This window comes from Mytilus edulis, chromosome 2 (genome assembly GCF_963676685.1).
Source record: "Mytilus edulis chromosome 2, xbMytEdul2.2, whole genome shotgun sequence".
In the NCBI taxonomy this organism is placed as follows: domain Eukaryota; kingdom Metazoa; phylum Mollusca; class Bivalvia; order Mytilida; family Mytilidae; genus Mytilus; species Mytilus edulis.
The window spans coordinates 65,376,040-65,487,976 of NC_092345.1; the positions used below are offsets into that span (position 1 = coordinate 65,376,040).

The following is a 111,937-nucleotide window of genomic DNA, read 5'->3' on the forward strand; positions in this document are numbered from 1 at the left end:
TGAGTACCAATGATACAAATGTCAACACGGAGCCTTAAGATAGGAAAAATTTAAATATGTTGTTACCGTTCTTCAACTTCAGTTTGCCTTAACCAAATATTTTGAAACTTATACATAATGCTTATGGTCACAAAACGGTCAAAATAACGTGAATCCTGCATCTATATGTGGAAGTTTACTGATGTTTTTTCACAAGCAGGGGCATATGTGGCTCATTGACATATTTTACATTTATTTAAGTAAACAGCTTATTAACTTCCATTGAATTCTACTTCTAGAATTAACTTATATATTTTTTCAGGATCTCGGTGCAGTTTTGTAACAGACAACGATATTTCAAGTTACATGTGACCAGCATAACAAAGTGTTTCACTATATTGAGCTCTCTGTCTAAGTGTACTTTAAAGGTTCTTTGCATTGAGTTCAGTTTATTGATATGCGTATACCTTCTGTGTGAATTTTTAAGATGTAAAAACAGACTATCCATATCTGCATTTCCATGAAATGAAATGAAATCTAAGATAAAATGAATAAAACATTTCGCATAACCAATCACAACTGTACTAAAGCAGTAAATGTTCTCTCTAATGGGGGTCTTGTTGGGGGTTCTGATCCCGGATCCCACATACTGTTTTGTCAGATTCCCGTATCCCGCTTACACTATGTACGTAAGCAATTCTCATTATTTTTTTGTAAATTCCCGGGTCCTGCTAGACTTCAATTCCCGTTTTCACAGCACAATATTTTGACTTTCACGTGTAACGCTTACAAAAAGTCAGCAATCCCGCGTCACGCTTAGACCACAATGAGACCCACTCAAATTTTTCACGGAAATTAAAAGATTTAGTTTTCAATTGGACCTAACATTCTTAAAAATTGAGAATGAAAATGTGGAATGTATAAAAGGGACCGTAACATGACAAAAGAGCAGAAAGTAGTCGAAGGCCTGCAATGGGTCTTCAACAAAGCGTGAAAATCCCTCGACCGGAGGCGGGCTGCAGATGGCCCCTACACAAAGTGTGTACAAGTTCAAACTCCAAAACATAAAACTGAACTAACAATTAAAAACATACAAGATCAACAAAAAACAGAGACTCGTCAAGGTAATCATACCAAGAGACACACCCAATATGCAGAGGTCAAGAGTCAAAAAGTCATATTCTGGTCAAGAGTTCCTTATGAAAAAAACAAAGCAGATTTTGAGGAAAGGGTAGTCGTGCTACACAAAACTAACAAATATATCTTTATATCTAAAATAGATATATTAAGATGTGGTATGATTGCCAATCAGACAATTCCTCATTTAATTCAAACAAAATATATAAGTTGTACATTGAGGGCAAAGGTCAAGCTCACATGAAGTTTCTATTGCCACAAGACTCACCATCTTATGACAATACATCTGCATGCCACATATTCAGAAGCAAGGTCAATTGAAAATTATATTTTGAGGTCAAGGTAAAATTCACGCTGTATCCCGATGACACACCCAACGTGCATAGGTCAAGAGTCAAAAGGTCATATTCTGGTCAATAGTTCCATGTCAAATATATACACAGCAGTCATGCACGAAAGTTCGTCATGGTACACGTAACAATGTCTTATGTCATGAGGCACTACACCTGCCAATACAGAAAACCTAGGTCAGAGACAGAAACACAAGACATGTAACAAAACCAAATGGAACAGTACTTGTATTGCATGTCACTACAATTGCCTTCAAAATAGAACACAAACTCTCGCAACACTGCAAAATTAATTAAATATAAATAAATAAATAATCTTTCAGATTTCAAGAGGATAATCCCATTAGTTAAAACTAATCTTCCTGGGAGTCCTGAAAATAATAATATCATATTTATAAGTACATACAGTATTATAATGATATATTATACACAATAAACAATTGTATCTAAATAATAATGAAAAGGCATATCAATTTGCACAATTGATGAAAAAATTGTAACATTTTGTTTTAAAAGATACAAGTGTATTACTCATTTTTATTTCATTTGGTAAACTGTTCCATATTTGAGAACCTGAATATGTAAATGTTTTCTTTAAAAAAATTGTTTTTTGGTTTCGGAAAATTTCATAGTTTTTCATCCGCTGAAGGCAAGTTATAATTTTGATTATTAGTAAAATGAAAATTTTCTTGTAAATAGTTAGGCACCATATCATTATCATTAATGATTTAAATACAAGTATTGTCTTGGTATTGAATGCGATTTTCCACATTTAACCAGTGTAAACTATTAAACAATAAACTGGATGATGTCATTATGTCAGCTTCTACAGTTTCTATAACCCTAGCAGATTTCTTAAATAACTTATTTTAGTTTATTTATTCCACTTTTATAACTTCCCCATATTTTGCAACAGTAATCAAATAATGGCCGAATATAAGTATTAAAATAGATAATACGTATATGCATAGGTAAATATTTTCGTATCTTTTGTAATAAATTGATTCTTTTTGATATCGTACATGACATTTGATCAATTTGCTCATTCCAATTTAGGTTTTTGTCAATATATAAACCAAGAAGTTTTTTACAATCTGCATTCTCTATTTGTTCATTTGAAATATTGATATCTACATTATAAATATGTTTCCAGTTGAACAAAGCCTTTGTTTTGAACCAATAATCGTTGAATTACACTTTTTGGCATTTAATTTCATATAATTTTGCGAACACCAATTTTCAATTACATGAATATCATATTGAAGGTTAGAAGTTAACTGAAGTACATAATTGACTTTACTATGCAATGTAGAATCATCTGCATATAAATCTATTAATGAATGTTCTATGTTAAGTGGTAAATCATTGATATATAAAATAAATAATAGAGGCCCTAGGATAGAGCCTTGCGGTACACCAGTTTTTATGCACTTATTATTAGACATGACGTTATTGACCTTAACTTGTTGGCTTCGTTCAAACAAGTATGACTTAGGGATGTTTGCTCCTCTATTTTTTGAATTTTTGTCAGATTTTCGGAATCCTCTGGTTTAATCCATGTATTATGATCATTAAAAATTTGCCCACTAACCCCTACTTTCTTTTCATATTTTTATTACATATTGTTTAAAAAGTCCTATTTCAAAATCTTTGAAATTCTTGTTATTTTTTCATAGTTTTTTTAAACAAAAAAGGTGCCAATATTAAGTGAAAGAAAAATCTAGAGAGAATTATTTCCCGCTATATTTTCAGTAGCTTATATCTCGAAAACAACCACATGGGCCCTCCATTGCTTCTGCTTTTTTAGTTTCTTTATTCATATGCTATCAATTTATAACAGTCTTTTAAAAAACTTGTTACTTTTAAACAGAGTAACGAACATCCTTAATTCAGTCTAGTGTACAATCTGAAACATTATAGTTCATAATAATATTAAAGTTTTTTCAATAAAATTATATGATTAACCCGAATAAAAGCTTTCTTTAAATCTAAAATATTACTCCATTTGTTTCTCCATTATCTATATTTGCTAACAATTCATCTACTAATTTAGTAAGTGTAGTAGTGCACGAATGTTAAGTTCTGAAACCTGACTGTGTAGTATTAAGAAGGTCATTACTATTTAAAAATATATACCAACTATTAGCTATATGTCGTTCTATAAATCCAGAGAGACAAGGCAAAACTGCTATTGGTCTATAATTATCAGGATTACAAGCATCGCCACTTTTAAAAGTTGGACAAACTCTTGCATAAATTTTTTAAAAATACTTGGAAATTCACCACATTTGATGCACCCCCTCAAGTTGATGCCCCCCTCAATAATACTAGGGTCAGTGTATTAATAAAGTCACTTAAATAATTGAAGATTTTTAGATTGTATATGTTCCTTCAATTACTTTATCCCTGCTAGATTAACGTAGTACTTTTTAACTCTCAATAATATAAATTATAACTTAAGATATTAAAAGTTCAGTTGATATTTCAGTTCAGTGATTGCTATGATTACAAGTGTTAATTAGCGTATATCTGTTACGTTCAGGGGCGTAGCTAGGCCAAAATGATGTGTACTCAATAACGGGGAAGGAAGTCATACGGTGAGGGGTCTGGGGGCCCGCTGAAGGCCTCCAGAAGCTCTAGAGTAAATGGTACAAAATCCTGCATTCTCGCGATTTCCTGAGACTTAAAATGACCTCACAGAAATCTTATTTTCATGAGTAACAAGTCAACCTTTGAAAATAATTAAATTTGAAAAAAAAATAATTAGAGAAAAACAAACTTCTAATGTGTAGTGGGTAGAGCTTATTTATATATTATGTAACAGTTAAAATATATAGTGCCACCACCTTATATTTTGATTGCTACTTAATCAATCTCAACCCACTATACATTCACTGAGAAAATCCAAATTTCTAAGCCTTAAAGGGTATTTTTTTATTGAAAATACATAAATAAATCGAATCACATGTCTCTGTTTTATTTTGTAAGAGAACAAGCAGTCTTTCTTTTAGCTTTTAATTCTCAAAGTAAGTTCTGAAAGTCAATGACCTTTTCCTTTCCAGTTATCCAAAACCGTGTCTGTTGAAATTTGTTTTTCGTGGTATATGTTCAATAGACCAAGCCCAGATAAACGAATGGATTTCATTGTATTTCTTTAGTCGTCTCATGGTACTGAAAGATTGTTCTATCGTTGACTTCCAGACCGACATACATGCATATATGTTAAGGTTTATGCACCCTTCTGTAGCCATTTTTGTACGAATTTTTCAAACCTCAATTGTATCAAAACTAAAGATATAATAAATAATAGAGATAGGCCATTTAGTACATGTTCCAAGGGGAAACTTGATGCAAAGCATTATTTTTTACTGTTTCCTTGCATTTGAAAGAAAAAGAGGACTTTGTGGCAAATAAATCAAGATTTTTATAGAAAATCCACAGCCTTTAATACAGAGATTTTTGTTATAAAATTTGAAACATAAATTACTCACTTGATTTTCTATGATGTGCTAGTGTTTATTTTTTACAAAAAGTTCTAAGTAACCTGTAAATTCCAAAACACCTCGTGCTGAGTCACTAAAGTCGAGCGTACCCTCAAAGGTGTACTTGATTTTGGCCATATTTATACTTGTCTTGACCAATAACTACATTTATAAACTTGTTTTAAGGAAATCAATGCTAGCACTGCATGCAATAATCCTATATCTATCAGTCATCAAATTGCCAAATATGAGAGTACAAGGATAACGGCTGTGGATTTTCTATAAAAATCTTGATTTATTTGCCACAAAGTCCTCTTTTTCTATTAAATGCAATGGAACAGTAAAAAATAATGCTTTGCATTAAGTTTCCCCTTGGAATATGTACAAAATGGCCTATCTCTATTATTCATTATATCTGTAGTTTTGATACAATTGAAGTTTGAAAAGTTTGTACAAAAATGGCTACAGAAGGGTACATAAACCTTAAGTAGTTTAAAGATTCCCGGGTATAAATCCTTGTTTATAACATCATAGTTTGGAAACCTTTAACTATATATAAATACTTTCCCGAAATCTACAAGGAAAAGCTTCAAATTAAATCTGAGTTCTTTTTATCAACTTCCAAAAACAAGTCTTTCATTTTTACAAAGCAAGGAAAACAAGCAATTTAAATTTTGCACATGGAGAATAGGCACTTTTAATCTCGAGACACGTTTACTTAAATGAACGAGGCACCCATCTTGCACGACCGAACATAAAATAAAAAAGTAAAAAATACGTTGATCGTTAAAAAAAACGGCGAATAGGTTGCAAAAATATTACCCTTAATAGAACATCACGTTTTATTTCATCAGTCATTTTGAAATCTTCAGAAAAGATGTCAGGGTAAGGAGGCATAGTAGACGCACTTATTGTATTCTGAAACCCGGAGGACTCAGCTATTTTAATTGTTTGCATCAGCAGCACAATCACGATGCTTGTCCCAACTGAAATGTAAAGAGAAGACTAGTTTCCAGAAGTGAATATAGTTACAAAGTGACTATTAACATATTTTTATAACACTTTATAATTAATTCTATTACTTAAGTTTTATTCTTACTAGATTTACCATATTTTTATTTTTGTCAAATTTTCGATGTGTACGCAACTGCGTTTTTGCGTACGGGTTGCTACGCGCCTGACGTTATATATTAACAATGACTTAAGGATTGTCACAGTTAGCACCCTTTATTTCATCTCATTTAATATTTTTTTGTACATACAAAATGTAGAAGTTTTATAGCTTATTGGACATAAAAAGGGTCAAGAATATTAAAAAAAGTGATATGCAAATGAAAACAAAAAAAGTTGGTTCTTCATACAGGTATATATTGTAAATTGTAAAATGTTAAAAGACCAGTGAAGTGTGACATTTTCATTGCGATAAAAAGCATTGATTTTTTTTTGTGTAATACTTTCGTACTCTTACCTATTTACGGTCAACTGAAGGGACGAGTACTAACCTTTCCCAGACAATGGTAGACAGTGGCTTCCTCCCCAATGGACTGTGCCGTCCACAGCCCTGCAGGAGTAGAACTCCTTTACTGTCATAGCCATTGTCAATCTCTGTAAATTGATATTTATCATGTGGATGGGAAACAGTCGTATACAGAGCATTCACTGGGAGAATTGTTGGGGTTACATTTAGGAGTAAGGGTTAGTTGTCGTGTAGGGTAGGGGAAATGATGGGGGTAGTTGTGTACTGCTACGTATAGATACGTGCAGGTATAGTTAGGGGTATGCATTGTTACGGGTAGGTATATGAAGGGTTGAGAGGGTTAAGGGTCAAGGGTTATGGGTAAAGCAGTTTAAGATCCAACAGTGTTAATTGTAGCGCTCAAGTTATGGGTAGGCTAAAGCAAAGGGTAGTGACAGAGTTGAGAGTTGGCTAAAGTTGAGGGGTGGGTTAAAGTTGAAGGTTGGGTTAAAGGTTGAGGGTTGCGCTGTGTGTGATTGGAGAGTGATAGATGAGAGAGAAGGTGGGTGGATACAGTATGTGTGAGAGGAGATGAGAGAGGGAGACAGTATGTGCGATAGGAGAGAGAGGAAACGTATGTGTGGAAACGTATGTGTGAGAGGAGGAGAGCGAGGAGAGTATGTGTGAGAGAGAGAAGGAGAGTATGTAGGAGAGTATGTATGAGAGGAGTAGAAGAGGAGAAAAGTATGTGAAAGAGAGAGGATTACAGTATGTGTGAGAGGAGGAGAGTACATGTATGTGTGAGTACTATGTATGAGAGAAGGAGAGTATGTGTGAGAGGGGGATAGTATGTGCGAAAGAGAGGAGGAGAGTATGTATTAGAGGAGTAGAAGAAGAGAAAAGTATGTGTGAGAGAGAGGAGTACAGTATGTGTGAGAGTTATATGTATGAGAGGAAGAGAGTATGTGTGAGAGAGGAATAGTTGTGAGCGGGGGAGAGTATGTGTGAGAGGAGGAGAGTATGTGTGAGAGAGGAATAGTTGTGAGCGGGGGAGAGTATGTGTGAGAGGAGGAGATAATGTAAGAGGAGAAGAGTACGTGTGAGAGGAGGAGAGTGTGTGTGCGAGTATATGAGTGAGTGGATTGATTAAGTGTGTGGATGTGTTGTGGAGAGAGGAGAGTTTCTGTATGTGAGTGTGTGTGTGTATGGCTGGATGTGAGAGAGAGAAAAGCGAGAGCATGGATAAGTTTAGGTGGAGATATAGTGTATGAGAGATATGAGTGAAAAAGAGAATGTGCATGTAAGTGAGAGAGTGATAAGATGTAATGGGAAGGGAAAGACAGAAGATATGAGAGAAGGGTATGAGAATTTTTTAAAAACTTTTTTTTTATGAAATAATTGATTCACACCTGTAAATAAATAAAATATTCTAGCTGTCTTCTGAAATGATTATTTATAAAAAGAATTAATGTTTATGTTTGAGAGTCTATTTATTTTCAAAACTGATAAATCCTTTCTCTTTTTATACTATACAGTAGAGAAGAATATCCTAAAGATGTAGTCATTCTCCATCAGTATGGAAGAGCTCCATATGCACCAAGTATGTCACCATTTGCGATTAAACTAGAAACATATCTACGAATGGCAAAAATTCCTTATGTGGTATGTTTGATAGATGAGTAAATATACTTAGCAAACATTTACCATTCTTCGTACTCTTTGTATTAAATCGTAGTAACGTTATTACGACTGTAATATGTTGTTTGATTAGTTACATACATTTTTGTATACAACAACTCACTGAAATTAATAATTAAGTATGTGGATTATCAACGAAGCCAAGATGTTTGTTATTTCGAATTTTGTTTATTTGTACGGAAGCAGTCGTCATTAAGGGACTAAGGTTGTGATTTATATCAAGGTTAAAACAAGAGGCTATCAGATTGACAGCAAAACGCATTGTCCTGCATGAAAATGATACTTGCAAATTTGGAACCCAAAAACAGAATCAAGTAAAAAAAGAGAATGAATGTTTGTAGATATCAAGAATGGAAAGATCAAAACCTGATAAAATTACGTTAAATGTAGATTGATGTCAAGACTGAATATTTCCAATTGCAACTTAAATTTTGATAGGTTATGTAATTAAATAAATGTATTTAGAATGTTCACAGTCGAGTTGGAAGTAAGAAAGGCAAGTTTCCATGGATAGAATACAACAATGAGAATATAGCCGACACTCAGTTTTGTATTGAATATCTCAACAAAACATTGGCAATAGATTTGAACAAAAACTTTTCCAAAACAGAAAGAGGCATAGCTAGATCTTTCCTGAAAATGCTAGAAGAAAATACATACTGGTAAGATTGTTGAACATAAACACTTACATATCGATAAAAAAAGATTTATTGATAAAAGGGTACCATTATACGGTTTCTGTTATATCATTGTGACAAACATTATTTTGGGGACACACGTTTTAAAAATTCTTAATGTGTAGTATAAAAGAGGGACGAAAGATACCAAAGGGACAGTCAAACTCATAAATCGAAAATAAACTGACAACGCCATGGCTAAAAATGAAAAAGACAAACAGACAAATAATAGTACACATGACACAACATAGAAAACTAAAGAATAAGCAACACGAACACCACCAAAAACTAGGGGTGATCTCATGTGCTCCGGAAGGGTAATCCCTTGGCATTGAAATTATCTAAAAAAAAAAAATGGATATTGTAAAAAGATTTCCTGTTCCTGTGCTGCGGCATTAAGAGCAAAGACCGGTCCGCTCGGAATCAGAAAAATTAGTCTGGGTAAATTGACACGTCTTCAAGCGGAATGTTACCTTGTGGCTTATCACGTTCAAAATCCTGCTCAGCGTGTCGGTCTAGTACACAACAGAGTAAATAATCACATTACTAGTACATTAACATGTTCTCGTCGTGAATAAGCATAATAATTTGCCGCTTAAACTCTTTGATACATGAGACAACTTTGATCTTCACATCTTGTATAGGTACCGGTCTAATGTTGAAGACCATATGTTGCCCCCTTGATGTTTTTAGGGGGTTTCAGTTGTTGCTTTTTCATTACCAGATTTTGTCAATGTATTGCTATTTAATTACCACGTTGAACTGTAGATGCTTTTTTGGGTCATGGTGTTGCATTTTATTATCGTGATTAAGATTTTGCGCAACTGACTTCACCATTGTTAAAATACATGACATTGCAATTATCACCATTGGGTCATTTGTCATGTTTATAATATGTTTACTTATAATTACAAACAGGGCTCTGTTGATAGAAAGATGGATATTGGATCCAGAATTGGCAATCTGCAAGATAATAAAATTGCCATATAGAGTTGCATGGTTTATTCACCGAAGACTAAAGAGAGATGCGTATGGTCATGGTATTGGAAGACATAGTCAAGATGAAATTTACCATATCATGCACCTTGATCTAATGGCTTTGTCTGAATTCTTGGGTTAATATGTTTTTAAGGTCCAAAAATGTATTATTGATCAGGAAAACACATGCACACACACACACACATCCATCAGTCTCGAATTTTATTGACAACTCTCATATACTATACCTATCCTTGGAATAAAACTTCACGCATCTTTGTGTTATGTCGGTTTTTGGAAAGTTTGCTATAGCTTGCTATTGCTACTTTCCTTAGGCGTCGGCCTCAAACTTCCGGTTGACAGATTATCGCAATATATTCTGCTCCGAGATAGTGTAGTACTAGTGTTTGAGTTCTGATTCTTGGAAGATTCTTTTAAAATTTTGAGTAACTACTGTTTTGACTGAAAAGATTACAGCTTGAATAAAAAGAAATGAATATTCACCGACGATTCAGATGAATTTAACTTCATTTTAAAAATGAGTATTACAAACACTACCTCGCGGATCTGACATGCGCTGTAGAGAAAATCACAAGAAATCTTCGCGAGATTGCGTTTTCATTCATTCATGAATATTTCATGAATGAACATTTCCCCGCTCTACTTTTACCTGTTTACTATATGTACGTACGTAAACGTGGTAAAATCCCGAGTGTATCGAAAGAATCGGGAATGACTGATTAAAATGCGAGAACAAGTTGACATTTTGACCAAGCCGTCGGATAATTGAAAAGTGATAATGGTACACAGGTGAAAGAATATAAAATACCCGATAATTATAGTATATGTCTAACGTCTCACGCCAAGGACGAGTGAAGGTAAAAATTACCGGCTTTAATAATAATAAAAAAAAAATGCATTGTTTTTGTCTAAACATCGATCGGAAGATTTTGATGCCAAAATTCAATTGTGCCTCGTTACAAATGGAACCAGATGCTCCGCTGGGCACATCTTTATACGACCACGTACAGAGGTCGAAACCCTGAACAGTTGGGGCAAGTATGGACACAACATTCAAGCTTGATATAGCTCTGAATTTGGATTGCGATCAAATTTTTGACATAATATATAGGTTTCTGACACAAAACAAATGTCAAGATCTAACAAATCTATTGCGCAATACTGTGTAATTAGAATATATACACAATGCTTATTACCCCATAACTCAGATCAAGTACACATTTTGGTAGCGTCATGCACATTTACAGTTCTTGAGTTGTGACCCTTTATAACATTAATGCTAGCGGGGGCATCATTTGTGTCCCATGGACACGTTCCCTACTTTACATAAAAGCCTTTAATATAAATTCACTTTCATTACATTTGTATTGATTTAAGTTACTGTAACTGTCTTATTTATAAAAAAGGATGTGGTATTTTTTGCAAAGAATCAATGCTATCCAAAAGAGTTCAAAGGAGGAAAATGTATTAATAACTATAGGCCACCACATGCTCGTCAATAATGAGAAATATCTGTACCATATACATGCAGAAAGCTATAAAAGGCCCCGATAGGAAACATGTGGAGCAATTCAAACAAAAAAACTTGCGTGTTAATTTACTAAAAACAAATATGAAGGATCTAAACCAATAGAAAAATACAAATTCACAGGCCCTTGATGTTGACATGGCGTGGGTACTTTAAAAAGAAATTATCAGAGTTTTCTGTATATTTCAATATTTTAGATCTACAGTTTTAGGTTGCAATAGAAAATATCAAAACTTTTTATGACAAACATGAAAAAAGTGATTTTTGATAATTACTGACAAGACAATGGTTTAGTTTAAAACATCCAAGCTGTGATGAAATACATTTTTGAAATAATACACGTCTATAACCTTTTTGGAATAATACTTAGACAATATACGTATAGTGTCTTGAAATATGAAATTTATTTGTATGAGGCTTAGAAACGGGAAAATGCGAGGTTCTACCGAGCATTTTCCCGTTTCGTGCCGAACACAAATAAATTTCATATTTCAAGACACTATACGTATATTGTTTTTATACTGAAATCGATAAAATAATAAAAAAATAATAAAAATATGAAACAAATATTATTAAAAAAAAAGTGTTTGGAATTCCCCCCTTGGGGTACCATTTTGGGGTATTTCCCTATGAGCGTAGTCTAGGCGGTAAGCATTGACAATTTAAGGAATTAGAAAGGGAAAATGAATTTAATTAATAGCATTTGATAAACATGGTATATAAATTACCAATTTGAAGACATAACAGGTTTAAATTCATAAAAGTTTGACCATTGTTACTACACGTTGTCATGGTTGTGACGTGACGTTGATAAGTAGGCGGGGCTTATAGGTGAGTTGAGGTCATTGACGTATAAAGCTAACGTTTATACGTATAGCTTTATCTGTATAGTAAAATAGCTGATTGCAGTATAAACAGCTACAGTTGCAAACTTTCCAGAGGTGCTATCCAGCACTTTGATTATCTTCATGTTTCGTTGCCCTTTCCTGTTTGTAGATGTATATGTATATGATGTTTTGACGTCAACGTTTATAACCCGTCCAATTTCTTTTAGTTTCGCTGTGGTTAAAAATTCGTCTTGTTTCGTTAATTGTTGTTCCATTTTAATTGATTGGAATCAAACTTGATTGCGATTGTAATAGTAAAATTGATTGTAGGGACATCTTTTTGGTCTTACTGTAGTTCTAATCTGCAGCTGACGTACATACTACCCACAAATATAATTTAACATATTGTCTTAACAAAAAAATAACCCAACATATATATTATATATCCTAAAAGTTTCAAAGTTGTAATCAGCAGCACAAAAAGTGCATACCTACGAAAAACACTTATGACTTACTTTTTGTCTTATTATTAAAAATATATGCTTTCCGCTAATCATTTAAGATGACGTTTCTTTTTACCTCTATTCTTTGGTTGATAGATTGATTGTTGTTAGCTGTTCATTGGGGTTTGTTTGGCTGGCGTAAAGAGTTTACACACAAACAGAGCTCTTCGTCAACATAATGTCTCTTATCTGAAATTCAGATATATATATTTTCAGTTAATAAGAAAAATCAATCCCCTTGACAAAAACTTAATAAAAGCATAGGACGTCTTCATCAACTTAATTTTTCTAACAGGTGTATTTGGTAGATAGTTGTCTCATTTGCAATTATATCACATCTTCTTATTTATTATACTAAGTGTCTTTATTATATCATCATATGCCTTCAGTAATTTAGAGTATACCTAAAAAAATATTTGAAAATTACGTAACTTCGTATTAATTATTTTCTAAATAACGTAATGAATGAAACTTGAAATATAATCATTTTCAAATAGATAGAAAATAAGGAAAACTTAATAGCATAAACAGCTTTCAATGAAAAATGACAATTGAATTATCAGGTGACAAGAAATTTCTGCTTGGAGATAACCCGTGCGAGGAAGATTGTGCTATATTTGGACAGCTTGCAGAATGGTACTGGCAATCCTTTGGACACAGAAGTGGACCACTTATTAAAAGTAAAAATTTGTAATTTAAACAACATTCTGTTCATCGTTTCGCTTGTGCAGAAATCATGAACGAGAAACTCTTTGATTTTAATAGGTTAGTTAAAAAGGAAGCCTACACACAGGATAGGTATTTCAATAAGATTGGTAGTGTTGTATGGCTAAAATCAAGCCTGGAAACTATCTGCCCAGTAGAAAATGGACTGACATGAGTTTAATTTTTTTTTTATTAAACTTTTGAAGCACTAAAAAAACCCATGTCAAACTAAATGAAATTGCTATATACATTTATGCATTTTGTTTTTCTGTTGACATACTTGTTTGTTTTATAATAATTTAGTTTATAATACAATGGTGACTGCTGTCTTCATATTTTTTTACATTTTTACCTATTATATCAGTTTGTTTTGTTCAAACGTTATTGTCCATACAATGGAATTTGATGCGACTGTCATAAAAGTCAGAGGTTTAGCTAGCTATAAACCATATTTAATCAATCATGTTCTACACAAGGAAATGCATGTACTAAGTCAGGAATATGACAGTTGTTTTCCGTTCGTTTGATGTGTTTTTGAGCTTTTGATTTTGCCATTTGATAAGGGACTTTGCAATTTTAATTTTACTTTTTATATACAATGTATGATTGTATTTGCCATTTGGTAACTTGTGATTTAGCATATACGTATCTGTCAATACCATATAGACATATGTATGGGAGTTATATGGTTCAGTGCTAAAAATATTTAATCAGCAAATATTTTTGATAACAACGAGTTCAGCGATGTAATCTGATGACTTTGTTATATGGCATACGTGAATGTTTGTGTCAACTTGCTCAAATGCGATTGTCTGTACTTTGCTATGAATAAAATAAAAGTGGGCGACATGCAACTTTAGTGAAACAAAATCTAAAGAGGTTATTCAAATACATTGAAGCCGAACGTATCTTATCGCTAACTGTCACAAGAAAACAATCCATGAACAAATCGTTGTTTATAAATATAAATAATACAATGAGATGCTGAATATAAAAAAAAAACCAAATAGGTGTACGTCAATGGGCAGCCAAAACGCGAAAAGAAAAAGTTTTGCAAAAACCTATATGAGTAAATGAATTTATGTGAATCTAAAATATACACAAAGTTCCTTAAAGAACAACAATATACTGATAACCTGTACCAATTACTTTAAAATTCGATTGAAAATTCTGAACAATTTCTACTAAAAATAAATTATTCTGTTTTATGTATTTAAAATCACGCTACTTTAAAAAGGAATGGAGCTTATTTAAGCATATAATATATATATATATGTTATTTTGTGATATATTTTATTTATTATTCAGATTATAAAAACCTATGTGATTATTGTGAAAGAATGAAAGAGACATTTTGGCCGGACTGGGATGAATGCAATACAAATGGCGGAAAGAAAGAGGCTACAAAGTAGAACGAGGATTACTCATAAAAAGTTCAAAAGTTGAACAAGCACCATCGAACCATTCACATGTTGACGCAGCTTAGAAAAAGTAAAAGATGCCAAAGAATGTAAATAAACGGAACATATAATTGTACATTGTACTGATAATTGAATTGACATGTACGTGCACATCGACTTTCAAAATCTGCAATGAACAAACTGTTACCGATCAATTTCTTTATGTGTCAATCAATATCTATTAAATTAAAATCATGAAGGAATTAATAAATAATGTATTACAACCAAATTTGTGATTATTTCAGTCGATCTGAGGTCCAACATGTCTGTCAAGGTCATATAAACCAAACAAGAAATGCATGTACACCTAACAACTATTCAATATACTAAATATAGTTGACCTATTGCTTATAGTTTCTAAGAAACAGACTTAACCAAGAAAACTAAACATTAACCAATGAACCATAAAAATCTCAGATCAAGATCAGATGAACCATGCTAGAAAGACATGTACAGATTACAATTATTCCATACAACAAATAAAGTTGACCTATTGCTTATTGTTTAAGAAAAAAAAAGAACAAAACTTCAAGGTCAGTTGACACCTGCCAGCTGGACATGTACACCTTACAGTGCTTCCATACACCGAATATACTAGACCTATTGCCTGTAGTAACTTATATATGTACTTGACCACCAAAACTTAACATTTTTCACTGATCCATGAATGAGGTCGAAGTCAAGTGAAAACTTTCTGACGGGCATAAGAACCTTGCAAGGTACGCACATACCAAATAAAGATAGCCTATTACTCATTATAAGAGGGAAATTTACATACTGTGAAAGTACTTTAATTCGTGGGTATCAATTTTCGTGGATTGAGCAATATTTACATGTTCGTGGGTTTTTTAATTCGTGGATTTTATTTTATTTGTTTTAAATTGAAAATTAAAGCCTTTAGAAACGAAGGTTACAAATGTTTTGAATGGTGGAAATTACAAAGTAAGCATTGACCCCTGTAAATTGAAGTGATAACACTAATGAACCCATGATAAAGTGATCATCAAAGGTGTAAATTAGGCCATAAACATGTCACCTAAAGAAAATAGTAACATAAAAAATGATATAAACGTATCTTAAATTTTGAAATAATTCTTATCAAAATCAAGCCCAGTATGAAATTATTATTTCCCATATGTACGAGCACTATGAGGATATGAAATGAATATTTTATCAAACTAGCATATCAATACCAGAAATCTGACTTTCATCGATCAAAAATATTTTTTATGAGAATTAAAAGATCAAAAGTTGTACAGTTTAGGCTATTAAAGATTAAATGAGTATAATCCTGCATGTGGTTGTAGTTCTGTGACTGCTATTAAAGTATTCTCAGATTTGGCGTTATTCAATATATTCTCAAGATTATATCAGTAGTCAAACCTACCGACGGGGATCTTTCCATGTCTTGATTTGGACAACGGTTGTTTTATTTCGTTGGAAACTTAAATTCGTGGATAAAGTCATCCACGAAAACCACGAAAATTGGTACCCCACGAATAAAAGTACTTTCACAGTACAAAAAAATCTTAACTTTTGTTCAAGTAGTCACAGAACCATCAAAATGAGGTCACGGACATGTGAATGACGGAGACTTCGTAACATAAGGCATCTATATACAAAGTATGAAGCATCCAGGTCTTCGACCTTCTAAAATGTAAAGCTTTTAAGAAGTTAGCTAACGCCGCCGCCCGGATCACTATCCCTATGTCGAGTTTAGTGCGACAAAAATCACAGGCTCGACAAAAATAGGAGATTAAACCTGGTTATATAACTAGTTAAACCTCTTACTTGTATGACAGCCCAATGAAATTTCACTATATATTGACAACAATGTTTGAACAAAACAAACAGGTCCAATAAAATTTCACTATATACTGACAACAATGTTTGAACAAAACAAACAGACACTTTAGGTAAAAATGTCAAAAAATAAAGAAACAACAGTCACCATATTATATTAATCACTTAAACACACAAATATCTCGACAAAAAAAAAAAAAAAAAAAAAATGGCATATAGACAAAGCACATAAATAATAAAGGGCTGCGCTTTGAAAGACGACGGGCGTATAAAAATGGCAAAAAAGACTACAATGACAATGAGGAGCAGCAAGAAGATAACAGGGAAAGTGAAGATGGTGAAAGTGACTCTACTGAAAGTTATGGGCTAAATGAGGAAGTGGGTGATGAAAGTAAGGATTTCATTGACGACGGCCGTATAAAAATGGCAAAAAAGACTACAATGACAATGAGGAGCAGCAAGAAGATAACAGGGAAAGTGAAGATGGTGAAAGTGACTCTACTGAAAGTTATGATCTAAATGAGGAAGTAGTTGATGAAAGTAAGGATTTCATTGATGATGAAGATAAAGATTTCATTGATGATGAGGAAGCCTCTTCTGAGAATGAAAATGAGGATTTTCACCGAAACCGAACTCTTTAAAAAAGCTGCAATGCTAAGGTATCATTTGTGATTTCAATTGCAACCAATTTTAACAAGAGTAAAACATCCTATATGCAAAAACAGTATTTGATTTTTATCCATAGCTTAGATAGTAAAAATGTTATCATAAAATGATATATGCCTCAGGGAAAAGTTAGTATCTCAGGGACTGCTAATGTGCTTTCATCCTTGCAACCATTCAATAATAGTACAAACGTATGACATTCATGGAACCTATTTTTTACAAGAAATTTAATGTTTTAAATTAAACTAAAGATTTTACAAATTTTATGTTTTCATCAGATTTTATTAAGTATTATTTGTTACATCAATAGATATAAACAATTCACCAAAGTTTCATGGACATTGGTGAAATCCTTTTTGAGTTATTGTCCGAAGTGTTAAAAAAAACCCTTTTTTATGAATAAAGCCCCATTAATCCAAAACTTAAAATCTGAAATTTATAAAAATTGAAAGGGAACTTACATCAATAGATATAAACAATTCACCAAAGTTTCATGGACATTGGTGAAAGCCTTTTTGAGTTATTGTCCGAAGTGTTGAAAAACCCCCCTTTTTTATGAATAAAGCTCCATAAATCCAAAACTTAAAATCTGAAATTAAAAAAAAACGAAAGGGAGCTTACGTCAATAGATATAAACAATTCACTTAAGTTTCATGGAAATTGGTGAAAGTGTTTTTGAGTTATTGTCCGAAGTGTAGACGACGGAGGGACAGACAGACGGACGGACAACGGTATACCATAATACGTCCCGTCTAAAAGACGGGCGTATAAAAATGAAAGACAAGCGAAAAAATTACCACATCACAACAGTACATTGACGGGATGCATAAGTATCGAGCCACGACAAAAGGATGTCACCAAAATGGAGTTAACCGTAAAGATATATAATGTACAAAGACAAATAAAAGAACAGAATAACACGTAATTACGATGATAAAAAAATCTTTACTGCAAGACCATCATGTATTATTTGTGAATTTGAAACGTAATATTTATCAAAAAGGTCATAGCATTTTCTGATGATTTTTGGGGAAAAGGACGAGACTTTCTATGACATTACCCTGATTCATCAGCTGTCTGCTCAGACCATTGAAACGTTTTATTTAGTCAAATAAGTAGCTCCAAGCTCTTGAATACCAATGCATACCATTATGCAATTGAAGTTGGTATATTACTACGAAGGTTGTGGAAATTGATTATTTCAAAAAACAAAATCCGTCTCGTTTGTCATAGAATCTTGGACCGAGGTGACAGCAATTATGTCAAATTCGAGGTATAAGTCTAAAAGTATGATAAAGTTGAGGAAGTCATTTCTAGTTCTGGGGAATATAAATATAAATGGAATCCAATCAGAAAAGTTTAAATTGTTAACCAAAAATTATCACCAATATATCTGAATGTGAAATTAAATTATCTTGCTTCTTTTGGTCTTCTTGTTTTTGACATTTGTCTCAGGGACCTCCGACTCATATGAATATAAGAAGATGCCGGCAAGGAGAAGCACACAGATATTTCCCATAGGAAAATAACGCATTTCATAAAGACAGCAAACGTCAAATCACTGAAACAGATAATGAAGCTGAATTGAAAAAATATGAGCCTGTTAATCAACCCAATAACAGCTAAATTATATCAAGACTCAATAACAGAAAATTATATATAACAGACGGTTATAACAACATAAAAAAATATGAATAAGAAAAACTTCTGTTGAAGATGAGCGTTCCATACCAAAGGTTTTATTTCTGAATCATAAACAAAATCGGAAGACAAATCCACAACGGTAAACCATTGGAAAGTCATTTTGGAAGAGTACCTGGTAACAATGACTTCATTACAGTTTACAAACACAGCTACCCTTCACAATCAACATAAATGAGAAATAACTGTGAAAATCCAAAAGTGGTTCATTCAATAAGCTGCATTCAGATTCGTCAAGATGTTTATTAAATGAAAAACAGCTGTTAGATAAGAACATCCAAATAAGTAAATTGTCAAAAACCAACGAGCAGCTGAAAATTGAAAACAGAATAAAAACAACTAAAGCCAGGGAGTGAAAATGTGCAGTAGAACTACAGAATGTAGATATTTGTCATTTTTGACATCAAAATTTAAAATAAATTTGCTAAATATCTTGTTGGTGTAAAAAAAAAAAAGCTGCAGTATACATAGCAATTTTAGTAGAAATGTGTATGTTACCTAGCTATTGCTATTGGTGCTTTAAATGTTTCGATAGGGTTTTGGTGCCATTTGGTAATTGAAAAAGAAGTAAGTTATTCTTCAAATGCCTATAAATGAAGTTTAAATTTACACCAAAAAAATAAATAAAATGATTTGATTTGATTTGCCATTATAAATAAAAAATGCGCATTTGCCTTGTTCTGCTTTAAATCCAGTACGAACAAATATATCCATCTATAGTATAATTTCTATAAGAGTATAATCACTCTATAATAGGTTTTATCCAAATATAGGGGATTCAGTCACAACCTATGAAACATTGAAAGGGGAAAACTTTGAATTGCATGGATTAAATATGACAACTGTAATTATGAAACGTAAACGGGTTTTGATCTATAAACTGATAGTCCATTCCTATTTTGTCTCACGCTAGCTCAACCGTTCACGTTACTGATAGAGAGGGTTCGGCCTGTACTTTTGTTCCAGTCCTTCGGACTGCATACTGACAATACTGAGTCTTTACGAACAAAATACAGCAGTTAACGTATAAATGACACGAGGTGATGATTGCGCCAAGCAATCTGTTCCCTCATATAACAAATAATGTTCGAATCATTTTCGAATCGCACCTTATGGGATAAAACAGGGCAAGGCATTTGCATTGTAAATATATCAATAATAAATTAAGCATATAAATGAAAGTGTTTGCTATAAAATTATTAAAATAAGTAAAACTCACACACTGGAAATTTAGAAGTAGTCAGTTACTTAAAATATCAATAACTGTACACTTCTATGTCTTTAAAACAAACACTAAATTCAATCAATCGTGTTCGTGACGTCCCTCCTTCCGAGGTAAAATAAATATACCCACTAATTCTCACCCACTGGTTAGACTCGTCTAGAACATGAACCTCGCATTCATGCAATTTCCGTTTAGATTCTAGTCCAGCCAGAGCCACAGCAATGTCTAAAACACATTTTCCTAGCACTGACTAGTTAAAAACCTAAATAATTATGCGATAATACAAAATTAAATCCTGTATACGAACAGTCCGAAGATGGACGACCCTCTCTACACTAAAATATCCCTCTCGCATTATAAATCATCTTAATCATCAATATTGCTATCTAAATGTACCCGACTTCTTTATAAACCCGAAATCATAAAATATTTAGTTAGTGTACCATTCCTTCCATTTTTTGGAACCGGGTAAAGTAAATTATGATTTTAGAAGTGTTTGAATCTAAAACCGAAACATATATCAAATGCAAAGCCATCTGAAATAAACATTTAAGTCAAGCACTAAAACAACAAAGTTATTAAGAGGACAGATTAAAAATGACACGCCGTAAGTTTTACGGACACCATCACGAATTGGTTGATCCATACGATGTGTCCTTGTCCAAACCAACTAAGGACATTGTTACCACGTGTAAGATTGGGGTTTGTCATTACGTCGTCTGATCTTTTAATTACCAAACGTGAATAATTCCCGATTGTGATTGTTTTGGTGAGTGTGAATTCGCACTGCTATAATACCAAGTTCATGTATTTAGTTTTGATGTTATATGTGTTATTCCCATCGGATTTTGTCAAATGTCTTACCGTTTGTAGTTGTAAATTTTATGTTTTTCTGTTGTATTCGTGTGTTATGGTAAAGATGATTAATCCCTCAGTTCATTTATTAGATTTAAGTTTGGGTCAACGAAATTTATACGATATATTTGGTTTACAGTTTGATTCAGAAGAAATACCGACATAGCTAGATTATACAATTAATTATCTAATTATTACCACAACTTGATATTAATTCGTATTGTGTAAATTTCATTGTTATCAATAAATGTAATATCAGTATCACAAATCTAATCTTGAATTCTATCCTTATTCTATCTTATTTTTGGGAAATGTTTTTAGAAACTCAAACGTGACGTCACTTTGTGCGTTGATGGCTTTGGCTAACTCGGCGGTGTATTTTTATGAGCTGGTTTAGATTGTTTTATATAATGTATCCGTTTTTATGCCGTAGTTAGTCACCACTCCGGTTTTATCATGTATATCTATTATATAGTCATTTTATAAAATTTACTGTTGGCAAAAATGCAAAAGTATGAATTATTCTAAACAATAAGAATGTTTTTATCCAAGGCAGAAAACCCTAGCCGTATTGGGCAAAACTTTTTGGACTTTTTGGTCCTCAGAGCTTTTTAACTTTGTACTTGTTTTGGCTTTCGAACTTTTTTTCATCTGAGCGTCACTGGTTAGTCTTGAGTGGACTAAACGCACGTTTTGCGTATTAAATTTTAAACCTGGTACCTTTTGTAAGCTATCATTCGTGTGTTTCTCTATCCTATATGTTCTCCCATTTATTTATATTCTAGTCCTGACATGTAATGTTGACATTTTAATGTTATATTTAACATTGCCATAAAAGCGGGAGGTTTGGCATGCCACAAAACCAGGTTCAACCAACCATTTATTTTCTTAAAATGTCCTGTACCTAGTCCGGAAAATGGCCATTGTTATATTATAGTTAGTTTCTGTGTGTGTTACATTTTAATGTTGTGTTTCTGTTGTGTCGTAGTGGTCCTCTGATATTTGATGCGTTTCCCTCAGTTTTAGTTTGTAACGCGGATTTTTTTTCTTAATCTCAATAATTACTACTGTTGCCTTTATTTATATATAATATCTAAAAATAGAAACGGGGTTTACACAAGCATAAACGTTACAGTTTTTACCCTGTATTGATTATACGGCAAGATATAGTACGTGCGAATTATCTGTTTCATATATTTTAAGAAAGACAAATTGAAGTATATAAAGCTTATGTTATGCTTGAGTTTTTAAGTTATTCGAAAATATATTTATAAAGCTCGAGATGTGAAGTTTTGAACTATTCGTTTATACCTGTACCATGTGTACATAACTGTAGTACTAGGTTAATCAAACAATTAAATACACACTCTACTGCGTGCAAAATTGTGTACATACATTGATGATCAATAGTGTTAGACACAATCATGGATAGCGATGAAGTATTGTTTTGGTCAAAAGCAACGGGGACGTTCCTGGTTTCATCAGCTTTGCTTTACGTCGTATGGAAAAAAATGAAAAGCAAAACTCCTGAGTAAGTTCAATTCATGTTTACCTAAATATGTTCTTCGTCGTTTTTGCAGAATATCGAGATATATAATGAGTGCATTTCTTTCTAACACAAATGATGCAAACGGCTAAACGCTCACATGTTTTGATCATTTGTTTTTGACATACGTCTGCAAAGTTTACACAAACTTTGACAAACTATGCACTTGCTGTCGATCATCGTTTGTTAGTACAAACGATACATTTATTTCTAACTTCAACCTGATTACACGATGCATGTGTTTTTTTTTCTACTGTTTACCAACAACATGTGCATGCATTATTGAAAGTTCAAAAATGGTCAGTAAACACTGATTAAGGTTCTGACCATAACAAATGGACAGATATGGCCGTATTTTCAGAAAGATAAAATCTTTCTTGGTTTTTGATGGGCATTTTTGTTTCCTTTCTGCAGAAGGTGTAAAAATATACAAATACCCGAATTACTTTGATACTGTCCACTCACTGACTCATATAAACTCTTTAACTCACCTATAGTTGTGAAGATACCTGTTGTCCATGTCACTTAAGGACAATCAAAACAATACAAACCAGTTTTTTACCTGAGGGAGCATCTCATAGTTGTACCACAACTTAGTTAATTTTCACACCTTTTGCATAAAGGTAAAAAATGCCAATCAAAATCCAAAAGAGATTTTATCTTTCTGAAACACAAAATGCATTTAACTTTATTAAAGCTAGTGGATGCCAGGCATTAACACTTTTCCAACTTCACAGGTAAGTCTATACTCAGAGTAATTTTGGCATGTAAATACAGCCATATTTGTCCGTTTGTTATGATGAACCTTAAACGATGTATTTCTTTCTACTTTTGTAGCGTTTAGCAAACGATAACAAACGCCACACAACGTTCACAAAATGTTTTGAACATGTTTAAAAAAAAATTAGAAAAAAAATTGCAAATCAAAACTTCTTCTAATAAATGTTACCAATTCCTTGTAAGACATAAGTTCTAAACCAACAACTAAGAAGTTCAAAGTGTCAACAAAAATAATAAAAAAATGTTGTTTTAGGGCATTTTGTTAGTTGAAACATAGGTTATATGACATTGAAGATTAAAAGTTGTAGAGTGCCTTTTGATCAATTTATTTTTTCAGGACAGGGCATTGAAAGTGAACTGTTTTAACGTAAACAAATAAAAAAAAATTATTTTATTGAAATAAAGAGTTTTCTTGATAGCAAAAATATATATTCACTTATTATAAAATTTGAAATGACTAAAATAGACACAATGATTGATGAGGGAATAAATTAATAAAAAATGGTTTGTTATAATTAAAAGTTTTAAAATTTTACTGATAAAAAAGTAAACTAACCTAAATTGTTGATTTATTACAGATGATTATTGGAAATTGATCAAGTAAATTATAGGCCTAACTTGAATACCTTTTATATATTCATATTTATATTTAAATATTTCATTTTTTTTAAAGATCGTGTTAATCCTTAATTAATCATTTATCTTTCAGACATAATTTACAGAATCACTTTATGTAATGTAAATCAAAAGTAATAGGCAATAAATAAATCTGTCATCCTTATTATCAGACATCTATATATACATTTGTGTATTCAATTATGAGGTCAAATATTTGTGTATTGCAATGTCTATTGGATTGTATAATTATGTAACACTGAGGTTGACAAGTAATGTGGTCAATTTGATTCACAGTTTAGGAGGTGGGGCATTGTAATTCAAGGTCCACCTTGTCCCTGATGGTTTGATGATAATGATAGTTGTCAATCTTACTAGTATTGTATCAATACTCAATTACCTAATAAATTTGTTTTTAAAAAAAGCCTGCACATCAACACACCTTAATTACATACATTCTTGAATGAACTGCTCCAAAAATATACCCATTTTTCACAGTTTTCATGTGTATTATGTGCACATACATAAGAACTATAGGGAACTTTATTTCAGTGTGAATACATGCAGTAATAGTAGCTAACCTGTCGTGTTGTTAGGGAGGCCAGTGACTAAGGAAAGATTTAGAACAAGTTGTTTTATTCCTCTGTAGAAGGATACTCACTTTAAAACTTACTATCCTGTTACATTCTTTTTTCCCCTTCTCAAATTTAGTAAGGAGCATCCACCAGATACAGTAATAGTTCATCATCTTGGACGAGGACCATATGCGCCCAGTTTGACACCATATGGTATTAAATTAGAAACGTACCTGCGAATGGCAAAAATTCCATATAAAGTAGGTATTGATCCAATAACATGCTGATATAAGTTAGAGAATAAAAAGTTTTAAAGATCATTCTTATTACTAATATTGACCGTTTCAATACAGTCATTTTGAAATAAAAAGAAATATGCACGTTGTTTTTAACTACATTTATAATTGATCTCAAGAGGAAATCATTTTTTTTTGGGCCTCGCATCCGAAATTTCCTTTATTTATTTCTTGGTATCCATTTCTCGTGCTTTGAAATCAGATATTTATAAAAAAAAATATAGTTTTTTTGAAATTTTATCGAACAAACATCGTTATTTTTTTGCTTATTTCAGAAATAATTAAAAGATTATCTACATAAGTGAAAACAGTAGTTGAACAAACAAACAAACAATCCAGAACATTACATAATACATTTTTCTTTTTTGACTCATTTTATTTATAGTTTTAATTGGTATGAAATATTGTCATGGTCATATAAAGAATCTTCACTTTAGATGTATGTTAGGTTAAAACCAAATAAGCCATCACACACTAGATCTTTACTTTATATTTCACAACTTATGTTGGTTTTTAGAATGAGCACGGATCCGCTTCTAGCAAAAAAGGAAAATACCCATGGATTGAATACAATGGAGAGTGTTTATCAGATACTGAATTTTGTATAGAATTTTTGAATGATAAACGAGGAATCGATCTAGACAAAGACTTTACAGTTATGGAAAGGGGAACAGCAAGAGCTTTCCAGAAAATGTTAGAAGAAAACACTTACTGGTATATCATTTTTTTTTAACATATTCACGTTTTGTGACATTAGTTTCAGAATACTACAGCAGGCATTAACAAGGAATGCCCAGTACTAATATATTTAATAGTCTCTTGATGTTTTAAAAAAACATCATATTAAAAGCTTTTGCAAGAGTCAGCTCATGTTTGCATTGGCGCTCATATTTAACAATGAAGCTACAGTTACAAATCTGTAAACTCTAAATACGACAATTTTTCCACCAAACAATTTTCGTATTTTAAGTCCTTATAAATATATGGCTCAATATCTTTAATTGTTTTTACATAGGCGGTAATGGTAACGTTTTTTCCTGTAGCTCAGTCCATATCGTAAACTTGGATATGTATGATAGCTCGTTTCGAAGCTGTGACATTTTCACATATATGGTTAAATTTTCGGGGTACGAAGTGAGATTACTTTTTCCGTAAATTAGCAAACCCCGAACATCCTTTTGTGATGCGGCTCCTTGTGGTAAAATATCCCCTTTTTAACACAATAAGTTCTTTGAAAATTTAATACTTTGAACACATTCAATAGCTCCATAGTTTTTACACATTTATTCTATGTTCCTCTACTTTCCTAATCACCACAAATAATTAAGTTCAGTCATTTGTTAAAAATAGAAACATGTCCAATATCACTACACAGAGATTTTTTCTTTACACGTGACTTTTGAGTTCCTCATTTCGAGGCTCATTAGGGATTTTGTCCAATATACGTTATTTATAATACCCCATTCCTAGGTCTGTGTGTCACATTGCAATCACCTGTTCGTTTGTCAGTTCTTCTTCTTCTTCCAGGTAAGGAACCGAATTCAAATTTGAATGTATGAGGTCCCGCGAAAACTAAACGCAATGTCGGACAACACAGAAAGTTTTCTTTTGGCTATTTACAGGATAAAACGTTCTCTCTATATATACTATTAAAACTATGTACAGATATAACTGTCTAAATTTTAGCAGAGCATGCCTTTAGGGCAGCTCTGAATCCATCAACTGTGTCAGCTGATGTTGCTGAAGCCTGCTGATGTTGGCAGTTGGTTCCATTCTCTTATGGTCCTTGGAATAATAATTGTCCGAGGACGTCTGTTGTGGCCGTTTCTTGGAAGAAGCGGTTTTTACCTCTGGTCCGGCTATCGTTTGGCCTATCTATGTCTATTAGATCAAGTTGGATTTTGAACAGCATAGATAGCCTATTTTGTTTCATGCGGTCTTCAAGGCTTTCCCATTTTAAAGATGTTACCATTTTTGTTACACAGCCAGGTGTGCGGTCTGTGTAGTTGTTGTTTGAAAATCTAGCTGCTCTTTTCTGTGTACTGTTCGATTACTTTTATTTTAGCCTGTTTCGTAGGGTCCCATACTGTGCAAGCATACTCAACCGAGGGTCTTACTATTGTTGAATATGCTGCTGCTTTGACCGGTTTAGTGCAATCTTTTAGGTTACGTCGTATGAAGCATAGTGTTTTGTTTCCTTTTCCCACTATATTGTCGATGTGTCTGGCCCAGGTTAGATTATTGCTGATAGTAAATCCCAGATATTTACAAGCTTCAACGGTGTCCAGTGTGTGTGTCCGTGTAATTTGTAATTAGTTGGTATTACAGGACGGTTCGTGGGTTGTATTCTAATTACAATGCATTCGTTTGCATTGAAGCTCATTTGCGACTTATCTTCCCAGTCCTCTAATGATGTGAGATCTTTCTGTAGTAGGTCACTTTCTGCTTGGTTACTGATAGTTCGATAGAGGAGGCTGTCGTCTGCAAAAAGTTTGGTTTCTGATGATGTTGCTGTTTCTGGCATGTCGTTTATGTAGGCCAGGAACAGTAGGGGTCCATGAACTGTTCCTTGAGGAACACCAGAGAGTACTGGTACTTGTTCAGAGACAGCTCCTTCTAGAATAACGCTTTGCAGTTAGTCGCCACAATGTTCATAGGTACAACTAAACAGAGTTACTAACTATTTTATTAGCAGGTTTTCAATGACAAGTCGTATCTGGCAGATACCAACTTCCTGTTTGTCAATGATAAGTCGTATCTGACAGAGACCAACTTTTTCTTTGTAATGATAAGTCGTATCTGAGAGACCAACTTCCTGTTTGTCAATGATGAGTCGTATTTGGAGGACACCAACTTCCTGTTTGTCAATGATAAGTCGTATTTGGCAGACACTGACTTCCTGTTTGGCAAGAATATGTCGTATCTAGTAGTTACAAACTTCCTGATTGCCAATAATTTGAATTGTTCAATAAGTTGAACAACACGCTACTGACCTTTTTACATATGCATATAAATGCAAGGGGTTTTAACAGGCACCAACAACCTTCACCTCGATCCGATACAGTAGTTTAACATGACAACATAAAAGACGCAATATAAAATATCTGGTTTCAAGTTATAAAGGGTTCGTTTAACTATAGTTTAGCCTAAATGATGACAATAGCCTTTGGAATTTTTTCCATTCGCAATTATTTCAGATTCAATGCACATTGATTTACAGACGTAGTAATCAGGCTTTAGAATATATTTCTTTTTCCATAATAGGGTATTTGCACTGGATAGATGGGTATATAATGTTTGGGAAGCTTGTAAAGCCATGAAAGTTCCATCATTAGCTGGTTACTATGTAAGACGTCAAGTGCGGAATAATACGTATGCCCATGGTATTGGACGACATAGTTCAGATGAGGTGTATCATATTATGGAGCTTGATTTAAAGGCCCTCTCAGACTTCTTAGGTAAAGCGTGAGTCTCGTTGGAAACATACCTGATATGCATTATATTCAATAATTCCCACGTGATTCGTCCAAAAATAAAGTCCTGAAATCTTACCAAATCTTTTATTATTTCGGAGTTGTTAAAAAAAAGCATTCATTTTTTATCAACAGGATTTGTTAAAGTTACTCATAGAAATTAGTCCACGGATAAAATTTGCTTTTTAACCTTACAATGTTCAATATTGTCTGCTGTACTTTTCAATGCTATGCAATGTTATCAAGTAGTTGCTTTCAGAAACACATCCAGGGCCTGTATAAGAAAAATAGAAATTTTACCAAAACTGGTTAAAAAACGGAATTTTTAAAAAAAGTTTTGGAATTACTGTATAAAAGTCACATTAAATTACACTGAAGTATTGATAGGACAAAAAATAAAACGGAGCTCGTAACCTTATTTTCGTAACTTTATCATCTGTTATAGGTAATAAAAAGTTCCTGCTCGGAGACAAGCCATGCCAGGCAGACTGTAGTGTGTTTGGTATTATTGGTAATGCTTACTGGCAATCGTTCGGCAGTCCAGTAGAATCAGCAGTCAAAAGCAAGTATTAAATATGTCAAATATTCAAACGTCTTGCTTAACCTTGGATGCGATGCTTCTGAATGCGAATGTAATTTAATAATTAAATAGTATCTAGAAAAGTTGCAATTTGTAAGGTGATTGCTATTATCATTAGTTAATGCAAACATGTATTTATATATAAAAGATCATACGTGTTAATGTATTTTAAGTACGTTGAGTTCAAAAATTACAATATTACCGAATCACAGACTTTTGGACTGACGATATCAGTCACCTAGCAGTAATATCGATTCAGTGCTAGATAATGAAAATAACATTTTATACATTTGGTTCTTCCTCATTACTTTTCACGCAACATCAAGAACGTTCACACCCGCTCGTCGTCCGTTAACTTTTACAAAAATCTTCTCCTCTGATGCTACTTGGCCAAGTTTAACCAACCTTGGCCACAATCATCATATAAAAATGTGTCCGAGGACCACTCCTGCCAATGCAACCAACATGGCCGCCATGGGTATAAATAGAACATTCAGGGTGAATGCAATTTTGGCTAGTATCTCTGAAACTAAAGCATTTAGGGTAAATTTGACAGGTTCAAAATGTTCATGAGGTTTGGATCTACCTGCCCTGAAATTTGTAGACGAACCAGGCAAATCGTTGTTTGGCTGCTGCCCCTTCATTGGTAATTTTAATTTTTTTTTAGCAGTTTTTGGTTATTATCTTGAATATTATTTTAGATAGAGATGAACGGTAAGCAGAGTAAGATCTACAAAATTGTCAATTGACCAATTAAGGAGTTATTGCCCTTGGTTGTTTTTTTTTTTTACTATTTGCAGTATTTAGTTTATTTAGTATTCTTTGCAATTAAGTAAAAGATATAAATGGAGAGATGAAAAAAAAAGTTGAAAAAACAATGTTAAAGCTTGAAAGATGTCCCAAAGTGAGTCCATTGATACACATAACTACAGTAATAATTATTGGAAATATTTGTTTATGAAATCTAAATTTCATTTTTAGAATATAGGAACTTGTGTGATTATTGTGAAAGGATGAAACAGACATTCTGGCCTGACTGGGACGAATGTATTACCCATGGACATACAAAACAGGCAACCAAATAATTACGTGTGTAATGAGCCTGTCTGGTTGCTTGCACAGGGTATTATAAAAACAAGGAAATACAATTATTGCATTACATCATAGTTTAAAAGTGACTTGTCGGGTGTACATAATTGTTTTTGTAGCATTATTTTGTATTTTGTTAAACTGTCATTACACATGTCTTTATAATAAAAATAAAACTTACTTGGGAATGCTCACTTTATATTTTTTTTGTGTTTGGTGGATGTGTATTTCTTTGACAGACAATCAGTATTTCAATGAGAACTAACCTTGTTCCCCTCCTCCCGACTTATCCCTTGATTTATACGAGGCATACTTCAGAAAGAAGTTTCTCGTGAAGAATTAAAAAAGAAGCTCGAATTATAATTCAACTTCACGTTCCGCTACATAGATCAGATCATGTCCTCTCAACAAAATTTCTAATCTTGGTGACTTTGTTGATCTCATCCATCTCATCGAAGTTGGGAAAACACAGATAAATTTAAGTCTACCTCATATCTTTACTTTCTTTATGGAATTGACAATGAGGGTCGGTTGAGAACGTAACTTTACAGAAAGAGATGATTTTAGCTTCTCAATTGTGAACTGTCCTTTTCTATGTAGAAACATTCCAGCAGTACCTGCATATACAGCAAACATCTGTCAATTGATACGATATTCCAGAGCTAAAGTTTCCAAACACTATTTCTTTGATAGAGGGTTGCTGTTGGAGTAAAGATTCATGTCCTTTGAAGTCATCCCAATAAAATTTTTGGGGACCTTTTTTTTTTTTTAACATAAAATAAGTGTAAAATGCATTTTAGTTAAAGTGTAGGGGCTGGACATTTTTGGTGCCGTATTCTCTACATTGATTGTCTATTATAAAATGATTGAATGGATCCAAAGCTATGTACTATTTAATTTATTTGAAGTGGAATTTGTCAGTAAAAATGGACATGGGAAAATCCCGTTTGTTGTATGGTTAGTTAGCATAACTTTACAGATTTCTTGTTGTGAACAAGATATACGGCTATTCAATGAAATTTACAATACGACCGACACGAAGAAAAACAAACAAGAAATTTTTATCCATTGAAATGGTTGGTTGAAATGTTTCACCCAACAATGGAAGCGAGGGGTAAAAATCAACAAAAGGCTACGAATGAATCGGGAACGAAAATGAAGTTGTGAATAACGTTCGACACATGGAGTCATATAGGCCACACCCAGCAGGCCGGTTGCAGTCGGGCTTTGAAAAAAAAAATATTCAGTATATCAGTTCGGCGGAACAGACCTTCCGGTCAGATATGGGATTCACATGCAATCCTCCCCCCCCCCCCAAAAAAAATAAAAAAAAAATACGCCTGTCTTTTTTTAGAGTATAATTTTCAGTTGGGTGGAATTGTGATAAAGAAGTCAATACGTCCTTGCTCAATACTTTGAAGGCGTCATCCTTAGAGTAAACATGTGTTACTGTTTGTTTTCCACGTACTTGTCAACTCCACCGTAGCGAATCAAATAACTTTGACATAATCAATAATATATCACACTGGATACGAGCGAAAAATATCTTTATAAGTGGAGAACTGTCGCATTAAAATTAAATACACAGCAAAATTCACAAAGTCTAGGCTGATAATTAATCATTTGATAAAAATAAAAAAAAGTGCCAGCAAAGGGGGGCATACGCCCTCTACGCCCCCTCTGAATCCGCCACTGATTCCTTTGAGTCCATGTCTATTTAAAATAGACATTTAGGAAATTCGTTTAACTGTTTATATCAAATATTTAGTCGTCTTTTATTTTTTTAAATTCTTTTTTAAAATAAAAAGTTGTAATATGGATTGCTCACTTTATCAGACCACATGTTCACTTCTAGGGGCACTTTAAAATGTCGAACCACCTATTTTATCAGTGTCTTTGCAATTCTATTTTTCTTCAATACTTGTCTGCTTGAACTTTGATTTCAGAAATCTGGAGTGACATTGATTGACTTACCCACAAATGTAGAACAAATACAAACAAGAATGTGTCCTAAGTACACGGATGCCCCACTCGCACTATCATTTTCTATGTTCAGTGGACCGTGAAATTGGTGTAAAAACTCTAATTTGGCATTAAAATGAGAAAGATCATATCATAGGGAACATGTGTACTAAGTTTCAAGTTGATTGGGCTTCAACTTCATAAAAAAAAAACTACCTTGACCAAAAACTAACCTGAAGCGGGACGAACGGACGGATTGAACGGTACAACGAACGAACGGACGAACTAAGAAACGGACAAACGAACGGACGCACAGACCAGAAAACATAATGCCCAACCTACGATAAAAACATGTGTTTTGGTTTAACCTAGTTTGGTATGATTTATCCAATAGTGAAAAAGAGGACAAAGCTGTGGAAGACGGATAGTACCGCAGTGATGATATTTTGAATCCCTTTTCAGCAAACTAAACACAATGTATTAAGATCTTGTTTTGTAACTATAATATCAAATTCTGAGTTGAGAGATGTAGAAGAATTAATGGAGGTTGCACTTATAAAGCATAATAATTGGACTGTTTGACTATCAGATTAGTCTGATTTAGGGAAAAAAATAATAACAGGGTATTCAAAATCAATTAACATTGACTTACACTTTATTGTTACAAAGCTAAACTCGGAGAACTGTATTGAGTTTTGATGTCCAATTACAACAACGGTAAGTTACTTGGTATCATTTGAGTGCAATACAGACACGCTTACTAGTCATTTCAAAATACATGTTAGTTAACAAAATTTTAGTGTAAATTATATGACGCGAAAATAAAGATTTTTACTATATAACCATCACATATTTACTCAAGAAATTTTAAAAAATTAATGTATACAAGTTTTGTGAACGAACTGTTTATTTTGATGCTGTATAATGCTAATGACGTTTTAAATTAGTACGTTATAAAATCATTACAACATATGGCATATTCTACATTTAAAATAATACAACAAATGTAACTTTATGTGTATCCACCAATCAACAAAACCAAAGTAAAGGTTATTGTCAACAGAGTTGTCAAGACTAGCAACAGCACAAAGAAGAACCAATCAATGATAGCAGACACGTCTTTCCAACTAAGCAGATCATCATGGTCGTCACAGCCGAATGATTTATTATCGTCTCCTTTATTAGTAGACACAGAGTTTTTACAACATCCTCGCCAACAAGAAAGAGGAACACAGCAGCCTCGAATTAATTTGTAAACCCATTTCGGAACTGGAACGGCATCATCTCTGAAGTTGAGCCTGATTACAATCACGGTAGCAAAAACACAGAAGACACCAAGAACAAGCGTCATAGCTAAATATACAGCTGAAACAAAAAATTGAAAACATGTATCATCATGATGGTTATAAGTTGAATGGTTTCCTTTTGTAAGTGTAGCAACTGAAATTATGTTAGTATTAAGTTTTTACACGTTTCAAATATACTGCTTACATTTATTTTAACGAAGGGTCCTTGGAAAAGTTTTGTTTTTAGGACCATGTTTCATGAAATTAACGGTTTCTCTAGGCTGATTAGTTTGAAAAACGTTTTAGTGTCTTTGGCTTTCTCCATGGCGTTGTCAGTTTATTTTCGATCTATGAGTTTGACTCTGGTATCTTTCGTCGCTCTTTTCTTGACTATTCTGAGTATTATTGTGGCATTATCAATTTGAAATAAAAATAAAATGCTGCAAAAGGCAAATGACAAAAATTTCAAAGTTTGATTGAAATACATTAGGAAATATTAACTGATGTTTATCTTTTAAATAATAGACGTATCTGCCCGCAAGTCTCAGATTAAATCATGCTTATAAATTCTGGATCTTTTTACTTTATTTTAAACAATATTTAGCATTTCACTTACAGAGATATGATATATGTACTGCGGAAGCAGGCATACTGTCGGTCACCAAAGTTAAAAGGACAGCCAAAGCCAGCAGTACAGTGATTGAAAACCCTATCTTTTCTCCCGAATCAACCGGGAGTACAAATACAAGTATCTGTAAAAAGGCTACAAGCAGTACTGGTAGGATGACTCCAGTTACGTAATACGGAGGTTTTCGTCGTAGAGTGATTACAAACTCTAGTACAGGATACGTCTTTACTGATCCAGATACTTTAGTCTCTGTAAGATCTTTCGCTTTAACTTCTGACCCTGTCACAGCCCACTCGCCGTTTTCTCTGGAAAAAGATAGGGCGATAGGGATATAAACGAAAAAAAAAATAATAAATAAAACCTCGTTTACTGTAAGGAATATTTGGATTACGAAAATTGTGAATTGAAATTCCTCTATTTACGTTATTCATATATTTGTAATTTGTGCGCATTTGTAAAATACAATATTGTTTGAAGGCGCACTAGCTACGAGATATATAAAAACTATAAAATATGATCGTTTCTGTTCAATCTTTAATGAAAGTGAAACAGTGAATATTAAATCGCTTTAGAAGCCAGTATGATTCAAAATTGTTAAAATAAGCTAAGGAGCATTGATGATAAATTATTCACTTGCAATTGAATATTTCCACCTCATTGAATTCGTATTCATGTGAACTTCAATTTAACCTTTAGCTAGAGAGAGATGGATACCGCATGCATTGGACGTGTTTAATCATCTAAAGGAAAAGCTCGATTGTCAACATTGAATGTGAAACAAAGGTAAATTATTTGATTGACTGGTTCGATCCACAAAAAAAAAAAATCATTCTTATACAGGTAAAACAGATGATTAACTTATATCTTAATAATAAATGAAATTAAACATTACCTATAAAAATTCAATTCACGAGTCTGCTGTCTATGTATATCTATATTTATGTTTATATCACAATCGCAGTTGTTCGAAGGTCAATCTGACAGTGAATAAGAAAAAAGTAAAATCACAAAAATACTGAACTCAGAGGAAAATCAATTCGGAAAGTCCATAATCACATGGCAAAATCAAATAACAAAACGCATCAAAAATGAATGGACAAGAACTGTCATATTCCTGACTTGGTACAGGCATTTTCAAATGTAGAAAATGGTGGATTGAACCTGGTTTTATAGCTAGCTAAACCTCTCACTTGTATGACAGTCGCATCAAATTCCATTATATTGTAACCGATGCGTGAACAAAACAAACAGACACAATAGGTAAAAATGTCAAAAATAGGGGTACAGCAGTCAACATTGTGTTATCATCTTAATCACTATAAAAACAACAAATGTAACGAAGAAGCACAAAAAGGCATACATCAAATTAACATCCTTATTTTGATTATATTATACGATTTTATTTGTCTATGTAAAATGCACCCATCAAGTTCATTTTGTAAAATATCAATTTAAACACTTATAGAAAAAAGTTTCTTACGTGTAGTTCAATGAATTTTGTTATTTTTTTTATTAAATTTTAGAATTAAATTATTCGTATTTTAAGATGGCGTCTAGACTTAAAATATATATACACGACACGAAGCTACGCATCATCGAGTTCATGCCCGATATATTACCAAACAACATAAAAATACAAAATAATTCTACATCTCTAAATATTTATTGCCCATAGCAGGTGCCAAAACAGTTTCAATTAATCTAATAAATTTCAAAGATCTTAACCAAGCAACATAGTTTTTGAAATGACAAAACATTTGCATGCAAGAAAAGTGAACCGTTAGCGAGGATTTAGACTTGGGGAAAGCACATGCAAAGTACTTAGAATAAAGAAAATTGTTGACACTATTGCATGTATAGATGTTGAAATTCATTTAAAATAATATAGTTTTATTTCATACCAATGAATAATAGGGTTGGGGGAATGCTTACTGTAGGTCTTCTGTTTTTATTTCTTCATAAAGTGCCTCAAGTGTCAAATCGTCCTTAGTATACGCCCAGCTGGTCAATTCGATGCTACATGATTGTTTGTCAAAAGGATAAAAGGTTACGTCTACTTCACAATGCGTCTGGAAAATTAGGGGAAGTTCCCATTCGACAACACCCGTGTTCTCAACTTTGAACTGTAGGTAGGCGTCGTTTAATATTTTCACATCTTGTTTCCTGTTTTAAGACAAAACAATTATTTGAACATTAATATACAAAATTCAAGAACATTAATATACAAAATAGTAATACGAATAATTTAATTCTAAAATTTAATAAAAAAAATAACAAAATTCATTGAACTACACGTAAGAAACTTTTTTCTATAAGTGTTTAAATTGATATTTTACAAAATGAACTTTGCATAATATGCTATCTGGTCTAGTATCCATAAGATATTGCAAAAGTAAAAAAACCCTCATTTATTCAACTGGGTAACTCCCCAATTTTTATAATTAAATATTTCAATGCACAAACAATAACAAGATATTGTGGGACAGTTAGATTTTGGTGTGCAAGTAAAACTTGTAACCTCTACCACACTTTATGTCTGCTCCAAAATAGGATATTTAAACCCCGTGTTGTTTGTGGGTTCTTGAATTGTGTAGTTATAGACATTGTTTTTCTTGGAAGTGTTTTATTGTGTGCTTTCTTACATTATTGGTGATTCCTGTTATCCCGTCTGACTCTTAGACTATAGGCACTTTACAAATGATCGAAAAATATAGTTTTTTGTTCTGATATTTGTTGTGCATGTACTGATTTTTTTGTCATGGATGAATAACCTATATCCTATGTTTTTCTATAACATCTACATGCATATAATTACGAATTGTCAATAAAGAGTTCCGGTTTCCATATTTCGGTGTCCAGAGCGTAGAAGTAATCAGCTGTTAATGTACCACCACAGTCCAAGCCAATCTACTGTCTGTCCAATCCTTTCAAGATACAAATATATTTATTGTATATATACTAGTATACCTCAAAAACTGATATAGAGCTTGTGTTATTATTTCAAGCTCAATTTGTATCGTTCACGTAGCATTAGTTTTTTAAGACATCATATTCAAAACAGTCATGATAATCAAACATTAACGAACTCCCGATATAAAATGCTTAAACTAACGTAGTTTTATAAAATCATATCAAAAGAGATCTTCAAACTCGCAAGTCAATAACAAACTGAAAACGCCATTGGGGAAACGAAAAACGTCCAAATGACAAAAAACAACAAAGAAACTGAAGATTGAGCAAAAACAAACCACACCAAAAACCAGGAGTGATGTCATTAGTTTTGGACACCGCTATAAGTTAAAAAGCATCAATTTCTGTTTATTATATTGTCAAGGCTGTGGACTTATTGTTTAAAATAATGTTGATTTTAAAAACGTGCGTTCTGAGCGCTGCAAAGATGTCAAGTGTTATTTACTTACTACTGTTAACCAACCGGTCATTGTAAGCGTCATGGATTTAGTGTCCTACAAAATAAAAATGCCATGGAGTAGATTGAATATTAATTGTTAAAATTATTGAAAAATTAAGTTTTATATTATAGAAAGGTCATTGCACATTAGATTGCGAGATGGTGTATGCCGATACACTGAAAGCGATTGTTATCCCGATATCAATATTATTACCCTAACAATTAATTTTATTTTCTATTACATGAATACAAAATTCTTTACAGGAAATGTTTGTCATTGGCAACTTTTAATGCGTTCATAGATATAAAATTATATGATGGAATAAGTTAATTTTGAAAAAACAATGATAAATCATATTGGGGAAGTCATATTCTGTTTTAAGTTGGTGACAATTCTAATATGACGTCCTTCTTTAGCTTTAGATACAAAGCCATGTCCTAATTTCAATAAAACATGGGCTGCACGTGATTGACGTCACACTTGAAATTGCAACGTCAGATGAATTTTGAACAACGCTGGAGATCAAACTGGACATTTTTGTTGGTGTTGCTCGCTAGGAAATTAAATAAAAACATTCTAAAATTAGTTTAAATGTGTCTGTTCCTTTATTTTATTGTTAAAATGTTGATTTTCTATAACGTTTTTGGTTTATTTTGAGCGTGTATAATAGGTCCGCTTCGAAGTACAAAAGTTCAAAACCTTCCTATTATAATCGAAATAATTATATCATGCTATGCTCTATGCTCATTTTAACATGGGTAGGCATTATATTTGTCAACATGTAATACCTTGCTAACGCTCGGTATTAAGATATTGTCAAATATAATGCTTTCCCATGTTAAAATGAGCATAGAGCATGGCATGAAAGAATTATTTCTTAAACAATGCGCCATCAAAGTATCTAGGTCGTTTTAACCAAAGGCTATATACAATTGTTATTATTATTTATCAATAACTATTGCATATAGAATGTAAAATTGGGGATTTCTTGAAAGTATTTCTAGTAATATGCTGCATGCCCTGTGCGATATGCTGTTTTTGATCTACGAAAATCTTAACACAACAGCATTGGTGTGCAAACTGAATTTATACCTGTGAATAAGTTTTAATGAATCACAAATCCCTAAAAACATACGATTAAAAATAATGTAATCTCATATCGACCTAAAAAAAAGCTTTGTATACCATACCTACCAATGAATCGATCGATAACAGATTTAGTGCAGCTTTAACAGCTACTGTATCAGTTGGTCTGACCAGTCGGTCATATGTCGTCGAATCTAGTTTCTGCTTTCTCACTTCAAGCTCGCCTGCAGCCGTCCATTGTCCTTTTACAGTATATATAAGTCCTTATAATAGAAAAGAAATGATTTTCCTTCATATCTTTTTTTCTTCGATCAATTTCTCGTTTAATTCAATTACTTAGCTGTGCCTTAGTTAACTTATATGTGGAAAGTTAAATGAAGAATAATAGCTGATAAAGTATACCTTATGGGTAACTATTTAAATATGTCTAAAGGATAATGATTACCCTTTGTTCGTAAAAGTTGTCATTTTTCATTGTTGTAAATAGTAAACTATTTGATAATTTAATTTAAGATGCTCTTATTTGATTGTTACCATTCTTCGAAGTATATATTTTAGAAGTGTCTGCATGCGTAACCAAGTTTTAGCAACAATTTAAGTTTTACTCTGTATGATTGCTGTGATGTTAAACCAAAATTCGACCCTAAACCCCTAAAATATATATGATAAAGAATGTTCTTTTTTTATGACGAAATCGCTGATATTTGACTGCTAGTCAATAAGGTATCATGAGCTCAGTATTCAGTATTTCGCTATGGATTATATGCATGACATAATTTCTTATATCACCGTTGATGAATATAGAAATTAATAGGATTTAACCACAATCCCATGGGATAATGGTTAATCCCATGGGATTTTGCCCTTTTCCTTTGGAATATCGAAAATCCCATGTTTTCTAAATCAAATTGCAAATCATATTTAATAATTACAGCTGAGAAGCAATGCATTTATTGAATCCCATGTAATTCTGCACATTTTGGTTACATACATGACACTGTAGATTTAAGGAGAGGCGGCGGTGGATTTGCAAATGAGTGTTTTGCAAATTAAAAGTGTTCAGTATAAGAAGCTTTAAAGTTCCAACTCAATCATACATAGTTGATCTTAAATGTTTTAGCTATAGGTTTTATGTCCCCTTTGAAGACATTGTAAGTATTCCTACATTCAGGGCTTTCTATTTTTTATGCTTGCCTGGTGGTATCAATTTGTGTTATTCTCATAACCCGTTTATACCTTTACTCTTGTAACTTTTATTTGTCCTCGTTCGTGTATTGTTCATTTCTTTGCTTTGCTATTAATTTTTGTTTCAAAACATTTACCCGTTATTCACGTCTTTTTCAATTTTCAAAACGGAAACTATCAATTCAGTTTGCTTCATGATCTTTCTGTTTTCAATATCGGTATAGACATACAAACTATGGAAGTTATATTTTTTGTGGTACTGAAGAAAAAAAGTAAAATCACAAAAACACTGAACTAAAAATTCAAAACGGAAAGTCAATAATCATAATAAATGATAAAACACATCAAACGAATGAACAACAACTGTCATATGCCTGACTTGGTACAGAAAACACTTACCAAAGAACATCAAAAGAAAAGTCATAAAATCAATAACACTAATTTTGAATATGCCCATCTTGTTTCTCCGTACAGATCAGATGTGTAGGATGAATTATTATATCTTCATGAATTGAATAGGTGGGCTTTAATTTGTTCGTATAAATATGTAGTATAGGTGTAATTTTTTTTTATTGTTTTAAATAAACCTATATAACACATTATAACAATACAGTTTAAGTTGTCTTTAGTCGATTGTAACAATTCTTTGCTGATTAAATTGTTACCTATAGTGTCAATTAGACGAACATAGCTGATTACGTTAGATTACATATGAGAGTAGAACATACGTTCAATGGGTATACGAATTAAAACATCTGATCTAACACCAACATTAAATGTTCAAGTTACCGAATCATCTTAATTTATTTGAGATCTATTGATGTTATTTGTCAATATGTAGGTTAACATTCTTTATAAAATATAACATATGAAAACAAAACCCAATCGAAAGATGAAAGAGCGATACATTAATTGGAGGTGCGAACTAAAAAGCATAATACAAAAATTGCAAAAAAATCCATTCAATTACATGCTGAAGACATTACTTCATTCACATCCGAAACTACTTGCTCTCCTTTAAATAAAGGCAACAGTAGTATACCGCTGTTTCAATGTCAAAAATCGATTGAGAGAAAACAAATCTGGGTTATATACTAAAACGGAGGGAAACACTTAAACTATAAAAGGAAAATAACGAAACAACAGAACCATTGAAGTGCAACAAAAATAATAAACGACAATGCAACAAACATAGAAACAAATTGTTAGATAACAACTGCCATTAACTTAGAACATTTTGGACTGTTTGAGATAAAGTACTTGAATAAACTCATCATAAATACATGGATTAAAATTTTGTATTTACGCCAGACGCGCGTTTAGTCTACAATAGTTATCAAAGGTACCAGGATTATAATTGCACCGAAGGACAACCACTGGACTACTACGGGCACATAAAGAATGTGGCAGAACAAATGCGGAAAGTCCTCTATAGAAATTGGAAAATTCGGGTTTCAGCACATTTATAAGATCAGATTTTTCGAAAGGCCATTTGATTAAATATCAAAACTTCTTATTGATAAAATTGTGTGGGAATATAGTATAGAGATCGAAAAACAATGACTGGCATAGAAGGATAATTAAAAACACGTAATTTGTATGAAACATTAAAGGTTGTTTTTCTTTACATTTCAGGAACTATAATTAATTCATTCCCCCTATGCTTTAGTAGGAAACATCGTAATAATTCTGAAACTTTTTTCTATAGTAGTCAGAGAATAAGTCAAAAGGACAGAAAGTTGTAGAACAATAACTTTATATATCTATGACTAAAACACTTATTGACTGGGTTTTACTCAAACAAATACATATCGACCGTAAAATAGATTTTTTTGGTTACATTGGCAATCAAAATATATCTCATTCTTTTTCAGAGTTGTATACAAATGTTACATGTTTGGAAATATGCTGAAAACAGTGCTTCGGACAATAAGACAACAATATATTACTGATTCATAGTTTTTATATCGTATTTTTGTAATTATTGAAGATCTCTGATAAATTAAACTCATGTAAAACCGTTCTGAAATAAGGACGATAAGGAGTTGATATATTAAAGAAGACCTGTATTGGACTCTAGTTGTTGTCTGGCGTTTTGTCTTGTTGGTTTGTGTACCAGCCACTCAACATAATATGTTATTCATGTAGAAAGTTAAAAGTTACACAGAAAACCATTTCATTATTATAGTATAACCTCATACGAAATAAAGGAGGAAAAAACCAAACAGAAAACATGCAGCCATACACACACAAAAGACAACAAAAACAAAACGCACGTCTTGAACCTAAATAATCTAATAAGTAATAGCAATTTAAACCGATCTTAAAAAAATTTTTAATTTCAAATCGTGTGCATTTTAAAGTTCTTTTGTGGAAGGACAATGATAATATCTTTCTTATAACCAATAACAGATAAATAACAAGGATAGAGTTATATGTCTGTCACAGATGTTTCTATCGATGATTATAGCTGTGTTATTCTGTGGTAAGTTATCCGTCTTGGTTTGGTTAGTTTCCTATATTCCATAATACTAATGGGGTATCTTAAAAAATACAAAAAATATCCGAAATTCTCAACGTTATAAATGCAAATTTGCGTTTCTGTTGATTTACCTTAAACTAACCATTTCATGATTTATGTTGTATCCAGATTTTCCCCGATTTCCTAAAATCCTTTTCTATTTCTATTAATATTCTTTTAAAAAAAGAAAGACATATTTCAAATCAGTGTTCAGTTTTATTTGACATAAGCACAAGTATTGTTTTTATAACTAATTTTCTTATGTTGTACTGTTGTACCACTGTCCATGGTTAGGGGAGGGTTGGGATCCCGCTAACATGTTTAATCCCGCCACATTATTTATGTATGTGCCTGTCCCAAGTCAAGAGCCTGTAATTCAGTGGTTGTCGTTTGTTTATGTGTTACATATTTGTTTTTCGTTTATTTTTTTTTTATACAAATAAGGCCGTTAGTTTTCTCGTTTGAATTGTTTTACATTGTCATGTCGGGGCCTTTTATAGCTGACTATGCGGTATGTGATTTGCTCATTGTCGAAGGCCGTACGGTGATCTATAGCTGTTAATGGCTGTGTCATTTTGGTCTCTTGTTGACAGTTGTCTCATTGGCAATCATACCGCATCTTCATTTTCTTATATAAACATTGAAACATTTATTACAAATTAGATTCAGCTTTTAAACAGTTTTTTTGATTTTTCTCTAATTGTTTTGAAGACTTCAGAAAGCTGTAGCTATCTTGAGAAAAAGATTAAATGGATTCATACGCCTGAAATATTAAAATAAAAGTATGCTTTGCATGTAAACAAAGAAAGACCTAAACAATATAAAAACTATTGACAACCTTATTGTTCTCGTATGACTGTATTATTTGATTTTATAGGTCATTTATTTCCTTCATAAAGAAAACATATGATATTATGTATCTTCAAACAGGTCACCTTTAAAAAAATCGTTACAAAAAGTCACTTAATATCTTTTAGAAAGTTTTAGTAATTGCAATGATCCATTTCTGTTACGATCTATTCACTTTTTAATTAAGTGCATTATTTTTTTCACAAAAATGAAAAGTTATCTGTGCATATCTAATCTTTGTTCTGCCTTTATTGTACTTTTGTGCTGATAAAATCTAAAAAAAAAACCAAAATAATTAGTATTAAATACAAGGGGAAGCCTTTATTATTGACTTTATGTTTAAATGTCAAAAATGATTACGACCCAGTGGATGTTATTTTTTCTTTTCAATGGTAAGATCGATTACTTAATTTTTTTTAAAACTTTATATTTACACTGTCGATAATACAACAGCAGACCATAGATCCGCTACCTCCATTTGAAAGTAGAAAGCATCTGAATTGTTACTCAATTTGGAGCTTATGTTCACCCTGTTAATCACACATATTAAAAAGAACAAGACTGTCGTATCGATCAATAATCATTTTTTCCTGCACTAGGCATCATATATGACACTGTATGCAGTTGAATATTATATGCTGATCTTGCATTGTCCACACAATTATAAGAGTTACAGTACGGTCATTTTCAAACTATCATTATCTACGTTCAGGAAAATTTTAAATGTAGATTTTAAATTCTAAAAAAACCTGACTTTCACATTCAATGTCAACTCCAGCAATCGTACAAAATGCTTAGAACCATTGTGCCTAAATTTTCGATTTGAAAGTAAACAAGAAAAAGAGTACTGCTTGAAGATATGAGTGTTATTTTTAATGAAAAAAAAAATCTTTTTGACACTTATATGCACACTGAGAAAAATGTTTTGTTTACTTGGGATTATTTCTTATTGTGCAACAATTTTTTTTTATCAATTACACAGAAGCTCATATCCTTTTATTTAAAAGAAAATATTCTATCTTAAAGGCAAGTTATTTTAATAACTTATTTTATGCAAACGACGAAAACCATTAATTCATTTCTTTTTGATTATTTTCATAATCCTTTGGGGAACCCCTGCATTACGCTCTTTTGACTGGATGCCATTGGTTAGTTTCTTCACTATGTATCTTATTACACTTTCTTGCTTATCTACAGATCGATAGTTTTGTAAACAAGATTTTTATTTTGAGATTTTATAAACTTTCTCACCCTCCTTCCCCTTTTCAACACCTTTAGCTTTTTATTTAAGATATTGGTTAGATGTTCATATATATTTTTGATCGTTTACAAATGTATTTTGGTAATAACGCCAGTTTATTCAGTTTGTTGGCTACCATCTTCATTTTTGTATGCTTATGTAGCATTTGTTACATTTATCATTTTATATCTTTATATGGCTTGGCTTAGTTGACCCCTTCCTAGGCCAAGCTATTGTATTCTGTATTATTTTATTATCGTTTTATGTTTTGCATTCATTATTATCAGAGACATATAATACATTATATGTCTCTGTTATTATCTTGTTGGAAAATGTATATGTATATATTATATATTGTTTATTTTTGTATGAGAAACATTTTTACTCTGAATAAGTAAAAACATTGTTTTTTTTTATCAATTACACAGAAGTTCATATCCTTTTATTTAAAAGAAAATATTCTATCTTAAATAACATTTATTCCACAAATGTCTGTACTATTTGTTTATTATATACACAGATAAGTTTAGTTTGTTTTACATTCTAACGAAATTAAAAAATGAAATCACAATTTATAAATTTGCTGCGTTCAAATGCCTTACTGGAATTAGCTTCATTAGGAACGATCATAGTCAAATATTTGGAAAAAGCGATATGACCAAAAGCGACCTTTGTTATATATATATAAAAAAAAAAAAAAAATCTGAATTTTTATCAGTTCTTTTAATAGATGGGAACACAAGACAAAAAAAAAAAACAAACCCCAAAAGTTGCTAAAACAAACTGGAACAATTTTCAAGTGTATGATACACATTATGTATACTAAACTACACTTTATACAAAAAATAAGACTTCATACATTTTACACTAATTCATAACTCATTTAGTTGTTCCATGTGATACATTGTTACTGACGACAATTTAGCCTGAAAGCATTGTTGTTGAAGAAAGTTTGATGTAATATCACAAACATCTTTATTTATAATTTTGCTTCGAAAAAGTCCTTACAAAGCAGGTATTTATTTGTTTCTGTGACAAAGCTTTCGAATTACTTCAAACATACTTCTGGTTTGGTAGAAAAAGTTATTTCAGTTTTTTTGGGGTTCATGTTCGCTACATTTAACGAAAACTTGCCAATGTATACCAAAGGAGTAGGTCCGGTAAGGACCGATTTTGGCCTCAAATTTCAGGTTCATCGGACGAAAGATTTTGACCACTTTTTAAAAACTTAAGTGTCTATTTTATTTGAAAACCGTCTAAAATTTAACTAAAATGCTAGAATTATGAGGATTTTAGTAATTTAGCATTACTTAATGATGCTAGTACCGGATATATGTGTATTGTATTGTCAAAAAAGCCCATATTTATGTAGGAGAAGCATTCTACTGTCCAATAAATATCTAAAGGTTCATCGGACGAAAGATTTTGACCACTTTTTAAAAACTTAAGTGTCTATTTTATTTGAATTAATTAGTTGATGTGAAAGATTTTAACAGATTTAGTCATTAAAAACGATCCGATTCAAGCTCAAATATGAAAAATCTACCTAATATGCCGAAAAATGTCACTTTTCAGATGGTTTTTGGTAAAAATAAAAGTGGCCGCATCCGTGTTCATCCTCAACCTTTATATATGTTATGTATTATCATAAAATACAACTTACATTTCAATATTAAGGATGAACACGAATGCGGCCACTTTCGTTTTACACGAAAACCGTCTAAAATTTAACTAAAATGCTAGAATTATGAGGATTTTAGTAATTTAGCATTACTTAATGATGCTAGTACCGGATATATGTGTATTGTATTGTCAAAACAGCCCATATTTATGTAGCAGAAGCATTCTACTGTCCAATAAATAACTAAAGGTTTACATTTTAACAATTTTGTAAAACTGCTATATTTTGGGGCCAAAAAGGGGTCTTACTGAACCTACTCCTTTCAAACTGGATAGTTTTACGGTAAATAGAATAAAGTTACATGTTCAGAAATGATAAAAATGTTGTTAAAACCTTAAAATGAATTTAAGTAAAGAATGGAATGTTTTTAAATTACCATGGTGTGAAATATTTTCTTAAAAAATTGATCTTATCTCGTTCTCATAATCGAATAATTTTAAAACTGTTCACCCTTTAAATGCTAAATTAATTGATCCAATGCAGCTTGATATAATAGAACAATTTACGTATGTAGTTTAGACATGGTTTAATGCACCCAATGTACAAAATGTAAACACTAACACATTCTCTACAAACGTATCTTTAATTTCATTTAAAGTTTTAAATACATGACCACATACAAGTTAACATTTTTATAACAGAATAAAAATACAATAAATCCACAGCATTTATACATAGCGAGAATTGTATTGCCTTTATATCAGACGCCAATTAAACGGAACATAGTATCGCTAAATCTTACATTTGAAATTGTCAATTTAAAAATGTTTACATGCGTTCTTTTATTTAAGTTTTGCACCAATCTAATAGCTGGACTTCAGAAAGTGAGAAGGAAGCTAGAACAAATACCGTTAAAGATTCCACCTACGACCGCCTGGTTAGACCATCAGACACTGTCAACCTGCAAATAGGACTGCATTTGCTCACAATCAACTTTTTGGTAATTTTCATAACCCCTAAGATGTTATTATTTAATTGATAACTTATAGACAATAGAATAAATTAATTACAGTTTCACATTTACAATGCCTAAATACAATAGCTAAAATTGTACAGACAGAAAGAAACAAAATAGAAAATTATCGCTCACAGCAAAATGAAAATGAACATTCTGCCCAACAAAATGCAGGATTTATAGTATGCAAAACCGTACATAATATTTTGAAATATTGAAGCCTGCTGAGCATCTGGTGAAAGTTAAAATTCCATCCACGAAAAATCCCCCGTCATGAAACCCGGAACATTAAACAGTTGTCGGCCATTTTCATGTCAACGCAAAAATGCCGACTACTATGCTGGTGATAACCTCGGGGACGAAACATCAATAAGCAGTGACATCTAACTCAGTGATTTTGAAAATCATTAAAGATTTGAGATTTAAAATGTTTTTATATTTTGCATTCATGATTATTGATGGTAAATTGCCTATTGCAGGAGATAAAAAATCTGCAGTTGTCGTTAACAGGATGGATTTCAATGGTAAGTCCATATATAACATGTCAAAAAGGATACAACAGCACCATTAAATAACTATAAAATGAACAAATATTAGATATTTCGGATAACAGATATCTTTCTTCAATAGTAGCACGATGTCAAATGAATCATGTCAGTATATTCAAATTGAGACACTATCAAAATCTTGAAAGTATATACAATTTAAGCGGACACCACAGACGCTGGTACAATTTTAAAATTTCCAAACACGGCGCAAAGATTACAAAGGTATGCCAAATAAAAATAGTTATTTGCGATGTGAACTGGCACAACTCTAAATTACCAAAGGTTGTGATAGTTTATATGTTATAACTGCATGGAGGGCAGTCCTCAAACAAAAAAATCAAAAATGCCCAAACCGATCCATGTGGGTATAATATCTCAAATTTGACAACGGTAGGGCAATTGCAACAGAAACTACGTATTTAAGCCTCCCATATATATATATATACTACTAAAGGAAGAGACATATTTCACTGAGCCGCAACCCCCCTGAAACTATGGCTAGTCGGAAATTATTGCGATATGACGAATAAATGTAGTGTTTTGTAATTCTTAATTTGTCTTTTTTTTTATAAAGAAAGCCAATTTTTGAGAAAATATCCAATTTCGGAGACCATTATCGATCCGTGCATGATTCGCTTTTCGCGCTTGCTCAATCGACGTACTGCCCGCAACATTTAAAAACTTCTTGTTTCAACACTTACTCAACTGTACCGCGATTTCGTGGATATCTTTTGGTATATATGTATATTGAAACACTTTATTATAAATCGACCTTAATAAAGAATAAAAAAGCACAATTAATTAGTTAATACAACAATAACAAAATACTAAAATAGAGTACAGAAAAAAAAAAATGAGCTAGAGTAATATTATGAATAAACGGAAATGTGAGGTAAATGTTTATAAGACAGCAACTATAAAAAGTCAACAAATAAACATATTTTGGTACAATATGCCATGATCTAAATAACATCGTTTTTAAAAAAAGAACAAGGACTAAAATATACTCTAATCCTCAAAAAGACATCCTTTATTTTGCAATCCCTCAACTTTTATGAACACTTATTTGTACATATTACAACGTCTCAATATGTTCATTCAAGTATGCACAGAAACAGCGTTATCTTTAAATAATGTTTTAGAATATTCATGTTTGACCAATTACTTCTTTATAAGTCATAAAAGGAAATAAAAGGTGACGAAAAAGAAGAAAACTAATTTGGACATTCGAAAACAAAGCGAATTGATTGATAACTGAACATTAATTATAGCTTATTTTCTAGCAGATTTTTTTTTTTATGTTTTATGGTTTGCATGTCCTTTTCACACGACAAACTTAAAGCATACTAGTTCTTGAAATTCGTTAAAGAACTAACAATCATTGTGCAGATCAAACGATAGTAATATGTAAACAAATAATTTGTGTGCACTACATGTGATTCTCAAAACAATATTAGTCATCAGCAGTATAGACCAATATACATGTAGGACCTAATGATACTAGCACTTATCGTCTATGGTCAAGTTTAGTTTCAGTTTAAATGTACAATTACACACCTCCTTGTTTCAGTAGATTATAACTATTAAATAGTTTTCAATTAACAGTCTTATTTCCTCATTTTTAGACTATATTTGTTCTCATTTTCAAGAATTTTACGTCACTTATTTTTTAGGAGTGGGAAGATGAAAGATTGACCTGGGTCCCTGGAGCAGGTGATGCTGAATTTTATTTTGCGTTAGATACAGAGATCTGGAAACCAGAGTTATTTATTGACAATTCGTACGTATTTCTACCACTTTCTGGTCTGTTATGAAAAATAAAAAAGAAAGGATATGTGATTACGTTTTGGAAACAAACATTGGTTAACCGAAAAACAAAGATCAGTTCTTGTTTTGATTCCTTTTTTATTGGTCGGTTGGGCGATTTAACAACTCCTCTTACTGCAATTGCATGAAACTTCTAAGAAATGCGCACATATCAAAGTTGTTCTAGATGCTAAAAATGTGGTACCGATTGTGTTGCGTATGTAAGTACTCTCGGTGTAAGTCTAAGTCTGTGATGTAACATACTAGAAAAAGAAGACGGAATTTAAGTTTCTTTTTAAAACTCGTACAATTTATCTTTAATGTTGGAGTGGAATCTACTTGTGTAAAGGGCAGAAAAGTCAAATGCTTTAATCGTATTGCTAGTTAAACGATCAGTATATTGAATGTAAATTAAAAGATCTCAGTGAGACGTTTATAATGTTTATCTAAGAGGACAATTATCCGTAGGGAAACGATATCATTGTGATAATATATTAAAAAAGTGTAACTCAATCTCTGACTTCGGAAAAAAATTAAAAAGACAATCACGATAAAAATTCTTTTTTATATTGATATATCATGAAGCTCTTAGGATGTTATAATTTTCTATTTTAAATATTCGACTATAACATTTTCAATAGTTTAGAACTAATCAATCCGTGGAAGTCTGAGTTACAGGAGCATAATTTTACAATTTTTACAATTTTAACATTTTATAAGTCATGCTTAAACAGTAGATTTAAGCAATAATCGTTTATCAAGATAAAATATTATCAAAATGTGAAAATCATTTCTATTGTTGGGATAAAAAAGAGAATTAGACAACAAGCTATTATCACATGTTTGAGCATACATTGGACATTTCTAACAACAGGAAATTTTGATATAGTACTCAGTACGTTATAAATCTTCTATCGCTCTTCTTGTACAATCACACATAATGATAAGCATCATTAAGAAGTGTCTCACGAATCGGACAAGTCTCTGATTGTTTTGTTTTTTTCTCAATCCCCATGTTTGGACGTAAAATGTTATTAACATTCAACTTACATACAATCTCTTTCATCCCTGAGTAATTTATGTATATGTAAAAGTAAAGTCCATATACTCTGGCTAAATCGCTTTTAACTATCATTATTTGAACAATTGACGATCAAGTGCTGATTTAGAACGTCACTTTCGGAAACACAGGTGGGATGGAACAATTGAATAAATATTGACATGATGAACTTATTCTGACTATACATATCTGTATTTGATAGCATATATGATATATGTATTGCTTATTATAATCTGTTTTATATTCATCAAACGTATGACAGCGGGAATCATCAATATCATTAGACTTCTGTCAGCACTTTGCAATTGTACCACAGTGAAATAAAAAATATGTGCTTTTCACATGTCCTTAGAAAGAGGCGTACTTTTGATTCTGCAAACACTTATTTGTCATTTGCGACGACAAAAAATAAGTTTTTTTCAACTTTTCAAAAATTATTGAAAGGGATTCCGTTCATGACTTTATTTCAGAAATATTAAAAACACGCGTAAATAGTTATCAAAGTTACCAGGATTATAATTTAGTACGCCAGACGCGCGTTTCGTCTAATTAAGACTCATCAGTGACGCTCATATCAAAATAGTTTTAAACCAAACAAATACGAAGTTGAAGAGCATTAAGGATCCAAAATTCCAAAAAGTTGTGCCAAATACGGCCAAGGTAATCTATGCCTGGGATAAGAAAATCCTTAGTTTTTGGAAAAATTCTAAGTTTTGTAAACAAGAAATTTATAAAAATGACCACATAATTGATATTCATGTCAACACCGAAGTGCTGACTACTGGGCTGGTGATACCCTCGGGGACGTAACGTCCACCAGCAGAGGCATCTTTACAAAATGTTTTTGTGTGAAATGTACTGTTTACAAATGGTTTGTAGTTAAGGAAATGATTACAGGCATCATAATTATTTCATTTTCGTATTTTTAAGTTTATCCGATGTTTCCATTTTGAATGACCAAAACCTCCAGTTTCGAGTAGAAAACACTGGCTTGGTTGAATGGGAGCTACCAAGAATATTTGTTGTACATTGTGACGTAGACATCCGGTTCTTCCCATTCGATAAACAATCATGTTTGGTTGAGCTGACTAGCTGGGCTTACAGTGTTGATGAGCTAGTTGTTACAGCCTTGTACGAAGAAGTTCAATATGAAGAATTGAGGTTGGTTTCTACTTTTAATTATGCATTGTGATTGTTTAAATCAAATTTAAATAATGGATATATTTCTTCCAATAACTAATGAATAAAGGTTGACTCTTATATTACTTAACTTTATGTTTATATTTTAAACTTCTTACTTTGTATGACTGGTAAGAAACTTTTCCATTGCACTTTTAAGTTGTATGTTGTAAATTGTGCATTTTGTGGTTTGTATAGTCAGAAGAAAAGTTTACATTTGCATTTTATCATATTAGTCATAACGTACCAAGTTCTTGAAACAAACAACCCGACGAATGTACAACAGACACTTTACCATAACACTGGTATTAAAGAGATAATAGTAACTGCAATTACGATTATCCCAATATGGCGACGGTAGATATAGGTAAAATCTTTACACTCATTTTTCTTAAATGTAGCATGCTTTTGTCAATAGTTACTCAGCTGCAAGGTTTATCTATACCATTACATCATATTTGAATCGTAACGGTGCACTGGAATCGTCTGAGCGCTTTGAAAATTGCCGTTGAAAAATTCGGTATGATAATCGTAACTCTATGGTATTTTTCTTCTTTGATAATCGTAATTTTCTTTATCGGATAATAGTAACTGAAACATAATAAATGTGTCTTTCAGCATTTCAATGGTATTTTGTGTGTTAAAATGCAAATGTCAAGTTTAACGATGACATAAACGGATATAAAAATAAATGAAGAAACTTACAGGTTAATATCTAGGACAAATTTACCTATATATATATATAGCCCAGGTGGTCGTGTGGTCTAGCGGGACGGTTGCAGTGCAGGCGATTTGGTGCCACGATATCACAGTAGCATGGGTTCGAATCCCGGCGAGGGAAGAACCAAAAATTTGCGAAAGCAAATTTACAGATCTAACATTGTTGGGTTGATGTTTAGACGAGTTGTATATATATATATATATATATATACATATATATATACAGTCATGGGACTAAAGTGAGTTCCCAGTAAAAAAAAAAGTCCTATCATTTCAACTTGTATATCTATTTATAACTGACAACAATATGCATAACCTTTTAGTTTAAACATATTTTACTTGCAAAAGTAGCAAAAGGGATTGGACACAAGTTATAACAACATTAGAGACGTCCCCTCCCAATATAAATATAAACACAAAGTACATTAGATAATGGCGAAAAAAAAACACACAACATAGTAGTAATGCATGTAATACATACTTCAAACAAAAATTAGAAATAAAAAGAAAAAAGAAAAAAAAATACAATATAATAAGGAATAATAATGAAACAACTAGACTGAAGTGAAAGGTTGTAAAGTAGAAATTTAGAATGTTAATTGACTGCTTTAAATCTTTGTGTCATTCTGATATAAGATTGTACGGACTCAAAATGTCTTTGTTTTGCTGAAAAGAAAGGTCACCGTCACCAGCTAAAAGAAGCTCAATGGATATAGCATAACTTTCTAATTTTGAAAACAGTATTTCTCTGGCTTCGTTGTGAAGAGCGCACTGTAAAAAGTAGTGTATACTATCCTCAACAGGGTGGCCACAGCTGCATGCGGGACTGGGTTTAATATTAACACGATGTAAATCTGAATTTAAAGAACTGCACATATTTCTCAAACGTGTATGAATGATATTAATTTTCTATCCCCACAACTAAAATAGGAAGGTGGCTGTGTCTTCATCTTTCGTTTAAAAATATTTATGTTTTGGACGTACGTATGTCGGGGGAAGGCTATTCCATTCAAAAGTAGTGGATGGGAAAAAGGATTTTCTAGTTATGTCTAGTCTATAACCGGGTACTACATAATTATTACTGTTTCGCAAATCGTAGTTAGATACTTGACCAACAAGCGGGGGCATTAAATCACAGAGATAATCAGGGGCAGTCTCATTATGTATAGAATAGAACATATCGAGCATTCTGGATTTTCTTCTGTTCACAAGCAATTGCCAGCCAGTTTCAAAATATATAGCTTCCCGACTAGCAAACACGGGCAACCCAGTTACTAACCTCCCTGCTTCTAACTGAACATGTTCTAAATTGTCGGCTTCTTGTTGAGTACAACCATCCCATAACTCACATGCATATTCCATTACGGGTCTTATAAAAGTTAAATATATACGAGCAAGATAATTTCTATTCAATACATATTTCAAGTTTTTAAGAACATTTAATCTCGTGCTTGCACACTTTAAAATATTTTCTATATGTGTATGGAATTTATCATTGGAATCAAAAGTAATCGCTAAGTGTTTATGACAGGAGACAAATTCTACTAATTGGTTTTGAAATTCTATTTCAATATCATCTGGGGAAGTATGGCAGGAGAATATCATAGCCTTTGTCTTATTAGGGTTAAAGTTAATAAGCCAATCTTTAGACCATACTGAAATTTGTTCTAAATCGCTGTTTAAGACATCCTCTATAGTGTAAGGGTTATTGCTGGAATAAGAAAGAGATGTATCATCAGCAAACAATCGAGTTAGACTTGTCAAATTATCAGCTATGTCATTTACATAAATAAGAAATAGTAGGGGACCTAATACAGAGCCTTGCGGAACTCCTGCATTAGTATTATCAAAAGGCGAATAGGCATTTGAAACGCTTTGTTTTCTATTTGAAATATAACTTTCAAACCATTTATACAGATTTCCATCAATACCATACGCTTTTAGTTTTATTAAGAGGCCACTATGCCATACCCTATCAAAAGCTTTCGAGGTATCACATAATATAAGAGATGTTATACAGCGATCATCAAGTGACATGCATATCCTATAATAAATTTCTATTAGCTGGTGAACCTTTTGATATATACATGTACCTGTTAAAGATACGGAAAATGAAGCAGCTGTCGAGACAGCTATTGTGGTAAGTAGATATTTTGATTTTTTTCAAAGTTTCAATGTTGTGTGCGTGTTTAAGTCCGTTTTTGTTTGTTTTTTTTAGGGGGGAGGGGGAGGGGGGATTAGCTATATCCCATATCCCAGAAGTGCAATCCTTTCAATTCATTGCTCAAAATGAAAGTCACGTATACCACATTTTCATATGTCATATATATTTTTGCCTCCAATATTACGTTTATAACTGCATTATCGGATTTAACAGTTGATACCTTTATCGGTAGATATGAGTGTTCATATTTCCCTTTTCCTTATAATTCAATAAATATAGCCGTCCATTTTTTTCCCCTTTGATTCCCTTTTTTCTATTTTATACTGATATGATATATGATTTTAAAAATTTAATTTTTATGTTTTGATCAAATACCCATGTATTTTAGGACGTTTCTTTAAACAGTGTGTATGGTAAAGGATCTAAAATAGTTACAGTTTATTGTTACTATTGTTTATTGTTACTTTTGTTTATTGTTACTTTTGTTTATAGTTACTTTTGTTTTTTGGTTTTTTTTAGCCTTACCTATAGTCTTAATACGAAGCACTTGACGGACTGAAAAAAAAACCACACAAATATGTATATTGATAAATTACATCAGAAGGCATAACATGTACATCATCACAGTCGGAACTTGTTTAATTACAAAGATTTTTTATAGATTTTACAACAAATATTTTGTGCTTCAGAAAAATACATGACAATTAGGTTAGGCTAATTTTTGTTTTCATTTAATAGAAAATAACTTATTGTATGGCAAGTATGCAAATACAAAAATGTTCCTTGTTTAGTACCTTCAATATTTGTCTCTACAATATCTTCCATGCATATGTATGCATCATCCTTTTCATATACCGAGTATTTATGAATTTTTGAATTAGTTTGTTTCTAATATTGCGGAATATGCGTTATTTTATTCTCCACTTTGCAGTCATTCTTTGAATAAGTATTCCTTGTAAGACAATTTAAAGCCACATCAACTTCAATTCTTCATTTTCGGGCTTTTGGCCAAACTATAAGAGAACACAAATCCATGTTTGTCAAAGAACTCCACGTTACTTAATTTCATAATACACAAAAAATCCCAACCTTTCTCTATTCTTATATAGCATTAACTGTTTAAAGGATGTCATATTGTTATAATTCAAAATTAAATTTGTGTTGTTTATAGTTATTTTCTGAGATATCGAAATTTCAGTGACAGTCATGAAGTAGCTAAAATGCCAAAAAAATATGGTATGATTAACAAAGAGACAACTTTTCACAAGAGACCAACATGACTCAGATATTAACAAAAATAGGTCACCGTACGGCCTTCAACAATGAGCAAAGCCCATACGGCATAGACAGCTATAAAAGGCTCCGAAATGAAAATGTAAAACACTTTAGACGAGAAAACTAACGGCATTATTTATTACAAAAACTAAATTTTATGATATACTAGTATGTAGATATAGGAAGATGTGGTGTGAGTGCCAATGAGACATGCAACTCTCTATCCAAATAACAATTTATAAAAAGGTAAACCATTATAGGTCAATGTACGGCCTTCAACACGGAGCCTTGGCTCACACCGAACAACAAGCTATAAAGGGCCCCAAAATTACTAGTGTAAAAAAACAATAGCATAACATCACAACATAGAAAAACACACGTTAAAATATCAATTGGCAGACTTAACTCAATCAAAAAACATAAATTAATACACATATGTAGCTGTTTTCCTAAGAACTGTTAATAATATATGCATAAAAAGAAATGTCATAAGATGTTGGAACGTTTCGTAAATAATTCATCGACATAACTTCATTATATGCTATTATATATATGTTTTAAGTGTCAATATCAATAAAACACTTTGCAGTTACGATTATCTTTCCATTTTTAAATACCATAATTACGATTATCTTTTTTTCCGAGTTACGATTATCATCCCGAATTTTTCGACGGCAATTTTCAAAGCGCTTAGACTAATCCAGTGCACCTTTACGATTCAAATATGATGTACTGGTATAGATAAACCTTGCAGCTGAGTAACTATTGACAAAAGCATGCTACATTTAAGAAAAATGAGTGTAAAGATTTTACATATATCTACCGTCGCCATATTGGGATAATCGTAATTGCAGTTACTATTATCTCTTTAATACCAGTGCATAAGATACTCACAGATATGTTATACACTGTATTTAGCATTCAGAACCTTAGGTGCAAGATATTGTTGTAAGCATCTATATTGTTGCTGATTGTATAAAATATTAAGGTGTTTATACTATAACAATGTCATGACTGTCATATTCTTTTTCTTTTTTTTTTTATATTCAATTTATCGTTCAACATTGAAGACAAACGATCCTTGTTTAATTTATATGTTTTAATTGTTTCATTGCCATATTCTTGCTCAGATCATTTGTTGAAATGTCACAGCTGAATCCGGCTGATGAAGCAAAAAAAAAAAAAAAAACACCAAAAAAACTGGACCTTAATCTATAACTTGTTAAATATAACAATGTAATGACTGTCATATTCTTTCTCTATTTTTTATATTTAATATATCGATATATTAAGTTCAATATATCGATATATTAAATTCAACCATATCTTTTAAGTTTTTCATAAAACCTTCTTGCAGCAATATTATTGTTTTGATGACGGTAATAAATATTTCTTACCAACGGGAACGCGCTATGTCTAGCTGATTTTTTTTTCAGAACAAATGGAGAATGGACCATCGAATCGAGTCAGGTTGAGACAAGGAATTTTACAGAAGTAAAGCCTGGTGGTGCTGAACGATCATATTCCGTCATTGACTTTACAATTATCATTAAACGTAATCCGTCGCATTATATTTCGTCCACTATCTTGCCAATATTAGCAACGTCTGTGCTCAGCATATTAGTATTCATTCTTCCTGTTGACAGCGGTGAAAAGGTCGGATATACTTTAACTGTTCTTCTGGCAGAAGCAGTGCTACTGACACTTGTTCAGGACAGTATGCCATCATCGTCTAAGAACGTATCATACCTTTGTAAGTATTCGTATTAGAACAAAAAAGTGCATATCTTTTTTTTTTATTTATATACGTTAACTTAACCAGACAACAGTTAGTCTTTTTATTGACTTTGCATGGATATTTTGTAGTTAGGTTAGCGTAAATCATATAGCATATGACCGGATTCCATAGTAAATGATGAGATTAGTAAACCGTTTAAAAAGCCTCTACATAAATGAATATCAGATCACTTTATCTCTTGCTTAAGAGAAGATACCATCAACAGATAAGATAGCTTGTGTTTTCAATATTTGTACCGCACTAACACGAATTTTCGTTGTTATGTTTCATGAAAATAAAAGCTGATGTGTGGTATAAGCATATGTGAATGAGATAGCAATCCAAAGGCATACAACAACAATATTGATAGCTGAACAAATATCTATAGATAATGTCAACCTCCTAAATGCCCCTAGTCTAAAAAAAAAGAGGAAATAACCTATGTGATATTGACAAAAATGTGATTTGTATTTGTTTGTACGAAAATGAAATCTCAGGGCATATAGTGTAGTCATGGTATGCCCTTACTATAGCAAGAATACCGATAATCAGAAAAATGACTTGTCAAATCCAACTAGATTTTCAAAACGGTGATCAGGCCAAAATAAACCCTCGAAAGGAAAATGAACTCAGACTCTCTGGATCTATCCTATTTATCCCCTTTCATACTTTAAAAGATGAAATAACAAGGTTAAACATAACAAACAAATGAAGATGGCCTCTAGTATCAAATTTATGTTTGCTTGACAGGTTGTGAAATCTACTTAAAATGTTTTACTTTTTACAGCTGTATATCTGGCTATGACCCTGGTACTTGGTGTATTGTGTGTTATCTTGACTGTTCTAGTAATTAGAGTGCATCATAGAAGTCCCAACATTCCTGTACCGCAAAGAATAAATGGTTTAATGCTAAAGATGTGTATTCCATTGTCGTGTTGGAGGGGTTGTTGTTGCAGTCGTGGAAAGAAGAATAAAAGTGGCAAAGTTGGACCAAATTCGGCTGGCCCTGAAGCTTATGTAGATATAAATGACCAAAAGAACATAGAAGATTTTCCAGACGATTATATCTTTGCTTGGACCGAAGTTGCTGCCATCATGGATTGGTTCTTCTTCATCCTTTTGTCGACAATAACTGCCCTATGTACTGTTGTCTTGATATCGATCGTCATAGTAGGAGGAATTATCTCATAAAGAATTCTATTTCACACTGTTATGTTTTTGCCTTACAGATAAATAGATACATATATTCTCCTTTTCGATACAAATATAAATATCTGTGTGTTTTTTTTTATCGAACTCAACTATACATGTATATATTGTTATTAAGCATACGTGTTTCTTTATTATCTCCCCGTAATAAACGGTAACCGATTCGTTTAAGCATATTGAGATTGTAATACTATTTCATGATGCTTTTTAAATAAACAGAAATTCGTATTTACAAAATTGTATTTGATTACTAGTATTTTATATATTCTTTGAAACATTCAGGGACATACACTTGACCGAATGTGAAATAAAAATTATAGTATTCACAATTTCCATTGTGTTAATTCGTCTTTTCAATAAAAGTTTAATATTGATAAAGATTATCGATTTTGTTCAAACCAAGAGAGATCCTATAGATTGTTGTCGTTCTAGAATAAGAGCGTCACTAAATATTTAGTAATCTCTAAAAGAAAAATTCCTCGTGAAATTACGTTATTTTGATTTTTTTTCTTCGATTCGGGTTTCATAAAAATGCGTCAAAGTAATTTGTTTAAGGCTGATAGTTGATTTTTATTATTAGACATTTTAACACAAATATATTGCGGGAAAATATGGAGAGGAAACTAAATATTGATCACTTAAGAGAAACTTGATGAAACTCCTTACATTATTTGACAATCGTGAATTTTGTATTTCACTTTTGTGTTTGTTTGTTATTATGCTATGTTGATGATCGTTTAAACCATACGGATGGTAATAAAATATGTAAATTTCAAGCGAGTCGGATTACATATTGTACAGTCTGGATTCTGCTAAGTCAATTATTTTTAACTAAGTCTGTATTTTTTCAATCTTGAAAATTAAAGCCTTTGTAGGGATGATTTGCTATTTCTGTATCTTTAAACTGATGGACTTATCCATATAACATTATTACGACCCGAACAAGACGGTTGCATTTTATAATGACAAAAAATGTATCAGTTATATATTAAGCATAATTTAATGTACCCCTAGGCCAACTAAAACTATTGTCTGATTAGTTTTCCTAGGGAATTTTCGAAAGTAAAAAAACGCTAGAAATGTCAGAGGATGAAGACTAATTTCCTTAGAAAAACTCACACAAATACTATATTAATGGGTTCAAAACAGACATGCAAACTCAATCACATCTTTACATAAAAGGGTGTACTCAACTTTCTTTTATCGAAAACATCATTGCCCTTTATAGGATTTTTTACGCTGCCGGGGAAGAGATGCAGTTAATTGACATAAAAAGATCGATCTGTGAAATGTTTTTTCGGTAGAAATTATGCGTCTGCACAAAAAAATCCAAATGTATTTACACCTACCATAATAAACTGTTTTGAGAAAATTTGTCTTATTTTAAAAGTTTACAAATATCTCATTGCTACATACCACTATTTAAGTACATAAATAGGAAGGTGTGGTCAACGCTTCAATACTGACCAGTTTATAACAAACCTACAATGAAACAAAGGTTTCAACTCCCTCAGTCAACGTTGATCTGAGATGAATGTTACTGTTAATAAATACCCGGTTATGTAGCTTTTAAAGAAACTCAAGTCTAAAAACTTCATCAAGAAAAGTGCGTTCGACGCAATTTATTTATCAAGTTTTGATTTGTAAGTTTTGTGTAAGTGGTAGGAAAATAAGAACTATGAACTTGAAAGAATATCTGATATTCAAACCAACGTCATTGATCACCTTACGCAAGAAGAGAAATCTTTGATATTGCAACAACTAAGTAATTTTTTTTTTTCATTTTAAAAATGACTTCATCAGATGTACATAAATGAAAAAACGAGTTATATTCTATGATGGCTGTGCACTTAAAAATGTTGAAACCAGAACATGTTATATTCGCATTCGTTAAACGAATAAACAACCACAATTCTTATTATTTTTTAAGTGTCATAATTTTTCAACTCATTAAAGACAATATAATCTTGTCGTAGATGATCCCAAATATTCGCTTTACAGATTAATTTTGAGGTTATTTTTTGTACCGTTAACTAGTGAAGGAATTGTACTACAGAAGTAAATATACCTTGCTGTCAATTAAAACATGTTCGGAATCCTATCAGACAATTCAATATTTGTTATTTTACAGGTTAATAACATTCGTTGTCCAAGCTGAAACAAGCTGAACACCTCTTAAAATAAACGAACAAATGAGTGTAAAGTTAGTAGTTCAGAATTCACCCCTGTTGATAAATCTTAAATATACAGAAGGACTGAACTTTGCCTAATATCTTGGGATTTGTCAAGTTGCAACATCTTTTTACGAAGTTTGTATGTATTTTGAGTTATTTTCATTCTCGTAAAATCCGACTTCCGAAAGATTTGAATTATTACAAATCATTTTCAAGTTAAAAATTGATTCTTGACTATCATTATACTTGATCTTTTCCCCCTTCATACGACTTTCTTGTTTATCTTTCTTTGCGACAGTATTCACAACTCATCACTAAATCTATTCGCAAGCAGTTTGACAAATAAGACAATAAATTTGCTATTCAGCAAAAAAATTACAGCATAGCAAACTCATACCAAAGTCTATTATAATTCCAGGTATAAAATTGAGAATGGAAAAGAGACAACGACCCGATCAAGGAGCATTTGACAACCGAATAATATATCGATCCATTGCCTCTTCATGAAATAAACATAGGTCAAAAACTATTTTTTTCGTAGTATAAAAGGTATAATCAACCAAAAGAACACATACTTTAAAATCATTAACGGTACCAATGTTACTGCAACAGATGTACATTATAACATTTTCATTTCTTCTGTGATGCCCGAGGCCATCATAATTGCAATTCAAAGAACTAGTCATACCATCGAAGCGCCTATCAAACAAAAAAGGATCTAAAGTATAGCCAAATGTGTATAGGAATGAAATATTTGCACGAAGGATACATATTCCTTGATTTGATATATTTTAAACAATTTATAACAACAAAATTCAATCAAACAATATCCGTATGTCTTCGCAAGTACCGAGTTACTTTCTAGTGATACCATCGGATACTAACAGAAGATGCATCGACCCAATGGTAGCAATAACAATTACGATATCAATTTGACTGCAAAATAAATAGTCACTATGATTTCTCAGATTTTCATTTTATTGTAAAAAAAACCCATCGCACAAGAAGCATTAGTTCAATGATGAAAATTGACAATATATTGATAAAACTGATCTTATTGTTTAAATGTATAATAAAATTATAACTATCCACTGAGATACATTTACACATAAAGTTTGCATTGAAATCGAAATATTTCATTTCCAAACAAAACAAAAATGCTTGCTTAGAGTAATAAATAGTAGAAACGATATATACGAAGATGAAATAAATACATTATTAAAAAGGTTTCTTAATGTCTATAAGTCTATTAAATATACGAGCTTAAAGTTTTGAAGTAGATTTTTTTTTCTCATTTTATATTGTAAAATCATACGAACATGGATTAAAAATGAAAATGGAATTTAGTCATGACAAACGAAATATTTTATATTTTCACTCATAAGAGTAACATCATATTCACAGAGCAAAACATTTATAAATCCAACTTTCATGTTTCATAAAAATGCATAATTTGTCACTGTTTTCTAAAAAATATATGTTCTTATATTACCAACAATAAACCTAACGCAGTACTAAAAATAGCCCACATACTATTGCGGATATCACACCATTAAAAGACACATGCAGTCTTGAAGCGTCAGACATAATCGTAAACTTTCCATCTAAACCGCCGATATAAAGTTTGTTATGATCAGGAACATTCATAAAACTATTAGGGGTTACTTTTCCTTTTGTTGTTACACCAGAATCCATCTTGGTTGGACTATTTGACGGAGAAAGTGTTGAAGGTTTTGTTTTCGCATTGTTTTGATTCGTCTGAATTAAGGTTGTCAAGTTAAAACCAGAGCTAGATGTTGGTAAGCCAGACACCATTTGTTTAGTTGTTGCAGTTGTATGCATTTTTACGGTAGAACTGTCCAACTTGAATGGGTTATGAGACGGAAAAAAAGATAGCGAAGTTTTTACTTGAACATTGTTTGGAGTTGTAGGCGTCAAACCATTCCTCACTGTTAGTGAAACCGGCACCGTTTGTTTCGTCGTCAACGATGCCGGTGCTTGTACTGTTGTTTGTGATTGAGGATGTGGCGATGATGTTGGTGTATTTTTATCCGTCACTGATTCTGTTACAATAGAAGCATCTGTCGTCGATGATCCGACATCTATAACTTTTATATATTTACTGGTAGTTCCAGTTGGGTTTACTGTCGATACAGGTGTTGTGGGTTTTGTGGAACGCATATTAATGGCGGAGGTGGCACTTAACGTTGATGGTCGTTGTGTTGTAGCTATAAAAATAATAATTGGAATTATGATGTGCTTATAATAATAGATGGTATAATTGCCGTAGAAGTTGTCAAATTAATGTCACATATCTTCAAATTTGATTAATATTTGAGTTAAGATTATTTAGTGCACATATATGACATTAGATTCTATGGGGTATTATAATCTAATATTAGAAAAAGACCCGTGTTGCTTACGTGGTTTTATGTCCGAAGAAAATAGTGTTAACTAAAAGTTTCTATAGGTCCGCAAAAAGCGTTTTCAATCTCAATGCAATGTATAGCTGTATATTCTTATAATAATGACCGTAATATTTATTCTTTTTCCCTAAAACCATCATAGTTTTTATTGTTGTCTTAATACCTACCTTTTAAACAAGTTTCTTTAAGAATGTACAAGTAAACATGCACCAATCACACAGAAACAAAAGCCTCACCTTATATCTTTATATTTACCAACTTTGATAAGTTACTTTGACCTTTAACTCTTAATTACTAAAGGAACCTTTTGACTCCTTTTCTATATAGTTTCATTTTTAGAACTAACAAGGGAACTCCCCGCCGGCCAATGCTTTGAGATATCGAATTTCATATAAAGTAAATGAGTAATGACTTATCATTCTACATCTCTCGAAAGAAAACATAAACCAGCATTACCTCATCACGTAAGCCTTTTATTATTCTTATATGACTTAAATATGAAGAACACTTGTGTTAACCTTTTGATAATTATATCGCGATATATTCGTGTGCGATACAAATAAATGGAATTAAAGGGTATACTAAAAGTTTAATTAAAAAAATAATATACCAAATGTTTTGAAAGAATTATATGAACTAAACGCACTTGTTCTGGGGGTTATTTATGTGTAAATTGGGTTGCTTCCTTAAAACCTTATATTAGCACAACAAAGGATTTTATTCAGTTTTTGAGTTAATCTGCCCTTGTTGTTATCCCATAGTTCATAGTTCGTTTCTATATAGGTTTGTCTTTGTAGCAGTTCATTGTTTCTGTTGTTCCTTTTTTTTATGATGTTGTGTTTTCAAACTTTTTTTCCCTTCTTATACTTGATGCGCGTTTTTGGTTTGTTTCTGTTAAATGGACTCAATATGACTATTGAACAGTGATAAACTACTACAATGTATTACCTTCATCTATGCTACAATTCAACAACCCCATAAACAATGTGTTTAAATGTGTAAATCTAATTACATAAGGATGACATAAAATAGCTAGTAATTGACATAGACATGTAAAAGACAAATGAAATACATGTATTCTAGATGGATAGGTTAGCCGTTAAACCAATTTCCTCCCTCCTTTTTTCGTTAAAATGTACTGTGCAAAGTTAGTAATATGGCCGTTGTTATCAAATAGTTCGTTTCTATATATGTAAGATGTAAGCGTTAGCTTTTGTTGCAAGTTCCTGTTGTTCATTTGTTTTCCTAATAAAATTTATGTGTTTCCCTCGGTTTTAGTTTGTAACCAGGATTTGTTTACTTCGACATTGTTTACTGCTTTGCCATTATGTTATCGTTTTTTCTTCGACTTTGATTGTCCCTTTGGTTTATTGTCTCTTTTTAAAATTCACAGCCATTATCATTTCTTCACCTACCTATATCTACTTGCCATCCACCTCCTCGATCTATCAGTGAATTTTCTGCTTGTTGCTTAAAGTTTAGTGGCTGACTCAGCAACTGGTACACGTCTCTGGAAGAAGCATCTCGCTTTCTCCTACCGACAGTGTTTGTCAAGTTACACGTTCGATCACAGTCTTGATTTTTCTCTGTTGTAAGACATACCCAGGCATTACAATGAATGTAAATGTTTGCATATTGATAAAATTTAAATGTTTGATATCGGAATCCAAATGTAGTAGAATTCAAAGGAAAGAAACCCAGAGTTGGATCGACAGCACACCTACAATGTGAAAGTAAATGCTTATGTTTAAATATGATTACAAAAAGCTAGTGCAGAAGAACCATAATAAAAATAACTCACGCGCGCATTCAATTGATTATTTCAACTTTACAACTATCAGTAATTTTCCTTAGAAATTCTCAAATAAGAAATTAAACAAATGTTTTAAAATATAAGATGTTAAAACAAAATAATTTGTCTGATTTAGATTAAAACACTCTCAATGATGCATGCATAGCAGAATCACATTTCACCATTTCGACTCCTTTTGACCCGCTTCTTATGGATTTTTTTCTCGCGGGTGGTTCATGCTTATTAAAATTTATATGCAACGATTAAAGCTGAGATAGTAAAAAGGAGAGTAATATTATGCCACCGAATCGATCTATAATATTATTAGTTGTCGAAAAATTTCATAGGTCATGTTCAAAATAGAAACATACAAAGAGTTTCGTTTGATGTTTTTTTTTAAACATACTTATTTAGAGTGGATTGGGAAACAAGTTTTGCAACTTATATTAATCCCTTTCCATTTTGCGTTTGATGTCAATCATCTTGAATGACAATTTAGTTTTAATATACAGCTCACAAAAATATCAATATGAATTGTATTTTGTCAGAAGTTTAATGATAAAAATAATATGCAGATTATGTAATGATTTGTGTAACTTAAATTTTAAATTAAGATTTGACAGAATCGTGTCTTTCAACTGTGCGTGTTCTTTTTGTTAAAACCAATCATATCTATTATTTTGATTCATCAAACATAGCAATGTTGTCAGAATCTCTAGTATTGAACAAAATGAAATTTTAATTACTCCTTACATTTATATTAGTATTAGAATAAAAAAAAAAACATATTTTATTCTATAAATAGTTTCATTAATCCATGTTTTATATGTCAATCGGCGTCCAACAGTCATTGCACAGCTAAAAAGCAAAATATCAACTTTGAGGGAAATTCAAAACGGAGAGTCCCTTAACAAATTACAAAATCAAATACTGAAACACATCAAACTAGTATGAGACGTAGCATTTTGAAATGAGTGCTGTTGATAATGAAGAATGATAAATATGAAAACCACAATCCAGTACAAATCACGAGTGTTTGGAAATAAATAATATGTCATACCATGATAGCAGTTATTACTAATAGACTACGTAAAAAAACACCTTTTTTCGTTTAATGTAATTAACAACTTACTTTTGGCTAAATAAGGTAAAATATGTTGGGTCATTTGGCTGGTCAGATGGGGTTGCTTTACAGTCTGGTACTATCAGCTTAAGATCGGGATGGCCCTCTGTATCTTCCAGTTTCAGTGCAACATTTAACCATTCACCAAGTATCAATTCCACTGGTTGATTTAGGGAAGTGATAAACGAATCATTGTACAATGTCATTATTATACTGAAATTTCCGGGTGCTTTTTTCTTTACGCTCTCTGGAAGGGGAGTAAATCCTTTGTTTATTTCAAGCTCACGTGGGAAAATGCAACACACTTCGACTTTATAGGTGTTTACACGCACAATCTGTACTCCAGAAACAGTCTGAACCAGTGTGTAGTCATATTTTATAGTGTTGAGGTAAATAATGTCAGTGACATTAAGCTATGGAAATAAGAAAACTACATATGGATTAACAGCATTTTTAATTATGAAATACAGTAGACATTTTGTATAAAACAACATTGTTTTTCTGATAAAATAATCGAGTTTTTTTACCAGTAGGTATATTCTGCTACTATTGGGCTGTAAGTCTAATTGTATTATAATATGAGTTGTAACTAATGTTTCTCTGATTCTTCGTAGACACCTTTTGACTAAGATTCAATATTCCTCATGCAAATTTAAACTTAAACGAATTATGTTCCTTTTAGTCATAATATCAGATCCCATATGTTGCAGTTTGTAAATACAGCTGTTTGTCAAGACTCGCTGGTTTTGGGGAGACATATACTATTCATAGATATTTTGTTTTATTGACGTACTGGATCCAATATAAGATATCTATGTTTCGTCTCATAGAGACACAACTTTAGAATGTAACCAGTATAAATGCACATGTGAGGCATATAAATGATGAAAATATGCCGGACGGTCCTTATTTTTTTTTACCTTTGAATAAATAAAAAAGTAGTATATATCAACATTCCATTCTATGATATAATTGTTTACGAGACTTCATAGTAAAATCGGCACAGATTTAGCCGTAAAAGGAGTTCCTAATGGAAATTGTATCGCTTAATTTTTAAAGAAATCCAAACTCTAATATTGAGCTACCACCTTTTCTATGTATATTTTCCTTTGATTTTGTTTGTGTTAATTTTCGTATCATGCTTCTTGTTTGAGACAGAAAATTATCGCTAGCAACTAAAGGCGCACTTGCATTGTCAATGTTATCAACGACGTCAAAGGGAAATAGCGATCAAAAGATTATTAATGGTCAGTCAAACTAGAGGAGGTGTCTCGGTCACATCTGATTTCAGGACTGTCGAATTCAATGAAAATGTAACTGAGAACGTTAATGCCTTCTCGTTTCAGAAACCGTCGATAATCTATAATTAAAAGTACAATTACAAAAATACCGAACACTGTTAACTTTCAAATTTCAGTATTCGGAGGAAAACAATGGGTCTCAAATGGACGGATTGTATCATTTTGACTTACATGACTTTTTTTTGTATCAATGTAGAATGTTTACAATGAAGTTGCAATCATATAAAAAGGATGAAAAAGTTTACATGAATATCTAACCAAAATGAAGATTGATTGATTGATTAGTGTTAAACGCCACATTTTCAGCAATATTGGCTATTTTGTGGTGGTCATGTTTTAATGGTGGAGGAAGTCTGGAGAGAACCGCCTACTCTTGGTAGGAAAAGTCATTGCTTCAAATCATAATAATGTTTTTGAAAATCTTAAATTGCTGGTAATAGTTTGCTTTTTCTGTCCGTCCATAGTATAGTATTCATGATACTAGGCTGTTTTGTCATAAAAGAATCATTAAAGTGCAGTCACCCCTTTAATGATGCGATCATTTCATTGCTGATACATGTTAGTTCATCTAAGGTAAATCAATACTATAAGTAATCATCAGATGATTTTTAGTGACGATGAAATTCAAATCACACTTTAAATACAGGTGGATCTTAATATTCTTAACATTCAAACCCTTATAAAATATTCTTTGCTATTAAGAAAGAGGGACGAAAGAAACCAGAGGGACAGTCAAACTCATATTCATAAGACACCTAGACGTGGCGGTCATGTTTTGTGGATGTAGGGTTATGTTATGTTTAAACTAGACACACCAAGACTCAATTATAGGAAGATTAGTTTGGTTGGATTCTATTCAAGAATAGTTTAAACTTAAAATTTCTTAATTTTAAATAATCAGCTTAAAAAAAATGGTTAGTTGATAGAATTCTCTGTATAAAACCTCAAATTTGCAAAACATTGTTTCCTTGTTCTATTTGTTACAAAAAAAGGGACGAAAGACCACAGAGGAACAGTCAAACTCATAAATCGAACCTAAACTGAAAATTCCATGGCTAAAAATTGAAAAAGACAAATAGACAAATAAAAGTACACAAGAAACAAATATATAGAAAACTTAAGACTGAGCAACACGAACCCCACCAAAAACTGGAGTGATTTCAGGTGCTCCGGAAGGGTAAGCAGATCCGGCTCCACATGTGGCACCCGTCGTGTTGCTGATGTTATTACAAACCCGGTAAAAAGTCTAAATCGGTAAGTCACATTCACGAAAATGGAAGGTAGTTACGACGTAAGAAACATATCCGATATCATCTATGAAACGGTTATTCATACGGTTAGTGAGCAGCAACCCTCTATCAATGAAATCATGATAGGAAAAACAAGCGCGGGAACGTTGCTACAAACAAATGGAAAGTTCACAACTGGGAAGCTGAAATCATCTCGTTTGTCGTAAAGTTTTGTTTTCAACCTACCCTCATGGTCAATATATTTCTAGATGTAAGTCAAGATATGAGACCGACTTAACTGTATCTGTTGTATCCTTTATCTCTAGTTCCATGGGATAGATGCGTTCAACATGGTAACCAAATTTTGAAATATTTAGTAAGAGAACATCATGTTTATAGCGGAAAGTAAAGTTAAATGATATTGCTTACTTCTTATCTTTCTAATTAAGAAGTTCCTGTATGAAGACAGACTCATAATAAACAAGCCGGCAAGAAGAGTGGCACAATTAGTTCCCATTGGAATGCCGACACCTTGTTGAAAAATACGTCCTCCAAACGTAACTAATATGTTGTCAATCGAGAAATCAAGCATCTTGATAATATCAGTTTCAGGGAATTTTTTGTTTGAATCAGTGTGATCCTTTTCAAAGTAAGATTTTTCCCTCCCTGAGACAAGATACTTGTATCTACGTTGACCATTTGTTTTATGAAACAAAGCAATACCAACTCTTTCAATTTGTCTTTAAGTTTGGAATGGGGAATTTTTACAATTTTGCATAACACTTCATTCAGAGTTCTTTTCGTTACAAAGCAAACAAACACGAACACTTATAAAAAATTAAACAACAAAACTAAGAATATGAATTAAAAAAAAAAACAGTTGCTCAAATGAAATTGATGGTACACATAGCCATAAAGAATAGAAATTGTCTTAGAATAAGGTCACTAATTTAGTATACCATAAGAGCTGCCAGAAAAAAAATCGAACGGACAAACAGACACAAAGATCATAAAATAATCTTTTCCATAAAAAAGGAATAAATATATAAAGAGATGCACAAAATCAGAGATCAAAGATTTATTCATCAATTGAATACTTTGTATCAAATACCCTTTTAAAAGCTAATTTGATAATTATACTTACAATAACGGCTGTTCCACAATCTTTATAAGGTATTGTAACTGTTATAATATTAGTAGAAGTTTGTTTTGCCATATTGCATGGTCCGTTATAAGGATGATAAATGGTCAAATGTCTCTCTTCCAAATTGGGATCTTGTATCCGACTAAATTGGATATTGAAATTTCCATCTGCACAAATCAGATCGGGAATCGGTGCTGATAAGACAGGAAAAATAAGGTATGCATTATTTACACATAAAGATCATATGAATATAAGTATATGTTTAACAGTAGTTGAAATTGCAAGATGTTTGGGGTACAGTACTCATATATAACTTATTAGTCTAGAATTATAAATATGACTTAAGAAATTTACAACATATAATTCTATACGGAGGTTCTTAATTTTGTTGTAAAGACGAAAAATCATATGGACAATCAAACTATCAAATTTGCATACTTGTAATATTACTTAAAAATATAATGCATCGTACAAAACGTAATACCGGAACCGTTGGTGCAAGATATGAGTTTCGTATATAGCCTACTAAGTTTTGAAAGCCATATTCTAAAAGTTTGTAAGAATCAAAACATAATGGACCTTTTAATATTAGATAAAATGCTATCCGGCCAAATTTGGTCATGCAAGGATAATAAATGAGCGAGATATATTTCATATAAGGTTTATCGAAATAAGATTTTTATCTAAAATCCAAATTAGAACGTCGAAATATATTTTTTACGGATAAGATCTTATTCACATATAAGTTAACACTATTCTGTCTTAGAGAAATTTTATTTTAAACTGGTATGGCTTCTTAACTGCAATGAATCTGTTGCTTTTGCATTCATAAAGAAAAACTGCAAAAACTGAAAATGCAAAATATCTCGTTTTTTATTCTAGTTTATTATACATTTTTTGTTGTACCATTATAATGTGACAATAGAAATAATTTCTAATGCTTGAGAAATAACACTACAACCCAAGTCATATGAAAGATTTGAGTTGTCGCTCGTTTACCTGTCATACGTCAAATTTGCATTTAAAAAACATTTTAAGTATTTCTTTATAACAGTTTCGCAATCAAATCGACAAAACTTACTCAATCTTTGGGTGTGACATTTGATTTCAAATATGCAGAATAAATGGATGTCCGATTTTTGGGTTGATTAATGACTGTGTATATAGTTTTTATATACATGTATCAAAATTGTTCTTTACATATAATTTTAGTCTCATACATATAATGGTATAGATACGTGCACAAATACATTAACACACTTTGTACAAAATATAAATAGTATTGCAAGATAGAGACATGAAGTTGTTGTCCAAGCGATTCTAGTCATTTATTATTTATTCTTATAAGTTAGTTGCTTTTCATGAGATAGTTATGAATCTATTTCGATTTGATTTGGAAGAATAAAAGCCAGAAATGAAATAAAGAATGGAAAAGGGGAATGTGTCAGAGAGAAAATAACCCGACCAATGAGCAGAAAACAGCCCTATACTACAAATACGGTTTCAACACAGCAAGAAATGCTTTACTTCTTTTTTTGATTTAGTTTACCTTTACCAAAGTTTCTTAAAGTTTCTTTTTATTATAGTTGATGTACAGTATATCTATAAATACTGGTATGATTTAATTGTGATGTACAATGTATCCATAAAACTAGGATAAGTTAGTTCTTATATACATCATAAGCATAACACTATGATGATTTAGTTCTTATTGCTGCTCTACTACTAAATTGTCATATGTCTCACGGACTTGAAATGTTGAAACGAATGTTTTAAGTCAATTATGTACCTTTACTGCTTTATGCTGACCTCAAAACAAAAAAATAATTGGGGGAGGGTTCCTTAAATCAAACGTCACACACGAACTTCAGTATGTACTATCGAGTCATAGAGACAATAACTCTTACCAGTTAGTCTTGTATTTATTAAAGGTACACAAGTAACGCTGGCATATTCCTGTTGTATGGCGTCACAGTTGTGATTTCCGCTAGATTGCGGACATTGATTTATGTTAGTTTCTGTACCGGTACATTCTACATCATCGAGATGATAAGTTGTGCTAACTTGAACTTTGGCATGGTCAATATCTATAGGTGCACCTGCTTGAGCATTGTTTGGACTGCAAAGAAGGAAAAAATAAGTGTTATTTTCTCTCTTGTTTGTCTTAAAATGTCCTCTACCAAGTCAGGAATATGATGGTTGTTATCAATTAATTCGTTTTTGTGTATGTTGGCGTTGGTTTTTGTTGCACTTCAATGTTACTGTTGTTGTTTTGTTCTCCTCTTACAGTTGATGTGTTTCCTTCGTTTTAAGTTTGTAACTCGAATTTGTTTTCTCTGAATAGATTTATTACTTTTGAACACCGGTATACTGTTATTGCCTTTCTGTACATACATTACCTTTTTTGGTTTTTGTTTAAGGTCGATTTTCTATTTTTTTTTGTCCTTTGTACTAGAATATTGGGTTTTCATACATAAGTGCAAAGGCTCCAAGGTAAATCTAATAATTAAGTTAATGCATAAAACATACGTACGTGGTGTTCATAGTATTATTATTTTACTTACTCGTAGCATAACATTTGACATACAACCCTGGCATCTTGTTTCCCCCATAGATCGTCACATATTGATCCCCATACACCGTTTCTCAGTACCTCTACATATCCGACACCGATTAAATTTGCTGGTCCGACTAGACGTATATCAAGGTTGTTAGGTGTACCTAAATTGATAAAAACAATTATTCCATTATTTGTACATGTTATCAACAGTATCTGCTTAGATGATTATTTGTTTCATTAGATGCAAAACAAATATATTTGTGATAAAACAAGTGGGTGAGTAATTTCAAAACATGTTAAACCTTGAACCAATGCATCATATTAAACCTTAATGAGGGGGAAGTTTTAAGAAAATAAAAGAAAACAAATGGAAAGTATCGAATCTTTTATGGAAAATGAAGTAAAAAGTCTTTGCATATTTATTGTAATAATTTGAGAAAATCGCCTCAAATCGAAGTGATTGTTTCATTTAAAATTTCCCTTACTAATGTACATGTAAATACAAATGAAATTGTTTGCTGAGATTGATGTGTATTTTTAGATTGTATTTTTACACAAACAAGAAAAATAAAGCGTTTTGATATAATTTAAACATACAGTTTGACGGTTGTACAGTTATGGGTACGCTGGTCGTAGAGATCGAAGTTACATTACATATCACACCAACGTCATCGCTGTGTACACAATTTGTCTGATTATCGTATGAACACTGTAAAATGTCTTGTTCAGCTCCAATACAAATAACATTATCTAGCAATATAGGTCCAGTCCCTGCTCCAAACCGCCCATCAGTTACAGCTACACCACCATTACTAAAAAGAAAAATTAGCAATGCAACAGACTGAACATATTTTGTTTGAATTTTGTTTTGTTTAGAATATTGCATAAACAGAAATTATAATAATTGTTGCAATAGCTTAGAAAATATATGTCTTACTTTGTTTGAACAAATCGGTAACATTCCTAAAATACAGAAAATGCAAGCTAACACAAAGTAAACGTTTTCTACTAGTGCATATATCTACAATGTGTGCTGAATAGATAGTGTAGATTCTAAGTGTGCATATAGAATTCCTTACTCCATACATTAGTTCAAGCACGCAGATCTAGACGTTTAATGACAAAATCTAAATGAGTAATTATGATTATTTAATTTCTACCTAATTTTAAAGGATATTGTTCACTGATTAACTCTCATTGTACTTATTTTCATGGCATGTTTTCTGCCATTGATGTGAATATTAATAATTACTGTGTTTATATCTTGAAATCCTTGTTTGTATCAATTTAGTCTATTTTTCTCTCTCCACTTTTATCAAATATGACATTGAAATTATTATCAACACAAATTCTACTCTTCAGAATATTTAACTTAACATACGCGGTCTGAAAACCTTATTTGAAATTGCTTTTACAATCTTAATATATTTTATGGACAACCCTTCTGCACTTATCTATGTCTTTTTAGTAATTGTTTGATCCTTTGCAAGGTGATATGGAAAACAAATTGTGTGTTTTTTTCAATAAAAACATGACCATTAGTTAAAATTTAGTCCCAATGTAACATTTAGATTCTGGTTCTGCGTCTCATTTCCGACACCATTTTCGATCCCTTTTCTTAATGTTAGTAACTAGGGCCCGTATGCATAAAGCTACTTAAGTTAAGATTTTCCTTAGTAAACACTTAAGTTAAGGAAACTCCGCCCTTTTTATCTAAGTGGTATGCATAAAAAATCTTAAACTTAGTATTTCCTAAGTAAAATCTTAGTTGTTTTAAGTCACGCCCACAAAACTAAAGTGATATGCACAAAACTCCTTATACTAAGGAAACGCCTGAGATAACACTTAAGTCTAAGCTACCTTAAATTTTCAAAAATAGTTCAAAAACAGTCAAAAGTATGTGTTTTTTGCAGAACATTAATAGGTTACCTACAATTTAATTGATAAATAACTATACCGGTAATAAAATACTTTATTTTATTCGTTTATTAATTCGCTAAATATTAACGACCATCGTAAATTTCTTTATATCAAATATAATCAACAAATCAAGAGATGACAGTGGGAAGTTATATACTTTTCCCAATCTCGTTGTTATGTTTACCGAAAAGTGCTCACTTTTTTTTTTATTAAATACACTCACGTAATTCATGGTATAGTAACTATTTATCTTTTGTTTACTCTGTACGTGCACGTTTTTTTAAATTGTTAAAATACACCGCCCGGTATCAACTGTAACCATTAGTTATAACCGAATTAAGGAATGAAGAGAGAGCATGCAAAACCACATTTTCGACTTGTGTGTGTGTTGTTTTATATTATATATATTTTTTTTTGGGGGGGGGGGGGGGAGTCATTTGAATTTTCAAGTTAGTTTAATCTAAAGGTGTAGGGCATACCCTAAATTTGTTTCACTTACAGGGACAAATTTGAAAAGTTGTAAGACCTACCAAGAGGTGGATTTCTTTCATTAAGGGGGGGGGGGGGGGGGGGGTCATGGACCCCCATTTTGTTGAAGTAATTGAAGGTTGATTGTCTATAAAATCACTGTTACGGCAACCATCAGACTTACAATTCTCCGTCGCCTAACAATCGGAGAGAATTATTAAATACGCCTGAAGACTATCAATCACGTAAGAGACGACGAAGGGAATCGCGAAACTCAACAGATCACTCATAGGGAGCCCCAGAAAAGAACAAGTGTAATGGTATGACAAACTTACCTGACAGTGAACAATGTTTAACTAGAACGAATAACTGTAAAATTAATATGTTAACTTTAAATTGTTGTGGTGTTATTAAACGTATGCATTATCCAGAATTTATAGATATGGTTCAAAAATTTGATTTTATTTCTCTTGTTGAAACTAAAACAGATGATCTAGATAAGATAGATATTCCAGGATTTACTTTTCATTTGAAAAATAGAAAAAATATAGCAAGGGTTAAATCGGGGGGAATAGGTTTCGGCTATAAGTCACACTTGGAAAATTTTGTAAAGCCAGTTGAAAATTTCAGTAGTTTAGTATATTGGTGGAAAATTTCTTCCGATTTACTTAAAACTGACCAAGACATCATGATAGGAAATATTTATATCCCTCCAGAAAATTCTGTTTATAGGGTACCTGATGCTTTTAATGAATTAGAACAAGAATTTTTGAAATTTTCTGTAGAGTACAAGTATATACTTTTAAATGGTGATTTTAATAGTAGAACTAGTCAAGATGTAGAATATATTGAAAATGTTCATAGTCAGCATGATATTGTAGATACTGATAATGTAGATATTTTAAACAATCTAGAATTATATGATATGTCTTAAGTTAGATGTAGTATGGATACAAGTAAAAACTCTTATGGTAACATGTTGTTAGAAATGTGTAAAAACAATAATATAATTATCCTTAATGGTAGAGTTGATGGTGACAAAGAAGGCAAATTTACTTGCCGTCAGGCCAGTGTTGTTGATTATTTTATTTGTACTTATGATTTTCTATGTTTCGTTGTAAATATGTATGTTCAAGACTTTTCCAAGCTTTTCTCAGATGTCCACTCTCCATTAATATTATCTTTAAATTTTGAAGATGGTTTTGAGGAAGATGTGCATATTGCTGAGAACAGCGTGGAAAATGCAAGAGAAGTAAAACGGGTACAAAAATGGGATGTTGAGAAAAAGAATGATTTCGTAGAATTTATCGACAAGGACAAAATTTCAGATTTGGTTGCCGAGTTAGAGTCAGTTGACAGTAACCATTTATCTCATTAACAGCATATTATTGGATGCTGCAGAAAATGTTCTAGGTACATATAATGCTAGCCAAGGGAGTCGTACAGGTAAAAAAATGGATAAAAAGGGGAACAAACCATGGTTTGATAAGCAATGTTGGAATAAGAGAAAGATTTACAGGGGAGCAAAGAGAAATTATAACAGTAATAGATCAGAAGTAAAAAGGGAAGAAATGAAAAAGAAAGAACGGGAATATAAACGCCAGATGGATAAATCGATGAGGGAATATAGAAAAAAAATTCAAAAACATATGAAAAACCTGAGGACAAAAAATCCGAAGGAATATTGGAAAATTTTAAATAGGGGAGGGAAAAGAAAAAAAACCTAATATAGCATTAGATGAACTGTTTGATTTTTTCAAAAATTTAAATAACGCTGAGAATACAAATGACGTCACAACTGAGCCAAATGACATTCAAGGTGTAAATGAAGTTTTGAATTCAGAAATTACCGCAGATGAGATTATTAAGTGTATACGAGACTTGAAAAACGGAAAGGCTAGTGGCGATGATTTAATAATCAATGAATTTATTAAAAGCACATCACACATTTTTGTACCCATTTATGTGAAACTTTTTAATATGATTTTTGATTCTGGTACTTTGCCTGAAATATGGCTTATGGGAAATATTATACCTTTTTATAAAAACAAGGGTGACCAATCTGATCCCCAAAATTATAGACCAATTACTATACTCAGCTGCCTGGGAAAACTTTTCACATCTGTTTTAAATCTTAGATTGAGTTCTTTCTTAGAGGATTATTTATTGTTAAATGAAAACCAGGCTGGCTTCAGAAAAGGTTATTCTACAGTAGACAATATATTTGTTATTCACATTTTATTTGAGTTGCTAAAGAGGAAAAAGAAGAAACTATATTGTGCTTTCGTTGACTTTGCGAAAGCTTTCGATACTGTTTGGCGGTCTGGTCTTTGGTCAAAACTTATTAAACATTCGATTAACGGAAAGATGTATAACGTTATTGTCAACATGTACAATAATATCAAATCACGTATCCACTTTGGATCAGATTTTTCTGAATTTTTCCCTTGTTCTATTGGTGTTAGGCAGGGAGAGAATCTCTCTCCTCTGCTTTTTTCCATTTATCTTAACGATCTGGAATTGTTTTTACAGAATAATAATATAGAAGGTTTGTGCACTATCTCTGATGAGTTAGAAATAGAGTTAAATGTTTATTTAAAATTGTTTGTCATTTTATATGCTGACGATACTGTCTTAATGGCAGAATCTCAGATAGATTTACAAAGACAACTGGACTCCTTATATGAATATTGTGAGTTATGAAAACTAAGAGTAAATGTGGAAAAAAGTAAGATTGTAATTTTTTCACAAGGTAGACTACCGCAGAATATTGTTTTTAAGTATGATAATATAATACTAGATATTGTGAGTGAATTTACTTATCTTGGTGTATTACTGTCTAGGTCAGGAAATTTTTCAAGGGCTAAAAAAAAGCAATGTGAAAAACAACACATGCTATGTACGATATTATTCGAAAAGGTAGAGTACATAATCTGTCAATTGAATGCCAACTTGATCTATTTGATAAAATTGTTAAACCAATACTTCTGTATGGTTGTGAAGTCTGGGGTTTTGGAAATAATTCAATAATAGAGAGGGTTCATATTAAATTTTGTAAAATATTACTTCGAGTAAAAAAGTCTACTCCTGATTTTATGATTTATGGTGAATTAAGAAGATATCCATTAGATATTTCAATTAAGTTACGAATAATAAATTATTGGTTCAAGTTGGTAACCGGGAAACCGGACAAATTGCCTTTTATTTTGTATAACTTAGCAATTGCCAAATATGGTACAAATATTTTATGGTTAAAACAAGTCAAGTCAATTTTAGACACGTGTGGCTTGTCATATGTATGGAACAATATCTTTTTTGTAAATAAAACATGGCTACATGTAACCATCAAACAGATTTTAATAGATCAATTCAAACAAAAATGGCTAGCAAGCCTACAGGAATCACCAAAAGCATTAAATTATCGTTTATTTAAAGATACTTTGGAGTTTGAGAAATATTTGAATATTTTGGATGACAGGCAAATATCCTTATTTTTTAAATTTCGAACTTTGAACATGAAATTTCCAATAGAAACTGGAAGATGGCAAAACATAGAAAGAGAAATCAGAAAATGTGTATTATGTAATTCAGATGCCATTGGTGATGAATACCATTACATTTTTAATTGTTCAGCTTTTGATAACTGTAGAAAAAAATGTATTGCATTTTACTATAGAAATAGTCCAAACACATTGAAGTTTTATGACTTAATGAATTCAAAAAAATGTTCAGAACTGAACGAACTATGTAAACTTATTAAGGAGATCAATAACAAATTGAACTTTTCTGGGTGAACAATTGTGAATGCCTCTATCTACTTTCGTACATTATTTATTTATGTAATTTTGAAATATGTATAATTATCTCTATACCTTTGTAATTTGGTTTGTGAGAATAAAGATATATATATAGTCAGAAGTCCCCGTGTCATTTGAAGTTTCTGATACCTTACTCGTATGTAATTATCTTTTCATATTACCTTATAATTATTCAGTGAGATATATTGCTAAGTACGTTGAAATGTGGAGAATGTACTTTCTGTAATAATTTGCTTTAGTAAATATTGTAGGAGTTTTGAAAAATTCCCTAGTTTGTATATGGATTTCTGGGGAAAAAAATTGTACCCTCCCCCTTTTTTTGTTTTAAAAGGGAAGTGAACAAAATGTTAATTTCACATCTAAGAAGAATATTTAACCATAAGCAAATGTAAGCAAAGGTCTGAAAGGTAGATGGCAGCGCATAGTAAGCTGAACGGTAAGTAAAATTTTTATTGAAAAAAATGTTTTGTATACTTATTTGTAAGCATATGATTAAAATGCTACACTCGGTCTTGTGCTACGCAACTGAAACCTTCATCATGTTTTGTTAGAGTTTAAAACATAGTGTTGTCTCCAGAAAATATTACTCCAATGAAAGATGATTAAAGATTAAGAAGAGGAAAGTTTTGGATTATCGAAATATTTGCTTTTATTGCTCATCCATTAAAACATCAACCTTAAAAAGCGTTGTCTTATTTGCGCCAATTGTTCATAATTATACTATTTTACGTTCTATTGAATTGTTTAACATACCAATATCAATTTAACCCCAGCTCTTTAAAATAAAAGCATGCATAGATCAATAAATTCAACAATCATAACAAACTTTTACACGGATGAGTACATGTGATGAACTAGAATATATCATACGGTAACTAGAGAAAGGTTCCGATTTAAGTATTCCTAAGTGAAGTGAAGACTTAAGCAAGTTAATGCATTCCACTTAAGAATTATACTTAACTAAGGAAATACTTAGTGAAATCTAAGTCTAAGTAAAACTTAAGTTAAGATGTTTTATGCATACGGCCCTAGGACCTTAAACAAAATATATGTATTGCCTCTAGGTGAAAGAGATGTTTGTCTGAAAAAATGAGACACATGGTACAAAAGGGCTTAAATAAAATAAGTTGACGATAACGGACGAAACCATGACAAAATACAAAAAAGCGACATTCGCCATAATATTATTACAGTAAGTTATAAGCAAATCAGAACCCCCTAAAAATAAATTTAAAAATCAAGCAAAATTATTAGAGTTTTACTTCGGAAACTTTCAAGTGCACTTATTGCAGTGTATTTTAAACACGATGACCTTTATCGAAGATGTTATGGATTGAAATCCGGAGGGGTGCTTCGCATTAAAAATTAAATTATTATATCTTAGTAAATTTTAGTTTTATATTTAGTCTCCTATAAAGTTATAGCGTTAATTTTGATTACACATCCTCTGCACTCATTTCCGTTTATTCTGTCCTTTGGATTTTTCATCTCGTTAATAATGTGAGACACCTTATCTTTCTGCATACTCTTTTTAAAACGTCATATGATACCTCATATTGAACAATCAAGTTGAAAATGTTTTTATACTTGAATGATTTAGTTTAACTATAAAACCATGTACATATATTTAACATTCAATAAAATCCTTTATTTTATCCAAATCATTAAAAATAAAATGCTTCTTGGATAGATTCTCTACCTACAGAGTGCAAGTGCGAGAGCCCCATAATAAAATATAAAGTAAACAAGCATGCAAAGAATACATTATCGATCGATTATGACAGAAAAACTTTAATTAAACAAATTTTAGAACATAATTGATAAAAAGTATGAAACAAAAAACACAAATAAACATATCTCGTTTATCTCTCTGATTTTATAATTGCTTGACATGAAAACCATTAGAAAACTGATTTCGTATGACTCATATAGTAGAACTGTGTTGATATTAATGTCGAAGCACTGTGGCGGATACTGTAAGACACTCTAACAACTCTCACGAGTGGAATCGACCTCATGATTTTATTACAAATTCCTATTTCAGCCAAACAGAAAATGCAAAGAAAAAAGTATTGCCACAAAGGGGAACACAAAAATCACGAACTATTAAATTATAAAAAAGTAATTTTAAAAGGGACAATATGTAGGTGATTTTGAAGAAGCTCTATTAAGATTAGGAACTCTAATGTGTAAATAAAACTGTATATATGAAAGAGCATATTGTAAATGCAAGGTGAGATGAGAAACAGGTTGTATATCTTTTATCGTGCTCGTTACATGCAGGTAATATTACAAGTTTGTGACAATAACCCCTTAAGGAATCAACTGACCATGTTGGTCGTTTGACTTATTTGTAGATCTTACCTTGCTGAACATTATTGCTGTTAAGAGTTTATTTCTATTTATAATAATATTCTAGATTATAACCGAAAACGGCAAAATTTCCCTTAAATTACCAATTCAGGGGCAGCAATCCAACAACAAATTGTCCGATTCATCAGAAAATTGCAGGACAGATAGATGTTGACTTGATAAACATTTTCACCCCCCCCCCATGTCAGAGTTGCTCTAAATGCTTTGGTTTTAGAGTTATAAGCCAAAATATACATTTTACCCCTATGTTCTATTTGAAGCCATGGCGGCCATCTTGATTGGTTTGGCGGGTCACAGGACACAATTTTTAAACAACATACCCAATGATGATTGTGGCCATGTGTGGTTAAATTTGGCCCAGTAGATATAGAGGCTAAGATTTTTGTAAAAATTAACGACGACTGACGACGACAACGGGCGACGGGCGACGACGGACGCCAAGTGAGGAAATGGGAAATATGTCAAAGAGACAACAAATCGACCAAAGAGCACCCGAAGGCCACCAATGGGTTTTCAACGAAGCGAGAAAATCCTACACCAGGAGGTGGTGCTCAGCTCGCCACTAAATAAATGTAAGTACTAGTTCATTGGAAATCGAAGTACTTTTTTTGGAAATAACGAGTTTTATAACAGGGTTTCAATACCAGCTTGAATATTTTGTTCGTTATTTTAATATGATAATTATTACAGATTGTTTTATGGTGATGTATTCAGGATACAGTTATAATTCTTTATAGAATGATACCTTTTCACTGAAGATTGTTTGTATTATATTGTGTATCATACTTTGTATATACAATATGTGTATGCTTTACAAGTGATAAGACTGAAATAAAATGATGAATCTTAATCTGTTCTTTGAAATATCAAATATTCTTAAGTGTCATTAGAAATGTTATTTTTTCGAATACACTGATTGTTTCTGTTTTATAAATCGAAGATAGATTAATTTAAATGAGCATATTTATAATTGGTACATTTTACACACTGAGTCACTTACTAAAACCCTAGTTGTCTGCAAACAACTGAAGCTGCCAGATCGGTGAAGTTATTTTTACATATAGTCCCTTTGATGTTGTTCCATGTGACTTCAACTCGACCTTGAGACGATGTCGCTCCGTTACCGGCTAAATTGAATACGGTTTGTCCTGAAAGATATAAAGTCGATCAATTTTAGATTTTTTCACAGAGACTACACTATTGTAGAGTAAAAAGATACCAATTCTCACTATTGGTTTAATTATACTTATACTTAAAGGGACGATTTTGTTCCATTGCACCGTCTGAAGGTAAAATTATAAGTTCCTAGTTTTCTTTACAAAAAATAACTTTTGAAAAATCTTAGTTTATTAAATTTATCCATAATACAAAGATTTGGTTTGCATGTCTAAGTGTTCCTGTGCTTTGTAGCGTATTTATGAGTTACTGTAAGTCTTATCTACTTATTTCTACAGTTTGTTCTTATGTTGAACTGTTACCAAACTGTTCCGGATTAGGGGAGGGTTGAGCGCACTTACTACATTCTTTATGTGTCTGTCCCAGACAGGAACCTATAGTTAAGTTGTTGTCTTTGGTTCATGTTTGTCAAATTTGTTTTTATATAAACTGCTTTGTTATATAGTAGGCCGTTAGTCTTCTCAATTAAGTTGTTTCATATTTTTTATGTCTGGGCCTTTTATAGTCGACTATACAGTTAGGTTTTTCATTGTTGAAGGCGGACGATTTTCCCATAATTGATTAAATCAACTTCATTTATACTTAGGTGGATATTTGTCTTATTGGCAATCATACCACAATTCCTTTTTTTTTTATTGTCTGAAGACTGACTAACCTATCCTTAGACCTAATAATGTTAAACTAATACATGCTGTATTGTATTGTATAACATAGTTCGCTAGAAACGCACAAATTACAATAGCATTTTAAGAAATAAAGATAAGAAATCTCATTGTTGAAACGTGTAATCAATAGACAAGGACAAACGTGTTATAAAGTTTAAGATAAAAGGACAAACGGATTATAAAAATCGTTCTTATGTTGTACTGTTAAACCAGTGTCCCAGATTAGGGGAGGGTTGGGATTCCGCTAACCTGTTTCCCCCCTGCCACATTCTGTATGTATGTGTCTCCTCTACCAAGTCAGGAGCCTGTAATTCAGTGGTTATCATTTGATAATGTGTCACATATTTGTTTTTCGTTAATTTTTTGTACATAAGTTAAGATGTTAGTTTTCTCGTTTGAATAGTTTTATAATTGTCATTTCGGGACCTTTTACTGCTTACTATGCGGTATGGGCTTTGCTCATTGTTGAAGGTCGTATGATGACATGTAGCTGTTTATTTGTGTGTCATTTTGTCTCTTGGGGAGAGTTGTCTCATTGGCACTCATACCACATCTTCTTTTTATATATAAAGTTTGAAATATAGATCAAAAGTATTATAATGTTTGAAATAAAAGGACAAAAAGACTTTTTGAGTTTCTTTGGTTCTTAGTTTAGTTTAAACATATTTGTTTATAGTGGATTGGGAAACAAGTTATAACAACTTATATTAATCCCTCTCCACTATGCGGATGCGATTGCTGCCTTGTAGCGGCATTTACCTGCTCTTTTTCGAAATCTACAAGAGTTCTTATAACGTGACTCTGTACTTTAAAAGATCCCTTCTTTATATTATAATTGTTCTATTATATATCATTATGTTATTGTTCTATTATAAATTTGAAAATACTTTGAACGACAAACGACAAAATTATTTCTTTTCTTAAAATTCCAAAGAACTTCTGGATAATTTTAAATATAGATCTGTTTCTCAAATTAATTCAAACATAACTTTTGATTTTTTAACCCTTTATACCACCATTTCCCACGTAAAATGTTAAGTGTTTTTAAAATATTATACATTGAACACAAAATTTCTTCCTATGTGACGTAAACATTTTTCTGACGTCATACACGAGAAGCAATGAATGTGTTTTTTTTAATTTGATAGATGTTTTTTGTATTATTTTGTAAATGTTTTTATGTGTTGTGATTGTAACATAATGATGACTGCTGTACCCATACTGTGACTATTTTCCTATTATATTTTTGTTTTGTTCACGCATCGTTGTAAATATAACGGAATTTGATGCGTCTGTCATAAAAGTGAGAGATTTTGCGCTATAAAACCAGGTTCAATCAACCATTTTCTACATTTGAAAATGACTATACCAAGTCAGGAATATGACATTTGTTGTCCCTTCGTTTTATGTGTTTTATTTATTTGATTTTACCAATTGATTAGGGACTTTTCGTTTTGACTTTTCTCCGAGTTCAGTATTGTTGTGATTTTACTTTTTATAAAATTTTGAATATAATTTTATACAGCACCAGTGGACAATCTAGTAAACAAAAAACAAAAGAAAAGTAACTTTTTTTCTTTTTATGATAGGGTAGAGCGAGTCTATAATAAATCAATGCCCTCACTATACTGATCAAAAGACATTTCTAAATGATAAATGTACAGTTTAAAAAACATTTTTCAAACAGTGTTTGTAGAAATATAGAAATAGAATGAAATTCAAAACAGTGTGGCTGTTGCCATTGATTGACACATTAAATTCATCCATTGACAAGAACAATTTAAGTGAACTTTTGTATGTAACGAACAATGCTCACTATGCACTTTTAAAAGACTCTTAAACTGTGGGGTCACCAAAGGTTCCCAACACCTGAATAAAGTAATTCGAAAAATTAATCAGAAATAACACGATGTTTTGATTTATATCAATTATATACATCAAAATATAAAGATTATTCCTGATTAATTTTTTGAATTATTTTATAATTAGAGGCGTTTAGAAACCCCAAAGTTTAAATGTCTACCGTAGGTACGTCGTGAACAGTGGTCGTTACAGACATACGTTCACGTAAATTGTCCCAGTCAATGGATGAATTTACTCTGTCAATCAATAGCCACAGCCACACTGTTTTGAATTTCATTCTATGTATGAAAAAACCCGATTTTTGTGTTTGGCATGATCGTGAAACTACAATCTAAAAAAATGCTAATTTTTGTTGCATATTGATGAAAAAAAATTGGAAAATAATCATGAACATCCAAATCTGAAGATATTTTGGGTCACTAATTTTCTTCCCATGCATGTTACACTTCCCCAAAATGTACTTATTTTAACTTCTAACTTTTCGAGTACACCGGTCAGCTGTAGTAACATGCACATTCAATATAGAAATATTGTCTTTTCATAAATATAATAATTTAAAATTCTGTCTGTGTATGTTAAAGAATTTAAGATCACTATTTCATAAAGTAAGTATATTGGTTTATCAAGTATACTTCTATATAATCAAAGGGATGCTGATGCACATTTGGCACCGTCCTCATGTGTTCTTTTTTTTTTATATTATATACATAGCACATATATCATAAGATAAGGGATTTCGTAACCACACATTACTTTAAACATTTATTAAATTTTTCTTGCATTTTGTTTATTGCTCTTAATATCGGTAATCTAGACTTAGAAACTTATTTATATTGCACATTTTAAGCTCATCTGGACCATAATAATTCTCAACAAAGTAAGATTTACAAATAAGTCAACATGACCAAAATGGTCAGTTGACCCCTTTAGGAGTTAATGCCCTTTATGGTCAATTTTTAACCATTTTTCGTAAATCTTAGTAATCTTTTACAAAAATCTTCTCCTCTGAAACTACTGGGCCAAATTAATCCAAACTTGGCCACAATCATCTTTGGGGCATTTTGTTTTAAAAATGAGTCCGGTCACTCGGTTATCCAACAAAGATGGCCACCCTTCTAAAAATAGAACATAGGGGTAAAATACAGTTGTTGGCTTATAAATCAAAAACCAAAGCATTAAGAGCAAATATGACTGGGTTGAAATTGTTAATTAGGTCAAAATCTATCTGCCCTGAAATTTTCAGATGAATCAGACAACTTGTTGTTAGGTTGCTGCCCCTGAATTGGTAATTTTAAGAAAATTTTGCAATTTTTTGTTATTATCTTGAATGTAATAATAGATAGAGATTAACTGTAAACCGCAATAATGTACAGTGAAGTAAGACCTGAAAATAAGTCAACATGACCAAAGTTGTCAATTGACCCCCGAAGGAGTTATTGTCCTTTAAAGTCAATTTTTAACAATTTTCATAAAATTTGAAAAATTTTACTAACATTTTCCACTGAAACTACTGGGCCAAGTTCATTATAGATAAAAATAATTGTAAGCAGCAAGAATGTTCAGTACAAACACATCACAATCACCAAACACGATTTTGTCATGAATCCATCTGTGTCCTTTGTTTAATATTCACATAGACCAAGGTGAGCGACACAGGGTCTTTAGAGCCTCTAGTTTTTGTTAAAATATATACGTCTTGTTTACCGACCGTGCAAGGGCTGCATAGCTAGTCAAGGTTGTTAAAAACTTCCACTTGTTGTATATACGTCTTTTCTACTAGTCTAATGAAGGTCACATTGAAGCTCACTATAAGTTCAGACAAACAAGACTTTCCCTGTCAAATATTTTTGTCATTGTTCAAAGTCAAGAACCTCGACAGTAATTATTTGTTTGAGGAAATGAGGTGTTTCGTATGTATCGTTGTCCATTGTCTTGTCGACTTTAAGATTTGGGGTGTTTTAAAGTTTTAAATTATAGCTAAAACATAATGGGTTTTAACTATCTAGCATATTGATCACTTGATCAACAATGGAAAAAAAATAATGTTGCATAAATCATTTCTAGTAGACTATCAGTTTGGGGCAAAATCTAAAGTAAACCTAGTTCAGATGGACTTAGGCTATTTATTGTTCGTAAAAGATGATTGTTATAAATCTTTGCATTATTTATATTAACAAAAATGGATCAATAGAAATTTTTGATTTAAGGTAAATTTTAAAAGATATAAAAATATGTCAACGTGGCTGATAAGGTCTTATGTAGACGAAACTCGCCTTTGGCGTAACAAATTATTATTATGCTCGTTACCTTTGATAACTAATTATAACTTTTTGTTGGAACATATATTACAGGATCTGTAAACATGGTAAATGGCATAACAGAATATATACCGTTTTTTTAAGAAAATAATCTACGAAACCGAATATAAATTACAGTATGACTTGAAAAGAGAAAGTAATGCACACGATCAGAGGCTCTTTAAAACATGCTTTCGTTTTTGAGTTATAAGCCAAAAACTGCATTTTACCCACTATGTTCTATTTTTAGCCATGGCGGCCATATTGATTTGATGGTCAGGTCACCAGACACTTTTTTTAAACTAGATACCCAAAAGATGAGTGTGGCAAGGTTTGGATTAATTTGTCCCAGCTGTTTAAGAAGAGAAAGTTTTTGTAAAAGATTTCTATGATTTACGAAATGTTTTTAAAAATTGACTATAAAGGACAATAACTGCTAAAGGGGTCAACTGATTATTTCGGTCATGTTGACTTATTTGTACATCTTACTTAGCTGAACATTATTGCGGTTTACAGTTTATCTCTATCTATAATAATATTCCAGATAATAACCAAAAACAGCAAAATTTTCTTAAAATTACCAATTCAGTGGCAGCAACCCAACAACAGGTTGTCCGATTCATCTAAAAATTTCAGGGCAGATAGATCTTGACCTAAAAAACAATTTTACCTCATGTCAGATTTGCTCTAAATGCTTTGGTTTTTTAGTTATGGGCAAAAAACTGCATTTTACCTCTATGTTTTACTTTTAGCCATGGCTGCCATCTTGGTTGGTTGGCCGGGTCACCGGACACATTTATAAACTAGATACCCCAATGATGATTGTGGTCAAGTTTGATTTAGCTAGGCCTAGTAGTTTCAGAGTAGAAGATGTTTGTAAAAGTTAACTACGACGGACAACGACAGACGACTGACGACGACGGACGACGGACGACGGATGACAGATGCCGGACGCGCAGTGATGGGAAAAGCTCACTTGGCCCTGCGGGCCAGGTGAGCTAAAAAGGGAGTGTGTGGGTTCCAAACATATTTCTTTATTCAAAGGCATAGAAAAGGTGGGTTTCAACCCCCGGAACCCCTTCCCCTTCGATCTAACACTGCGATGTATTGTCCATATTATATGACCGTATCAATGTATTCAAACATTCATGGGGATCTCTCCACAAGAGACTAAATGACACAGAAATTTACAGTTATAGGTCAGCGAACGGTATTCAACAATGAGCAAAGCTAAAACCTTAAAGTCTGCTGTTGATTTGTTATTTTTCATTACAATCTTAAATTCGTTGATCAAACCAACCACAAAAATAACGAAAATTGGTTCTCCAAGAATAAAAGTTTTTTTAAGTAAGAAGATTTAAAAAAAATCATTTTGTTTCAATAAAAGTATTTGATTAACACTTTTCTTGCATAAATTTATCAATTAAGTTATAATGAAATCATTTTATACTAGGTTCTTTATTTTTTTCAAACAGTAATTCACTAAACACAAACTTTCGGAAAACCAGTGCAATCAGCTATATAAATAGGACTTTTAAATTGAACTTACTTATTCAGATGAGATTTCCAGGTGAATGGCTTTACTCTGTTATTCGGTGAAGAAATGGAATTGGATACTAATGTCAAAAAGTATCATATTGGTGTTTGTCTTGTTTTTGGTAGTTCCGATATTCCGAAAATCTTAGTTTTGAAATAAGTCAAACTCAAACTCCCAAATACAGAAAATCCTTTTCGTGAGAGATACCAGACTTATAATTTGGAACACCAGAAATTAGAGTTAGTCATTTCAGAAACAGTTAAGAAACACAAAATGAGCATATATTTCTATTCCATTTTTACCAAGGCAAACATTCTATCTACTGTGCGAAATTTCCACTGATAGAGACCTATTTTGCTTTTACTTTAATATGCAAGTCGCGCGTTCTACAAATGACCCATCAGTGGCGATAAAATCACTTAAGGGCATTTTTGTTTTATTTTTTAGTGAAAATTGGTGCTATTGTCACACCACTAAACTTGCAAGACCATCCTTATTTGCAAAAGAAAAAACATAACTCAGTATTTGTTCATATGTCATTCGGAAATATGTTTTACCAAATAAATAAGTTTGTTGTTCGTAGAAAGAGTGCAAGAGTGAACATTATAGTAATACCAAACAGTAATCAAAGCTGGTACAATTAATTTACAAATAGAGAGACAAGATGTAGCTTGTAATTTTTTTTTTATCAGAAAGTACCAAAAAGAGTTACAAATTTTATCAACAGGTCAAATTTCCACGAAAGTATGATTTGATAGCATTCGCAGTAATTTTGTCGCGAAATTTCCCTTTAAAGGAAAAACAATCAAAACAAAATCATGCATTGGAGACGTAAATCAGTAAAAACACATCCCAGGGATTTAACGTTACGATCAGTCAAAGAAGACATGACTTGTGCTATGCAAAAAAAAAGTATCGACAGGCAGTATGATAGTTTGGAGTTAAGGTATATATAAGAATGAACGTGAATGTGTATTTATTTATCCCTTTTGAAAAGAACAAAAATTTAGTTATTATCTAGTCAATTAAGATTGGAGTCAAGTGCATCCGCACGAGCAGGGTTACAACTGACAACCTCATTGATGGCTGGCTTGTGATTACAGTAGAATAACTAAGTAGCCCACTTGACTAACGAGACCCCTTCTACGACATTTTGATATACATACATGCTATCACAGATGGATGGATAAGTATCTATTTGATCTTAACTGTTTCTTCCAAAATGAATTCAAAAGTAAATGTGTTTAATCAGATAAGAAGTTCTTCAACGTAGCCTTTGTGCCTGTCCGTATACCTTGTATTCATAGACACATAAAACAAAATATAAACCAAGTAATATCTGTCTGTTCTATCTGTATTAAAAAGTACATTTTTATGACAATTCTAAGGAAAGCTCCCATAATTACACTAAACAATGATCGCATCACGCTTACCGCGATCTAAACTAATTTCAGATCGTGGTGAGATTGCGGTATAAGTGGAATGAAAATCTGAATTTCCGTCGTTTTGACGCTACGTACGTCATCACATTTCTACAACGATCCTGCCACGATTACACTACGTTATCACCATGTTTATTTTGCTACCAGACTACGATTACCACAATCTTACTACGCTCATCACATTCTCACTACGACTTATAGGGTATTAAAAGTTACAATTAGGTATTTAATAAATCCCAAACAATCTTCATTGATTTTATGAAATTCCTCAAAATTCAATGATTTTTTTTCAAAATTACTCAAACTGTTAAAGATTATACAAAATGAAAAATAGGTCAGGGATTTTACAAATACTGAATTATACAAATTCATAATAAACATGCATAAGCATATATTTTTGCTACAATATATGCCGACTCAGTTCATACGATACAACCCGTAACAGAGTAGTGATCGAATTCGCGTTTCTCTACCGTCAAAATAAGTTACGTTATCGACCAACTTATTTCAGAAGTGACATAATTTAATTTTCTTCATCGACAAAATATGTCATTTCCAACGTGTAAGTTTTCATTGTTTAAGTCGAAGTTTTTTTGACACAGTAAAACATTTTTATAATCAACCTCCGCATTTTTATTTTAACGTTAAAGTTAATGTTGCTCAATGTAGATCTTATATACTGCTTGGACTGTGAATATTTATGGAATTCAACACTGTACTAGTTTTTCTTTCGTCTGATACAGAATAAACCATATCTTTTCTTATTCATACCTGTTTATTATATCCCTGGCATTATGTCAATCATACATTGTTGCAATACCGACATGCTTGTACTTTGTCACAGAAAATACTGAAATAAATTTCCTTCAAATCGAAGTAAAACATACAAATGTACCCTTAACATTGGAAATGTTAAAGACAAAATTGCTAGAGATATAACTTAAGTTATTGACGAATATTTGAAATTCAAACCTCAGTTTATCGGCGCCGACGTCTTTTAAAATGTTTCGCGGTAAAAAAAAACGCACGTCATAGAAAAAAACGAAACAAAGGCGTCGCAAGGCGGAATGCGCAGAAACAATAGAGGGATTTGTCTTTAAGTGTTAGCATGTTTCGGGAGACGGCACTCAATTTACAAAAAATAAATGATTTTTAAGGAACTGTAGAGGTCTCCACATGTTTTCAACAAGGGTATAATTCAAAATCTTGAATATGAAAGCCTCGAAATCCATGATACGTTTTCTGTGCGGTAGTTATATCTACAAAATCCAATCATGTACACGAAATATAATACATGAATATTCATACATGTATATTTATATATTGGGAATTTATTTTTGTTTCCAAACAGAATTACAAGGTTATGTATAAGTGCCTCCGTTCACTGCACAATTGTACATTGTCTTCCTAACGACCAACAACGTAGTAAAAAAATTCGTATAATTTACGTTATCGAACAAAAAATCAGAAATTCGGAATATTATATGTGAATGGTTAGGAAATCCGTTTCCCCTACATGTTTTAAAAGTCAAAGAAAAATGTTTTCCCTTATACAAACGTTTTAAGAACCAGTTTTGTGTAACCTATAGACAAATTTGACTGTATTTAAGGTAGTCAATATGTTTACTCAGATTTAAAATTATCTTATAGAACTTTTTTTAGTAATTGGGAATGGGTAATAGGTGAAATGTTGCATGATTCCTCAAAATTACAGGAAGCGGAGTTTTCCGGTACACATTGTAGTCAGAAACTTCATTCCTCTTAAACACCTTTTTAAATTTTTACCAGTATATTTCTTTTAGTTTTGGATAAAATTGTAAAGGAAATAATTATATCAAGAGGTCCTTCCATAAATCTTTTTTTTATCTGTTCTGACTTTGAAGAAATGACTACTTTTCGCCCAATCGAAATAGTGCATGGACATATTTGTTTCATATGATAAGAATTATTTTCAATATTATCGGTATTAAACTTGATTATCGACAGATGAAAGTTTTTCAGCATTGTCAATCTTTTTAACGTTAAAGTACCAATAGTTCGGTCACTACTCAATTAAGTTTGTTGATAACGTAGCTAATTTTGACGGTAAAGAAACATCTATACGATCACTACTCTGTTACGAGCTGTATATATAAACTGATCATAGTTAGCAGGATTGAAATTTAATATTTTTGCATGCTCGTATATGTTCTTTGCAACACATTACTGAGTAACTAGACTAATAATTTCCTTATATTTTGCCAAATTCCTTCTATTGTGTATTCTGTTTGACTTTTTACATCTAAGAATAATTGATAACTTGTCATCGTATGTGAACGAATCAATCTGAGATTCAATCTTTGCTTTAGTTTATTATACTTTTTCTAGAAAGTATTACAGATTTAACTTACCTTCAATAAGGAAAATTGATCCCCATATCAAGAAAAGATGAAAAATCATTTTGAAGTGTCGTATTCAAAGTTTGATCTTTTTCAGAATGAACAGTCTATATTTCATTATCATGTCAAAACCTTATTAGGCAACATACATATTATAGTCTTTAAACATGGAACATGACTTGCGTTGACTTGCGTTGTTCCAGAATATAAAACACTGTCATGTCAAGAGGGCAAAAAATATAACAAATGACACCGAGTAAAAATTATCATGTGACTTTCAAGAAAAAACAAAAGAATTTTAGCAAAGGTCTTAAATTATACTCTGATAATACGCCTATGACCTGTAAGCCGTTGAGATATTTCTGGAATTATTATGGACGAACGAATTTAAACAGCAAAAGAGGCTTTTATCAATTGTTAAATCTAAACATGTTAATATTGTCTGTATACATTTAAAACATTAACTATATTGGGATATTGTGTTGAGAAAGTTTTGTCTTTGTAAGCAATGATATACCCGAATAAACAGATCTTTTGTTCGAAATATTAATCATTCTTTTGATTTTAAAAGATACCAGTGCAAGGTTAATCGTTACATAATCCACATATTTGTATTCTGGAGAAAATGGAGTCAATTTCTCAAAAGACTGTTATTTCGAAATGCATATTCAGCGTACGAAATATGTTGATATCATTGTTTGCAATTGATACCACTATCACAAAACATGATTATGTCATATTATCATATGTTTAGTAGTAAATACAGTAGTTTTGCATATTTGATAAATAGCCTGCTGTTCAATCCATATCGCACAATTTTGATGCTCACCCTTTATCGCATACCTTTTATCACACCCCTACTTTTTTTTATTTTTTCTATTTTTGCTTAAGAAAAATTTGCCTCAAAATAGGTTATTTTTTGAATGACGTCATTGTTTGGAATGTGACGTCACGAACGTCAAGTTTTCATATTTTTTGGCACACTAAATGAACCTATAAAAAATACAAAACACACAAATAAATACAATAATAAACAAAATATTTTTGAAACAACAGCACGCAAATTGTAAGGTAACCCAGGTGCTTCGGATAAGGCCATTGAAACAAGACAAATTTAGAACATATGTGAATGAGATAGCAATCCAAAGGCATACACAAATACTATTGATAGGTGAACAAATATCTATAGATAATTTCAACCTCCTAAATGCCCTTAGTCTAAACAAAAAAAGAGGAAATAACCTATGTGATGTTGACAAAAATGTGATTTGTATTTGTTTGTACGAAAACGAAATCTCAGGACATATAGTGTAGTGATTGTGTGCCCTTACTATGACCAGAATACCGATAATCAGAAAAATGACTTGTCAAATCCAACTAGATTTTCAAAACGGTGATTAGGCCAAAATAAACCCTCCAAAGGAAAATGAACTCAAACTCTCTGGATCTATCCTATTCATCACCTTTCATGCTTTAACGGATGAAATTACATGGTAAAACCTTACAAACAAATAAAGATGGCTTCTAGTATCAAATTCATTATGTTTGACAGGTTGTGAAATCTACTTTTAATGTTTAAATTAATACAGCTGTATATCTGGCTATGACTCTGGTACTTGGTGTATTGTGTGTTATCTTGACTGTTTTGGTTATAAGAGTGCATCATAGAAGTCCAAACATGCCTGTCCCTCAAAGAATAAATGGTTTAATGCTAAAGCTATGTATTCCATTATCATGACGGAGGGGTTGTTGTTGTAGTCGTGGAAAGAAGAATGAAAATGGGAACGTTGGACCAAATCCGGATGGCCCTGAAGCTTATGTAGATATCAATGACCAAAAGAACATAAAAGATTTTCCACACGATTATCTCTTGGACCGAAATTGCTGCCATCATGGATTGGTTCTTCTTCGTCCTTTTGTCGACAATAACTGCTCTATGTACTGTTGTCTTGATGTCGATCGTCATAGAAGGAGGAATTATCTCATAGAGCATTCTATTTTACTCTGTTATGATTTTTTGCCTCGCAGATAAATAGATACATATATTCTCTTTTTCACTACAAGTATAACCTTCTGTGTTGTTTTTTTTTTGTATCGAACTCACTTTATATATTTTTATAAAGCATTTAATTTCGTGTTTTTTCATTAATAATTATTCTATCTCATGTAGGTTGGTTTTGCAAAAACACCAATAGGTTTCAGTACAGTGATAACAAAAAAATTAATTAAAATTCTTAACACTATTTCAGAAAATAATACATTTACTTGATATAAATAATTAGGAAAAATAATATAAATAAATAAATAAATAAAGTTTCATGGAATCGATCCTTACATTAATTTCAATCTAATCATTTTTTTTTGCATGTTTGTTATTATGTTATGTTGATATTTTAACCATACGAATGCTAACAAAGTATGTAAATTTTAATCGAGTTTGGTTTCATGTTGTATGCAGTATTTTTTACCATACCGACTGGACTTCATTGTTATTATTTTCGCGTACTTACAGGTTTCAAAAAGTCAGAATTCTGATTTGTCAAAAAAATTTCACTAAGGAATATATTTTTTTCAATCTTGAAAATGAAAGCCTTTGTACGGAAACTATTTATGTAGTTTTAAACTGATAGACTTATCCATATAGCATTATTACGACCCTTACAAGACAGTTGTATTTTATAAAAACAAAAACAATCGCATCTTTACATTAAAAGCGTGTATTCGATTTTCTTTTTCTCGAAAAATCATTTCTTTTATAGGATTTTTTATGTTGCTGGTTAAACGACATAAAAAGATCAATCTTTTATCTTTCTGTGAAATGTTTTTCGGCAGAAAATATTCGTCTGCACAAAAAGATCTCAATGTATATGTACACGTTCCACAATAAATTGTTTTGAGAAAATTTGTCTTATTTTAAAAGTTTACAAATATCTTTTGCTCAATACGCCTATTCAAGTACAAACAAAAAAGAAGATGTGGTCAACACTTCAATACTGACCTGTTTATAACCAACATACAAAGAAACAAAGGTTTAAACTCCCTCGATTAAAGTTGGTCTGAGATGCATTTGACTATTAATTAATGCCCGGTCATTTAGCTTTTCAAGAGTTTAAAGATTGAAAAATTAATCCAGACACAATTAATTAATCACGTTTTAAGTGTTGTGTAAGTGGTAGAAAATAAGATCAATGACCTTGAAAGATAATATAATTTCACAACCGATGTCATTGATCACCTAACGCAACAAGAGCACTCGTTAAGATTGCAACAATTCAGTAATTTCCTCTTTTTTTATTCTAAAAATGACTTCATCAGATGTACTTTTCTTTTCTCGTCATATTATGTACAAAAATAAATGAATGGACTAAAACGAGTTATATTCTATGATCGCTGTGCACTTAAAAACGTCTAAGCAGAACATGTTATATTTGCCAAAGTTGAAGCAATAAACAGCCACCATTTTTTTTTCTTTCTTAAATGTCATAATTTTTCAACTCACTGGAGACAATATAGGTCCGTGTAACATTTATCAATTCAAAGTTTTAAAAAGTTTTGAAATTTTAGATTTTTGGAATTTTCTTCAATGTTTTAAAATATCAAAATTTCAAATTGTGTAAAAGAATTGAAATTTTGAAATTTAAACCAAATTATTTAAATATTAAAGTTTTAAATATCGTTTATAAATTTGATAGTTTAGGAATTTGATCAAACTTTTAAAATACTAAACCTAACGTGCAATGTTGATTATTTCACTTTTTAAAAGTTTGATTTTTTAAAATTTTGATCAAAATATCAAAAATAGAAAAGGGGCAAAAAGAGGGGTATCTATAAAAAGCGAAACGAGATAAAAACGAAACAATATGAATTGAAAAAATACTGATACTTAAAAGTTAATGTATGAAATAAAACCAAGACAGACAGTTGTAAGCGTTGAAAAATTAGATGACAAAATAAATATTTCTCCAAAAAAGAGAATTCATTCAAAACTAGACGTACGGCTCTGATATTGGCCATTTTGCTTGCTGGTTTTTCTAGCACCAATATTATAGGAGAAACAGGAGTAACAGTAAAAACTGAACAACTCGTAGTAGGTCAAATAGTATGGTTAGGTTGAGCATGTATATATATTTTCTACTGAACTCTAAGTGATAAAAAGGCTCAATACACGGTGTATTTGCCGTTGTACTACATTAAGCGCCCATCTATCCATTTGTAGATGTCGGCATTTGAAAATTGAAAATTCTTTTCAAAAGTTTATATCAGTTATAAATGGTAAGCTTTTGGGGAATCCAATATATATACATTTAGATAGTCGCTTTTTCTTTACTTTGATACTTCCACGATGGGGCTTTGATTATGGCACATTAAAATATTCTGATCCCCAATTTGATGGGAAAAATAACTGATTCTGTGACAACAGAGGACAAAAGAGAAATTCCAATCCAAATTTTCTCCATGCCTTACAGTGTTTTGAAATTTTGAACCCAACAAGTTGATTAATAGCGATGAAAAACTTAATAAAATTGTTAACGCTTCTACAAAACACCCACACCCTCCTTATAGACAACGTTTGGACTGGTTATCATATACGTACATTATGGGTCCTAAATCAACCACTTTTTTTAAAAAGGTAATAAAGGGAAATGAATATTATTGTTCCGTATTTGCATTTTGTTATTTGAGCATTTTTTAGTTATCGTACGACAATCGACTTTGAGCAAACTAAAAGAACGCATGCAATGTACATCCAGTCAGAATGGGGCGTGTCATTCTTTATTTGCTTGAGGTATAGGGGAGGGTTGTGATCTCACGAAACATGTTTAACCCTGTCGCAGTTGTCGTGTTTGTGCGCCTGTCTCAATTCAGGAGTCTCTGTCCTTTTTAGTCTTGTATGATTTTAATTTTAGTTCATTGTTATATTTTGGAGTTTAGTATGACGTCTATAATCACTGAAACAGTTTAATTTTTTTGTCTAGGGGCCACCTGAACGGTCATTGCGACGCTAACTATACATTAAGTATTCCTTTCGTATCATTTCTTGGAATTGAAATAAATCATAAAAGGCAATATATTATCGTCATGCAATCAATAAAAAGAAAGCAAACCGTTTAAAGTTGAATGCGACCGAAGCGCTTTTTCTGGATCTACCTTCATCAGGAACATCAAAAATGCGAATAATATACTTTGGTTTACTGCGAGTTGGTCAGTTTTCACTGTTACTTCTTAATGTTTGGCACTGGGAACACCAAATAGCTCTGAAATTATTTATCTCAAACGCTTACATGATATAAGAGATTTAAATCAACTGACTGATTCCGGTTCAAATAATATATTTTTTTGATGCATGCACAACCTTAAAATTTCAGGATATTGTTATCCCATGTGATGTCTAATATGTTTCATAAAAAAACCCGACTTCTTCTAATATTTATTTTGTCATCAAAATTATTTAATATATTTCGTGCTATTTATTTATAACTAAGAATGATTGTTATCAGAGCCGTGCTTAAATCAGTGTTTATAGGTACCCCTCTTTTCGTCCCTTTTCTACTTTTGATATTTTAATCAAAGATTTAAAAATTCAAACTTTCAAAAAGTGAATTAATCAACATTGCACGTTAGGTTCAGTATTTTAAAAGTTTGATAAAATTCCTAAACTATCAAATTTAAAAACGATATTTAGAATTTTCATATTTTAATCATTTGGTTAAAATTTCAAAATTTCAAAACTTTTACACAATTTGAAATCTTGATATTTTAAAACCTTGATCGACATTCCAAAAATCTAAAATTTCAAAACTTTTTAAAACTTTGAATTGATAAGTGTTACACGGACCAATATATTCTTGTCGTATATAATCCCATATATTCGCTTTATAGATTTATTTACAGCTTTTTTGTGTACCGTTCACTAGTGAAGGAATTGTACTATAGAAGTAAATATACCTTACTGTCAATCAAAACATGTTCGGAATCCTATAAGACAATTCAATATTTGTTGTTTTACAGGTTAATAACATCTACTGTCAAAGCTGAAGCAAGTTGGACAACTCTTTAAATAAGCGACTCAATGAGTGTAAAGTTAGTAGTTCAGAACTCACCCCTGTTGATAAATCTTAAATATACAGAAGGACTGAACTTTGCCTAATATCTTGGGATTTGTCAAGTTGCAACATCTTTTTACGAAGTTTGTATGTATTTTGAGTTATTCTTGTTTATCTTTTTTTGCGACAGTATTCACAACTCATCACTAAATCTATTCGCAAGCAATTTGACAAATTAGACAATAAATTGCTATTCAGCAACAAATTTACAGCATAGCAAAAATAATTGTACTCAAGTCTACTATAATTCCAGGTATAAAATTGAAAATGGAAAAGAGACAACAATCCGATCAAGGAGAATATGACAACCGGATAATATATCGATCCATTGCATCTTCATGACATGAACATTAGTAAAAAAAAAATATTTTGTAGTATAAAAGGTATAATCAACCAAAAGAACTCATAATTTAAAATCATTAAAGGTACCAATGTTACTACAACAGATGTACATTATAACAAACATTTTCTTTTCTTCTGTGATGCTCGAGGACATAATTGCAATTCCGAGAACTAGTTTTACCATTGAAGCGCCTATCAAACAAAAAAGGATCTAAAGTATAGCCAAATGTGTATAGGAATGAAATATTTGCACGAAAGATAGATATTCCTTGATTTGATATATTTTTAAAATTTTATAAAAACAAATTTCATCAAACAATATCCGTATGTCTTCGCAGTACTGAAGAACTGTCTTGCGATACCATCGAGTACTTACAGAAGATGTATCGACCAAAGATAGCAATAACATTAACAGTACTAATTTGAATACAACATAAATAGTCACTATGATTTCTCAGATTTTCATTTTATTGTAAAAAAAAACCACATCGCACAACAAGCGTTAGTTCAATGATGAAAATTGACAATATATTGATAAAACTAATCTTAGTGATTAAATATATAATAAAATAATTACTATCCAGTGTGAAAAATCTGCAAATAAAGTTTGTTTTGAAATCGATATATCACATTTACAAACAAAAAGATTGTATGCTGATAATAATTACTAGTAGAAACGATATCTACGAAGATGAAATAAATACATTATTAAAAAGGTCCGTATTCCCTATAATATGATCTTTCTAATTTTAATGCCATATTATAGTTTTGACCCCAATTCCATGGTCCACTGAACATAGAAAATGATAGTGCGAAGTTCAGGTTAAAGTTTTTGGTCAAGGTTGTTTTTGATGAAGTTAAAGTTACATCAACTTGAAACTTACTTAGTACACATGTTCTCTATGATATGATCTTTCTAATTATAAATCCAAAATAAAGTTTTGATCCCAATTTCACGGCCCACTGAACATAGAAAATGATAGTGCGAGTGGGGCATTCGTGTATAATGGACACATTCTTGTTTTTACCTCATTTTATATTTTGAAATCATACAAATATGGATTAAAAATGAAAATGAAATTAATCAAAACAAAATAAATGTTTTATATTTTTCACTCTCAAGAGTAACATCCTATTCACAGAGCAAAACATTAACAAATCCAACTTCATGTTTCATAAAATAATATGTTCTTATATTTGACTTATATTACCAACAATAAAACAAACGCTACACTAAAAGTAGCCAGCATACTATAGCAGATATCACAGCATTAGTTGACACATGCAGTCTTGAGGCGTCGGACATAAGGATGAACTTGCCACCTAAGCCACCAAAATAAAGTTTGTTAGGGTCATGAGCATGCTTAAAATTGTTAGGGGTTCCTTTAATCTGAGTTGTTACATAGGAATCCATCTTGGTTGGACTATTGGACGGGGAAAATGTTGAAGTTTTTGTTTTTACATTGGTTTTATTAGTCTGATTTATGGTTGTTAAGTTAAAACCATTACTAGATGTTGGTAAGCCAGAAACCATTTGTTTAGTTGTTGCAGTTGTATGCCATTTTACAGTAGAACTGGCAAACTTAAATGGGTTAAGAGACGGAGAAGATGATAACGAAGTTTCCACTTGATCATTGTTTGGAATTGTAGACGTCAAACCATTCCTAGCTGTTGGTGAAACCGACACCGATTGTTTCGTCGTCAACGATGCCGGTGCTTGCACTGTCGTTTGTGACTTAATATCTGGCGATGTTTTTGGTGCATTTTTATCCGTCACTGATTCTGTTACAATAGAAGCATCTGTCGTCAATGATCCGACATCTATAACTTTTATATATTTACTGGTAGTTCCACTTGGGTTTACTGTCGATACAGGTGTTGACGGTTTTGTCGAACGAATATTTATGGCGGAGGTGGCACTTAACGTCGATGGTCGTTGTGTTGTAGCTATAAAATAATAATTGGAATTATGATGTGCTTATAATAATATATGGTATGATTGCCGAGGAGGTTGTCAAATTAATGTCCCATATCGTCAAATTTGATTTATATTTAAGTTAAGATTATTTAGTGCACATTTATGACATCAGATTCTAAGGGGTATTATAATCTTATCTAAGAAAAAGACCCGTGTTGCCTTTTTGGTTTTATGTCCAAAGAAAAAAGTGTTAACTAAAAGGTCCGCAAAAAGCGTTTTCAATCTCAATGCAATGTATAGCTGTATATTCTTATAATGTTGACCGTAATATGTATTCGTTTTACCGGATATTTTTTTCGGCTTGTCTTGATATCTACCTTTTAAACAAGTTTCATTAAGAATGTACAAGTAGACTTGAACCAATCACACAGAAACAATAGCCTAACCTTATATTTTTATATTAACCATCTTTGATAACTGTGGATGCATTCATTTTCGTGGGTTCCAATTTTCGTGGTTTGAGGAAAACTGTGTTTCCCTCGATTTTAGTTTGTAATCAGGATTTGTTTACTTCGACATTGTTTACTGTTTTGCCATTATATTATCGTGTTTTCTAAAAATTTGAATGTCCTTAGGTTTATTGTCCTTTTTTTTTAAATTCACAGTCATTATCATTCTTCACCTACCTAAATCCACTTGCCATCCACCTCCTCGATCTATCAGTGAATTTTCTTCTTGTTGTTTAAAGTTTAGTGGCTGACTCAGCAACTGGTACACATCTCTGGAAGAAGCATCTCTTTTTCTCCTACCAATAGGGTTTGTTGTGTTACAAGTTCGATCACAGTCATGATTTTTCTCTGTCGTAAGACATACCCAAGCGTTACAATGAATATAAATGTTTGCATATTTATAAAATTTAAATGTTTGATATCGGAATCCAAACGTAGTAGAATTCAAAGGAAAGAAACCCAGAGTTGGATCAACAGCACATCTGCAATATGAAAGTAAATACTAGTATTTAAATATGATTACAAAAGTAAGTTTAGAGGAACGATAAAAAAAAATGACTCACGCGCGCATTCAATTGATTGTTTCAACCTTACAAACATCAATAATTTTCCTTAGCGTCACTGATGAGTCTTATGTAGACGAGACGCGCGTCTGGCGTATTTAATTTAAGTCTGGTACTTTTGATAATCATTTACATCACTGGGTCGATGTCACTGATGGTGGTCGTTTCGTCCCCGAGGGTATCACCAGCGCAGTAGTCAGCACTTCGGTGTTGACATGAATATCAAATATATGGTCATTTTCATAAATGTAATGTTTGAAAAAGATACTAAAGATTTTCTAATCCCAGGCATAGATAACATAAGCTGGATTTGCAACAACTTTTTGGAATTTATGCTCCTCAAATTTGAACTTGTTTGACTTTCTAGGTTTTTTTTGTTTTTGTTTTTATCTCAGCGTAACTGATAAGTCTTATGTAGACAAAACACGGGTCTGGCGTATTAATTTATAAGCCTGGTACCATTGATAACTTATGGTAGATACATTTTCCTATGTATGAAATGGTGGATTAGACCTGGTTCAATAGCTAACTTAACCTCTCTGATGTGTATAAGAGTCGCATAAAATTAAGATGTAGCATAAAGATTCGCAGCTAGATTCTGAAATAAGTAAGGTTGATAATAAAGAATGATAAATATGAAAATTAGTAAAAGAACAAGCCAGTTCAAATCACGTGTGTATGAACATTAATGAAAAAAATACCATTTTTGCAGTTATTGGTAGATAACGTCACAATACAATCTTTTTTTTTTAATTTAATGGAATGAAAAACTTACTTGTCGCTGAATAAGGTAAAATATATTGGGTCATTCGGCTTGTCGGATGGTGTTGCTTTACAGTCTGGTACTATCAGCTTTAGTTCGGGATGGCCTTCTGTATCTTCCAGTTTCAATGCAACATTCAACCATTGACCTAATATCAATTCCACTGGTTGATTTAAAGAAGTGATAAACGAATCATTGTACAATGTCATTATTATACTAAAATTTCCAGGTGCTTTCTTCTTTACGCTCTCTGGAAGGGGAGTAAATCCTTTGTTTATTTCAAGCTCACGTGGGAAAATGCAACAAACTTCGACTTTGTAGGTGTTTACACGCACAATCTGTACTCCAGAAACGTCCTGAACCAGTGTGTAGTCATATTTTATAGTGTTGAGGTAAATAATATGAGTTGCATTACTAGTACGCTATAGAAATAAGAATTTCACATTTAAAATATGAGCATATTTCCGTATGACATCCAGTAAATATTGTCTATAATTTGTTTGTTTCGCTGATAGAATAAATGAGTATATCCTTAAAGTATATATGTATAAATATAAAACAGAAGATGTGGTATGATTGCCAATGGTCAACTGTCCACAAGAGACCAAAATGACACAGAAGTTAACAAAGATAGGTTACATGTGCCTGTTGCAAGTCAGAAGGCTGTAGTTTGTCGGTTGTTTATGTGTTATATATTTGTTTTTCGTTAATTTTTTTTAAAACATAAACTAGGTCGTTAGTTTTCTCGTTTGAATTGTTTCACAATGTCATTATTGGGCCTTTTATAGCTGACTATGCGGTATGGGTTTCACTCATTTGTGAAGGCCGTACGGTGATCTATAGTTGTTAATGACACATCTTTTTTGTTAAAGATTATAATAGAATGTGCACACTTCAACGTATGTGCAATTTGCCAGTGAAGTTTTAGGGATATAAGTAAAATAATGTAGGAGGTGTTCCCCCTTCCGCTCATCTGACAAATATTTTCTTACTATACGCTTGGTTTTGAATTTCGTACAAACCAGCCGAACATGATAAAATTCGACAAACAGTACATTTACAGCCATAACTTCCATAAGGTATCATTATGGAGGTTTTTTTTTGTAGATTGTTTATGGTAGATGTTATATCCTGTTGATCAATTATAGTTCTAGATCCAAAAAAGAAGAAAAAGTGTGTCTAAATTGTCATTTTAGAAAATTATCTGCTCTAAGGGTCATTTTTTTATTGCCTTTGTCATAATTACATTTTTGTAAATCTTTTATGGCTAGTATCATTTTGCTGTTTCTGTCTGTCCATAATATAGTTTTCATGTAACTAGACAAAAACTAAAATTTGGCATAAAAATCATTCAAGGGCAGTTACTCCTTTAAGGTTACGTAATTGTCATTATTATAGATCTTCAATTTCTGGTATGTGTTATTTTAATATCTACAATTCTGTCATTTTACTATTGTTTTGAAGATGGTAGAAAAAAACGAAATGTATCAAAAATCGTCATTTCAGGTAAATAACAACTATAAGTAGTAATAATCTGATAATTTTTTGTGACGATGACATTAAAATAACACTTTCCAAATAGGCAGATCTTGATATTCTGTACATTCAATCCTTATTAGATTCTCTATAATACAATGGCTTATAAGATATTGAGTGAATGAATCATTATTGCAAAAACATGGACCTGCTGTGAAAAACTTAACAACATCTATCATAAAAACAATATAATATAAAACATGAATAGACAGCAGAGAACAATATATAATACAATGAAATGGCATTTAAACTTATGAGACTTTATAAGTTCGAATGTTCCATGCAGCTTTTACATTATAGGCGAGTGTAATATTTGAAAAAGACGTCTAGTTAATGACTTTAATGCACCCACCTAACACACGGCTAATTTTTTTTTAAATGATAGAATAATGATTGAACTTTGATTTTTGCCCGGTCGTCACAAAATCGTACGGTGCAGTTTTTGTAAAATTGACGTTTATTTCAGAAATAAGTTGAAAATTATAAAATTACGACATGTTTTTCAAGCAAAGGAAATTAGTCGTATCTCTTCTTTTAGACAGAATAATTCAGTGAATTATATTCTTAAAACAATGAAAAGCAATATTTACAACTGTAAGTCCGCATGCTTTTTGCATTCCTTCTAAATATTTGACATTTTGTACGAAAATTTTCATAATCCTGACCTTTTCGGATGTACAATTAAATTTTTATTAAATGCTTTTGCACTCTTTCCGTTTTAGAACACACCAAATTACTCACCAGTTATCGTTTTTTTCATTTAAGATCAAGACTGTATCTCAACATTTCTTAAAATCACGAATTTCTGTAATTTTATGATGTTGGGTAAAATCACTATAGTTTCCGGAATCCCTTATCCATTTCGTTATCGTTTTTTGACTGAATATATTAGTCGATTTCCGTGAACTTAATAGTGCTATAAGAGTACGATAAATCACATTTAAACGGTTCTATTTCTATCTTTAACTTCAGTGTAGCTTAAATAGATATAAGTATCGTCCGAAATTAAGATTAAATCAAAGTAAAACATAGTTTTTTGATTTCTGTAGAATTCACCGCTTTCTAAATAGGAATCGTATCGGAAAATTGTAGAAAATCTTCCGAGTCGTGTCAAATTTTCACATTCCAGTTCACCCTTTCTATGCTAAAAAGCAAAAACTATCCATGGATTAAAACAGATGCATAGTCTGTCATGTATTTACTACATAGAAACTATGTAGTTAAACACTTAATGACAATACAGTTGTTTTTGCCACAGTTTGAAAACGAAAAGATGAAGTTTACATATCCATTCTCAATTTTACAGAAGACTGGTCGATGAATATGAAAAAAAATTGTAAGGGTTCCGCGGAACCCAGTGTCTCGCCTACTTTTGCTGTAAATCGCAGGCTCAACAAAATTTGAGGAAAAAAACCTATACAAAAATTTCTGTTGATACTATCTTTTGATTGTAAGAAGCTTCTGTCCAAGTTTGGTAAAAATCTAGGATAGTTAATGAATCTAATAAATGTTTTGAAAACTTTAAATACAGACTGTATGTAATGTTAACTGGAAGAAAAACTAAGTCCATTTACAAGTCCAAGTAAAATACAGAAAAAATGGATTTATTTTTTTACAAAATTTACTTCTGGATACTATCTTATGATCATAAATAAGCTTCTGTCCAAGTTTGGTACAAACCCAGGATAGTTTAAGAACGTTATTAAAATTTTAAAAACTTTAACCACAGAGTGAATGTAATGTTTCCCCACAGAAAAACTAAGTCCATTTAAAAGTATAATACGGAAAAAATGGATTTATTTTTTTACAAAATTTACTTCTGGATACTATCTTATGATCATAAATAAGCTTCTGTCCAAGTTTGGTACAAACCCAGGATAGTTTAAGAAAGATATTAAAATTTTAAAAACTTAAACCACAGAGTGAATGTTATGTTTCCACGCAGAAAAAACTAAGTCTATTTATAAGTAAAATACGGAAAAAATGAAATTTTATTTTCACAAAATTTACTTCTGGATACTATCTTATGATCATAAACAAGCTTCTGTCCAAGTTCGGTAGAAATCCAGTAAAGTTTAAGAAAGTTATTAAAATTTCAAAAACTTTAACCACAGAGTGAATATTTGTGGACGCCGCCGACGACGACGACGGAAAATAGGATCGCTTAGTCTCGATTTTTCGACTAAAGTCGAAAGGCTCGACAAAAATGAAAACATCCCATTTAAAAATACAAAATATCATAAGAGTTGCTATAATATTTCAAAAGTAAGCACAACCTATCATCTTCTATTGGCTATACAAAGACTTTGTACTATATGTACCAATTCTACCGACCAGTCTCTTCTCATATATCAACGAGGGCAGTAGATCTACAACTCATTCTGATTTGTATGTTTGTATATTTTGCAAATGTATAAAGCCTATAAGCAAGTTACACAACTTCATAAGGTATGCTCTGCGGAGCAAACTCAAGCTGTGTTGAGTGTTACTACATATATCTCCTACAATGATCTGATTTACAAAAGAACTCATGATAATTTTACTATTAACTCTTTATACCATCGAGCTTGTATCGCTAAATATTTGCTACAAAATTTGAAATCAGAAAGTAAAGAGCTATTTAATTCTGAACATATAACAGCTTTTACTAACATTTCGACTATTAAAGATGACGTGCCTTTACACACGGAAGTATACTGACTAGTTAACAACTTTAATTACTTGATCAGTTAACCGGGCTTAATTTCTGCCCGAGGATCGCCGCCGAGAAAACTACACAACATATTATCAGCTTCAACAAAAACTAAAAATGTATGGCCGATTTATAGTTACATGTATACAGCCTCTACAAGGCCAAGGTACCTCCAATATTGTATACAGTAGCTCTATAATTTTGTCTTATGCCGTTATGACGGAATATTACCCGTTTAAAATGACTGTGATATACAGTCTGTCAATAAAGATATGAGCAGTGACTGCGAAACTGGTTGCAAGCACTTTATGCAGCTACTAATATTTTACGAGAGCAGATATAGGGTAAAGTTGTAATCCAATCAGATAAATATCCATTATTTAAAAACTTTTCACTGGATTATTCAATTGAAATTATGCCATCTGCTTTAAAAACCTTTCTGTATTGTCTTTTGGATGATGGCGCATCTGCTGCAGTTTATAAAGCGTGCGATATTTCTATTGACAAAGTTCTTCGATGTATGGCTTTAGTATATATTATCTGTAAATATTTTTTATTTACTCTTTTTAATTTAGATTTATCATTACAAATGCACCGTATTTATGGACACGCCTTTGATAACTATTAACAAGTTTGACTGCTCAGGAGATTAGAAAAATTGAAAATGGGACATACATTCTACATGGCATTATTTTTCTTCTGAGGGTCAAAAATTTATCCAAGACAATGTCGACCAACAGAAACAATAAAAGTTTTCCGTATGACTTTGGTTGACTAAAAGACAACATAGGTCCGGTATGATGTCATCCAACTTTCTACAAGATTTGATCTGTTCACGCATTGGCATAGGTATAGGGGGAGGGTTGAAATTTCAAAAAACATGTTTAACCCCGGCGCAATTTTGCGCCTGTCCCAAGTCAGGAGCCTCTGACCTTTCTTAGTTTTGTATGATTTTTTATTTTAATTTCTTGAGTATATTTCGAAGCTTAGTATGACGTCCATTATCATTTCAAGCTAGTACATTTTTGTTTAGGGGCCAGCTGAAGAACGCCTCCGGGTTTGGGAGTTTCTTGCTGCATTGGTGACCCATTGGTGGTCTGCGGCCGTTGCCTGCATTTTTAACGGGTTGGTGTCTCTTTGACAAATCCCTCATGTCCATTCCCAATTTTTAATTCAATCTGTATATAGTAGATCTTGTATCCGCTTTGAGCAAAAGCTCTGCTGTACTGATATATGCCCATGCCAAGGAATTTGTCTTTGTATGGATATGTTGACCGATAGGAATGATGAGATTACAAGTTTAAAATGAAGCTATAATATTCCGATATCGCAATATTCCGACACCTAAATGGTCCAACATCCCATTGGTCCGACGTTGCGATCATTTAGGTTATACGCTAACGGGATTTTAACATAAGCAAGCCAAATAAAAGGTTCAATGTTAGGATAACCTTGTCCTCCGTTTGAAGCGGTGAAACAAGATATAACAATAATGTATCCATAGTACACGGATGCACCACTTGCACTATAATGAAACATGTTCAGTGGTCAAAACGTTAATTTGGAATTAAAATTAGAAAGATCATATCATAGGGAACATGTGTACTAAGTTTCAAGTAGATGAGACTTTAACTTCATCAAAAACTACCTTGACCAAAAACTTTAACCTGAACTTCACACTTTCATTTTCTATGTTCTGTGGACCATGAAATTATGGTAAAAACTATAATTTGGCATTAAACTAAGAAAGATCATATCATGAGGAACATGTATACTAAGTTTCAAGTGGATTGGATTTCAACTTCATCAAAAACTACCTTGACCAAAAGCTTTAACCTAAAGTGCGAAGAAAGGACACACGGACGGACGAACGAACGGACAAACGGAGACACAGACCAGAAAACATAATGCCCCTCTTCTATCATAGGTGGGGCATAAAAAAGTAATACTTAGTGCCAAAGTAGCCGAACGTCATTACTTGCGTAATTTAAAAAAAGTACAAACTACTTTGTCAAGTGTTGTTTGATTATTAATTAGGTATCTCAAGATACACGGCGGCCGACTAAAGTAAAACCAAACACAGTTTTACGTACAATGAGTGATCATATTTTCCTTTTTATGCTTTATATTAAAATTGTCAATTTGTTGATATAAATATACTAGTAGCACTTTACTCATTTTAGTCAGGTTAGTTAGTAGTCTTATCATATCTGATTTCGTGATGTAAATGAAATTGCGGTATGATCCAGACTCAACATATTGCACTAAAATAATGAAAAAAATGGTCTGCCCTATGGTTGTCTGATCTTTAAGCGGATGGCAGCCTTTCAAACAAACAGGAGACAATTTTAATGTACAGCTCATCATAGAACTTTTCTAAACAATTAAAAATACGTCATATGTAATATTTTCCCCTTGCTTCAAATATTTTGTTTCGGATTATTTATATCAAATTTGCAGATATCTGTTTGTAAATACGTGCACTCAAATGATATGGAGGTATTATAAGATTTTGATAATGCAAATGCGACTACAGATACATTTATGTGACTTAATAGTTGATTTTCAAAGACTCCAAGAGAAAACGTTATGTAACATGCGTTACCGTTAAAATCGACCAAAATTAATTAATACTATGATAGAAATATATTTTCCCAACAGTAATGCAGCATTCCGATAAAATTGTTTCGTTTTTGCATTTCTTTTGATTCGATTTTTGTACTGGAAGTATCCGTGAATTGAAATTGCACCCATGACCTTTGACCTCGATTTAAAAAAAAAATGCACCATAATTTCTTTTGAAATTTAGAAAGTACACATTCTTAGCTTTCCAGTGATATATAATTTAGCCGTGTGTTAGGTAGGTGCATTAAAAATGTAAATTTGGCTCTCATATCACTCGCCTATTATTACATAATTTAATCGTTAGAGACTTACTAGAAGCATGCAGTATACTTCATAGTTTGCGATCATGAGACCAAGAACAATAATACTTTTGTAAAATTGAGTTTGTACAGATCTATAAGCTGGACAAATAAGAACAAAATGGTATTCGTCTTCAATAACAGCCAACATATAGAGACATTTAAAATAAGTAAAGTAAAAACATCAATTTTTGGTAACTTTAAAAAAAAAAAAAAGCTTCATTAAAAAGTAATGTTTTATAGGATTTATAGTATAAAATTTCAAATTTGCATAACATTTTTTTAAAGAATTATCTGTTACAAATCAAACAAAATTTTGATAGACACTTGTTCATAGTTATATTAGTTACAAATCAAAGAAACATAAAAACTAATCAAGAAGTATACAACTATAAAAGTAAACTATAAAAAAACAGAACTGAGAAGAACAAATAAAAAAACAAACAATTGCCAATTGCAAATGGAATGACAGTGCACATGACCGTCAGTAATTAAAAATTGTCTAAGAATCAGGTCACATATTTAAGACACTAGAGCAGTAAGACAAAAAATGGAAAGAACGAAAAAGACAACTATCAATATAACTTCTTGTTAGTAGATAATGTATTCAAAAGGATGCACCAAATTAGAGATTACAGATCTATACATGATTTGAACACTTTTTAATATACCTTCAAGCTAACTTGATAATTATACTTACATTTATTGTTCCACATCCGTTAAAAGCTATGGTATATGTTATGATATTAGAAGAAGTTTGTTTTGCCTTATTGCACGGTCCGTTATAAGGATGATAAATGGTCAAATGCTTCTCGTCCAAATTTGGATCTTGTATCCGACTAAATTGAATATTGAAATTTCCACCTGCACAATTCAAATCGGGAATCGGTGCTGATAAGAAAATGAAAAATAAATGTGAGTGTTATTTACACATAAAGACCATAGGCAAATGAAAGTACATGTTTAACAGTAGTTGAAAATGTTTTGGGTGCAGTACTCATACATGACTAGTTAGTCTCGAATTACAAGTATATGCTTAATAATAGATGAAGTTATCAGATGTTTGGGTGCAGTACCCATACACTACTTATTAGCTTTAAAAACTTACAGTATGTTCAAATCGGAGGTTCTAAATTTGTTTGAAAAGACTAAAAATCAGAAGGACAATCAAACTTTCAAACTATCAAATTTGCATACTCGCAATATAATTTCAAAAATATAATACATCGGATAAAATGTCGGAATCGTTTGTACAAGATATGAGTTTCATGAATAGCCTACCAAGTTTTAGAAGCCAAAGTCATAAAGTTTGAAAGAATGAACACGAAATGGACCTTAAAAATTCAGATAAAATGCTATCTGGCCAAAATTTCGTCATGGAAGGATAATAAATGAGCGAGAAAAATTTCAAATAAGGTTTGTCGAAATAAGATTTTTTTATTCAAAATCATAATGAGAACGTCCAATTATATTTTTTTACGGATTTTTAGGAATCTGTAACTTTTGCCTTCATAAAGAAAAATAGCAAAAACTGAAAACGCACATTATCTCGTTTTTTTATCCTAGTTTATGATACATTTTTTGTTAGACCATTATAATGTGACAATAGTTTTTAATATTGGAGAAACAACTCAAATATCCAAGTCCTATTAAATATTTAATTTGTCGCTCGTTTATCTGTCATTAAGTAAATTTGCATTTTTTTTCACATTTTGAAGTACTTTTTTATAACTGTTTCGCAAACAATTCAACAAAACTTACTCAATATCTGGGTGTGACATTTCATTTCAAATATGAAGAATATATTGATGTCCGAAATTTTGGATAATTAAGGACTGTGTATGTAGTATTTATTTACATGTATTATAATTTTCCTTTACATATATTTCAAATCTCATGCATATAATGGTATAGACTAAGATACATGCACAAATACACTAACAATCGTTTTATATGTATTGCAAGATAGAGACATGAAGTTGTTGTCAAAACAATTGTAGTTATTTAGTATTTATTCTTATACATTTGCACAACTATTTTTATTTACACGGTTTGCTGCTCTCCATGAGATGGTTATGAATATATTTCCATTTGATTTGGAAGAATAATAGCCAGAAATAAAATAAAGAATGAAAATGAGTAATGTGTCCTAGAGACAACAATATAGTTGATGTACAGTATATCCATAAATACTGGTATGATTTAATTGTATATACGGGTTTGTATAGTTTCTTTTGTTACATATTCTGACATAGGACGCGGACTTCTCTTAAATTGAGTTTTACTGTGCGTATTGTATGTTTGTTTTTTTTCTACATTAGCTAGAGGTATAGGGGGAAGATTGGTATCTCAAA

General features: G+C 31.8%; 6 protein-coding genes across 6 annotated transcripts; 3 read left to right on the forward strand and 3 right to left on the reverse strand.

Moving 5' to 3' along the window:
- Nucleotides 1–6,995: 6,995 nt before the first annotated feature.
- Nucleotides 6,996–15,030, forward strand: LOC139510967 (failed axon connections homolog). The gene is made up of 6 exons (XM_071297526.1): nt 6,996–7,081; nt 7,940–8,066; nt 8,568–8,764; nt 9,698–9,894; nt 13,200–13,316; nt 14,650–15,030. Exons 1-6 carry the CDS (start codon nt 6,996–6,998, stop codon nt 14,751–14,753), a joined length of 828 nt encoding a protein of 275 aa, XP_071153627.1. The 3' UTR covers nt 14,754–15,030.
- A 7,422-nt stretch (nt 15,031–22,452) lies between these two features.
- LOC139512676 (failed axon connections homolog) lies at nt 22,453–30,185 on the forward strand. Its single transcript, XM_071300468.1, has 6 exons — nt 22,453–22,582; nt 24,704–24,827; nt 25,381–25,577; nt 28,128–28,321; nt 28,782–28,898; nt 29,898–30,185. Exons 1-6 carry the CDS (start codon nt 22,476–22,478, stop codon nt 29,999–30,001), a joined length of 843 nt encoding a protein of 280 aa, XP_071156569.1. The 5' UTR covers nt 22,453–22,475; the 3' UTR covers nt 30,002–30,185.
- Nucleotides 30,186–32,856: 2,671 nt separating this feature from the next.
- LOC139510968 (neuronal acetylcholine receptor subunit alpha-2-like) lies at nt 32,857–40,019 on the reverse strand. The gene is made up of 7 exons (XM_071297527.1): nt 39,962–40,019; nt 38,486–38,640; nt 37,297–37,345; nt 36,793–36,805; nt 35,814–36,044; nt 33,870–34,186; nt 32,857–33,332 (listed from the first exon to the last, which is right to left on the reverse strand). Exons 1-7 carry the CDS (start codon nt 40,017–40,019, stop codon nt 32,980–32,982), a joined length of 1,176 nt encoding a protein of 391 aa, XP_071153628.1. The 3' UTR covers nt 32,857–32,979.
- Nucleotides 40,020–43,283: 3,264 nt separating this feature from the next.
- LOC139512677 (neuronal acetylcholine receptor subunit non-alpha-2-like) lies at nt 43,284–58,683 on the forward strand. Its single transcript, XM_071300469.1, has 7 exons — nt 43,284–43,324; nt 46,645–46,793; nt 47,288–47,332; nt 49,030–49,136; nt 51,153–51,383; nt 56,997–57,313; nt 58,125–58,683. Exons 1-7 carry the CDS (start codon nt 43,285–43,287, stop codon nt 58,526–58,528), a joined length of 1,293 nt encoding a protein of 430 aa, XP_071156570.1. The 5' UTR covers nt 43,284; the 3' UTR covers nt 58,529–58,683.
- A 3,432-nt stretch (nt 58,684–62,115) lies between these two features.
- LOC139512690 (uncharacterized) lies at nt 62,116–92,363 on the reverse strand. The gene is made up of 9 exons (XM_071300518.1): nt 92,245–92,363; nt 81,875–82,022; nt 72,893–73,107; nt 72,300–72,456; nt 71,643–71,854; nt 69,736–69,929; nt 66,071–66,474; nt 64,562–64,866; nt 62,116–62,948 (listed from the first exon to the last, which is right to left on the reverse strand). Exons 1-9 carry the CDS (start codon nt 92,291–92,293, stop codon nt 62,224–62,226), a joined length of 2,409 nt encoding a protein of 802 aa, XP_071156619.1. The 5' UTR covers nt 92,294–92,363; the 3' UTR covers nt 62,116–62,223.
- Nucleotides 92,364–99,128: 6,765 nt separating this feature from the next.
- Nucleotides 99,129–102,847, reverse strand: LOC139512698 (uncharacterized). The gene is made up of 4 exons (XM_071300558.1): nt 102,444–102,847; nt 101,283–101,587; nt 99,674–100,625; nt 99,129–99,421 (listed from the first exon to the last, which is right to left on the reverse strand). The coding sequence occupies exons 1-3, from the start codon at nt 102,638–102,640 to the stop codon at nt 99,907–99,909; spliced, it is 1,221 nt and encodes a 406-aa protein (XP_071156659.1). The 5' UTR covers nt 102,641–102,847; the 3' UTR covers nt 99,129–99,421; nt 99,674–99,906.
- Between the last annotated feature and the right edge of the window lie 9,090 nt (nt 102,848–111,937).

What these genes read in the sequence shown, in the direction of transcription:
- LOC139510968 (XM_071297527.1), bottom strand. Translation starts at nt 40,019, where the DNA reads ATGGGCATATTCAAAATTAGTGTTATTGATTTTATGACTTTTCTTTTG. An exon ending in TGTTATCGATCGATTCATTG is followed by an intron (nt 37,346 to 38,485) that starts GTAGGTATGGTA and finishes TTTATTTTGTAG; the next exon opens with GACACTAAATCCATGACGCT. An exon ending in ATAAAAACAGAAGACCTACA is followed by an intron (nt 34,187 to 35,813) that starts GTAAGCATTCCC and finishes ATCTTTTTCCAG; the next exon opens with AGAAAACGGCGAGTGGGCTG.
- LOC139512677 (XM_071300469.1), top strand. Translation starts at nt 43,285, where the DNA reads ATGATTACGACCCAGTGGATGTTATTTTTTCTTTTCAATG. An exon ending in GTTATTTTTTCTTTTCAATG is followed by an intron (nt 43,325 to 46,644) that starts GTAAGATCGATT and finishes CTTTTATTTAAG; the next exon opens with TTTTGCACCAATCTAATAGC. An exon ending in GTTCAATATGAAGAATTGAG is followed by an intron (nt 51,384 to 56,996) that starts GTTGGTTTCTAC and finishes TTTTTTTTTCAG; the next exon opens with AACAAATGGAGAATGGACCA.
- LOC139512676 (XM_071300468.1), top strand. Translation starts at nt 22,476, where the DNA reads ATGGATAGCGATGAAGTATTGTTTTGGTCAAAAGCAACGGGGACGTTC. An exon ending in TGGCAAAAATTCCATATAAA is followed by an intron (nt 24,828 to 25,380) that starts GTAGGTATTGAT and finishes GTTGGTTTTTAG; the next exon opens with AATGAGCACGGATCCGCTTC. An exon ending in GGCCCTCTCAGACTTCTTAG is followed by an intron (nt 28,322 to 28,781) that starts GTAAAGCGTGAG and finishes CATCTGTTATAG; the next exon opens with GTAATAAAAAGTTCCTGCTC.
- LOC139512690 (XM_071300518.1), bottom strand. Translation starts at nt 92,293, where the DNA reads ATGATTTTTCATCTTTTCTTGATATGGGGATCAATTTTCCTTATTGAA. An exon ending in TGTCAAATGTTATGCTACGA is followed by an intron (nt 71,855 to 72,299) that starts GTAAGTAAAATA and finishes CCTTCTTTGCAG; the next exon opens with TCCAAACAATGCTCAAGCAG. An exon ending in ATTGTGGAACAGCCGTTATT is followed by an intron (nt 66,475 to 69,735) that starts GTAAGTATAATT and finishes TTATTTCCATAG; the next exon opens with CTTAATGTCACTGACATTAT.
- LOC139510967 (XM_071297526.1), top strand. Translation starts at nt 6,996, where the DNA reads ATGAGAGAGGGAGACAGTATGTGCGATAGGAGAGAGAGGAAACGTATG. An exon ending in AGAGGAGGAGAGCGAGGAGA is followed by an intron (nt 7,082 to 7,939) that starts GTATGTGTGAGA and finishes TATACTATACAG; the next exon opens with TAGAGAAGAATATCCTAAAG. An exon ending in AAGTGGACCACTTATTAAAA is followed by an intron (nt 13,317 to 14,649) that starts GTAAAAATTTGT and finishes TTTATTATTCAG; the next exon opens with ATTATAAAAACCTATGTGAT.
- LOC139512698 (XM_071300558.1), bottom strand. Translation starts at nt 102,640, where the DNA reads ATGACATTGTACAATGATTCGTTTATCACTTCTTTAAATCAACCAGTG. An exon ending in TTTACCTTATTCAGCGACAA is followed by an intron (nt 101,588 to 102,443) that starts GTAAGTTTTTCA and finishes TTCATATTGCAG; the next exon opens with ATGTGCTGTTGATCCAACTC. An exon ending in TGGATGGCAAGTGGATTTAG is followed by an intron (nt 100,626 to 101,282) that starts GTAGGTGAAGAA and finishes ATTATTTTATAG; the next exon opens with CTACAACACAACGACCATCG.